General features: G+C 33.0%; 7 protein-coding genes across 11 annotated transcripts in view; 3 read left to right on the forward strand and 4 right to left on the reverse strand.

The window, feature by feature from the left end:
* Window positions 1-37,529: 37,529 nt before the first annotated feature.
* Window positions 37,530-89,803, forward strand: LOC123697919. The gene is made up of 5 exons (XM_045644494.1): window positions 37,530-37,686; window positions 75,058-75,167; window positions 85,543-85,644; window positions 86,182-86,376; window positions 86,523-89,803. Exons 2-5 carry the CDS (start codon window positions 75,072-75,074, stop codon window positions 89,169-89,171), a joined length of 3,042 nt encoding a protein of 1,013 aa, XP_045500450.1. The 5' UTR covers window positions 37,530-37,686; window positions 75,058-75,071; the 3' UTR covers window positions 89,172-89,803.
* Window positions 46,027-59,150, reverse strand: LOC123698182 (plasma kallikrein-like). Its single transcript, XM_045644775.1, has 11 exons — window positions 59,134-59,150; window positions 54,206-54,318; window positions 53,696-53,804; window positions 53,080-53,228; window positions 52,573-52,650; window positions 51,973-52,055; window positions 51,189-51,314; window positions 50,076-50,253; window positions 49,503-49,621; window positions 47,069-47,226; window positions 46,027-46,252 (listed from the first exon to the last, which is right to left on the reverse strand). Exons 1-11 carry the CDS (start codon window positions 59,148-59,150, stop codon window positions 46,027-46,029), a joined length of 1,356 nt encoding a protein of 451 aa, XP_045500731.1.
* A 753-nt stretch (window positions 89,804-90,556) lies between the features above and the next one.
* Window positions 90,557-94,751, reverse strand: LOC123698166 (mitochondrial tRNA methylthiotransferase CDK5RAP1). Its single transcript, XM_045644764.1, has 7 exons — window positions 94,120-94,751; window positions 93,675-93,825; window positions 92,954-93,168; window positions 92,276-92,406; window positions 91,860-92,016; window positions 91,257-91,384; window positions 90,557-90,983 (listed from the first exon to the last, which is right to left on the reverse strand). Exons 1-7 carry the CDS (start codon window positions 94,655-94,657, stop codon window positions 90,582-90,584), a joined length of 1,722 nt encoding a protein of 573 aa, XP_045500720.1. The 5' UTR covers window positions 94,658-94,751; the 3' UTR covers window positions 90,557-90,581.
* A 303-nt stretch (window positions 94,752-95,054) lies between these two features.
* On the forward strand, window positions 95,055-97,112 carry LOC123698151 (PEST proteolytic signal-containing nuclear protein-like). Its single transcript, XM_045644751.1, has 4 exons — window positions 95,055-95,249; window positions 95,381-95,539; window positions 95,726-95,984; window positions 96,177-97,112. The coding sequence occupies exons 1-4, from the start codon at window positions 95,222-95,224 to the stop codon at window positions 96,340-96,342; spliced, it is 612 nt and encodes a 203-aa protein (XP_045500707.1). The 5' UTR covers window positions 95,055-95,221; the 3' UTR covers window positions 96,343-97,112.
* Window positions 97,113-97,522: 410 nt separating this feature from the next.
* On the reverse strand, window positions 97,523-98,746 carry LOC123697911 (40S ribosomal protein S26). Its single transcript, XM_045644483.1, has 3 exons — window positions 98,642-98,746; window positions 98,275-98,452; window positions 97,523-97,712 (listed from the first exon to the last, which is right to left on the reverse strand). The coding sequence occupies exons 1-3, from the start codon at window positions 98,642-98,644 to the stop codon at window positions 97,546-97,548; spliced, it is 348 nt and encodes a 115-aa protein (XP_045500439.1). The 5' UTR covers window positions 98,645-98,746; the 3' UTR covers window positions 97,523-97,545.
* A 2,240-nt stretch (window positions 98,747-100,986) lies between these two features.
* LOC123697901 lies at window positions 100,987-113,401 on the forward strand. Of its 2 annotated transcripts, none has more exons than XM_045644472.1 (9): window positions 100,987-101,447; window positions 103,997-104,192; window positions 104,553-104,692; window positions 105,214-105,420; window positions 107,072-107,381; window positions 107,917-108,023; window positions 109,727-110,021; window positions 110,340-110,730; window positions 111,224-113,401. In XM_045644472.1, exons 1-9 carry the CDS (start codon window positions 101,267-101,269, stop codon window positions 111,290-111,292), a joined length of 1,896 nt encoding a protein of 631 aa, XP_045500428.1. In that variant the 5' UTR covers window positions 100,987-101,266; the 3' UTR covers window positions 111,293-113,401. The 2 variants fall into 2 exon arrangements, with proteins under 2 accessions (XP_045500428.1, XP_045500429.1); XM_045644473.1 differs by having other exon boundaries at window positions 104,553-104,686.
* A 6,311-nt stretch (window positions 113,402-119,712) lies between these two features.
* The window catches only part of LOC123697927 (inositol polyphosphate multikinase), an 11,620-nt gene continuing 10,375 nt past the window's right edge, over window positions 119,713-120,957 (reverse strand). For all 4 annotated transcript variants that reach the window (XM_045644500.1, XM_045644502.1, XM_045644501.1 and 1 more), the window contains exon 7: window positions 119,713-120,282. In XM_045644500.1, the coding sequence (XP_045500456.1) occupies window positions 119,805-120,282 (478 nt within the window). In that variant the 3' untranslated portion in view covers window positions 119,713-119,804. The remainder of the gene's footprint in view (window positions 120,283-120,957) is intronic.

Here is a 120,957-nt window from a genome sequence, read left to right on the forward strand (position 1 = left end):
CTTGACAAGTTATGACTGACTATGTTATGAATTCTATCCTGCAGACTTACCTGCAGATTAGATTTAATATGAGTGTTTATAATCCAACTTCAAATACCCCAAAACTTTCTGGGCGTAGGCGTAGTACTTATTAGAAAATTATAACCATGTGACCGTGCATAATTTGAAATTTAAATAATTAAAATTACTCTGCTAATTGTGTTAGACGCCTATAACATACAAGCGGTTATTTAGTTTCGTTAATACAGTATTCGTATAATTATGCACATTGATAATAAATATCATAAGATTATTAGTTATAAATTTTAGTACACATGACACATCTATGTAAGTACCTATTTTTATTATTATTAATCGTTCTAATCAATTAATTATTATTAACGTATGCTTATTCTACGCTTCCTACTTCATAATTAAGCACCATTAATTTGATATAACGAAAGTGCCTTCAGTATATTTCTTCTTATAACGATAGCAAGCAAATATTGTCATCTTGATTAGGGTTTGGTGGGTTCCCCTAGAATCAGATGCAATATATAGGAGGGACTGCTGTAGCCGTCAAAGATTAGCCACGCCTGTGAATCAGGTCGTTATGAGGTTTAATAGAGGAAGAATGTTCCCCAACACCACTGTAGTAGAAAATTTGACTCTCTTTTTGCTTTTATATAAAAATTGTTATTAGGAAGAAGATAAACGAAAAGATTTTTCTACGCTTTATATAAAACAAATCACATGGACATTCATATTTGTGTAAAACAATGTTTGACGAAACCTTTCCATACTAGCAAATATTCAATTCATAAACATTAATTATCTTACGATTCATATAAATTTCAATCGTTTAAATCCTATCGATATGTGTAAATACTTGCAATTTATATTTGTCTTATCTAATGGATATAAGCTTACAATACAAGGGTTATTAGCAATAAATATAGTTCCTGTGACAAGCGGTAATTTCCCTGTCTCCATTGCAATCAAGATTATTGGTCACGAGTAAATATTATATTTACGTATATATTGATGTGTCCAGGGCTTTAGAGGGTGTGTGAAATATGTCTTTACTTCAGGTAAGTATCTATAATATAAATAATATCTAGTAAATTTTTATTTAGGTTTTCAGCTGACAATAAATAGTACCTTATTGGATTTGTTTCAATGCACTATTATTTTTTGGCCGCATCCTTGGTACGGTGGTTGACGCGTGAGTTTAACACCAAGGAGTCCTGGGTTCGATTCCAGGTGGAGACGAAGAAAAAAAAATATCTCGGTCTGGTAGGACACAGAAGGCCGATCACCTACTTGTCCCAAAAGAAAATCGATCAATGAAACAGATGTATAATGCATCTGCCCCTTACCCTACTAGGGGACATGGGACTTCACTTTTCAATGCACTATATATTTTTTTAGAATGATAGGTGTGTGTTATAGTTACCTAATTATAAGACTAATAAGGAAATAGATCATTATCACTATGTTCGTTATTAAAATAAAAACATGAATATACTTACCTACCGAATATACCTATGTATCCTCCTCCTACCTAAATATCTATGTAGGTACCTATATTTAAATGTATATTGTAAAGCAGGAAGGCTTATCCAAATTAAACTTGTTTATAGCAGCTATGTGACAATTCGACATATTAGAACAACGTTAAGTTGACATGTTAAAAGATTACCATACTAATACAATTTTTATGCATATTTTTATGTAAACTAACTAAACGTAGGTATTTTTATGTTTTTAAATGTAAACATGATATAAAAGAGTATCTATAATCATTTTTATGCATAATTAAATGAGTAACTATGTACTACGTACTGTTACATTGTGTTATATTGTCCATTGTGTTACATTGTCCATTGTGTTACATTGTCCAATATTGCTGACTTGGGCTATAAACCCCACCGGCCTATATCGCGGTATCAGCAATATTGTATGTATATAACGCGTTGATTTCTTAGTTTAGGGGCTTCTCTCTTAATGGTCGCATAACCACCTAAGCTACGGTTTCACCGGCTTAGCCTGAGAGGAGCACCAGTACCAGTAACCGCGCGGGGTGCAGGGGACGAATCCCTATTCTATATTATAGAATTCGTTAAGTTCTATATTGTGAATCGTAAAGTGAAATATATATTATATTGTGTGTGTATAAAAGTTGTGTTGTGAAAATAAATAGTTTTTACTAATTTTGTGTTTTTTTTTTAAACACAAATACACCACAAACTAACAGTACGTAGTAAGGTAGTAATAATACCTCAATGCAGTTATGTTTTTAAATGTAAACATAATATAAAAGAGCATAATCATTTTTTCGCATTGGTAGTTTTTAGCTATAGGTAAACCAGAATCTGATGGCAATTAGGGAAATCAAAATTTTGAGTGTGCAACCCTAGGGAAAATGGACTGAACGATCTTGATACTGCTTATTTTTTAGTTTGTTCTCAATATCATTAGTCACATTACATAAGTGGACAATACTGTACTTAATAATGAGATATCCACTTAATATTACGTAGGTACATACTTACATGAATAATATACAATTATACATATTACTTTTATACAGGTATTATACATATTATTATTTACACATACCTATATTTGTATGTTCATTATCATTATGCCATGTGAAAATATCGATGTTATATCGATAGAAAACTAGACTGCTTATAATTTTTTATAAAATAAAATAAAAGTAAAATAAAACTATGTTTATTTTCGTAAGTATTTACAGATACACACATTATAAAATTGACTTGGACAGCTTGGACTTGACGAATAGCCGTATTGGAAACTCCTGTAATAAGTTTTCATAAAATTATATTCCAATCAACAAACAATATTATAGTTACCTACATATAATATTTTTTAATTAAAAGTATCAAAGCGGGTAAGTCCAATTTACCAATAAAATCTTCTAAATTGAAAATTATGATGTGTTGACCCTTCTTCATCAAATATTTTTCTATACACATTATAAACAACACCTCTTGCTTGTGATCACAGCGGCTTTTTCGACATTTTCGAAGATTTTTTAGACAAAATCCTAAAAATTATTTATCAACTGCAAAATAGACAAATAATTTGACAACCAATTTGATAGTTGTCAAATAAGTTGCCACATGAAAATCTTTTATTTCTTAAATATAAATATGCCATCAGATTCTGGTAGACCTATACTTTAGTGTATTCTGGCATTGGTCGGGCAATGTGGCATTGGTATAATCTTAGTATTTGTATAGTTTGTCTTTTTCATATCTTATACGCTTAGATTAAGGATTGGTCTCCGCGCGCGCTACGACTAGATACCGCCGGCGTACTCGAAAAATGCGGCAACTAAAAGTACGCCGAAATCGGCGTACCCGAGCCAGTCGTGTCACAAGCATTGTGTGGAGAGGGCGTACCGATAGTTTCTAAAGATTTTGGACAAAACCTGAAGTAAAATGCCTGTTTGTGCCATAAAACTGTTTTAAAAAAATTCAACAAATAATAAGAAAGACACTGGGATTACGTACCATCAGGAATAATCGTATTATTCAATATTTCACCTATACTTTGAAAATGTTGTTTACGAAAATACGACGCCATTTAGTGTTGCCGTACTGCATATCCCAAAAACACACTTTTAATTTGAACTTATTTTATTCATAATGTTTTTTTTTTCAATACTATTACTAACGCATATTATAAAAAAATGATAATAACAATAATTTATTTCTGTTTAACCTTGTTTAACTGACTCATATATATATGTTATTTTTTTTATTACCGCTTTTTTACTTTTAAAAAACCTTTGTGATAGTATAGTGGCATCGCAAGTGGATTTGAGTCACATGTTCATGGGTTCGATTCCCGGCAAGGCCAAAATGAAATAAAAATATTTTTCAAACTTCTTTCCAAGATAGCCCATTTCCCATTTATGGGGTAAAATTTATGTAGCTGGCAGTACAATTCTTCACACACACTAGCGTCCTTACAAATCGCCTTACACACACTACAGAACTGAGTTGCCGCACTCACGGAGCTATTGTTTTTAGGTGGAGCGGTATCTAGTCGTAGCGCGCGCGCGGAGACCAATCCATAATCTAAGCTTATACGCTTGAAAGAGAAACAACATTTTCAGTTGTAAGCTCATGGACATAGTCATGGACTGCCTAATATGTAGACTACAAAATTGCATAAACTATAGAATATGGAAAAAATTTATGCTTTTAGTAAAACATGAATAATATTTGATCACTTAAGTTTAATAATAATTTATATTTGCTTGTGTTGTGTGTGTGTGTGAACTGTGAAATGTTTCTGTGCGATTTTACGCCGAAGTTATTAATTAAAGTGGTTGTCATAGCAACATAGCGGTGCGTCAATTAACATTGGTGTTCCACAGGGGTCCATTTTAGGTCCCTTCTTGTTCTTGGTATATATCAATGATCTTCCCTATTATTTGCAGGATAGGTGTGAAATAGTTCTGTTTGCAGATGATACCTCATTAATTTTTAATGTGGATAGGCATGACCCAAATGTTGACGAAGTGAACAGTGCTCTTTTACACATATCTGAATGGTTTACTGCCAATAATTTATTATTAAATGCCAAAAAAACCACTTGTGTTGAATTTTTACTTCCTAATGTAAAAAAGTTGAACAGAGATATTACCTTGAACGGGGAGGTATTGCATCCTACTGAGTCTACTGTATTTCTAGGGTTAACATTGGATGAGAAACTACAGTGGGGAGCCCATGTCAACACCGCTGCAGGTAAGCTCAGTTCAGCTGCATATGCAGTCCGAAAAATAAGGCATCTCACCGATGAAGATACGGCTAGATTGGTTTATTTTAGCTACTTTCATAGCATTATGTCCTATGGAATTCTACTGTGGGGCAAGGCTGCAGATATAGAAACTATATTTATCTTACAGAAAAGAGCCATTCGCTCTATATATAATTTACGTGCTCGGGACTCACTAAGAGATCATTTTAAGAATACTGGTATCCTTACTGTACCATCACAGTATATATTTAATAATATTTTGCATGTTCACAAAAACGCCGACTTACACACAAGAGTAGGAGATAGACACGATTATGGCACAAGGAACAGGAATAGAATTGAAATGCCATTTTTCCGATTAGCTAAAGTTAAAAATTCATTTATGGGTCAAGGTATACGCTTATACAATAGAAATTCCTCTCAATATTAAAGAGTTTAGTAATTCTAAATTTAAAACTTATATAAAAAATGTACTAGTTCAGAGAGCGTACTACAGTATTCAGGAATATATGGACGATAAAGACCCATGGAGGGTTGTCGCGTAAAAACCACAGGACAGTTCTTTGGCATATTATGATATATTATGTATAAGTTAGATATAAGTTACATATTATGTAATATTGACATGATTTTAAAAGAGCAACTATGGAGTTTCTTGCCGATTCTTCTCCATAGATACTGCTTTCCGAATCGGTGGTAAATGTTAAAAATACTTATGTAATGACGATTCGAAAGTGCTACTAAATAGTAGTCTAATTGAATAAATAAATGTTTGAGTTTGAGTTTGAGTTTGAACCGTTGAAATATCAACACCAGTTTTGAGGTGATTCCATACAATAAAAAATGTAAGTAGTTGCTAAAGTAGGAATTAGAGAAATTTTACAATAAAACACTTTTTTCTCACTTTCATCATTTTTTATTCGGTAATTAAGTACCTAGTACTTAGTTACCTACCGAATCCAATGTAGAGTTGCATGCCTGTAAAAATAATTTTTAATGCCTAATTTTTTCGTAAATACTCCTCCAATGAATTTTGATTTATACGATAAAAACCCACACTAATATAATGATCACCCCTAAATTATCCAAACACACAAATTCAGAAACTACACAGCGATTTCACAAACAGATACTATCCAATCAAAGCCAGTGTCACGATTCGTAGTTAAGATCACGAAGTGCATGTACCTATCTCCATAGAGTGCTATACACGAACATGCTCTATTATTTATGGTAAAACTGTTAGGATTCTGTAGAGGTTATAAGCTCACTGTAATCAAGATTCCAATTTCTAAATTACTCAGAAAATATTCAAAGATTCTGGATTTCTAAGTATTTATTTTGAAGATAAATTAATATGACATGCATGACCTATTTTTAGTCAGCAATTAATAAGATTAAGTTCGTAGTAAGTTTTGGTAAATGGAAATTCGCAAATCTCTACATTCTACTAAGATCCTCCGTAGCACTTTGTTTTTCGTTACAATAATATGTACCTACTCGATTCACAAGACAGTAAATCTATTCAATTTATCTAAGTGTAAAGTATAGTTTTCGTATTTTTAAAAATTGACAAATTGTACGATTGCTAATTCATCGTTACATTATACTAGCTGTTGCCCGCAGCTTCGCTTGCGTGGAAAAGATAAATTTTCATGGTATAAGTTTTCATCCCCTATTTTACCCCTTTAGGGAATGAATTTTCTAAAATCCTTTCTTAGGGGACGCCTACGTTAAATCATCTACCTGCATGCCAAATTTCAGCCCGATACGTCCAGTAGTTTGGGGTGTACGTTGATAGATCACTATATCAGTCACCTTTGAGTTTTATATGTATATAGATAATAACTATATATCTTATATTGAACATCATATCCTAGATTCATAATTGTATAAATTATAATAGGTATCTAAGTATGTATAAAAATAGATACGGTATTAAATATTATGCATATTTAACAAAACGCCTCGTTGTACGTACATATTTATGACTATAAATAAGTACTTTCATTTTCTTTCCTACTAGAAAATTACTATTTATGGCTAGTTTAGCTATTTTAGCTAATTTAGCAATTTTAAGTCTATTTGCACGCATTCGCAATCGACCAAACTTCGCTCGGGGGTCTTCTTTGCGTGTTTCAGCAAATAATGGCAATTTATTGACGTACCACAGATAATATAATACTATACTAGGTAGTACATTTAAAGGCAAACCGTGGATTGTTTTACATTTGATATTTTATTCGATTCAGAATTTTCCTTGATAATTCACTCTAGACTTTTATTAGAATGCTATACTTGATGTATAATTATATATGCAAAAAATCGAGCCAAAAGAAGGAAATAGGCTAGTTTACATAATTCCGTAGACGTACCGTAGACACACATAATATGTTTACAAGTGTACATGCACAGAGACATGCTTATGTTATTCCACGATATAATTCCTAATTATTTGAGGTTTATTTTTACTTAAGTATAATACAAAGATATTTATTTATATACCTACCTATGGAGTTTTTTGCCGGTTCTTCTCCATAGATAGATACTTGCTTTCCGAATCGGTGGTAAATGTTAAAAATATGACGTTTCAAAAGTGCTTCTCGAAGAAGTCTAATTGAATAAATAAATGTTTGAGTTTGAGTTTGAATTTCAGGTTAAATTGTTTTTTCTTGATATTCGTGTCTACATATTACATTCAACAAAACTGCATTGTAAAATTATTCAATCCTAAATATAAAAAAAAAACATTATAAATCATACAAAATTAGAAACTCTACCTTTTTATAGCATAAAGATTAATATGCATTTTATAGGGCATTCTAAAGTCCAAATTGCCATTGAAATTATCAACTTAATATTCACACCTACCTTGCACCAGCTATCGTCCTGAATTAAGTATGTAGTTTGATCGATAACATGTATTGGGGCCATTAAATAAGCGGAAATAAGCCTAAATTAAATACAAAAAAAAAATTAAATTAAAAATTAAATTTACCCTCTAATTTATGATGAGATGATAACTAGCTTTCCACCTGCGGCTTGGCCCGCGCAGTCAAAAAAAAACCCACATAGTTCCTGTTCCCGTGGGATTTACGGGATAAAACCTATCCTATGTCCCCGGGTAAAAAGTAGCCTATGCCCTTTCTCGGGTATCAAAATATCTCTATACCAAATTTCATGCAAATTGGTTCAGTAGTTAAGGCGTGATTGAGTAACAGACAGACAGAGTTACTTTCGCATTTATAATATTAAAGTATGGATGAATGAATTCAATTCAATTCTTCAAATATGGGCATCTACATAGACAATAGTTTTGATACACATTATAGAGAACAAGTAATGGCACAGACTAAATAAAACGCATACAATTTTAAGGCCCGATCCGTAACCGCGTTCTTATCGTATCGGTGTCGTATCGTTTTACACCACGTTAAGATACCGTGCGACCACGAAGCGTGAATTATGTTGCAAAAACCACATTTGTGTTGCTCATTTTTCTTTACCCGTATTGAGGACAAAATAAGGTTTGATTACCTGTGAACTGTTAAAATTGGTTTGGTATTATCACTACATAGTATAAAACAAAGTCGCTTTCTCTGTCCCTATGTCCCTTTGTATGCTAAAATCTTTAAAACTACGCAACGGATTTTAATGCGGTTTTTTTTAATAGATTGAGTGATTCAAAAGGAAGGTTTTATAGTATTTAATTTATTAGGTTTTAGACAAAGCGGGTGAAGCCGCGGGCAGTAAGCTAGTTTTGGTATAAAACAAACTCATACTTTTATTTAGTAAAGCAATTTCGAATCATTAAATTTATTTTTTTAATATTCATATTCGTTTATATTTAATCGGCAAAAACATTGCATGCGTTGATATTATTCATTCCCATATATACACGTAATTTGTCTTTACATCAAAACACAATTCTTCATACATTTAACTTTCTCATAAAAATTAATAGCTCAATAAATTGAGGTTCACATACAAATTATAGCGGCCTTGTTAATGAATTTTACGATACATTGAAAAATATAAGTCGTATATCATGGCTCGATGAATTTTATAACAAGTAGCTGATAACTGACGGTTTATAACTGCAACCGGCCATATTGTTTTTAATCATGCATGCTGTTTTTCTGAATTTGATTTATTTTTATGTTCTACTAGTTTTAAATTGATTGTGTTTATATATTATGTACTACTATATTGCCCTGTTATAGTTTATGCGAAATTTTGCAACTTAATTCCTTTTGGTCGTACGTGATGTCATCTCAAAAAACGAGTGATATCTTGAGCATAAAAAAATCAGTATTATATCGCTACAGAAATAAGTTAACCTTCGATGCCGTCAAGTCATTTTCAATTTTTGATATACATGGATAGAGACAGACCAGTATACATACACGTCCTTCAAAAGGAAATATTATAATAATATTCTTCAAAAGCACAAGTTTGTACTTAAAATGTTAAACTGTCCTGCAAAAAGAGTAAAAATGAGCGCAAATACGTTGAACATTTCTTTTATATGGAATAATAAGATTTACCAACCACTGTGGCATTTTACGTATATTGCCGACACTTTACCTTCATGAACGACGAAATATGCTCCGCAAAAACTATTACCTCCATTTGGAGAAAGTTTATTAATGCATTAAATAACTATTAACACTTATAAAGGCCCTAAAATTAAATTCCCATTCAATGCCTTTAAAGTTATATGGAACGTGACAGGTGCTTAGGCTTAATATACACGAACTGTTCGATCGTAACGTCCTAAAGTCCTGGTATAATCTTGAATTTTTGAGAAAATTTGATTTCCATAATATAAGTATTGTATTGTTAAATGCTTAACATGCGTTAAAAAAGCTCTCTTCACATTAAAGCTTCACAAAAATTAATTAATTTATGCACAAGATGGCATTAAAGTATACGATGGTATAAAAACGCTCTTTAAAAGCTTTTCGCTTCATCTTAACATAGATTTTTCCAATTAATGTAGTTATACAGGGTGGCACATAAGTAATTATAACTCCGCTCTATGAGCCAAAAGGTGTCGCCAACGCTCTGGGCAAATGTTTGCGAGCAACAAGTCAGAATGTTATTAAATTAGCGCCAATTTACATTAAATTATTTGAGTTTTACAATTTTCTTCTATTAAAACCACCAATTTATCGCTTACAGATAGTACGAAAACAGTATCCATTTTTTTCATTTCTAAGTTCTAATAGTCATTTCTATGACAAAACTTTTGCACAACCCTATTTAGCGTTTCTCAAGTTTGTATATAACAAGCCTTATCTCCTTTTTAAACATAATCCGAATCATGGGCACCACCCGCAGTGTCCGCGTAGATTTATAATCACTTGTCAAGAATTAAATCGCGTTTCTCGATGCATTGTTCAAAATAATCGTCTTATTGTGATGTGGGTATAATTTGTTTTGACTCGGCTCTGGTTGAAGATGTTTAATGCTTTATAGTTAGTAATAGAGACTTTGTAACTTTAATCCTGTCGTATGTGACGTAGTGGGCTTAGCACTTTCCAAAGTAGCACCATAACTTGACTATTGCCGTTGTAGAAATAAGAAAGATAAGTACTTCGTTAAAAGTTATACATGTTTTAATAGCCCAGTCGTCACTCGACGCTTCTTAATCTCAAACTCCTCTAGCCCAGATGCAAAGCCGAATTCAAATATTTGTTAATTCAATTCATATGTATTATTTACATAGAACATGTACAATTAGAGCAAAGTAATGAATTCCATTATTCCTTGCCAGAAACACTAGAGCCATTAGTATTTTCACAATATAACCGACGGTTTACGGTAAAAGGGAGATAGGTAACGATTAACTAATTCCTATCCTGTATTATCTGCAAAGCTAAGAACAAAGTCGTGTTCGATGCAAAAATAAATTACTTCGTGAGACACAATTCAATATACTCTAGTCTATGCGTCTCGTAAATCGATGCGAATCGATAAGAAATATCGATTTACAATAAATCGGCAACTCGGTGTGCACCATTAAAGGGCTCATTCGATTCTTTAATCGATTTGGAAAATTATAATTGATTTATGGTGGCATGTAATTGTTATTATACCGATTTTATCTGCGCGGTTATAAAAAGCTTCTTTTCTGCCTCAAAAGATTAAATTAGCTATGAATTATGTAAATATTTATTGATATTGCGATTTAATGTAGAACAGGTCGATCCTGTAGGTGGTGCTATGGAAGATTATTCAAGTGAGTGGTAGAATGATGGTGAGATCATTTTTTGTGGTCTATCTTGGTCCTGGGTGGTCGATTATGGGCGTTTGTTACATAGTTGATTGAACAAATTGCTCCTTGGTTTATATGCTTATCAAAACATCGAATGTGATGGAATGAATAAAAGAATTTCGGTAGTTGTTTTACCGCCGATATTAAATTGATGAAAATTGATGAGACTCTTTCAAACTGGTATCATTAACGTATCCTCGTACCTGTTATCAACATAAATAAACTAATATTATAAAGCTGAAGAGTTTGTTTGTTTGAACGCGCTAATCTCGGGAACTACTGGTCCGATTTGAAAAATTCTTTCTTTATTAGATAGCCTATTCATCGAAGAAGACTAGAGGCTATATATCATCTAGCTAAGACCAACAGGAGCGGAGCACTGCGAGTAAAACCGCGGAGCACAGCTAGTAAAGTTATATTGACGAACAAACAGAATAAACAGAATATTGCTTAAATATACTTTAGTAGGTACTTATTATATACTTTTGATCAACTTCGTAAAATTTTATACAAAATTATAAGGAAGTTTTTAGTTTAACCAAAAACTAACATTATTGTAAACTTAGTAATTAGTTATGGCCCCTCAGTAACATAAGAATCGAAGCCAAACACTAGATAATCTATTCGATATTTAATACCGCGTGTCTACAGGTTTCTGTCACTATTTAACCCTAATATATTTAGTTTACGACATGACTCTCGCAATATCATATGATATCCAGTTCAGACTCCAGTCGATAAATAAATATTTATTTATCAACTGGAGTCTCAACGAACACTTTTTTTTTCTTCTTTATGTCTATGGCACTTAAAAATACGTGCGTTAAATTTATGATATTCGCACGAACGCTAAAGTGAGATAGGTACTTCGTGTTTACCTATGTATTTCTATTTTACTATACCTACCACTTATTCTGTGATTTTATTTCTATTATATATTTACCTATTTGTAACTAATAGGTAAATTTGGTCAAAATGAGGGCTGTGACTCAATCGACTGAGCAGACAGGGATCAAATAGAAAATATGTAAATTACATTTTTTACCTATAGCGGTATAGCCTATTTTATCTACACTAATATTATAAAGAGGAAAACTTTGTTTGTTTGTTTGATTGTAATGAATAGGCTCATAAACTACCGGACCGATTTTAAAAATTCTTTCACCATTCGAAAGCTACATTATCCACGAGTAACATAGGCTAGGTTTTATCCCGGAAATCCCACGGGAACGGGAACTATGCGGGTTTTTCTTTGAAAACGCGGGCCAAGCCGCAGGCGGAAAGCTAGTTCTTTATAACTCAGTCTATTGAAACTTTTTAAGTTTTTAATACTAGTAAGTAACTAGTAATTTTTCATTTCAATCCTTAATCATTCCCTATTCAATAACATAAAATGTATATTTGTATGTATGTCAAAAGCTCTGCACATTTAGCACTCGCACGTATCCACATAAATATTGTCATTACGGAGGCATCTTCAAACTTCCGTAGCCCGACTGACCAATCACGTACGCCCAATTTTAAAGATAATTTGCTTTTTATAATTATGTACAATTACTTAAGTATGACGAGGAGCGAGTTAACTGTTTACTCGTTCAATAATATACTGTATACCTACCCAAACTCAAACTCAAAAAATGTTTATTCAAATAAACTTTTACGCGTTTAAGAATCGCAAGTAAGTCGACAGGAAAACATATCTACAAAAATAAACACAATTTAAATAAGAGACTAGATTAAGGTTTACTAGATTTTAAGTTGTATTTGTATTAATCTTATGCTTGTAATTTGGATCTGAATAAAAGTCTTTTTATTTAAGTAACTCGATAGTTTTTTAAGGAATATTTGCCAATATTATAAAAAATTATATTAAAGCGATGGTGCCTATATAAATATTATAAAAGGTTAAGTAACTCTGTAACGTAAGTTACCAACAAACCAATATTACGAGTATAGTACATTATCTGTGCCAATATTAATGAAACCTTTGATAAGGACCCGATTATGTGCAATACCTATATGCCTAGATAGCCCTTACCTTTCTTATTAGATACCTTTGTAGAGACCGACCCTTTTTGTCGATTTAATGCAGATCAAGTAGAGAATGGGTATCGCGAGATAAAGTGGATGCAATTAACTATAGAGAAAATGATAATAATTATTATTTGGGATACTAAATTCCAATTAAGGCAACGGTGATATTGGGTTCAGTATTATATTGTTTGAAATACATATGCACATATTATCAAATAATTTTTCCATATTTACAATTTTTTTCCTTGCTGCTCCTGTACTAAAGCTTTTCTCGTAAAAGAAGTTGTTCCTTTTGTGGTTAGTTAACCATAAGCATTATAATATTCAGAGATGAGTGTAGCCAGCTACTGAGGATGAAGAACGCTAGTTTAAAGAATGTATGAATTCTGTATTTTAACACGTAATATATTTTAAAAATCATGCTCTATTATGTAACCGACTCTTAAACTTTAGCGACGATTTAAAATTCTCAGCTAATTATAGTAATGCACCAATAAATGACTACTGCATGAAGACTGCATGTCAGATTCAGGCTTGGATTCAGGTAACACTTGACAGCGGGTCGATGGCCTCCGTTCCCGCGCTTTTCGCCGAATGTATTGTGACATTTCTTGCAACGCGCGTAATTAAAAAAGTTTGAAAAAAAAAGTGAAAAATCAAAATTTAATAAGAATAAGTATGTAATAATCCTTTATTCTATCTTATTCGTCTACGTTAAATCTTATATTCTGAATTCTTTAGTTTATTTCCTGCAATGCAGAAATTCAGTAAGGTTTCATTGATATCAACTGCAAAGCGCAAGACATGTTAGATAAGACAGAAAATTGTTAAGATCTCCTGCCGTTAAGTTTTACATGAATTCTCATTAGAATATTCACATACATTTTTAGAGAATGTCATAAAATTGCGACGACGACTATAATATCAATCGATTATTTAAAGCTCGTTTCAAACTAGCTTTCCGCTCGCGGCTTCGCCCACTTTGTTTAAATTATATACTAAAACCTTCCTCTTTAATCACTCTATCTATTAAAAAGAACCGCATTAAAATCCGTTGCGTAGTTTTAAAGATTTAAGCATACATAGGGACAGAAAAAGCGACTTTGTTTTATACCTACTATGTGAAGCGACATTTGTATACTTCGCTACTAATTGAAATAGGTGTTGCTATGTAAAAAATATGTATAACTTATTTTTTTAATGATATTGCATACATTCCTTTTTGAATCGTCAGCAATATTTTTAATTACAAAACACAATGTTGCCAGGTAGCTCGAAAAGCACAAAAAGCTTAACTGCAAAGTCGTGTTTAAAACTCAATTAAGTAATATACTGGTTTCACCCGCCAATTTTGATGCTATGGCTTTTTGTTATGATAACTGCTTTTATTTTCTTGTGAACCTTTTTTATAAATGATTAAATACTTAGATATAATTACTTCATGTAAGTTTATTAGTTGATAACATAATTTGTTAGTGAGAAATTAATAATTAGGAAAGTTATCGTGCTGCGGTTTAGCCTCAATAGCTATTGGGCTGTAAATCCCATGACACTTTTTATTTATGATCTCAGCAAAAAAATCTGATATTAAAATTCTTGCAGATTTTAGCGAACTCATTCACAGTTTTCCCTATCAAACAAATTTATAACAAAAACCAAACACTTAAACGAGACCCACAAAATAAAGAAGAAAACACAAAATTAATCGTATTATATGCTTCGATCAGTCATTTCAGTATCACAATACCGTAAGATTATTTTTGATGAAGTACACGTCCGTAAATGTTGAAAAAAAACAGTAATCCTATTAAAAACCAGTCCTCTCCCCTATTGTTTTACATTGCCTTAAAACGATTCTTGAACTGTGGTAATTGTGGCATAAGCTTTATCCATTACGTGTTGTGTATGTCATATTATGTCGATTTACGGTAGACAATGAGCATTGTAATGTCAGCAAGCGATTGGATCGTGTTAGTGAGGGTCGTGGTGGGGCGCGCTGGAGGCAAACTTGGCTGGACTGATGGGAGTGGGGTTTAAGGCAGGAGATTTTATTATATGCTACTAAAGAATATTTTAACCCACCAAAAACATAAATGTAAAATTTGGAGCCGAGTTCAATCGTTGACTTAATTTGCCAAAAAAAGAAATGAGATCTAAATGTGTGCCAAGTTCTGCAGACAGTCCAGAAATTTATTTACAAAGATGTATTAAGTTCTTAGGTTGACTGAAAACTCAATTGTTTTATTTTCCCTTAGAGAACTTTACATACTGTTTATATTTTGTGAGGTTCTAAAAACTAGCCTCATCAAATTATGGGGTTCAATAGGTCATTAGTTGTTTGCTTTGTGAAAATAATTATATTATTCAAATTTAAAAAGTTATATTTTGGAATAAACATTGTTCTCTAAGGGAAAATAAAACAATTGAGTTTTCAGTCAACCTAAGAACTTAATACATCTTTGTAAATAAATTTCTGGACTGTCTGCAGAACTTGGCACACATTTAGATCTCATTTCTTTTTTTGGCAAATTAAGTCAACGATTGAACTCGGCTCCAAATTTTACATTTATGTTTTTGGTGGGATATCATTACTTTTTGTACAGAAAATTTCTCTGCAAATTTGATTTACTTTATGAATATAATACTTTTTATATGCGATTTTTTTTATTTTTTCTTGCGGTTTCTCTGTATGGTTTGTTTAGTATTATTTTATATATTTTCTTATATTTTATGAATATCAGCGCACATTGCCCCGTCATTATCTGCAATTTTTTAAACTCGTTGTCTGTTTAAAAGATTACTTACATGATTTTCTAAACATCCAGCGTGAATTTGTACACACACTATTACCAAGATGCAAAGATCGTTGTAGAAGAATCGTCGCCTTACTCCATGACGTTACGTTATTGCCATGACGCGATCTTAAAATTTTACTCTAAACGCGCCTAAAGATGTTTCACTTATATTAATATTACGCAAATTTAATCATTTCGACCTTCGACGAAGCCTTCTTCCATTACACCATTTATGGTAATTATTTTTGCATGCTTGTATTGGCTGAACATGTTTGTGCTTTATTAATATAATTGTATCACCATTCACCATTGAATACCATGTTTAAAGTAAAATAAAGATTTTATTTATTTATTTACACTGAAATTAAAACTAAACTAAACAGGAAACACTCATAAATAAAGAATAAATAAATGTGAATATGTAAAATTATATATTATTTTTAACTGTATGAGCAATATTTTTATTACAATTTTATTTTATTTTACGTTTAATAACAGTTTTGAATAAAGAAATCATGCAATCGAAGTAATCCGCCCTAGCGATACTAGCGCGAGTGAGTGTGATGTCAGAGGCGCTTCGAATCTACAGATGTTTCGTCCTAAAATATGGAAACTTCAATAATCTATATCTCAGTCATTTATTGATGGATTTCAAAATTTTTTTCGGCCACTGATTAGTTTTGATCTATTTTTTAAGACTAGTAAGGTGAATATACTATTTTCTATTTTTTTAAACTTTTCCATTTTTCCATACAAACAAAATTAATGTCATTGAAAAAAAAAATAAATACAGATAAATTCAGTATTTTCTGATTTTTTCCTTTGTACACTCACTATTACCTAGCTGATTACAAAATTTGAACTTTCTAGGTCATCTGGAAGTAGGTTAGGTTTTGTATATGTCTATAAGTCAGTCAGTCTTAAAAATTGCGATTTTTGGATATTAATATCTACGCAACTGTTTAATCTGTATTTATGAAATTTAAGGTTCTTGTTTATCTTGAGGTCCTCTTGATATTATGTACCAAATTTGGTTTATTTAACTTAAATAGTTTTCGAGTTATAAGGGGGTGAAAAGTGGCTCGAAATGGTTCGTGTAAATATACACACGGCAGCTGCTCGCCAGTTCTCTTCGCTTGAACTCGGCTTGACACGCTGCCGCGTGTCTAGATTGTGCGACTGAAATTATACATTGTGAATAGTAACGTCAGGTTATCCTAACATATATGAGTGCTGAAACAAAGATACATAATATCTATAAAATATTAAAGAAAAAAAAAGTTTGATTTATATCCAATAGAAATCCTATGGATTTATAGTATTGTTTGGATTCATTATTTTTCTGTTATTTTTTCTGTTATTTCTTTTTTTTTTTCTTAGATGAGGAGAGATCAACGCTATCTTTCAGGAAAATTAATTTTAAAATAAGAAATATTTCTGACTTCAATTAAATTTTCTGCTTCACGTCAAAAAACCTATACGGCTATTATATTTATGCAGTTCCAGTTAATTAAATTAGATAGAATTTGTATACGTAGTATATTATTATTAGTCTGTGATAGAATATTAAAAAAAATATACCGTCGTCTGTTACAATAATCCCTAGAGGTAAAAATAAAAATGAAAAAACAATCGCGACCTCACATAACTTGCGCCACGCAACGCCCGGGGACATTGTAGAGATATTTCCCGAAGCTCAGTCGATGCACTCGCAAAAGGAATGTATTCATTTTATACGCCTTCACGTTACTCCAGTATTTCTAGCACTTTCTTTATGTTTGCATTATTATACTGTCTCCAGACTGCGGGTTTGGTCACGTAGCAAGCTTTAAACTAGGCTTGAGTTATTCTTAATGAATAAAAAATATTTTTTATTTCAAATTGGTAGAGTACGAAATCTTATATTATATCGTCAATAAACACTTTCAATTTAGGATTTATTTAACTTGAATATGATTTATTTATGAAAAATTTGGTAATTAATTCATTTATATTTTATTAGATACTTTTTCAAATGTGATTCAAACACGAGAAACTTTCGAGAAATATCAAACGAACAATCTCATATATGTAATTATTTATGCAAAAAGATCAAGATCTATTTATGCAACAATCTTGAATAAATCTGTGATCCATTTCTTTTCATTTATATTTAACGTATGCAAGAGCAAAGTAAAAATGAATTTATATCTAACATACCTAAATGCCTCTAATTTCTAACTCATATTCATATCACGTATTCACAAAAATGTCTTTAATTAAACTGAATCTCGATAACGTTGAGACTGCGCGCAATCAGCGCTTAAAAGGCTCTAATCATTTGAGAGATAACGACGACTTTACACAAATGGTTAGACTTTCCACTTAGACACCATATTTGTTGTTTCGTAGACTGAGCTTTATAAAGACTGTACAGTAACATGAGCTATTCTATTTTTCCTGCTTTTGCTTTTTTGTTAACTATTTTGCAAGATCTCATTGATTTAATTTCAGGCTTTAACATATTTCTTCAAAATTTCATAGAGCAAGCTATATTAGCAAAATTCTTCTTTATAATATAGCCTTCTAGTAATTTCACATGAATGAAAAAGATTATTATTTATGTAAGAAGTTTTTTAGGCAAAGGTTACAATTACACAAAGGTTACACTATGCTAGAGACCAAGACAATACCAATAATTGTCCATTTTAATAAAATTATTCTTTGGATTTCGTCACAACAATATTATTGATATTTTATTGATATTTTTCACGGCAACTGTAATAAAATCCGCAAGTATTTAAAGGTAGTATTTAAAGTATTTAAAAATTATCTTAATTTTGTTTACTTTTTATTTATCTTTTTTGCTTTGTACCTATACCACATGACTCATTAATCATAATCATGTTGTGTTATCCTGTAAATGTTTGTCATACAATTGTCTTTTTTTGTTATATTATGTACCCTAGCTCTAAATATTGTTGTGACTGATGTTGGATGACCTAAATAAATAAAATAAAATAAAAAATAAAACAAAACGTATACATAATATACAGTCCATACATTAATATTTTACAACAAGTAGTATAGTTATTACATTTACAAATCCATAATTTCACACCATCAATTATGCCGCTCTAGAAATATCTCGTATCCATGGAAACGGAGGTTTATCGCAATAACTTGCAAATTATCTGTCTGCTAACGAGCTGTCATAAGTACTGATTGAGGTAAATTCCGTTCAGTGATATAATTAGCTATGAATTAAACTAATTGAACGCATGTTACGCATAAATGTCATGTTTAAAGAATTTATTTTTTATTTTACTCAGAGTGGAAAGTGAAATTATTTCCTTGATATTTGAGTATAATAATATAATGGAAACTCTAATTATAAGATCGATTTTATTCTTTAAAACAATAAAATTCAGGAATTTCCAGCATCTATTTGTAAAAGCTTAGGCCCAAATTACTCAAATACGAGTTAGCTGTTAGTTGATTGAATATGTTTAACTTCTTTCACGATATCTATATATTTTCTTTCGGAGAATAAGTAAATAAATAAAACATTTATTCGCACAAAATAATTAAACTTATATTAGTACAGATTTATTTGATAAGTAAGCTAAGATAAATCGAGACAAGCAATATTCCATCTAAGTAAACATCTTTTACTTAAAACTAAATTCAAGAATTGAAACTTCAACCATGAAACAACATTTTAAAACATCCTATTTTTAAGCTATTGCATAGCTTCTATCGCGGGTCTTGAGCGCGGGGACCGAATCGAGAAATTCCGTAACGAAAAAACCTCACGCTCCCCACACCGACGGGCTCGGAGGTGTGGCTTGAAAGTTGAAGGCATAGCATGCATTAGCTTTACCGCGGCAGTCCCCGAGTGCCACACGTCTTTTTTTTCCATCTTAGCATCTCACCATTGATTTAACGGCTAACTTCAATCAAGAAACAAAATATTTTTTCTTTTTATTTTTTGTAACAGTCATTAATCAAATCTACGATCTATTTACGCATTGATGGATGACGATTATAATCAAAGTCAGCACATTTTTTATCTTATTATCATAGCACCATCTGTATAAATGGCATCCAAATGGAGGCAACAATAAATACCAGTGATTTATCCGTCTGTCAGTTTGTATCACGATTTGTTATACCTATAGTTACCGTTTCGAGCAAATGTTATACGTTGATAATGTGCTTTTATTTTTATGTAAGAGGATGAAATATTGTTATTTAGATAATAAACACCCAAACACAGAGCAAACATTTATGTTCATCACATAAATATTTCTTTCTTTTCTGCATAGTTACTAATGTTTATCTTGTACATATGTATATTGTATATGTGCTATGGATATATATTTGTATGTGTATTTATGTATTTATTGTATGTATTGTAAGTATGTAGGTGTATGTATAAATATTTATTATAATTATTATCGCATTTATGTATTTATTTATATATTTTATGTATTTTATATTACTATTAGTAAGTACTTATGTTTTCTTTGTATATGATTATTTTGTACATTTTTCAATAAGTTAGTATTGCCTTATTTTTGCTCACCCACATCATATTGTTATATTTCCTCTGATTCTTGGGTTGCCTGGTAGAGATCGCTACCTAGCGATAAGGCCGCCCTTTGCTGTTTCTGTAGTCTTGTCTTTGTTATATGTGTTTATGTATTTTTTTTAATGCAATAAAGTATAATAAATAAATAAAAATAAATAAATATTTGCGCCGGATGGGGATCGAACCCACGATCTCTGGCTTTGAAGGCAGGGCCAACCAAGCCAATAAAGCCAACCAAAACAATGAATTTGGCCGGCCGCGGCCGGTATAGTACATAATTATATTCTACGCGTAGTTTTTTTACCTAAACGAATTCATTACTCTAACAATTCTGACATTTTGAAATGAATTTTGCAAAATGATTTACTTACGTCTTACGTCATAATATACGCAGTTTTATTAAGAAAACTTAACTCATAAATCTGTTTCATCACACAAGTTAATTTATTCAAAGTTTATACAGTCATCAATATCAACGCCATCTTAACATCCAATTAGAGGACAACAAATTACATTAGCACCTTATTTATTATCTAATTTACATACACACTAGCTTTTATAATATAGACGTGACTGAATATTTGCTTAATTACGTCGAAAGGTGCAATGGGATCTGGCTTTACTTCACAATTATTCAAAAAATGTCTTTGGGAAACTTTCGTAAATTATTTTAACTTGAGTTAGAAGTAGAGTCGAGGTAGAGAGTGTATATAGAGCCATTATTTTTTAATTTACTTTTGCTTTTCAAAAGATTTGTAGAGTGAGTAAATTAATAAGTTATTTATTCAACGTATCGACGAAAGTATCTAATATATTCTATAGCAAGTATGGCTACGAGTTCATAAATAAAACACATTATACTATTTGTATCTGTTTACTATATCTATTTCTTAATATAAATAATAAATATGGTTATTTTATTTCAATTTGAAAACATTCACTTCTGTGATCCCAAACTAATAAAACTAAGAAATAGGTTAAAAAAATGATTAAAAAGTAAAATAAAAATGTTATTGTCCTCTCATTGGTACCTATGCAAAACAAATAGTTTTACAACTATACAACTACTTACATAATCATACTTTAGCAAAGCTACAGGTTTTACTCAATTTATTCTATAGAAATTTAAATGTATCAATAAACTTATATTCTTAATAGTGCTGTTAGCGCGTTATCGATTTAGCTCAAGTATCGATGTGTCGATATCGACACCATTAGCCACACTACACCGCTCAGACGGACACGGCTAGGGTGACTATATTATTATTATTAATAATTATTGCTAATATTATAAATGAAAAAATGTTTGTTTGCCTGTCTTTCACGTCGCGATGTAGCGATTTTGTATTACGATATTTGTGCTTGCAGATAGGTGTCTAGAGGATGATATATATGCTACTTTTTACTTTGACCAGGAAGCCGAAACCGCGGGAAACAGTTAGTAATAAATAATATAGCAGTGAAATCTCTGTATGCCAAATTAAGAAAACGAGTATCAGAAGTCAGCACCCTCTGCTATAAAATATTAATTAATTTCAACAGTTTTGGCAATAAATAAAAAATTTGAGACAAACTATCAAACGGCTTTCAATCTACCTTTCCTATTTACCTTATCTATATTTGTTAGGTCTAATCTCTAGACTCGATTTCAATATGTTTCACACTTTCACACCAAGAGAGCATAGAGATTATACAGACTTACCGTTCCCTTCAGGTTGCCTGGTAGAGATTGCTGTTTAGCAATAAGGCCGCCTCTTGTACAAACGATATCTTTTTAGTAATATTATTTTTGTAGTACCTTAGTTTCTACACAAAAGTCTTATAATTATTGTGTTAATTAATAACTTTATAATAACCATCGAACAAAGTCGTAAGCATTTCTAGTTAAAAAACATAATTTAAACCATAATAATTGTTAAATATTCGATAATGGCATGGTGACAAGAGCAAGACAAACGATGCCTTGCGACAGGTTCACTTTCGGATTTCGTTCGTAACGGTGCGGTGTGCGCCGGCGCAGCTTTTTGTTTGCAAACCAGTCACGATTTGTTCGCGAAATCTATTCTATGTAAATAGCAAGTTGTATGGTTGTCCAATTAAATGTATCGGGTTACTTAATAGTGGCATTATGTACAGAATTAAGGGTTGTTAAATATAATGTATGAAACGTGGATAATGAAAGCTTAAAGAGAAATTCATTTGATAAGTTATTAACCGTTTAAGTTAGTTTTTTTAATCTTGTTATGTCGGTAATAACCTTATGTTAGTTCATTTATTTCTATATATAATTTATATTTATTGCATTTATGCTTTATCACAATTTTATTCCACCACTAGCGGTCCGCCCCGGCTTCGCCCGTGGTACATGTTTACGTCTTCTCTACATAAGATTTCTTATAGAAGAACCTCGTACTTCAAGAAATATAATAAAAAACGAATTATCGAAATCGGTTCAGCCGTTCTCGAGTTATGCGCTTACCAACACATTTTGCGATTCATTTTTATATATAAAGACTAGCTGGTGCGTTGTGCGCGGGCTGCAAGCAGCCCGCGAGCCCCTTTTGCCCCTGGGTTGAAGCAATAGGGCAGTCATTTGAAAATATATTCGAATTTTCTGTCCATTTGTTACATCTGCTGACAGCGATTCTACAGTCAGTCGCTAATGCTTATAAATTCCCCATTCAAGTGTTTTCCACTCCGGGAGGCTGTCCACCTTCGAGGGAGCGTAGTGCGCGGGCTGCAAGCAGCCCGCGAAGCATCCCAGGGCAGAAATCTTCAGTCATTTGAAAATGCATTCGAATTTCCTATCCATTTGTTACATCTCATAACAGCGATTCTACAGTCAGTCGGTAATGCTTATAAATTCCCCATTCAAATATTTTCTATTCCGGGGGGCTGTCCACCTTCGAGGTTGCGTGGTGCGCGAGCTGCAAGCAGCTCGCGGCTCATCCCAGGGCAGAAATCTTCAGTCATTTTAAAATGCATTCGAATTTCCTTTCCATTTGTAACATCTGCTAACAGCGATTCTACAGTCAGTCGAAACTGCTTATAAATTACTTAATCAAATGTTGTTAAATTTTTGAAACGTCTTATCGATAGCGGGCAGTGACTTTTCATAATAAACTGTTCAAGAGTTAACCTAACACGCTCGTCGCTTCGCTCCTCGCTACCTATTTGAATATTTAGGCCGGCCGCTGCCGCGACTCGCTCGCTTCGCTCGCTTGGCTCGTGCGATAGGTAGTTCAAAAGTTAACCAAACACGCTCGTCGCTTTACTCCTCGCTACCTATTTGAATATTTAGGCCGGCCGCTGTCGTGACTCGCTCGCTTCGCTCGCATGGCTCGTGTGGTAGTTCAAAAGTTAACCTTACACGCTCGTCGCTTCGCTCCTCGCTACCTAAACTGCTTATAAATTACTTATTTAAATATTGGTAAAATTTTTGAAACGTCTTATCGATAGCGGGCAGTTACTTTTCATAATAAACTGTTCAAGAGTTAACCTAACACGCTCGTCGCTTCGCTCCTCGCTACCTATTTGAATATTTAGGCCGGCCGCTGCCGCAACTCGCTCGCTTCGCTCGCTTGGCTCGTGCGATAGGTAGTTCATAAGTTAATAAATATTTTCTACTCCGGGAGGCTGTCAACCCTCGAAGTAGCGCGGTGCGCGGGCAGCAAGCAGCCCGCGGCGCCGTCCTTTGCCGTTGCTATTCAATCACCCTTCCTACTATGGATATTTCCATACAAAATTTTCGAAAAAAAAAATTTCGCATTTTACCAAAAAAATTTATATGCCTGGAAGCGGACCAGGTTTTGAAGTATTTTTTACTTCGGCGACCCCGACCTACCTGTCACCGGTTCAGAGAGCCGTTGAATTTCGTGATGTATGGAAAATGGAAACCGGGGGTCGGAGAGAAATTCTGAGTATGCAGTTTTGTAAATCTGGCCGATTAAAGCACAGAAGTCAATTTTCAGACCGATCGTAAAGTAACCGGCGCCACCATCTTGCTTTGAAAAATTGGCCATTTTTGAAAAAAAAAATTGCGTCCAATTTGAAATTTCTCGATTGCCCTGGTAGCGCCCCATCTTCCTGATCATTTTTTAGTTCTACACCCCCCACCTATCTCGCGCCGTTTCGGAGAGCCGTTGAATTTCGCGTTGTATGAAACTCGGAAACCAGCGATGGAAACTCGATTATGAGTATGCCACCTCAATGTGCGGCTCGATTAAAGCCCCTGTGCCAAGTTTCAGCGCGATCACACCAGCGATGGCCGTTTTAGAATTTGTATGGCGGCGGCCATTTTTTCCGCCATTTTGAATTTTTTTCACTATCTGTGGTAATTGCTCGAGGTCTACTCCAACTTTAGTTTGAGCACCCCAGATATAGCTGCTACCGTTTGCGCGGGCCGTTGACCGTCTTGGAGAGATGAGGGAAAGTTTAAGATTTCGGATTTTTCTGGATATCCTGGGAGCTGGACGAGTACGAATGCGTCATTGGTGTATTTCTCCGTCGTGCCACCTCGTCTAAATTTACGTTTTTATGTTTGCGCCAAAAATGGAAAAATTCCAAAATCGAGCGTCCCACTGTGGCTCCCTGGTAGCGTCCCAGGGTGGTGATCATTTTTAGTTCCGGGCCCCCCAACCCAACTCGCACCGTTTCCGCAGGCCGTTGGAGTTTACGTTGTATGGAAGTTGGAAACGGGGGCCCGGAGCCACTCGAACGGGGCACCGATCGATTCACCAGCTCGAACAGAGCACGTGTGCCAAATTTGGGACGTAAGGATTCATAAACGGCGATTTTGGCAAAGTACGGCGGCCATCTTGTTTTCGCGAAAATCCCCATTTTTCCACCACCCCTGGTAATCGCCACCAGTTCCTAGCATTTTTTGTTCAGACACTCCCCCTCCAAGTGCCACCGTTTCTGCGCACCACCAGGGGTCCACTCGGTATTCGAAGGTGATCGAGATCGCTATATTTTTCCTCTGGTCACTCGGCGCACCTCTACACGATCACGTCGAAATCCCCCCCACTTTCCACTTAGTTTCCGAGAAAAGCGATGTCAGTCAGTCAGTGAGTGAGTGAGTGGTAGTGTAGCTTTATATATATGTAATTAGTTCTATTTCTAAATATAATTTTGAATTTTGAATATGAACGATACATGTACCGTACCTTACATTACTCGAGTTTTTTTTTCTTAAATTCCGTTATCAAAATTAAATTGTTCGGCAAAAAGGTTGACCATATAAGAATTAATTTTCAAGATCTGCTTTCTTTTACTAGAATTTAAATAAATTGCCTTTTTCTCTATATTTAATTACTTTAGCAAGCACAAAGCCTACGCTTGTTCTACGGGCCATTCATTAAAATGAATACGGAGTTCCGTATGTTAAACGGTAGTACACAAGGAAGGCTTTTGTTCAAAGTTCAAGCCTTAAAAGGTTGTTTTGTGTAGAACATCTGTTTCCGACCAATGCAGCTGCCTGTTTCATTTGAATTTATTTGACGGTATGTTTAGGTGAATTAAATTAGAAAAAATAGGCGCGAATAGCGTAATAATGAATGACTTTTTGTGCTAAAAGTTTGGGTTCAATTCCCATGATTGTAAATGAAAAAATAAACAATACTATAGTGCTTTTATCGTATCAATGTTAACACGTTCACTGCGGCACAGAAATATCTGTACTTTCCATTACTGCGTTACGGGTCGTTTTAAACCTTGTCCTATACCAGAGATTGTGGCGGCACGAGGCATATTAAACCCCACCGCCCGTAGGAGACCAAAATCGTTTTTTTGGCGCCAAATAAGACAAAGTGTGCGGCTTTTGTCGTGATTATTATTAACAATGAGTTCATTAACCTAAATCTACCGTCGCCCGTGGTTAGATTAGTTAGTTTAGATTCTAGGGGTAAAATAAAATGTGGGGTCTGATGTACCCCATACCGCACTGAACAATAGCAGTTTTTCATATAATTTAGTGATGGGAAAAGAAATATCGATTTTATTTAATTGTATTTATTTATCAAACTTATGGATGTTTTTCATTAAAACAGGCCAAACAATAGGTAATATTGTTTGCAACCAGTGCATTCTGTGAGAATTTTCTTTACTTTTTTGTCAGCCTCACGACTTGTTAAGAAGGTGCGGAGTTTTTAGTAACAACCTACACGTCTCCTCTTCTTTGATCCCTTTAAGAGATGATATGCCTTGTTTGTTGGCTTGTTGACTTGGGCAAGAGTTAAATTTTGATGAGCCATACACCGATTGCCGGGTGTTTTGATTCAATGAATAAACACACTAATAGTAATCATGATTATCAACCTATTTGAAGAAACTTACTCAACATGTCACATTCACGTTTCTATTAACGATATTTATTATAACGAGTAGTTAGGATGTTTGTAAATTACCTGTATCTACATTCAAGTCATTCTTTGTAAAAGCTTCAATAAGTTGTTCCACAAATAGTCTCGAATGCGTTGCACAACACTAACCACGTGAGCTAGCATAGGGTGCGGTACGAGGTGCGCGGTGGTACGAGGTGTTCGCAACCTCGTTCCGCACTGTGTTAGAATTTTTATTTGTTCAGTGCGGCACGAGGTCTAAGAAACCCGGTATTAAGGTCGGTATACCATTAAACTAGGAATCAATAGCACATCTCAGATATATAGATATCACTTTCCTACACTGAACCAGATGGAAGTTATGCCTCCCGCACGACAGAGAAGTTTACGTTTTTTCCTACCGCTATAACGACGAGACACGGACAGGGTGTTTCAAGCCCTGTTTCGCAGCTAACGTGTTAAAAGGTGTTAAACAATATTTGATTTCGCATACGTAGTTATTATTTTGAGGTGTTAAGTGTCAAGTATTTTAGTGGCAACTTATTTTTATTAACAAAACGACACAAAGTGTATAGCGATTGCGTTGTCAGATACCAAGACTTTGGTGTTACCTAGACCACGATATACAAATATAACCAGTAGGGAAACTTCATATAGTGTAAAGTAAGCGTGCTTACGAGAATTGTAAGGGTGTTATGACAATTGACAAATATAATAACACCCTTACGATGCTCATGAACACGCTGGCTTGTGTGCGTGAGCCATTTGGAATGTTTGTATGAAGTTTCCCTACTGGTTGTATTTGTATATTATGGCTAGACTATAATAGCTAAAGTCTGTCTGTCTGTATTATGTTTGTATGTATTGAATACGTTAGCCGAGAACAATACAGTACCAGGGGAACATAAAATGGACAGAGTTGGCAAACTAGTACTCGACTCCATAGAGATGTCACGACATGGGCGAAGGGTTATGCGATTTGGTAAATTAATGAATTTTCAACCTTATAAATTGAGCATAGAGTCGATTTTTCGTAAGCTACGTTCGTAGCATGCGTGTCTTGTTCTTTTATTTGCAGCAATAAATATGTGAAACACCTAGCTCTGTTTTTGTGTGTTATTTGAAGTTGATAGTTAATATAAATCAATACGAAGCTTACATCTCTATATTCTTGAGTGATACCGAGTGAGTCTGTGATGGGAATGACAAAGTCTTATTTGTCCTTTGTAATGAATAAAGAATTAAAAAAAATAGATTTATAAAGGCGGGTCGACTCCTGTAATTGAAGTATATTTAACCAGCTTCCTTATAAAAGGTAGCCTATGTTCTTTCTCAGGGTCTAAAGATTGTCTGTGCCAAATTTCATCAAAATCGGTTGAGAATTTGAGAGGTTTAAGCGGGAAAGCGTAACAGACAGACAGAGTTACTTACGCATTTATAATACCTATTAGTAGGGATAACGTCTAATATGTAAGATAAAAAAATGCATGTTTCTAACGAAGGTATACTTACTTTTGCTGAAGTTTAGTATGCTGATAAATAATGATTTTTGCGAATATTTAATTTCAGTTCAAACTTTACATACCTTTTTTTTTTAACGTTGGGAAATGCATTTACGCATCCCCCTAGGCAGTTTTGCTGTCCAAGGGGGTATGTGGGACTCGCTGAAAGCCTTACCCACTAAAACCCAACGGTGGACGGCTTTCGCCCTGGGCGGCGGGGGTTAACAGCCAGGCCTTATACCCCCGCCGGGCGTCGACCGTGTGGCGACTGCCGCTTCTTCGCGGCTCATCGACGCCCGGAAGTGTGCAATGGCCGCCAATATTGAATAATATCGCCGTCCATTTCCGGACCTAACACTTTACATACCTAACCTTTTCCAATAATTATACCTTATCCAAGTTTCTAAACATGTCCTTTAAAAAAAGTGAGGTTCTAAATTTTAATTTCTAAATTAAATAAGTATCCGCTTAAAAACCGCACAAAAAATATTTATTACATAATTTAGTCTGACCTCTTTGTTTTCAATGAATGGCATCGTATTTCCATACTAATATTATAAATGCGAAAGTAACTCTGTCCGTCTGTCTGTTACTCAATCACAACTTAACTACTGAACCAATTTGCATGAAATTTGGTAAAGAGATATTTTGATACCCGAGAAAGATTTATAAAGGCGGGTCGACTCCTGTAATTGAAGTATATTTAACCAGCTTCCTTATAAAAGGTAGCCTATGTTCTTTCTCAGGGTCTAAAGATTGTCTGTGCCAAATTTCATCAAAATCGGTTGAGAATTTGAGAGGTTTAAGCGGGAAAGCGTAACAGACAGACAGAGTTACTTACGCATTTATAATACCTATTAGTAGGGATAACGTCTAATATGTAAGATAAAAAAATGCATGTTTCTAACGAAGGTATACTTACTTTTGCTGAAGTTTAGTATGCTGATAAATAATGATTTTTGCGAATATTTAATTTCAGTTCAAACTTTACATACCTTTTTTTTTTAACGTTGGGAAATGCATTTACGCATCCCCCTAGGCAGTTTTGCTGTCCAAGGGGGTATGTGGGACTCGCTGAAAGCCTTACCCACTAAAACCCAACGGTGGACGGCTTTCGCCCTGGGCGGCGGGGGTTAACAGCCAGGCCTTATACCCCCGCCGGGCGTCGACCGTGTGGCGACTGCCGCTTCTTCGCGGCTCATCGACGCCCGGAAGTGTGCAATGGCCGCCAATATTGAATAATATCGCCGTCCATTTCCGGACCTAACACTTTACATACCTAACCTTTTCCAATAATTATACCTTATCCAAGTTTCTAAACATGTCCTTTAAAAAAAGTGAGGTTCTAAATTTTAATTTCTAAATTAAATAAGTATCCGCTTAAAAACCGCACAAAAAATATTTATTACATAATTTAGTCTGACCTCTTTGTTTTCAATGAATGGCATCGTATTTCCATACTAATATTATAAATGCGAAAGTAACTCTGTCCGTCTGTCTGTTACTCAATCACAACTTAACTACTGAACCAATTTGCATGAAATTTGGTAAAGAGATATTTTGATACCCGAGAAAGGACATTGGATGGGTTTTATCCCGGAAATCCCACGGGAACGGGAACTATGCGGGTTTTTCTTTGACTGCGCGGGCGATGCCACGGGTGGAAAGCTAGTTAATAAATAAATCCTACATCATTCGGATTTTATTTACGTTTCGACGCGAATCGCGTTAATTTACGACAGACTAATCGCCGATAGGAATTATTTTTGGAATCGTGTTGTAAAAACAACAATTTTACAGTCAATTACACATTTGCTTGATGAAGCGGTATTTACATAAGTCTAGCGATTTATGAGACTCGTTCTATCTTTTGATTTATGAATTAATATGAACGTGTCTTTGTAAAATGAATTGGTTCTATTTCTTTATTTCTTTTTTTAAGTTATATTAAGTAATTGCAGTAAATTTTCGTGTAAATATAAAATTAAAATTTGAAATCACTTTATACGATTGTACATATATCCTTGTTTTGTTTTCAATATTATTTGTAGGACAGATAGAGCCAGACAATTTTATTTAAATTAATTTCTAGTTGTCTTATATTAACAACTTACCTACGTATGAAAAATAATTATACGATTTTTGTATTTTTTTTCTATTAATGCAGTAGGTGCAAATAGGTTGTTCAAAAATTTCAATCTAGTTAATTTATGAAATCAAACTTTAGTCATAAAATACATTACCTACTAGATCCTTCAAAAATATCAAAGCCTAACCGAAAAAGAATAGAATCAAGATGCGCAAGCGTCGATCAATTCAATATGGCGTCAATTAGCTAGCTGCTAGCCTCCCACTGCCCAGGCTCTCGATCTGGATTCCTAGAAACTATTTCTAGTCGAAGGGACTTGATAAACAACTTATTTCTTTGCGACAAGCTCGTAGGATGTGTTTTTCCATAAGCCACGGTGGATTGTTCAATGTATGGTTTTATCGATATTCCTGTTTGACGTTATAAGTTAGATGTGATTGATTTAACTCGAAGTCATATTTATTCATTCAGTAATAATCTTTGGACGAGCTCAAATACATCCATACTAATATTATAAATGCGAAAGTAACTCTGTCTGTCTGTCTGTTACTCAATCAAGCCTAAACTACTGAACCAATTTTCATGAAATTTGGTATGGAGATATTGTGACACCCGAGAAAGGACAAAGGCTACTTTTTATCCCGGGAAAATGACGCAATCCCGGAAGTCCCACGGGAACGGGAACTATGCGGGTTTTTCTTTGACTGCGCGGGCGAAGCCGCGGGCGGAAACCTAGTTAAATATATGGTAGGGTAAAATTATTACATACTATATAGTATCGCTTCACACAAATCTATAGTAAAAGTATATAAAACAAAATGTGTTGCTGCTTGAGAACGACTCGACCAATTCGGAATTTTTTAACATTTTTCATAAGAAAGGCAAACACGAAAAAGGGGCAAAGGGGCAGAACAGCATCTGTTGGGGCAGCTATTTATCATATAAAACAAAATCCAAACGTGTTCACGTGTGATCATATTATATTATTTTATTTGAGAAAACTTAAATTTCGATAAACATTTTTACAACAATATTAACTTCTGTTCGAATAAAATAATAGAGAATTAATTAAAAACAATAATAGATCCTATCAAGTATCAAGTCAAACCATCATAGTTCACCAGCATGACAGTTGAAATATGATTTCAGATTGGGCTTCTGTTATGCGCGGGCGCATGCGTAACACGATATTATGTGAAGCCCTTTGTCTAAATACAGTGGGCTTGTAAATTAGTCTGAAGTTACGAAACCGTTTATTTTGATTTCATTAATCATCACGAAATAGTATTTTCCACTTGTGAGGTCCCTAATGTTTCACATAATTTTGGCTATTAAGTGTTTCTCGTTTATTCCTTTATGTTCTCTATTTTCTTACTAGCTTTCCGTCCGCGGTTGCGCCCGCTTTGTCTAAAACCTAATAAATTATATACTAAAACCTTCCTCTTGAATCACTTTATCTATTTAAAAAAAACCGCATCAAAATACGTTGCGTGGTTTTAAAGATTTAAGCATACAAAGGGACATAGGGACAGAGAAAGCGACTTTGTTTTATGTGTATTTATTCTTTATTGTATTTAGTGATTACCGAAAAAGCTCTGCCCCCCTAGCCAAGTGGTTTTAGATACGTTTATCTACAGCATACGTCAATCTCATACATTCGTAGTCTATTCTATTGAACGCTACGCTAACAGAAAACCACTTGGCTAGGGGGGCTGCTGATGATTCCAAACTTTTCTAAGTACATACAACCATAAATATAACAGGCGAGAAGCTAGCACTTAATTCCCTTCGTTTAACTATCCACGAACATTTAGAAATAGAGCAGGCAATAAATTAATTGAATCAGACGCAAGTCGTTATCACTTTAAATAAATCCTCGTTGATAAAAGTAATTTTCCACATCGAAATCAATTTGTTAAACTGTCAGTAGCTACCTCAGAAACCGCTGAACCTAAATAAGTAAGTGGAGAGTTTAATCATTGTGACGTGTGCTCATTGGGTGTGAGATTACATTAAGTTATTTTAAAGATACTGTTGATTTGATTTTACGATTTATAAAAAAACGTTTAGTTAGGATAGGGTATGAAAAACTAAGATATTTATAGATAATTATAAATTTATATAATGAAGTGAAGTTCTATGTCCACACATAATATCTATTTTACACTGATCGACTTTCTTTACAAGTAAGTGGTCAGCCTTCTGTGTCCTGCTACCTAGAATTTTTATCAATAAATATAACTTAAGACCTCTAGGTGTTAACCACTATACCAAAGAGGCTAGATACCGCCTCTTTGGTATAGGGTATTTAATTGACAATTTAAAAAAATACTGACATTATTCAAATGTCAAACAACAGAAGTTTCAGCAAACGCTAACTAACCTCTCGAAGCTTCAGCACGAATTTTAAGTGCTGTGGTGTGCACCTTTTTAAATAAATAAATAAACATAAATTGGTTTCAGATTTGATTTTCTGATAAAAAATATACCAATTCCTACAACCGTTAATCGAAATATAGCGTGCTGTATAAAATCTTAATTCGATACATTCTAATTGAATTAATTATCTATTTATTTAAATTGTATGGATGACGTTAAGCTTAACTACTATATAATTCAATCATCGTTTGTCTGGTAACTCCTACGCAATAACGGTTATTTACAAATCCCATTTTAAAATACGAATTTTATAGATTTTATCTATATGATAATGTAAAAAATTTTGCTTGGTTGTTTTCGTTCTTTTATATAAAGAATGCGAAAAAGTTATTATGGCTTTCTTCTAAACCATTTTACAAATTCTTATGTCCTATTGAATTAATAAATTAGAACTTACTCAGAAACGAGTTCGATATATCCCATTTGATAAATCAATTCAATAATACAAATAGTACGAATCGCGATTGCAGTTAGTTTATATACAACATATAAATACTACCCGTACCAGTTAAATAGTTGCAGTTTAAATTATTAATATTACAAGCAATGTAACACTACGTAATGAATAAATAATTGAGCAAATATCGACTCCGTGCCATTTAATTACTCTGTAACAACTTCGATATGCTAATTAGAGATAGATTAACGATGTTGTGATTGTGGATTAAGGTCTAGACTCCAGATTTACAACTACTATAGCTGCTAGTACAGATAATATAATATTGGTATATTATCCATACTATATATATTTTAATATTATCTGTCTGGCAGGACACAGAAGGCTGATCACCTACTTAATGTCCCTAAAAAAAATCGATCAGTGAAACAAATGTACGCATAATGCATCTGCCCCTTACCCCACTAACTTTCGCTTCGATAGTAATTATTTTATAAGGCTAAGGGATTTTAAGGAAATGTTTGATTTGTAGTCATTACTTTTGCTTTTCCATTTGCGATGTAGGCTGAAGTATTTGGAGGTACATATATATGATTCATGTTGCACCTTTTGTTTTAAATCGCTTTGGTGGTTATGTAAACCGAGAAGGAAAATGCTTGCTTTAAACGAGGTCATAGTTAACTTTTATTTTTAATTTCAATCGAAATGGTAAGTCAGCGTTGGACGGTAGACTTTTTATACGACACGCTTTCGTTTCAATTAGATTTTACATGGTTATACGAGTGTAAGAAAGAAATTGCAATGAAAATATATTTTAGGTATTTTTCTTAAGATATCTGAGGAATTTAAAAAACAAATAATCCATACTAATATTATAAATGCGAAAGTAACTCTGTCTATCTGTCTGTTACTCAATCACGCCTTAACTTCTGCACCAATTTTCATGAAATTTCATATAGAGATATTTGGATACCCAAGAAAGGACATAGGATAGATTTTATCCCGGAAATCCCACGGGAACGGGAACTATGCGGGTTATTCTTCGACTGCGCGGGCGATGCCGCGGGTGAAAAGCTAGTAAAACATAAAAGAAAAGGTTTTAATATTAACTTGTTTATAAGTACATAAATATTATTATATACTGCACATATTTTTACTAATACATGGAAACAAACCAAACCATTTATTCCTACAATTATAGTGAAATCTCTATCGTACAAAATTATCTTAACAACTTAACAATTCGCTCTAGATATCACCGGTAACGCTCTGTTAACTCTATCATTGGACATTTATATTTGTCTGTCTGTGTCTCCGACAATTGAGACGTAATGAGCGTGACAGTCAAATTACCACGACAGTTGTCAAGTCTCTATGATTATTATGTAAAACTTAATATAGAGTTGTAGAGCGTAACTATTGCTTAACTTTCCTAGTTTCTAGTTTTTTTTTTAATAATAATCTCGATGGTATATTGGTTAGCATTTTCCGTGAAATTCAAGATCTGGCTGTAAATTACAGGAGCACACAGTATACAATTTTTAAATATTGTCGTGATTTAATGGGCTATGTAATAATTAGTCTTAAGTGCGGACGAAGATTGTGTTCGAATACATCTGATAGGTACATCTTATTAAAATCTCATTGTCCATGAATGTTATGTTCCTTCAACCTTTTTATGATGTCGAAGAAGGTTTCTTGGGCAACGCTTTAAATCTAGATATAAAAGAAATTCAAAACAAATTGGGAACATCTATATTTTTTTTTAATCCGAATTTTCCGATCCGATTTGCGCTTGACCGGTTTTTTATGATTGTATTAAAAGTAAATTGATATGAACACAGTGTTCCAAGAATAAACGAGACGCATAATCAAAGATGTATTCTTATAAAGGGAAATGACTTAATATTAAAGTGCGTACGTAAATCGTTAAGCACGCATTTTATAGTATGTACTTTAGACCTGCCTGGGGTGATGACAGAATTGCTTAATAAAATAGGAGTGTTACTTATGTACCAATTATTATTTTTTATGTCCTGTTAAGAGGCCATGACATTTAATTTTAATGTCCTGTAATGGTAATGCAAAATTGTTTCGCATAGATTCAGATTTTTTAATGTCAGAAAATAAAATAATTATATGTTAACAGTTAATTTCAAATTGATATTTAGTGTAATTTTGCAAATTTTAATGCTTTACAGACAGTTTTTAGTACATTTTAAAACATTTTTTATATAAAATAAATGTTTCTTACTCTTTTTCTTTCATACAACAGAAAAATACTTTAATATAACGCAAGATAAAAACTACAAAATAAAGCTCAAATAATACAAAGATTCGCTACACTGCAAAATATGAAAAGATATATGTGATTAACAAGCACTTTCGCGGATCAAAATAAAACCCACAGAAACGAGAAGAATATAATTATGTACTTCTATTTCGAGTCGCTTCTTCCTTACTCAGTCATGTCAAAAACATCGATTGCATTGAATCTCGTCATGCAGATAACAAGTTCGACTCACAAGCACTCAGTCACGTATCGAGGCGCGCCGGGGGTCAAACATAGTTCGCTCTTGAATATTAAAACGCGTGCTTTTTTGAGCGCCGCGCGCGTGACATCGGCCCGTTTTAATTTGAAATTTATCGACAAAAACTACACTACAAAAAAGGTTGCCGACGTTTCTATAACGTAAAATTAACAAATGGTGTTTGATATTATTACGAATCAATGTTAATTCTTCGTATTCATGGTTAAAATGTAGAGCCTATCATGCTTAGGCTAAAATAATATTTCTGATAAATATCAATAAAAAAGGGAGAATCTCTCTCTTTTAGACATAGACAAGTATAAATAAACATAATTAAACATGTTTAAAAAAGGTTTAATTTTTATAATAGTAATTCCCAAATATAACGTTGAATAGCAAGATGCACGCGAATAATTAATTAAAGCAAAAAATAACAAATCGTATATTCCTTGAAGTTTAATTATGTTCAATAATAAATAGCCCCTAAGTATTGACTAATGAGCATATAGAGTCCTGCTACGAACCCTATTTGTCTACTAATTGGATTCTCATAAGTCACGAATACGTCTTCTTTATTACCAGGGGTGCATAAAGAGGTAATAAGTACAGTTCACCCCCCATGGGGTTTTAAAACTAGAAGCAATTCCTTATAAAGTTATTTATGAGATATTTATGGCAATTATAAAATGTTTACGTTTATTGTATTTCTTATTTTTTGCGTTATTTAGTGGGTAAATAACTAAATAGTCAGTAGGGATGCTTTTTATTCATATAATTGGTTAGGTTGAGTACAATATATTGATTTATTTATTTTCTTTATAACAGTAATTGTTAATTGTTATACAAGTATAAATATAATTTTTAATCAATAACTCAGTTCGCGAAAAAAGTTAGTAACTTTACCAAAATAGTATGCTCTTGTGACATAAGTTTATATCACAATAATTAAACCAGAAATATATAATAATCTATTTTACGTATATGTAGAGTCAAAAAATATATTTAAAAAATACTGATTAATTTAATAAATAATAAGTTCGTGACATAGAGCTGTAATATTCTCGTAAATTTGTAAATTTTCATGTAATTTTGCTTACGAAAGAATTCAAACGACTAACTAAACCAACAAAAGCCAGCTTTTAATGACTTGTTAAAAAGGCGACCCGGAAAGTCCTGGTTTCAAGGCTAAAGTATAACAAAGCCGAAAGTCGAAGTCGAAGGCGATTTGTATAACTCTATATAACCAATATTTCATACACATAAATATAGTGTTAAGTTACATAACGCTTAAATATTATTTTACTTACTACTTTCTATACATATACAATATGTTAAGTTAGCTGAAAAAATATTGACATTTAAACCGTTACAGTTTGTTCTTCTCGTAGGTTGTGTTATGTATACTTAATGGCCAGATGAAGTGAAACTTTTTAGACATGTCAAAGACTTTTTACTAGTGAATAACGTGGTGCTATAGCGACGCATACAAACGTCCCAGTCAGTCGTTAAAGTCCCCTTCAAAGCCTTATCTCACATTTGATTAGATAAGATAAATAAAGGGAATTATGAATGAGTCTGCGGTTGAAATAAAAGAAATTGATTTCCACAAGCCAACTTTGTACAAATAGTAATTTAGCACAGCTGCACTTATACAACGCAACAACTTTTTAGAAGCCAAAAAAGAGCTTTCGTTGAACCGCTCTATCTCTTTCAGATTACACGTGAGCGAGCGAGACGGGTGCGAGCGGAGTCGGCGACGCGTCAGTTGTCGAAAACCTCCGAAACGCGAAGGTTGCATGTAATGTGGTGTTTTAAAACATTGTGAATAAAAATTTGTTTATTTTTGTGTGATTTATTGTGTTTAACAGTGTGTGTTGTGTGTGTTTGTGTGTGAACTCCATGCAGGCACGTTTCTTATTGGATGCATCTGAGGTGAGACGGTCAACAGTTTTTATATGTAAATACCCAAGGATTTTATAAGTATGTAACGTACATTCCGAAGCGATTTACGATATCATAAAAAACGCACTGTTTTGATAGATTTATATGAACTGCTGATGAGTGTATTTATTAATTAGAACCATTTGTAATAAGCAACCTTAGTTTTAATTGAATTAATGATTTAATTTTGAAATACGTAATTAAAGTCACTTTTACTGTTATTATTTACGTGCATATAAGTAATAAATAATTTTAACATTTTAATTGTAGAGTTTAAGAAAAAACGAAGCGACTTTCAGTGAAAATACACTTATTTATACACAAATTATAATATCGATCCATTTATTTATATTGTCTGGATATGTGAGTTTATGTTAATAGAACGCGAGAGTAAAAATTAAATACATTTGCATACTAAGATGACTCTACCTAACATGTCACGCCATTCTAACGATTATTAAAGTCAATATCAATTTAGAAAGTACATAAATATTTCATACGTCCTATAAGCATCATAATTCATACTTTACCCAGTTCAATTCACATGAGCAGAGTCAATGTAGAGTCTCATTCTAACATATTTTTATTCCATACAATATAGAGTCTCTACAAAGATATTCTCTACCTTATAATTAGATAATCTCCCATAAATAAAAAAAAAACACTATAATTAATGATAAAAGACAATTAACAGCACACATAAATGACCTCAATATACAAGTACTGGCGAATCATTAAATCATTAAGGCGGAGCGTGATAAAAATCATCATTAATCATTAAACGAAGCTTTCAAGACGGTGAACTTTTAATGGTCAAGCGTGAGAGCCTTGGACTTATTTAACTTAAAAGGACAATTGTTTGAACTTAAACATAAAATGTAGAGTTAACTGAAATCAACAAAATTACTTAAAACTTAATTAGGTAAATTTCGAGGAAACAAAAGGTTGATATTTGTGTTTTTTTATGAAAAAAAGTCTATAAAATATTTTACTATAGGTAGTGCAAAATATACTTTCTAAAGCTAAAAGTTAACTATATGATTTAACTTAACTCAAGAATACAAACGTAAAATAATAAAACGACGTGTGTCACTCGGGGACTGCCGCGGTAAAGCTATTGCATGCTATGCCTTCAAGCCACACCTCCGTGCCCGTCGGAGTGGGGAGCGTGAGGGATTTTCGTTACGGAATTTCTCGATTCGGTCCTCGCGCTCAAGGCCCGCGATAGAAGCTATGCAATAGCTTAAAAAATTGTAATTACACTATAGTTATACTATACAATATTCTACACTATACAAACTCCTCGTAACTTCTAAGCTATCAACTAAACTCAACAATTTATAGTCGTCCCGTAAGTGCAATGGCGCAGATGTTATCATAGAAAAGACATCAACGCGCTCGAATAATATCATAACCCATGCATTTGCAAGTCATATGTTAATTTTTAAACGGTTTCTTACAGTTTTTATCGAGCCTTCGATAGAATATTATGCGTGAGAACGATTCACGTAATGAATGAATATTAATGATAGCTAGACGTTGTTTATTAATATTAAATCAAACGTTTTAGCGCCGCCTATTTTTGGATTGCTTTTTTTTATTTTTTTTATGCTATGCTCAAAATTGCTCTATACATCATCGAACATAATTATTATTGTATTAATTCCATACTTTATTATTTAAGATTATTATGTGAGTAAAGTTTAATAACAATTTTAATGGATGTACAACTAAATAAGAATTTAAACACGCGTATAACATTCACGTTCGCATATATATCTGAAATTGAGAATATACGCAATAATATTTTTAAATAACACTAAGTAGTCCCTTTGCGATCAGCTTCCTATACTTTTTATGCTAAATTAATGGTTAGCAGGTTTTTAAGTTTTACTTGGATTATCGACATGAACTTGAATTAATATTATAATATGCTATTAATACTTACGAGTGATGTACCTATCTCTGTCTGTGCTTTCGTGAGTTTTATATACATAGGATATCTACCATCTATCAATGTACATAACGTATATATGTATAAAATTCCTTGGTTTGTAATCAAACACCTCAGAAAAAAGCAAACAGAAATTTTATAGATATTTATGATGTTTTGTGTAAGTTCGATAAGACTGTGTTTGGGCTCTTACAAACTATTTTTATACCTTGAAGCCCCTGCAACAGCTGTTTGTCACATATGCTAGTTATATTTAATATGATATAAAAAATAAGTCTTCAAAATAAACAAGTTTGTTAATCAAATAATGTCACTTCGAGTTAAATCGTGAGCATTAATCTCGTTTATAGGATTATAGGAGTTATTCCATCTTCAAAGAACCAACATTTAAAGTCATAAAATATCCATAAGTATATATATTTTATTTCTACCTCTTGAAATAACACCTGAGGCTTTTAAAGATTACTGTAATCTGAACATAAAATCCGAATGAAATGGAAACTTTGTATGAAGCCATGAAAACGTCCTCAGAGCCCGTAAAACGCATTAACTTTGTAATGTATTGCTTTCAATCTAAATTCTTTGAAATTTGACCCTTATTGTTGGACAATAAAGTTTATTGTTATATCTTTATTTTCTTTGTGTTTGATTTGATGTTTGAATTAATTTTATCTAATGGCGATGTACAAATTTTCTGAACGCTATTTGAGTTTTTTTACGAGTATGCGCTTTTGTTTACTCAAAATTAGCATTTTTATTAAGCGATTTGTGATGAAACAGAACGCAATGCTAATATAAGCATTCAAATCGTGATTATTATAAGAATAATGCGGAATTATTCTGATAGATGGGATGAGACCAACGTTACCATTTATATTTTTGTACCTAAATTTATATTCATTTCATCCAAATGTATACCTATAACTAGCGGTCCGCCCCAGCTTCGCCCGTGGTACATATTTCGCAATAAAAGGTAGCCTATGTTCTTTCTCAGGGTCTAAAGATTGTCTGTGCCAAATTGAAAAAGAAGAAAGTGAAAACCATACATACATACATAATTACAAACCTTTCCTCTTTATAATATTAGTATAGATTTGCATGAAAGAGCAGAAAACATTTGCAAATTTATTCAAGCATATTTCTAACATACATATATTACAAGTAGGTATTTATTATGTCATTTTACCTCCAAACACAAAAACATCTAAGTCTGATATTTCCTTACTCAAACTAGCCATCAATAAAACAAATATGAACGCGTTCGGCCCATGCCATCTACACTACACAAGCGTGACCTCATTATAAAGTCAATAAAAATTCTTAATACCTACAATTGTTTAATTTTAAAATATGCCGGATATAAGATATTTGATGACAGTAAATGATTTAGAACATAATTTACTACAAAAGGTCAGGTTGGGTCGTGAAAACAAATCTCCACAAAGGCAAACGATTTGCGAAACAGCTTGATATAATAGGACACAATTAATCTCCTATTCGAGATGTAGGGTTGCCACTAACACAGTTCTAAATGTGAAAGTTTGTTACTTTATAAAAGATCTTATCATTGATAAAAAATATCGTTTCTCCTGTTTCAAGAACATGTCTTAGAAGCAAGCAATAAATTAAAGTTTCTAATGCTTGCAAAGAAATGGTACTCAAGCAATATTCATGAAAACAAATATTTACCCTGTGTTAAGAAAAGTTACCTACCTATTGTTGAAATATAAATACAAATCCAATAACAGTCCAGCTCGCAAAAAAGCTAATTTTATGAAGTACTTTAAATATAAAGCGACCAGCGCAAAAATGAATCAGTTTTTATTTATGCTATTGTAACTATATCAAATTAGTAAGTATCACAATACTGGTATCCAATTTTAAGATTAAATAATTTGTACGAACAAGTATTTATCATTAGGAAAATAATACCTAATGCACTTATCATTAGGTTAGTGCTTTTTTATTGTGCGTTACCAGAAAAATTACTACTAATGTTAAATGTTAGGAAATAATCTATACAAATATTATAAAGAGGAAAGGTTTGATTTTTTGTTTGTTTGTTTGTTTGTATGAATTGAATAGGCTCCGAAACTACTTGGCAGATTTGAAAAATTCTTTCACCATTCGAAAGCTACATTATCCACGAGTAACATAGGCTAGGTTTTATCCCTGAAATCCCACGGGAACGGGAACTATGCGGGTTTTTCTTTGAAAACGCGGGCGAAGCCGCGGGCGGAAAGCTAGTATTAAATAACGCGCAAATTTAGACACGGTCACATCTCCAAGTACTGTAATAGCCTCATATATAATTGTCACACGAAAACCTCGTTGCGGCAGCCCTACCGCGTCGCGGTCTTTCACCTCGACAACTTTTTCTGTCTGTCCGTTGATTTCCAGCCTATAGATACATTTCTACGTATTCTCAATACTCTCCACGCCAATATATATCTTATGCCATTGTAATAGCAGATACATTTAATTCAATAAATTTCGAAAGTTTCTACGTGATAGCATAAATCTTTCGATAAACGGCTGAATTAATTACCTGAGAGTATTTGGATCAAGTACTCTATTAACATATGTTGACAGTTGTTTAAGTAACTCGTCGATTTTACCTACGTATAAATTGGCGGGAAAAGTTTGCATTCTTTTAACCATAAAGTGTTTATTACACTGTTCCTGTCGCCTTGGTTTCTATAGAAAAATGTGTCGGCTAGCTGATTATAAAAATTTTAACACTTTTCAACGGTTTTAAACGCGCTTTAAAGTGGTCGGAAAATAACAGAAAAAGTAACAACGTGTTTAAAATCCGTTAAAAAGTTGAAATGTAGAGTTGGTACATACACTATTTCGATTTATAGAAATATTTAAATATATTCATTTACTTTTATGAACGTTCTTATTGAGTAATATCTAATTTAATAATAATTAGATATTATGTCTAATTAATACAAAGTCAAAACATAAAATTTATTATGTAACATACATATAGAAATAAGGTCAAGAAAACAATAGCCTTGAAGTTTAAATAACTATTTTTAATTAAATTATTACCTAATTAATTAAATATGTATTAATTTGCATATCATTTATCTTTTAATATGTCTGATACATTTTATTAATTCTATTTGTTATGTACATGTACTTACAAAAAGAAATAAGCTTTAGGTAAGTTTTATCAGCTTTAGGTAAGTTTTATTTACTTGTTAAGATAATCAATTCCAGTTAAAATAAAACCAAAAATAATTTGAATATCTTTATTGCAAAATATCTTTCATCAAAATTAACAAACATAAAAACATTACAAAATACGCGATCACTTGAAACCGTGCTCTCGTTAAAAACAACCTTGAATATAAAAATATCTTTGATAGGGTAATTGCGCTGGTTTGCCGTCCAGCTTCTGTTTTCGTCCATTTGACTGACCTGCTACAATCACGTGCGTAAAACTTGAATACAAACCTACCTTCCCGCGCAAGTTTGCACTTTTTACGGTCCATAATGTTTAAGCAACAGTACTATCAACATTAAAATTTGATTTGACAAGAAGAGAGTTCAAAAAATTAACGTAAATGTGGCCGCTTCGCATACGTGCCTTGCAGATGTCATCGCGCGAGAGAAAAATTTACCGGCGAGAAAAGTTCATGGTAAGGTAAATCACTGTTTTAGCTAGTTTACGTAATGTTTTTGGTACGTATGTTTATTTATAAGCATAATAAACGCAATTATAAGTGTTTATCATACATTTTAATAATACTCTTCGAAATATTAAGTGGACGGATACTAGGTTACCAAATTCTCAAAATATTTGGTTTTCGTCCAAGTGGACGGAAACTCAAACAGCTACGTGAATATTTGTTAGGGTCATTTTACTTTATCGGACCTTTAAAATACTGAATAGTTTCTCCCGAAGTGATCTTTATTGCTATTAGTTTAGTTTTTTTGGTTTCCGTCCACTGCTATGTCAGTGCTGCCAAAATAAAAAAATATTTAAAGAAGTGGACGAAAACTAAATTTAGCTTTAAATGTTTTAGTTTTCGTCCATGAATGAGTATTGGAGTATCCAAAAATTAAATATAGCCATTCTTTTGCATTACTTTTCGTCTATTTTTACGTATTGAAAAGTTTTCTATTCAGTATCTTCCTTATAAATAATTGGTGAGGGCCAGAGTGTTGTAGGTGCCTAATATTGTCATTCATTCAGTCATGTATCATTCTCCTTATGTGAAGTAGAGTCAATTATTCGTAGCATAAATGGGGGTAGGTCAGACATAATACACTGTATTTTTCTTGATTATCATTCACTTGAGTATCATCTTTTATTCTAGGTCTGTTTTGCCAATGCAGTATTTTTTTATTATACTTACTCAACGTATCCTCAGAAAGATCTTATTGTTTTTAGATGGCCTCGAAGGAGTCTAAGAAATCTAGAAAAAAAAGACGCTGCGTACACTGAAGATTCTGTAGCTAAAACTTATTATTATGGCTGTGTGTTTATAGTACGTTTCATTTGATAAACAAAGTATTAGAATGAAAATTTTTGTTGTTAGAATGAATATTTCTGTTTTTTGATGTTATTTCTTAGTCCTGTAATTATTACTTGTTTCATTTACATTGTAAGGAACGCATTCCTTTCTTTATTACGAATGATTATACAGTCATCACTAACGCCTATAAGGACTGCCAAGTGCTACATAGATCTCAGTGTTGACTAGTTATACCTATTGATTATTATTAGTAAAACCACAAGTAAAACTAAACCTGGGTAGTGAGAAATTGTAATGTTAATTAAATAAACGTATATATTTACCTGTAATTGATTTTAAACTTAATAGTTGACCTACCCTCCTTTTTCTACACGGTGGTCGAAAACTAGCTTACACTAGGACGAAAACCAGTTTTTTTGGACGAAAACTAGCATTTACCCTACTTTTGCAGAAAATAATTTAAATAAAAAGATACATCAAAATGATTTATTTTCCCTTAATATTATCTTAAAGAAGACTATATAAGGACTTAAAAAAAAATGGTGCTCCAAAATATTTATTTCGTATCGCAAAGTTGGCAACTCCTATAATTGGACGAAAACCAGCGCAATGACCCTAACATCTTGATTACTTATCGTTAATTCCACTCGTTTCACTTACGCATTTTATGGTCGATATATAGATTGGTATTTGTGTGTTTATATTGTGAATATTGAACATCAATTTAAATACATAATAGCTACAAAAAAACGTGCTTAACACACGTATCAGAAGTGAAACTTATTTGGCAAGATTCATAGATATTAAAATCGTCGCTTTACTCCATGACGTGACGGCATTGCCATGACGCAACCTTGAAATTTTACTCTCAAAGCGACTAAAGAAGTTTCACTTCAAAAATATTGAAAAGTATGATTAATTTACTACCAAGCAAATATCTACCACACTTTATGTTGTGCTAACACAAAACAAAGTACCCACACCAATATTGACCAATATTAACAAAATTGATTAAATTTGCAAGATCGAGAACATCCTAAAACCGCAAGAAATCTACAGCACTAAAAAATAATGGCATACAATTTGCCGTAAAACTAGTAGCTATACGGGAAACAACCTGATAACTCCGCGGATTGTTTGATATACGCATCAAACACACCGACCATTTTTTATAACCAGATAGAAGTTTGAGAGATTTTCTTTAAGATTACGGTGATATATCACCCACTTAGAATACAGGTTAAGAGTTTCAACTGAGAATGCAAAGGAAATCGATTCGCAGTAAAAATAAGTCATTCTGATACTTAAATATTAAGTCCTAAAAAAAAATCCCCATGATACATATTTATTATCATCATTTGAACGTTCATTAGCATAATTCCACTCGTTTTTTATTTTTTAATTCGCACTCACACACAAAGAAACAAAATATATTAAAATTAATTAATGAAGTTAAGCTTTTGCAGCTTTATTATTCGATTTATATACTTACTAATTTAGTATGATGCTGTTTATCACAATACCGCACTAGAGAGGTTTTAATTATTAAAACAAAAGGCTGGTAGTTGGTACAAACAAACAAATAAAAGTACTTTATTACAAATAAAAACAGAAATAAACTAAATATACATATTAAAGACACAGTTGAGTAGAACAGGCGTTTTATCGCTACAGCAGCCTCTTCCAGACTATCTAGTGGTCAAGAAAAAGGTCTGGAAATTTTCCCTAAGAATTAATATAATAAATACATCTTTCACAAAGACGTCTTTCGCAAGAGATGGCGCAGGATAGAGTCAAATAGAGTCTTATTTTCGGAGGCCAAGACTCAGTTTGGGTCTGCGCTACTCTTATAGTAGTAAGTCTTTCACAAAACCTTCGTCGTACCATTTACATGGCCCACCACCAGCTGAAGTACGGCACGAACCACTTGGTCCTCAGATATATATACGTGGGGTACCACGCGTGTGTAGACACGGTGACACGGTGCGGGTGCAGCAGGTTCTTCACGTGTTCCACCTTACCGTACAGAGTGACTTCTAGAACTGCTCGAAACGAGAAGTAGAAGCGAAACTCGACGTACGCGACCGATTGGAAGTATATGAAGCATTCGTTCCTGTAATGTTTTAAAAGGAAAAAAGATTTAGAATTAAGTAAGAGTTAATTTAAAATTTTTAATGTTAACATGTCTGTTTAATATTTGAATGGCATCAATGAAAGTTGATAATAAGTATTTTGCTTCGTTACTTATGAATTTAAAAAGAATGTCACTACTGCAAAGCAATGTTTCGAATTCCATCTCACGATAAACAAAAAAGGCACCTATATATAAAAACTTTAAGGCTGCTAACCAGAGTGCTTAATTTGTACAACACAGCTGTGGAATTATTTATTTATTCGAGTACCACATCACAGATAATAGCATGCTTGTTGGACGATGTCCAAAGATAGTGTCATAGATGTATGATTAAGTAAATTCCCATGTCTTGTGGGAATGGGGCAGATATGGGACAGATGCATTATACCTACAGCTGTTTTACTAATTGTTTTTCTTGACGAAGAAGTAGGTATACAGAAGATGAAAATCCATGGAATGTCGCTTAAGAATCACGTATCTACAGCTTACGTCAATCTCATACATTCGTAGTCTATTCTATTGAACGCTACGCTAACAGAAAGCCACTTGGCTAGGGGGGCTGGACAGTTCTTTGGCATTATTATTATATATGTACATAATATTATGTAAAATTAAAAAGATTTTAAAAGAGCAATTACGGAGTTTCTTGCCAGTTCTTCTGCGTAACTGAATTACGAACTGCTTACCGAATCGGTGGTAAATGGCAAAACTACGTCATGACGATTCAAGGAGTCTAATTGAACAAATAAATTTTAGAGTATGATAATAGCGGCTATATCAAACTGTTTAACTAACGGGCGTAAATCCTTCTTCTTATCGAGCCGGTAGCCCGTCCTGTCCGCAGTCAGGTCTTGGTAGCAGTGGTTCTCCACCCAGATCGCCGCGTTACTGCGGGTCGACACCTCTAGCACTATCGTGGCGCAGGACACCTCTGCTGCTTGCGCGACTGACATCTGAAGAAAAAGTTATTAACCCTAGAAAGACAGTCTGCGTCAAAATGACTCCTGCGTTTTCGAAATATAGTTTTATCTTTTTAAATGTCGCGAATCCATAACTGTGCTTATAGGACATTTCATAAGTCACTAAGAGCTACCCTATGGTATACGTCTCAATAAAGTTAGAGTAACCAATTTTGAAATATAACGACTACGTGAGTCAAAATTACGCATGATTATCTTTACCGTGACTTTTAAGATTTTGACTTCTATGGTAGTTTGAATATTTTTTAGCTTATTTTTACTGTATATTGTGACTTATGTTTAAAATTTATTTTTATACATATTGAAGCAAATATAGAAAACAATTGGGGATAGAAAATTGGAAGAATATTGTATACTAGCCGCTCTTATGCAAAGCGATGAGGGTCCCTGTGAAGAAACCGATAGGGAAGTAGGAGGACCACGAAATTGAAAATGACGAGCAAAGTGACACAGAAGAAGCTTTTCCCGATGAGGTACAAAGCAAAGATGATATATTACATTCAAGCAAAAGGCGAAGTAGATGCATTAGACCGAATGTGTTCCCTGATGTTCAATAGTAGTAAGACAATGAGATGGCCAATGGCTTTATTTTATGGAATCAATAAAATTGCTTGGATATTGCATATTAAATTTATAGCCACAATGTTAACATCAAAGCACAAAAACATCCGAGTCAAAAAAACATGAAATATAGAAGCATGGAACCGTCTTCTTTGTTTATGCGTGGGTGTTTAGAATCACCAGCTTTGATAAGATATTTGGGTGATAATATCTCCAATTTGTTGCCAAATAAAGTATCTGGTACATCGTAAGAAAGTACTGAGGAGGCCTTCCGTAAAAAAAAAACGTATTTACTATACGATTTGTCCTTCTGAAATATGACGAAAGGCAAATTCCTCCTGCAAAAAATGTAACATCGTTATATTATGTCGTGAGCATACGTTGATATGTGCTAAACTTGTTTCTCACTATTTTTTATATAAGTATATGTACAACATATATATAAGATATAAAAAAGTCTGATAATTGTAGCCAAAAATAAGTTTTTATTAGAAATAATACGTGTTACAAGAATTGTAGATTTAAAGCAGACGTTTAATGTTTTCGTTTTTTTATATGTATAAAAATAATTAAAAATAAATTATTTGTAATATTAATTATTCTAACATAACTGTAAATATATAATAACTTACAATTTATAGAAAAAAAAACAATATACCGCGACTTAGAGCTAACTAAAAAACATGCGTAAATTTGACGCATGACTATCTTTCCCGTATTACTCAATATGATTATCTTTCTAGGGTTAATGTGTTGTTTATAACTTAATTAAAAGGGAGAGATTTCATGAATATTGCGATTATTGCAGTCATCTTAATATATTATATATATATATAAATCTCGTGTCACAATGTTTGTCCTCAATGGACTCCTGAACCACTTAACCGATTATAATAAAATTCGCAGTTCGATCCAACTTGAGAGATAGGATAGTTTCTCAAATCGTTTTAGAGAAAGCGGGCGCAGCAGCGGGCGGTAAGTTAGTCTCTATATAAAAATGAATCCTTATTTCTCTTGGTCAGATATCACGTATGAACGACTGGACTGATTTCGATATTTGTTATTAATCTATGGCATAGCTTTTATCTCAGACTTTGAGCGCGGTGACCGAATGTAAAAATTCCGTAACGAAAAAACCTAACACCCCCCACTCCAACCGGCACAGCGATGCGATGCTATGCAATAGCTTTACCGCGGCAGTCCTCGAGTGTCACACGTATTTTTTAAGGATCATAAGATCCTTCTCCTGTCCATAACAAATATGGACTTATGACGTACTTAAATAAGATGTAATAAATGTAATCTGTACCTATCCTTTGTCGGGAATTCTAAAATAAAATAAATCACTACAAAGTATAAAACAAAGTCGCCTTATCTTTTTTTCGCGGGCGAAGCCGCAGGCGGAAAGCTAGTAAATAAATAAAGGAAAGATTTAGAAATTCGATCAGACAAAAAATAAGAAAACATATACACACGTTTGACAGTTCTCCACAGGACAGAGTCTGTCGGGTCAGCTAGTTAAAAATAAATATGGTTATGGAACGTGTGTTTTACTACTAAACTAGTTCATTCTGCATTACTTGCATTTATCCACATGGAAAAACCGAAGGCTCCAACGTCTGCGTGTTTTACGAATCAAAATGTATAAAAATAAGTTTTATTACAAAAAAAATGTAAGGAAAACCTACGAAAAAGAAGCCTTGTGCAAAATTCTTGGTCGCCAGAATTTCCGTGTTGTCTTTGTAAAGAACGCTTCCCCGCTTTTTTCTCTCGCATTGACCAAAGTTTTTTGGCTGTCTCACTTTGGCTGAAATGTTTAGAAGAAATTATAAAGATCACATGAATACGTGTAGGGTGTAACTAGATAGCTTTACAATGAGAATAGAATAGAAAACACTTTATTGTACAATGCACACAAAAACAAAATTTACAGAAACGATATAGTAACTTAAAATAAATGTACAATTTTGCGGCTTTATCGCTTAAAAACGATTTCTTCCAGGCAACCTTACAATTGTAAATAGACAGCTTCTTTTCGTGTGAATACATATTATTTAAAAAATGCTAATATACTTTAATATATACTATACTATATTAGTAACGAATTTTAAAAACAAACATTTAACACAATATAAATTTCAATAGAATAAAAGTAACTATTAGCATAATATTATATTATCTTTGCTATTTGTATTGTCAGAACACAAACAAAAATTCCCACCATTAGCAAACTTAAAGAAAAAATAAACCCCGCTCCTTACATTTATACATAACGATTTTGATAGGCGACACCCTTCTGAACACCAATGCCTCTTCATCCAAATACTTCTCTTGTAGTGGAGCCTGGGTGATCACTTCGTCTATCCACATGAGGTAGTCGTGGACGTTGATGAACCGAGCTGGCGCCGCGCAACCTGGACCCCGGAGACCGAAACCAATCTAAAATATACACAGATTATTATTCATAGTTCATACTGTATTAATTGAATGTTTCAATTTGTATTAATGATGATTTAATAAAAAAAATTGCATGCCATTTAAAATGGCAGTATATGTGAGAACAGATATGTATTCTATAAACCTTTAAACAAGCAAATAAACATATTTTATTTGATTTGATTTTCATAGATAGATTTTATTGCATACTTTTTATACAAACACAGATATAGAATATAGACGATAGAAAAATATGTACAAATTGGGTAAGTTTATATGGAACAACTAGCTTAACGCCCGCGGCTTCGCCCGCTTTCTCTAAAACGATTTGAAATTTAAACTATCTTATCTCTCAAGTTGGATTGAACTGCACATGGTGTGCGAATTTTATTATAATCGGTTAAGTGGTTTAGGAGTCCATTGAGGACAAACACTGTGACACGAGATTTATATATATTAAAGACTAGCGGTCCGCCCCGGCTTCGCCCGTGGTACATATTAACGTTTTCTCTACATAAGAACCATCCTCGTACTTCAAGGAATATAATAAAAAAAGAATTATCGAAATCGGTTCAGCCGTTCTCGAGTTATGGAATTACAACGAAAAGTGGCATTGATTTTTATATATTAGAAGAGAATGTGTCTTGGTTATGTCTGATGAAAAGTCTTGTAACACGAATTGAAAGTTCAAACGCGCGACAAACGAGCTAGAGCCTAGACGCATTAAAATACCATGATCCTGATGTATGAAAAGACTACTTGTTTAAAAAAAAAAACATTTTCGTATGAGTTTCTCAAAATTGTTCAATTGTGTATTTAGATTTTATTATTTACAACTATATCATTAGTATTAATAGTTCGCAGTTATCTCCCGTGTAAATAGGTACGCGTTATCGTTTTCATAAAGAACTGTCGACATCATATTTGAAAGTATTTACCAGTTTCCAGAAGCCCCAAGCCTGTCTGGTGATGAGGGCATAACCACCATCCCAAACACAAGGGTCCTTCATGTTAATTGATTTAGCACATATGGGTTTAACTGGCGTCATCTTTTTGTAATTTAACTGAAAAGCAAAAAAATAGTCGATATAAATGTAAATGGTTAAATAACTGATTATATTTATTATTAAACTGTAAATAAAATTTATGTAATAGACTGAGTGAGGATCAATGCGAGTAATGAGATAATGATATTGTGTATTAAATTGATTAAAAATTTATCTTATTATAAGTTTACCTTCTAGGGAAGCGCGCTCCATCTTAGGCCACATCTCAGCTTACCATCAGGCGAGATCGTGGTCAAGCGCTTCCCTATCACACAATAAAAAAAAAAAAAAAAAAAAAAAGTTTAGAGCTTAGCACCCGCGGCTTAGCCCGCTTTGTCTAAAACCTAATACATTATATTTTATAACCTTCCTCTTGGATCTGAAAAATTCTTTCGGTGTTAGATAGCTCATTTATCGAGGAAGGCTATATATCATCACGCTAAGAACAATTGGAGCAGAGAAACGTGGGAAAAGCCGCTGGGCACAGCTAGTTATAAATAGGTAGGTATAATCTTTTTATGGTAGAGATGATGTTAAGTATTCATAAACAATCCCAACCCTGGTGTTGTTACAAGTGTTTTGCCGGCCTTTTAAGGACATATAATATATACGCTAATACCCTAGGTCCTTACATGGTAGTTGTTCGTAATTTTTTGTAATAAATAAAAATAAAAACCTTTGCCTGAAAATAGAATTCTTCACAATCTTGGTTCTCGACGAAGTTCACTTTTACTACTTCCTTTGCTAAATCTACCTTTTCTGTGAACAAACATTTCTGGCAGAATTACAATTTCTAGATATCGATAAAAAGCATGAAACGATAAAATATAACAAAGAGTTCAAATAAATCATAATATTTGTAGTCTATTACATATAAATATAATAAATCTGTAGAAGGGTCAATTCTGTACATTGAAAATATTGAAAAAATAAATAGCAGGGGGGTGTTACTGGATCGATACCAAACCCAAATATGTGATTAAAAATGTTTTGTCTGTCTGTCTGCATATGAAGGCATCACGTGAAAACTAACGGTTCAATTTCGATGAAACTTGGTACAATTATACCTTATAATCCTAGGTATAAAATAGGATACTTTTTATACCGGAAAAATATGTAGAAAACAATAAATCTTAATTTTTCATAATTTTTCCGCGCGCACGGAGTCGCGGGCGGAAGCTAGTATTTAAATTAAATACTTATCGAGTTAAACCTGAGGCTGAATTAATAGATAATTCTGCAACATATTACTATATTATATATAATATGTACTTACCATCAGTCATTTTTACCACATACATGTCGTAAAAAGCACCACCACCTCTAATTGGCATGCATATCGGTAGCAGAGGCGCTGTAACAAAAACAAGCCGCGGTTAAGAGCTAGTAGTATTTTAGTGTGTTACTTACGGAAGTTAGTACATTATAAAATTTCGAACACTTTACTGCGAGTGTGGTCATAGGAATCTATAAAAAAATAAAATAAAGAATCTATAACTACTAATCTATATGATAACATAAAGCTGAAGCGTTACTTTGTTTGTTTGAACGCGCTAATCTCAGGAACTACTAGTCCGATTTGAAAAATTCTTTCGGTGTTAGATAGCCCATTCATCGAGGAAGCCTATAAGTTATATATCATCGCGCTAAGGCCAACAGAGGCGGAGCCAAGGGGTGAAACCGCGGAGCGCAGCTAGTATATAATAAATCGGGTTTAAAATCCGTTAAAGCCCCTATAATTTCTAGCTATTTGTAGTAAATATAAACATGAAGCATAACTCACCAATGCCATAATCTTTCCTGGAATACAGTTCAAGAAGAGCCACAGTAGCAAACGTCTGTTTTTCATACTCAGGGTGCATGTAGTAATCAACCACGTCTATAGAATACTTATTTGTAGCTGTCTGCCATGCTATGAACTTCGTATTATTTCTGTAAAGTAATAATAATTAAGATTTGGTACATAATATCTTACATCTATACTTAATATTTTAACGCTAAAGAGTTTGTTTGTTAATTTGTTTGTTTGAACGCGCTAATCTCAGGAACTACTGGTCCGATTTGAAAAGTTCTTTCGGTGTTAGATAGCCTATTTATCAAAGAAGGCATATTATCATCACGCTAAGAGCAACAGGAGCGGATGCAACGCGGGTATAACCGTGGGGCACAACTATTCTGTTCTATGGGGTAGAATTAATGCAAACCGTGATTATTTGATTGTATTTGTAGGATAGAAATAATTATGGAAGACGTATGTTTTCTAAGAGCCACTAACAAAATGCCCTTCGACACTTTCAACGAAATAAAGAATAAATTAATTTACTACCACCATACTGAATCTAAAATTTATTCTATTAGTGATCCAGGTAGGTATATTAAATAAAGTATATTAAACTCACACTAAAGTGGCTGGCTGTATCCTAGCTACATCTTCAGCAGGAGCCAGTACAAATGTGGGATGGATGAGGATCCCACCCGTTATCGCGAACCTTGTCGCACCACCGATATCTAAAATTAAAAACAAAACTTGCCCAAAGAATACAGAACATTTTTAAACATTTTTCTGTATGATCAAATTAAGTACCTAGTGAATGTTTTTTAACGTAAGAAGAGCATAACTACTTACTACTAGTATTATATACGTAAATGCGAAAGTTTGTGAGGATGTGTGTGTGTGTGTGTTTGTAACTCTTTCACGCAAATACTACTGAACCGATTACAATGAAATTTAGCATACATATAGAGGGTAACTTGGATTAACACATAGAATAGGGGTTTTCCCGGAAATTCTTCGGGAACGGTAACTATACGGGTTTTTCTTTGATAACGCGGGCAGAAGCTAGTTTATTATATTATTTATATCTATTTAAGCTCTACACTGTTGAAATATCAAATATATTAAAACTCACAAAAACTATGCTGTACGACGCCAAGCCATGGGAACCGTCCGATGTCAGACACTGTACCCTCCGGGAGGGTCTGCTCTATGTCACTTGAACAACTTATTTTATCCCACTTTATACTGTTGCATATTATAGCTGAAAAATGAAATACTAGCTTTCGCCCGCGACTCCGTCCGCGCGGATGTCGGTCTTCGCGTGGATGGTTTATTTCTCCATTTTGAGTAACTCTGACATCTTATAAATATCTATTGGACCCAAATACGGCTAGGCCTATAATAATACGCAACGTGTGTTCGCGGTTCTACAGAACAACGTCTATGGATAAAACTGAAAAATTAAGTTTAATTTTTTTCTACGTATTTTTCCAGGATAAAAAGTATCCTATTTTACGCCCAGGATAATAAGGTATAATTATACCAAGTTTCATCGAAATCCAACCGTTAGTTTTCACGTGATGCCTTCACATACAGACAGACAGACAGACAGACAGACAGACAGACAGACAGACAGACAGACAGACAAAAATTTTTTTAATCACATATTTGGGTTTGGTATCGATCCAGTAACACCCCCTGCTATTTATTTTTTCAATATTTTCAATGTACAGAATTGACCCTTCTACAGATTTATTATATGTATAGTACCTATAATATGTACCTAAATTATTTTTTTTTGATATGTTCTAACTATGCTTGTATGAAATAGTGACCAATTCATTAAGCATGATTAAGTATGATATCAAATATACTTACGTACTTCTTGAAAAAAATAAAGATAATTTGATTTTATTTGATTTGACAAACAAAAAATAACTATTATTTCTACTCTAAGTATTTGAATTGTTACTACCACGACTTTTAATTAAATTTTAATTAAAACAAATACAGATATGAGATTATTTTATAAAATAAAAATTATTGTTACAGGTCGTGGTAAAATGGACTGAAATTAAAGTTGATTATTCCAATTTACATAAAACAAGTATATTAAAGAAAGAAATCACTCATAAAATAACAGCAAATATTTGCATTTACTATTAAATGTTTTATTACCTTGAAATCCAATTAAAACGAGAATATAAAACATTTTACTAAAAATTACGAGCCCATTTTAGTTCGCACCTTCGTCACATGAATCAATGATTAATTACTCTGTCGAAGAAGTTTTCATCATGTTTACAAAATATTTGTTAATTTTCAGTAAACACAGGAACGAGAACATTTGTACATAATATCCGTGTTTTCTTACCGTGGGAAATAGATTAAGAAAGTGTTATGTTCATTGTTTTAAAGTGTAGTGACTAGTGATGGTGTATGGAAGTTTATCTCCCTATATTAATCTTTGCTATGAACTTCACCGTTGTATGTACTTTACATTTTATGTATTGAGCAAGTTACCATCTATATGTGTGCTAAATTTCATTGTAATCAGCAGTTGTATTTGGGTGAAAGAGTAACAAACATACATACATACATACAAACCTTAATCATCGTCACAACTTTCGCATTTATAATAATATTAGTAGGACTTTGCTTTGGTCTATGGTCTTTACTTAATATGTAGTTACGTAGACGACTGCGCGAAAAGTTCATAGTTTTAATAACTGTCGAAAAAGAGGGTTAATTATTTTAAAGATTCATAGATACACTTCTAAATTAATCAATTATTATCTTTGCTTAAAAAGGATGTGTTTAAAATTTCACATTTGAAATATACAACACTTTTAAAACTATCTAGAAATGAAAAACTATATCTATGAAAATTCCTTTTTTAATAAATTGAATTAAAAATTTATTAAATTTGAGCTTATAATAATAAGATAATAGAGAAATACGTGAAAGGCACTTAAGTTTCTATGCAAATGAGCTGATTCGAAGAGGTCTATTAGATTAAAAATCTCACTAAAATAAACAAGGGAGTAACGTACCGCGGTTTCTAATTTATGTAATAAAATGGAAAGTTAATGGAGTACTTTAAATATATTAAACTAGATAAATTTTGAGAGAATCCCACTTCAATTATTATAGCGAAATTTTGTAGAGATGGGTAAAAATTTGATACTCTTTTACACATAAATGGATGATCCAATCTGGATGAAATTTTGCATTAAGATAGTGCCTACTAACATCTGTTAATAAAAATTTGTAACAAGCTTTTAAATAATGTAATAAGAAAACAATTCATCACTACATAGTATAAAACAAAGTCGCTTTCTCTGTCCCTATATACCTATGTATGCTTAAATCTTTAAAACTAAGCAACGGATTTTGATGCGGTTTTTTTAATAGATAGAGTGATTAAATAGGAAGGTTTGAGTATATAATTTATTAGGTTTTAGATAAAGCGGGCGGAAAGCTAGTATAAAATAAGAAGCAGATATGAACAATACGTGGCGGTATCATTTTAAAAGACATTTTCTGACTAAGATATGCATTACACATTATTAGAAGTAATTGACTGTTATTTCAAAGCAATTATTCGAGCATATGAAAGGATGATTGCGCAGACATTTATTTAATAAGATGCCTTATTAGTGACGCAATAGATGGGCCAGAAGGTCGTTAAACAATTTCACATGGTCAGTAGCTATTGACCATTCATTACTTGAGGATTGCATGTCGTAAAATTTTCAAGTGTTCAATTGTGCACTTATGTAAGAATTTGTGAAATAAATTATTGGCATAATGATTTTAAATTCGAAATAAATGATTATTGTCTGGTTGTTATGTTGAAAAAAAAAACGTTTAGGTTAATTTGACACATGAATTAATTTTCATAGTTTGAAAATTTAAATATATTTTTATGAAATTCACGAATAATTATTGTAATATGGTATAACATTATTCTATGTATCAGCAAAAAATTGTCGATTATCAATTGTTGTCCAAAACAAAACCATGACGGATATAATCGCGTGAAGGTCCAATGTGACCTCCAAGCGATATAATAACATAATGTAATATACCATATGCCGATTTGAATAATTGCTGTAATTCGGTCACTTTATTATCTGTATGAAAATTTAATACCCAACAACACAAAGATGGTCAACCTTTTGACGATAATAATACCTAAATGTGTAGAGATACCTTAACTTTTTTTATGATATTATGTTGTTTCTAATGTTATATATTAATATTATTCTATAATTTTAGTGACAATATTAGAAACGCAAAACATATTATTAGCTAGGTACTAGATATTTATTAGCTAGGCAATTAATAAATGAATTCGAATTTGAATGTACATTATCATATATATATTAAGGCAAATGTAACTTACTTTTTAATGAATCTCAGTAAAGATAGCAATGAATTATACAAACCAATAGATATACCGTATCACATCACTAAATTAAAAAGCAGCTACTCCAAGCTCTACTGAATAATTCATTCTAAGCTTAAAATTACCAAAGAATGTTAATTACTCTCTATTCTCGAACCCCGTGTAAGCTAATCATCGAAAAATCAGTAAATCACACTGACGTTTCGAATCGAATTTTTAGTTTTCTGATTAATTGGTCTAAAGGGAAAAATAATTACTCCCTCAGAAGCCCTCCCATGGTGATAGGAGTAATTCATTAGTTAGGGTATTTATTCCCGTTTAGAGCTCGATTAAAGGAACCGTGATTAATTTGAAGTGTGTTTTGAAATTGGGCATGGAGTAGGGTAGAATGGGTTAAGAGAGATTTTTAGGTATTTGATATATATTTGAATGCTTGTTGTTTAGTCGTAATTAAAACTTCAATATTAGAACCTATTTTAATGGAAAATGGTAAATGTTGAAAATATGCTATGACGATTCAAAAGTGCTTCTAGAAGGAATCTTATTGAATAAAAAATGTTTTGAGTCCGAGTTTAATGTGTTTTTCCTTAACTAGTATTTGTGTTAGTAATTTAAAAATTGCAAAAAGCCGTTTAATTTTTACAACCATTAAACTTATTTTCTGTACCGGAAACTAAACATTAAACATCGCACGTCAAACAGTAATTGAAAACATACCAAATACACTAGCTTTCCACCCGCGGCATCGTCCGCGCAGTCAAAGAAAAACCCGCATAGTTCCCGTTCCCGTGGGATTTCCGGGATAAAACCTATCCTATGTCCTTTCTCGGGTATTAAAATATCTCTATACCAAATTTCATGCAAATTGGTTCAGTAGTTAAGGCGTGATTGAGTAACAGACAGACAGACAGAGCTACTTTCGCATTTATAATATTAAGTATAGTATGGATAAGTGAAAAATAAGGCCTAACAATAGCACAATTTACGCTTTATTCGCCTTGTTAAATCTACCATAAACAACAATGAATACGGGCATACACCCAGGGCTGTCAACCAGCAGGATTATTTCATTAATTTTATTTCTTTCAAGCTGCGTGATAAATTAGATTTATGGATGATAAATTGTAATTTATGTGACACCTACAGCAAAGCATCAGAACTACTTCATACACCCACTAAGAATATTATTTATTGCCGTATTATTTGTATATTTATTTACAGATCACTTTCTAGTCTTAATAAAAAGCTATATTTATTGGTGTAATCAGTAATAAATAAGTAATAATTACAAAAATTTGGCTTGTAAATGAATCATAAAGTTTGAACTTCAAGGGCATAAATTATATATCAATATTATTGATGTTTACTTTAGTGATTAAGTATAATAGGTACATTAAAAATTGTGAAGGATCATCAAATTTCAAATTCAAGAAAATTAAATGTTTATAACATATTCTAAAAGCATTTTGCTCACAACGCATAAATGCCTTATTTGTTACTTTTATACTCACAACAAACCTTATTCGACAGTTTTTACGCACTGCAAACATCTGCTAGAAACTTCTTGTGACAACCCTAAAAGGAGCGCGATCAGATGTCTGGAACAAATGGTTAACCTTTTCACCTTCCCTGGCGTCCTGGTCACTCACCTGGGACTATCCTCCATATATCTTTATATCTAGCTTAAGAAATAAATAATTAAACGGCCGGTTTGCAAATCGTCAATTAAACTCTGACCTGACATCCTGTTAAACCACACTTAAACATAGTTTTATTGTTTGATTGGATGACGCTCTCGGCTTTATCTTTTTTTGATAAAGAATAGAGGTATTCGTATCTTATTTTAGCGAAATACGTTTAATTGTTTTGTGCGAAAAAAAGATGGTATTTTTAAGTACCTACCTACTATCATATTTACCTATTTTCTACATTCACACATTTAATAATCCCTACTAATACTATAAATTTGAAAGTAACTCTGTCTGGCTGTCTGTCTGTTTGTTACGCTTTCCCGCTTAAATCTCTCAACCGATTTTGATGAAATTTGGCACAGACAATCTTAATAGACCCTGAGAAAGCTTTCGTTATTGCGAAATATGTATCACGGGCGAAGCCGGGGCGGACCGCTAGTAATAATATATAACTATATTATGAATAAATCGCGTTTAATTTCTATATATCACTAGGTATACGATTTTGTCGCGTCAATGTAATATAAGAAATGTTAAATAAAACTTTGTTTGGAGAACGGGGAAATTAACACGTTACGAACGCATGTGTGAAACAGTACTTTCTATTGTTCAAACTAATTGTTTCACTACTTTTCACTCCATCAAAGGCCTCGTTCAATGCCGTAATGAATGAACAGCGTGCTATAAAAGAAACGAAAGGAAACAAATTACTACAAACTATGTAAAGTATAGTACATAAAACGAAACTCTAGATGAAAATTATACATAATGTGAATACAGTTCATAGTTTCTAGTTCTACCTTTATTTTAAACTAGCTTACCTTCCGCGGTTTCGCCCGTATTGTCTAACACCTAATAAATTAGGTACCTATATACTAAAACCTACCTCTTGAATCACTCTATCTATTAAAATCTGTTGCGTAGTTTTAAAGATTTAAGCATACAAAGGGACATAGGGACAGAGAAAGCGACTTTGTTTTATACTATGCAGTGACATTGACATAATTAGGAACGTACATCTAATATATTATGTACCGTTGTACGTATTATGTACCTATACGTAGATACGTTTTATACGTAGGAATACATATATTGGACTTTATGCTTTTGTCAACATTGTATGTTAAGGTACCTATTTATAGAATGAGGAATTTTTATGACAAAAAAGGAAAATATCACTCTAATACATTGGCAACAAGTTATCCCTGGTAATAGCTAATTACTTGTGGATACAGGAACATTTAATTTAATTTAGTTGAGTACTAAAGTTTTATGTAGGTATTTTTTTTTTTTTTTTTTTATTTTTTTTTTATTTATTTAAGGTCAGCCAACAGTTATTTACATCAATGCAAACATACAGAAAAAAAGATTACAAAATAACTTACATAAATGTAATAACTACTTATAGGCTAACACCACATGCGAAAACGGTTACATGTTATGACAATACAAGGATTAATTGGAAAAAAAAATAAAATAAAAAAAATAAAACTGTGATAGTATCTTACATCTAAATTATTTTTTTTTTTTTACGTTGAGATCTATGAGAAAACAAAAAAATATGTAAATATTTAGCTTATAAATCTAAATTGACTAAACAAAAGTAAAGTTTGTATAAGCTAAGCGATCCTAAATTAAATTAATATAGTGTTCTGAGATTTTCTTCACGAATATACTGAGGCTATCATAGTTTATATCTATTAAATCACTACACTCATTCAGAATTTTATACATTTTAAGAAGTGGTGAATTAGAACCAAGAACAGTTCGTCGTATTGGAGGGTAAAAAGGTGTGATACAGTTACGGGGATATCTATATGGCACGCGAAATCTGATTTGGCTCAATAAACTGGGGCAGTCAATTTTATTTCTTAGAAGTTTGTATAGAAACGATGCATCAATAATTTTGTAACGTATATGCAAAGCACGTATTTTAAAATGGTTTAAGCGTGTTTTATATGTGGGTAGTTGTCTCAGCTTCCCTTCAGAAAAAGCTAAGTGCCATAGGAATCTTTTTTGTACCCTTTCTAGTCTTAGCATGTGAGTAGCATAGTGGGGTCTCCAAACGGAACTACAGTATTCTAAGGCGCTTCGTACCAAGCAGTTGTATAAAATAATTTTAGTTCGGACCAAACTAAAAATTTTTGTATTTCGTAATATGAACCCTAGCATTTGGGAAGCTTTTTTTGTTACATTCTCAATATGAGGTAGAAAGGTCAGGGATTTATCAAACAGGACACCGAGGTCCCTGATTGTGTCTACCTCCTGCACTACCTGGTTTCCAATGAAATACTTTGAATGCACTGAAGAGTTCTTTCTAGAAAAATTTCATATGGTAACATTTTTTGGGGTTCAACTGCATATCATTGAGTGCACACCATTGAACAAGCCGATTAAGATCTTCTTGTAGAAGGCAGGTATCACTTGGTTTATCGATTTTTTTGGCAAATTTAAGATCATCTGCATATAAAAAAGCCTCAGAGAAAGAGAAACAATGGGGTAGATCATTTACATAAATGTTGAAAAGGATTGGTGCCAAATGGGATCCTTGCGGAGCACCAGACGTAATATGATGGACATTTGATGTGAAGCCATTTACGACAACAAAAAACTCTCGACCTGTTATGTACGATTGTAGCCAATGTAGCAACGAGCCAGTAACTCCATAGGCTGAAAGTTTTTGTAATAGTATGGGATGGGAGATTTTGTCAAAAGCTTTACTGAAATCGGTGTATATTACATCGAATTGTTTATTCTCATCAACACATTGCACAAGCGATTCAGTAAATGTCAACAAATTTGTTGTTGTCGATCTTGATTGAATAAAACCATGTTGTTGATCACTCAGAAACTGCCTAAAGTGCCGTTGAATAAAAGGACAGATCAAAGACTCAAAAACCTTAGCGAATGAAGAGAGGATTGAAATCGGCCTATAATTTGAGATAACATTTTTTTTGTCAGATTTGTGAACGGGCACAACTTTGGCTTTCTTCCATTCTTGAGGAAAGGAACCTGAGATGAGAGATTTGTTATAAATCATTACTAATGGAGTAGCCAAAGCTGAAGCAGTAGCAGAAATAAATAAAGGAGGGATACCATCAGGACCCGCTCCCTTATTGACGTTCAAAGATTTTAAAATCTTTAGAACACAATCTTTGTGTAAAGTTGGACATGTCAGACACTGACCACCTGTATTGATAACGCTGAGAGAGTTACAGTCTTTTACGGAAGTGTCCTCGCCTTTGGGTATGTATACAGAAGAGAAATATGATGCAAACAAATTACATATAGTTGAACCATTGGATGAGGTAGTATCTCCGTCAGTCATAGTTGATGGATATGCGCTTGATCCACCACGCTTGGTCTTGATGTGTGTCCAAAATATTTTTGGATTTTTGGTAATTTCCGCTTCAACCTTTAATATATAGCTATTGTATAGTTCTTTTGCCAAGTTTTGGCATCTTTTTGAAATCAAATCAAATTCGATTTTATCCATTGGATTTTTGTATGATTTGTATCGTAATCTTAATTTGTTTTTTTCTTTTAAAGACCGAATTAGATTTTTATTAAACCAAGGTGGATATTGGCTGGCTAATGATTTACGGTAAGGTATATATTGATTTATTAAACTATTTAAAATGTCATAGAAAATCTGCACCATACTATTCACATCCCGATCCTCAAATAGTTCAACCCAGTCTGTCTCAGACAATCTCTGAATAATTTTCTCATAATCTGCTTTATGATAGTTTCTTCTTTTGGCCAGATTATTGTAAGGAAGCGTAACGTCAGGTATAAATAATTTATCTCCAATAACACTATATTTATACGCCATAAAATCGGAATTTTCAACTCAGCTTCAACAGGTTTTAAATATAATCTAGGTTTTTATTTTTATTTTACACAGGTAGAACGGAACCTGGGTACACGTGGGACCTTATATAATCTGTCTTATCACTTATCAGTATAATTATCAAATTATTTGAGAATAGGAAGAATAAATAAAGGACTGACATTTTAAAAATTTGATTAAAATGGTTAATATGTAAAAGTGTTTAAATTAGATATATTTATTCTGAAACGGTAGTATTTTAATGAATGATAACATTTTCAATACATCGTAAATTCTATAAATGATTTTTTCATTAAAAAGTCTATTAAATTAAGTTGGATTAAATTTGTCGGACAGTTCAAAAGAAATCATAAATTATTATAGAAGATCCGCTAAACCATTCAAGTTTGGTTAAAAATCCATACTAAGTAATATTATAAATTCTAAAGTAACTCTGTCTGTCTGTCTGTTACTCAATCACGCCTAAACTACAGAACCAATTTTCATGAAATTTGGTATGGAGATATTTTGATACCCGAGAAAGGACATAGGCTAATTTTTATCCCGGGAAAATGACGCAATCCCGGAAATCTCACGGGAACGGGAACTATGTGGGTTTTTCTTTGACTGCGCGGGCGAAGCCGCGGGTGGAAACCTAGTTTTAAATAAATTTATTTACATTATTTATTCCACTCAGTTTATCCATCGTGTTGAAACTAAGAAATTTGCAGTCCTAGAAACAATACCTTTTTGTTTTCACTATCCATTTAACCAACAGGATGAAATATGTATTGCTAAAATCTATAGCTAATTATCTAAACCATATTAGGTAGGTAGATAAATCTATCGTTTTTCGGTTTTTAGATTTAGACTTAACCTTTCTTCTTGTTCTTTTTTAATAAAGTAATTCTTAAAAATAATTGTGTACAATAATCATATTGATATTAGTACTATAGAAGATATGAATCTACAGTAGTTATTATGTGTATAGTACCTTCTAAATAGGACAAAAATTATGATCGACAGCTTTGAGAGTCACTGCCATCCTTATTATACAATCATCTCATTTAATTCAAGGTATTAATTATACAACGATCCCTTTTAGTGGGATGCTGTGCTAGGAATCGAAAAATAAACTTTATATCAAGTGAATATGGTGCATTTTGGATTGTTTAGTAAATCGGCATAGTCACTATGCTTTTAATTTTGGTGAATATGAAATACTATAATTTATGTGAGACATGGGTATATTTTGTAGTCGATTTAAATTCTTACTTTTTTGCATTTCAAAGATGAACTAATTGCCAGATTAAATTTAAATTATACTAACCACAGATTAGATTTTTTTATTTAAATTAAGAAGACAATATATAAGTAGGTTTTCGGTTTGATTTCGGCATTCTTTGTAATAATATCTAATATATATATAAATATACGTTAGAGATATTTTACTAGATATTGAATGAAAAATTCGTACTTTACGACTTTCATATCTTCTTACACTCCCATAAATAAAGATAATAATATATTGTATGAGAAAGAAATAGTATCTTTATTATTTAATTTATGTCCTTAAACCGATAAAACGGCTTGTTACGGTATCAAAAAGATATGAGCTAAGACAGTGTCCATTTTAGAAGATAGAAAAATATATATTATATTATCTTAATATTATTTTTAATTAAACGTACGCATTTTAAATCGTGTTCTACATTTAAATTAGATTAGACATAATCTTAATTTCTCCAAAAAACAGATATCCAAAATATATATCCGCCATGTTGCTTTTTTAGTTTTTTACCGACAACCGTTCCTTTATACCCAAAGATAGAGATTACAATATCTTAATACACACATTTTTAATTAAAATTCTGAATAGAATGTCATTGAAGTGAATTCCTTTTACTCAACGATAATACAAGCTATAATTTTACATACAAATGACGTCTTTCTAAAACTCGTTTCTTGTCCACAAACTAAAACCACATTGATGTTCGAATAAATCATGAAATAATATATGAACTGTAGGTTTGAAATAAGACGTTCAAACGCCATAAATTTTCTTAATGTGTTCAACAATATATCGTAAATGGTCGAATGAAGTGATAAATTTAAAGATTTTTATGGCCCGTTCGTGTTGGACCAAATACCGCTTTAACAAGGTTAAAAAAACTACAAATAAGGAATTTTAAGGAATGAATCGATGCAGATATGTGACTGTGTGTACCTTTTTTATTTTATTCTCGATGTTTTTAACGAAATACATGATACGTAATTGGATGGTAATCAAGTGAATGTTTTTTATATTGAGGTGTACCTACGTACTTTTATTATAAATATAAAATATATTATAATTTGCTGTCTGTCCGGTGTCCCTATGTTAGTACTTATTCTTAGGTCTGTAAAATTATGTAACTGATTTTGATGCGGTATTTTTAATAATCATTTGTTGATTTAGATATTTATTTCTAAGTTGATAAATTGCTGAGCCAAAGGTCCTTGCTCTATTCCAATCAATACTTTCCTAATCCCAAACAGAAAAGTTCCATGAATATTGATTCAGACAATCAAAAAAAATTACCAGATAATTTTTTTTTTTAATGTAAAAAATATTACCTTCGATCCAGCAATTACGAATTGCATTATACAATACATTTCCCTTTATAAATGTCAACATTAATAAGGATACATCCATACCAATATTATAAATGCGAAAGTAACTCTGTCTGTCTGTCTGTCTGTTACTCAATCACGCCTAAACTACTGAACCAATTTGCATGAAATTTGGTATGGAGATATTTTGATATCCGAGAAAGGACATAGGCTACCTTTTATTGCGAAATAATATGTACCACGGGCGAAGCCGGGTCGGACCACTAGTATTTGATAAACGAAGTATTCGATATTCTTATCTCCAACCATTTGTCTCGTATTGGATAAAGATTTTGCATCATTAATTAGGGTCGTTGTTAATCTTTCTTGTAACTGTATGAACATATCGTTAATAATTTGCTTAAATGTTGCATTTAAACTAATTTAAATCCACACATATATTTGAATATGTCTTAATGCAAGTATTTTAAATATTCACATTTTTGTATCAGCTGAAGAATTTTTGTGTGCCATTTGTGTTTTTGAAGTGAAACTTCTTTAGGCGCGTTGAGAGTGAAATTTCCTATCGCATCATGGCAATACCGTCACGTCATAAAGTAAGGCGACGAATTTGGTATCTTTGAAGCTTGCCAAAGAAGTTTCACTTCCTAAATGTGCTCGGCACACACACTCTTTTATATTTCATGCATTTATTTTTAGATAAAAAATAGCGTTTAAAAAATATAACACATGTTCAAAACGTATAAATAATAAATCACGTGAATATACAGAATAAATCACGTGAAGTCATTTCTCTAATTTCTAAATACCAAGATTCTAGATCACACTATCGATTTATCAAAGTCACCATTAAGTTTGCATTGTCCAAGAGTATTAGCATACCTATTACTAGTATAGTATATAGATATTATATTATATGTGCTATTACTTCCATTATAACGGGAATTGCTATTGTTCCATAGTCATGTTGGTTTATTAGATAGCTTTATTTAAATACTATAGCTTTCCGCCCGCGGCTTCGCCCGCGTTTTCAAAGAAAAACCCGCATAGTTTCCATTCTAAACTATATTGAAGAATGCTAATTTTAACAGAATTTTTAGATTGGTACTATGTACGTTTTAAATATTAAATCTATTGTACTATAATGTACGTAGTTTGTATCTAAAATAAGCGCCCCGCGGTTTCGTTCCTTCCTTGATAAATAAAATTTAACACCGAAAGAATTTGTCAAATCGGACCAGTCATTCCTGAGATTAGCGCGTTCATACAAACAAACAAACTCTTCCGTTTTATAATATTCGTATAGATAATATTATAATAAACTTATATTTCCTCCAAAGTGAAATGTTACCAGAAATAATTTAAACATTTACTTTCAAACAATAACCTGCGTGGGTGTAAATAATTGTTTTGTATGTATGTAGGTGACAAAGCTATAAATTACTCACCCACTAATATTTTTACATTTTGATAGCTCCATAGAGATATAAAATAGCGTATAAATGAGATATGTCTTTAAATATATGGAAGATTTATTTTTATCAGCTTTATTTGGATATATCGCCATAAAATTTTGTTGTTTGTGATTTTTTTTATTCGTGAAAAGGCGTTACAACTTAATTCTTCATGTTTGGTTGTAAATGTCATTTAAAACTTGAATTAAGATTTTTAATTATTCATGACATTATTTATTTAATCGTTTAATGTTTATTTTGTTTTTTAGAATAGGATACTCAAAATGGGCGATTAGTCGATTACCCGTACATTTCCTACCTTCTGGGAAAGCCTAGAAATAACCTAGAATATCCAAAATTATATTGAGCTACCTACACAAATTACCATTTAAATATCCTATTTACATATGTCGGTTTGTAGATACGCTTGTGAAGATTCACGAAAAAAAATCCTTTGAAATATGTGAATAAAATTTATCAGATGGAATTTCAATGTGGAAGTAAGGATTTTTGTACATTACTAGCGACCCGCCCCAGCTTCGCATGGAAATAATTATGCTTGACACTAGCATTCCGCCTGCGGCTTCTCCCGCTTTGTTTAAAATCTAATAAATTATATACTAACACCTTCCCCTTGAATAACTCTACCATGCAAAATCGCTCTATGTATACACTTTTATTTAATTAAGTACTCGATTCAATACAAGTGATAACTGCGTTAAAAACAACCGACTTCAAACTTGCATTTGCAAAAATGCCCATAAAATAAAAACTACTGGGCCTATCCGAACAAAATTTTTATGGGACCAATTCGACACCATCCCGCATCGAACAAAAAAAGAATCACGTAAATCGGTTCAGAAACCTCGGAGTAATCGGTGTACATACATAAAAAAAAAAAAAAAAAACATACCGGCCGAATTGATAACCTCCTCCTTCTTTTGAAGTCGGTTAATTAAATAAAAAATCTTTACTGATTAATATTTATTTATTCAAGCATTTTTTCCAGTAGTTAATACGGTTCGTAGTTACAGTAAGGAAAGCACTTAGCCATAATTATAGAGCGGGCTAACTTATAAGGCCTACATCTAGGTTGTAGCGCCAAATAAAAACTATCTAGACAGACTATCTGCTAAATCGTTGGTAATATAGTTCTGTTACAATTTGCCCTTCATTTAAGAATGGAAAATAAAATCAGAAATATGTAGTTAGTAGAAATACCTAGTTACTTAGTATACCTATTAATTATCTTTTTAAATGCCTCCAATATTAATGTAAAGTGAAATGAAGCTCTTTCCCACTTCATTGCATATTTTTTTTGGTAAGGTGTAAAAGTTCATAATATTATTTTAAAAGATTAGATTTGTAAAATTCTTCGAGTTACTAGTTATTATTCTGTGCCTAAATTAAAGAATACCTACGGAAAAAATTTAAAGAAGAACATTTTTTTTTCTTTTATTCCTCTTTATAAGAAAGCACGTTAAAAAAGGAAAAAGGTTTCTTTTTTATACAAAGAAATATATGCAGTTCAAATTTTCTCTACTGGCAATAAATTTTTATATATTTTAAAGCCGACGCGATTTCGTCAGCTCACACCACATTAATATAAACGGGGATACCATGTACAAGTGTAAATAACACATATATTTAAATCTATTTGATATTAATACTTAATTTAAGTACAGCTTGAATTAACGATACGCAGGTTTCACCAGCGCTTTAATTATAAAAACTCTAATGTTTGGTAATTTGCATAATGACTATATTACGAATATAATTAATTAATCAGGAGGCACAGGTTACAAACCTGTTTAATTGTATAAAAAAAATTTTTTTTACTATTTAATGTCATAAGATGTAAAATTCATTTTCTATTGTTTTATGTGCATCATTAACTACCTATATTTAAATTATAATAATATGTTCGTTAGGTAATTATTTTATTAAGGAAATCGAAAATCTACAGAGGCATATATTATACATTCAAGTTATGATTGTTTAGCCATTTTTTTAGTAGAGTTTTAAAAATATGAAAAAGTCGTTTGATTCACATTAACAATGCTTAGATTTTAATTTTATTTATTTGTACATATAGCATTACATGTTTAGTTGTATACCAAATATTAAAAATAAAATAAAATATGCATTAGCTGTCTCCTTGAAATAAAAAAAAATTCTTTATTCGTATTTAAGAACGTTTATATATACGTCTCCGGTTACGAAATGAATATGATTATAAAAAAAATCTTAAATTATTATGTACAAAATGTTGACGATTTCTGCATTCAACTACAAAGTTACATAACTACGTTTCCGTTCGTCACGCATGAACCTTACACATTGGCTTACATCTGTCGTTAATTAATTTAATTCCTATCAAATGTTAGTGGCACAGGTCAATTATAACGTGGGAATGTTTAATCTTTATGGGAATTTTATTTGTTCGATTGGTTGAGAATTATTGAGTAACTAGATTTCCGCCCGCGGCTTCGCCCGCGTTTGCAAAGGAAAACCCGCATAGTTCCCGTTCCCGTGGGATTTCCGGGATAAAAACTATCCTATGTGTTAATCCAAGTTACCCTCTATATGTGTGCTAATTTTCATTGTAATCGGTTCGGTAGTTTTTACGTGAAAGAGTAACAAACATACTTACAAACTTTCACCTTTATAATATATATATATGGAGGAGGATATGTTGTGGAGATAGTTTATTGTAATGTCCTTAATGCAATCTGTAAGTTAACGAGCATATTGGAATAAAAAAAGGAAAATAATGTTTTAAGGCTGTAACGGTGCATTTACATCAAACGAGCGAATGCTCATTCTAACCGCACTATGTTAAATTCTTTTAGTGTAAACAGACGTAGAGCATTCTTTCGTTGTTCTTAATGCGTTCGAAAAGATTCTATACAATGTTCTAATACTGATTATCGTTTACACGAAAGAATCTTCATGCTCTAGCTCTATGTTCGTTTGATGTAAATGCACCGTTATAGTTTTAGCTATCGAATCGAAATAACATTATAAACTCTAGTCTCTAACACACTTTTTTAAAGTTTTAAAAAACATCTCTACTTATTATTGAACCATGGCTTAAATCGTAAAAATTTATTTATGCAAATTTAACTTTATTTCTATTTTAGAAGTAATAAAAGCTAAAGTAACAAGCCCGAAAAGTGATTGAGAAATAAGAAATAAACTTTTATCTTAACGATTCACATAAAAATTTTATATTTCAAGCTAGAAGTTGAGACATCTTCCTTCTTAAAATACACTTAATTTTAGATAAGAGAGAATTATTTAAAACAAAATACAAGGACTTAGTCTTTATTATATAATTTCTACAAATATTCGTATAAAAGTTACTTCCCGTTCGTTTAACAATTCACATAAATAAAACATATGAATACTGAAACTACCTTATGTCTCCTGTAAATAATTGGCTCTTCAGCTGCCAAGCTTAATTATAATTTCTTTAAATCCTTTAAACAGAAAACAATAATTGTAAGGCTATGACAGTATGGGAGACATGCATAGAGTATATATATATATATTGTGTACAAGCCGGCGCATTCTTTTTCATAATCAGAGCGCATTCTAAATTTCAATTTCAAAATTAGAATTCTGATTGGTTTTGTTTTTGGTCGATTTTTGTATAAATACGGGTATTGTGTGCAAATACAATCATTACGATCCGAATAGTTCAAGTTCAAGTTGAGTTCACAACCCCTCTACAACAGTTTAATGATCCATTGTAAAAAAAAGATAAAACTATTTAACGTTATCAAAATAGCAAATAGCAATATATCATCTAACACAGTCACGACTATGTCTCTAAAAGTCAATCTCTTTGTCTCTCTGGTGTCAATAACTCAATCTCATTGTCTTTCTAATCACCAGTTTAACTTGACCCAAAGCGATGGAATTTTGATGGCTCGAAGACGAGATAATGTGACATTGTTGAGTTGTTTTTTGCTATCATAATGATATGTATGTGGATTGGTCGTGAGTCGATCGAAGAGGGTTTTTATTGCAATTCCAAGTTACTTTGTTGCTAGCTTTAATTATTGGATTCGGTGTATTTGATGTTGTTTTATAGCATACTAGTGGTCCGCCCCGGCTTCGCCCGTGGTACATATTTCGCAATAAAAAGTAGCCTATGTCCTTTCTCGGGTATCAAAATAGCTCAATACCAATTTTCATGCAAATTGGTTCAGTAGTTTAGGCGTGATTGAGTAACAGACAGACAGACAGAGTTACTTTCGCATTTATAATATTAGTATGGATACAGGGTGTCCCACTACTGGTATACAAAACGCGAAGGGACTTGTAGTTTTGCATACACTGATCACGAAAATAATACTTAAACAACAAAATTACATCAAAAAATTTTTGCTTCACTTTTCCTGAAAATCATGTTCTCTTCTCTAGCTTCGCGCAGCCGGCAATCGGCATATTATACCGCTTCGCTAATGTGAGCATTTTGTCTATGAAAACATAATCTTAAATGATAGCTCACGTGCTGGTGGCAAATCTGGGCGGATTGCTAGCTTTATGTGTATACACATAGAGTTTTAAGAATTCATCTATTTGAAAAAAAACTGCGTCTGGAATTTTATAAGTATTTTTTACGTACTCAGCGTATGCAAAACTATAACCTGCTTTGAGCTTAGTATACCAACCCTGTATATTTTATATTGGTAACATTTTATTCTTTAAAAACTTGGTGATATAAATCAGTCATCAGTAATGGTTAATGGCATGTGCACATCATTAAAATTGGGGAAAAATCATTAAGATAGGACTTTAGTGGGAAAAAGACTGATGTGGAAATTTGGCAGACATTTTTCTGCAAAAATCCTGTTTATTGATGTAGACAAAGTTGTTTACCGAGATCCGATCCAGTTAATTAGTTTTGTATTTTTATTTATAATATAAAACAGGTTTAAGCAAAAATATTCCCGGTTTTATAGACTACATGATGGAATTTTTTTAAGGAATTAGAGATATAAATGCAAAAATCGCGTGTATATACATAGTTATAAAATTAAATTGTAAGAAAAATATTAAAATGTGTTCCTGGTGACATTCATTAAAAAATTATGCAAATAAAACAACTCCATAACTGCGTGGCATCCATTCAAACCACGCATCCACTAAATAAGACCAAATTACACATAATAGTCATGTAAATTGGTGTCTAGACTAAAGCGCAACCGGTTAGGTTTTGTATTGTAATGTAAATACTAAAAATAATAAAACGTAAAAATGTGGAAGGACTTGGTTTATTGGCAATCTTTTCTCGATAAAGGTAAATCATGTTTAACCCATTGAGCCCCAAGCGGCCCGATCGGTCCCAGACACAATAGATTTTCTATTGTGTCTGTGGTTCCGGGGCCTTTACTGCAGTACTGCTAATATTTTTAAGTACTAAATTTTTTAATATTATTTCATATACAATTAAATTAAATTAAATTGAATCCGGATCTCGTTTATACGCTTCCAAATAATAGGTACTGCACCAAGCAGGATCTCTAACTCTTAGTCTCTATTAAGAACTTGAAAAAGAAAAGTATTGAAAATACCTATTATATTATTTCATTGTTACTTTCGAGGCATCGATCGAGGCATTATGAAATAGGTCTTACCTAAGCTAACCTGTTTTGCCCAAGTACCGAATACTTTACCATTTTACATAAAATTATTATTAATTTAGTTCCGCCGTTACCATCGTCAGATCCTAAAATAAAAATGACTAAAGACAAGACTCTGTTTCAACTACAAGTACTATACTTCCTGTATAAAGGTCTTTACTTGGTAGTAAACCAAGACCGTGAAGTATAAACCTATTTATTTGTAAGCCATTCAACAGTCAATCACGAGTAATATTTGGTAGAGGGCGCGTCTGCATTGGACCGTAAATAATTCCTTATTGTTAAGAATACTACTAGATATGTGTGTTGTAAGCATACGCGATTTTTGTTATAAGTTAAGGTGTATTTTTAACCGACTTCAAAAAGGAGGTTATATAGACGACTCGTGTATAAAAGACCTGATAGAAATTCATAGATTTATAGAAGAATTCGTAAAATAAACTTGGTAACAGATGAAATAAAAAAGTTTGAGAAGGATTTGTTGGGCTACGGTTTCATTTTATACTGGACTTCTATTTTTGCTACTATATTATTTCTAGGCATTAATCCCTAAATACCTAGGTAATTCATAGTTTTATTGATATCTTTCAAATTATGGAAATTTATCCAAAATATACGTTTTGTAGATGAAGGTGACTAGATCTATACATATAATAAATCTGTAGAAGGGTCAATTCTGTACATTGAAAATATTGAAAAAATAAATAGCAGGGGGTGTTACTGGATCGATACCAAACCCAAATATGTGATTAAAAAAAATTTTGTCTGTCTGTCTGGTTGTCTGTATGTTCAGGCATCACGTGAAAACTAACGGTTCGATTTCGATGAAACTTGGTATAATTATACCTTATTATCCTGGGCATAAAATAGGATACTTTTTATCCCGGAAAAATACGTAGAAAAAAATAAATCTTCATTTTTCCGCGCGGACGGAGTCGCGGGCGGAAGCTAGTTGTTAATATCCTATAGAACTAATTTCTTTAATTGGGTTTCTCCCAACTATAAATTAGAATTAACAGCTGCTGGCCAATTATTAAGAAAAATATTAACATACAATAAAAACAAATATAACTACTATATCGCTGTCGCTTATATTCAAAGCCATGAATATATTTTACAAATACAATCAATAAGTATGTCAAATATATGGATCAGATATCAGTATAGATCAAGATGAGCATACGATTACACTATTGTTTAGTTCAATAATATTGTTATACCACAGATAATATAATACCATAGATAATGCTATACTAGTTATACTGTTGAACTTTTGGCGTGAAAGGTAAGTTTTTAAAACAGATAACATCAAAAATCTTTTGTATTTATTGTGTTTGAATTGTGTTTTTTAATTGCAAATTAACTATAACAAATGGAAAGCATTGTAAAACGTTCGTGAAATGTTTTTGTAAATGAAACTAAAGTTTACTTTAAAGTTTAAACTTTGTAAAATAAATTTTTTTATTAGTTTAATAGAATTGAAAAAGACAATAAACTTTAAGCCAAAAATAAAATTCAATTTTAAAATAAAATAAAAATATCAATTTCCACTTAGTATCGAACGAATTTACATTAAAAGATTTAAGTCCACCGTTTTAACTTTTAATATACATTTAAAACATAATATCTCATCACACATTTTGCTGTTTTTACCGCACCCCATTATTCGACGTCAATCATATTTTAAATTACATCCAACTTCGTTACAAGAATGCTGTTTCTCGCACGAATACGTATCAGAATGTTCATATTATTTCCTAAGATTATTTCATTTATTTACTGTCTTTGTAACTTTAAAGAAAAGATCGGTGTTTTTGTTCTTAAAGACCACATAAATTTAAAATACATGCAAATTAACAATTAACAATTTTATAATTATACTTTATAGCTGTTTAAAATATTATAATGTTATGAGTTAGTGAAGTTAGATTAATTATACATTTGTCTGCGTTGTCCGTTTCATTTATCCACCAATCCAACTTTCCTGGCATTATCGTTTTTAGATAGCTAGTCCATTTACTCTACATTGCTCTATAATCTATACTAGCTGCGCTCCACTGTTTTACCCGTGACGCTCCGCTTCTGTTGGTCTTAGCGTGATGATATATAGCCTATAGACTTCTTCGATAAATGGGCTATCCAACACCGAAAGAATTCTTCAAATCGGACCAGCAGTTATTGAGATTAGCGCGTTCAAACAAACAAACTCTTCAGCTTTATAATATTAGTATAGATTAAAGTATTCAGCCAACTAAGACTTTCACAATACCTACCAGTATTAAAAAGTAACAAATTAAATAATTAATTATTATTAATATATTTGTTCCAGTAATGCAATAGCGTATGGGTGGCGCGCTGCTGGAAGCGGCGGCGCGCGGCGACGCGGGGCGCATCGCAAGCCTCCTGCGAGCCGGGGCTCCCGTCGATGAGACTGACGAGGTACCTACCTATGTAGTCCTTTGAAGATCAAGATACTTCTACAACATAGCTATAGACGCTACTACTTTGACTGGTTGGCTTAGTTGGTAGTGACCCTGCCTTCCAAACCAGTGCTCGTGGGTTCGATTCTCGACGAGACTGACGAGGTATGTAGTCCTTTCGAAGGTCTAGATACTTCTACAACATACACGCTACTACTTTGACTGACCGGTTGGCTTAGTTGGTAGTGACCCTGCCTTCCAAACCAGTGGTCGTGGGTTCGATTCCCACCCTGGGAAAATATGTGTTATGAACATAGATGTTTGCTCTGTGTCTGGGTGTTAATCTACACTAATATTATAAAGAGGAAAACTTTGTTTGTTTGTTTGATTGTAATGAATAGGCTCATAAACTACTGGACCGATTTTGATGAAATTTGGCACAGACAATCTTTAGACCCTGAGAAAGAACATAGGATACTTTTTATCGCAAAATATGTACCAGGGCGAAGCCGGGGCGGACCGCTAGTTATATGTTTATCAGCCATCTGGTTTCGCTCTACAATTTATGTACACGAATCTTTATTACATTAGAAAATATGCACTACTCATAAAGAATCTATCGTTTTATGGAACGTCGGTTAAAAACAAGCCTTACATCGAAATTCCAGTCAGATAGCACAACGTTAGAATACCCTCTTGCCAAACCAAACGGTATTTATTTCATATTCACTCAAGTCAGATATCTAAATAACCCGGAACGTTACAAACTGTAAATTCTAATAAAATATACGGCTGGTATACGGCAGATCTAAATCTGTACAGGAAATAATGGATAATCCTAGTGAAAAAGAGGATCACTCTACTGGGTCTGACAGCTCAAATTGACATCAGAAACATTATTATCACCTTTATAACGCTTTTCAGGATTGTGTCGCAAAATATTTTTGTAGAATATTGCAATCCTCGTATCTTTTTTGTGAAAATATGGCAAAAAAAAGTTACTTATTTATGCAATACTAGCTGCTACTTAGCGTAATGATATATGTATACTGTATAGCCTATAGCCTTCCTCGATAAATGGGCTATCTAACACCGAAATAATTTTTCAAATCGGACCAGTAGTTCCTGAGTGCGCGTTCAAACAAACAAACTCTTCAGCTTTATAATATTAGTATAGATTGCTAAGATTTTATAACATTTCTGCATGGCCACCCACTAGCTTAATATAATCTGCCAAATGCCTTACATAGAGAATGTATATTGTATATCATGCGAAGATATTTGCGTATTATTATGCTGAAAATCGTCTGTATAAACAGACAGTAACGTCTTGTTCCATTCAATGTAGATTGTTATACTCGTATCATTTATCTGTATCTTGCAAATCACGTAATAAATTGCATTTGAATACTTAGGTATTTGTTAAGATAAATATCCAAAAGTGTACGCACATCGTATTTTCTTGTGTCTGATTTTACGCGAGTATTATACATAGATTTTAACGTGGACACAGGGAGACCACATAATAAACAAATAAATCGCGTTTAAAATCCGTTAAAATCTTTAATTTCTCAACGCACATCGTTTGTTCAATTAACATAAGTAGATAAAGTTACTACGCATTTATTAGATAAGAATAAATCTGTCAATATATTGTGAGTTACAATGTTTCATTGTTAAGGCGATTTTTTTTTTAAATCGATTTTTGTTACATTCAAGAACACCTGTCCATTAAAATAACTCACACCCTTACTCTCATAATTATTGCAATATGGCATAATATTCCGCAATTTATCACCTGATAAATTAACTTAATAAATGAACCATACCATACGTCGGCATACATCCAACATTCAACTCAGTAGCGATGCATAGCTGCAATGTTGGCACCCTACCGAGTTTGAATTAATTCACAACCTCTAACATTCTATTTTAAACTCTACACTATACACAATAAAGTTCAATTTTCGTTACCCAGACAACAGATTACATTATAAAGGTAGTACACACTACAATTCATGTCGCGTCCACACCACATTTGGTATGAATAATTAAATTCGATATTTCGCTCAATACGTATAGAATAATCGATAAATCAATGTGTCGATTAATAGATCGCGTGGTGTATTGAAAATAAATCTCGTTAAATTGAGTCTAGCGAACGTCTCAACCTAGCTATGATGTATAACGTATTGAATAATAATGTTAAAATTCGAATATTGATGTTAATGTTGACGGATATTACTTAAGTAAGATGAACACCTCTTAGTATAATATTTTTAAGATAATATATACTTAATAACATGCTGTATGCACATATGATTATTATTGTTACAACAATTTATTTAAGTGTTTATCATAATTTTTTTCTATTGTGGCTCAATTTACTTCTTAATTCTAAAAATAATAATGTTAAAATTCCTTCTTAATTGTTATCTGTATAAATCCAAAAGTATCCTACTAGATTGCCTATAAAGCAACCAATTTGAAATTACACTTAAAATTTATGGCTCAGGGCTCTACGTTCCAAGTAACACGCCTACTAAATCTTTATTGGCTGTAATATCTTTGATTACTTTTTTTAGCATATTATAATGATTATCTATAAACATTTCTTTTTTCCACTAATTATAAAGAACAGTTTATTATCTCCATCAAATTAAAAGCTAGTGCAAAAGGTTTTAAATTGTTATATTCAACATATAGTAAATAGCCGAAATTACTGCAACACTTTATAATAAAATTACATTGCCAATTATGTATATGAGATGTATCATGTACATAAATAATAAATATTAATAAAAAATTCCAACGCGAATGTGTTTTGATTAAAATATTATCAGAGAAAACTGGTTCATCTATGCAAACAATGCAATAAATAATTTGTTTGTTATTTATTTTATCTGTGAACGAGAATGGCGGGAACAGTTTATTATCTGTGCTTGAAGTTGAGCGTGTCCGCAGTCGATATCGCAGTTACAACGAAATTGAAGAAAAAGTACAAGAGTCAAGACTTTAACCGGTTTTCTGGACTAGTTTTTTAATGATGCCCTGCGACTGAGCTGCGACTAGATGACAGATGATAAAAATTTCCAATACCGATACATTTGATACGTTGAACGTCTAAACTGTGATTCGGTTTTTGTAAATTACATTCCAGGATAATCTGTTGTTGTCGTGTTAAAACATTTTGAGCGTCCGCTTTTTATGAAATACATTTCATTTTCACTCTATGTGAGATGTTTTAATACAATAAAAGCTTATATATATTACCTTATATATTACATTCTATTGTTTTTTTTCATCGACATTCCAAATCGGCAATCGTTAAAAAAGGGACCACTCATTAACACTTGAAAAAGTCTACACAACAAAAAGTTTGAAAGTAAAGAGTTTGTGTACTTACCTCTTTTATTTCCAAATTAAACGACAAAAAAAGCTTTCCATGTCCAATTAGGTACTTAATTAATATGTATTGGCCCGTCGAGACATTTTACATTTAAAGTAATTAACCTTTAAGGCATTCGAGATAAAAATAAACATTGTGGTCGGAGGTATTTCACAGTTTCACGCTGCAGTGCTTTTCAATATTAGATTGTGTGCATTAACCGAAGTTGTATTCCGAGGCATGCTCCGTGGCAGTTGTTTTGTAAATACTATAATGACCTGTCGGTCTGTCTGTGGTCTGAAATAGCTTTCTTTCAATATGCCTACAATTTATGGGGGAGGAATGAAAGGCTGCGTTTGTTTTGTGAAATGCTTTTTGATATACTTATGCGGAATAGGTATAATATGGTTTTTAACTTATCTACTGTAAATCTTGTGTTTGCTTTCAATGAATTTTACGAAATCTTGATATCTAGGTACGATTTTGTAAAATTAATTGATAGATTTTAAGCATAAATTTCAGTTTTTACAGATAACGTGTAAATAATACATTAAAAACTGGAATTGCAATCACGAGAGTTAATAATCCTATTTATTTTAACCCTCTTTTGATGCCGCATAATAATATTGATTACCACGTCAATCTTAAGACCTATAGGAAAAGCAAATAGGATACATCAACTAAGAACCTATCTTAATTAAGTAAGTACTATTTTAATAAGATCTTGTTAGTTCTCTATTTCCCTATTACCATGTTTAAGAATACAGTGACTGGGAAACGGGTACAATTGCGATCGTACGTTAAAATAACGGGTCTGTGTCCCACAAGCTTGTTTCTGCCCTCGACGTCGTCTGTAGTTTAAATTAAATACTGGAGTACTTAATCTTTTCCTGCCGGGTTTACTATGAAGATTTCTTAAGAAGCAGTGTTAGGTAACTTATTTTTTTTTTCTTATATGACGAGAAAGCAATGCTTAGAAGCCCAGGTGAGGAAATAAATTTATGAGATGGAATTTTGACTTGTGTACTTAATTTTCTTGAAATAAAATTTGTTGTAGAATGTTCGATGATAAATTAAATTGATACAAATAAAATATAAATAGTAATTTAGTATCCCAATTATGTGCGTTATCTTAAACACGTGTTGGATTACTTTTTTCCTTAGTTCAATATTTAAAAGGCAAAGATATTCAAATAAAAATGTGGTTTGTAAGCACGTAGGTGTCGATTCTTGAAATTCTATTAACACCACATAATACCTTGTACACATTTAGATAATGTACTTATTTTAATATTTTTTACTCAGATAGAGTCATAAAATTTACGCTATTTTTCTAAAATTTTCAATCATATAAAAACTTTTTTATCCAACTAAAATCGTAGATAATTTTGGCTTAAAAAATAAACTTTTACCTACACGTTGAACATTAATATCGATAATTGATACGCTTACGAAACAGTGAACATAATCACCTAATTTAAATTCTGTTCATCGAATGTTTTTCCTGCAAGGCAGCCATCTTGTGTTAAGAACCGCTGCACATCATTTCCTGATCTCATTCAAATATGATTGATTATGTGTTATTCGTGATTAGTTAGACACTAATCCATAAGAAGTGTTACTAAATATATAACTTACGTAAATTGATAGAGCCTGTAGCTTCATTGGCATAGTAGGGAACTACTCAAGCAAAAAGTAGCCTAGGTATGTACCTACCATGTACCTACCTACTATTCCTATAAACTATCTAACTTTGTATGAAGATTCTTTCAAAACTGTTTTTTGAAAGAGAGAAAAACATACATACTTCTCTCTTTAATAACTATATAATATGTATGTATGTATATTGTGCTGTAAAAATTGGAACCAAGAAGTTAAAATCCATTTTAATGTATGTCGCTTATTCAGTGTACGTAAACATTTTTAAAGTGAAACTTTTATTACCTACATCGTCTCAAACTTTTTGGTCTGTGTAGCGCATGTCGCGTGACGCACGATACGTACGATAATTATCGTACAAATACGATAATTTTTAGTTAAATGTCTATAGTGTGAAAAAAAGTTTCACTTTTACCGTGGTTTCATAAAACCTCACAACAATTTTTTATTCTACGTTCTTAAGATGTAAACCTACGTTTAAAAAAACTACGGAGCTTATAAATACTTAACATTTTTTAAGTTGAATAAAAATAATCTACTTAAAAATTCCCAGAAAATAAATGCCACAGATAAAATACAATCTTTGTCTATGAATAGTCAGCTTACAGCGCGATCGATCAATTCAAAACTAGCCTAAATTAGTCATTCTGATTAATAGTGGTCGAGATAAAATGTGCTATGAATAAAACATTTGACAATTTGATAAAAAATGCTTTTATTTTTTGCTGTATTCATTCCATTTTTAACCTCTTCTAATATTGTTTATGATTAACGATGAATACGGTTTTTTATGGTAGATGTAAAATAAAGTAGATATAATAAAACCAAAGTTTAACCAAAATTTCATAAAGAAAACTATTTACTTGAGAACGAGAAGTTTATTATGTTTTAAATCTTACAAAATATTTAAGAAACTAACACATTATTAAAAGTTAAAATGTATTCCCACGCCTATAACTAGATATCAAAATGCAGTAATCGTGATGACAAACTAAAAAAAACATTACAACTAATAGCAAACACGCATTGCCCATTAAAACACAAATAACGGATTTATTTGTACCATTACTGTAAAAGGCTTTCTGCTTCCAATTATAACAGCCTCACTAATAACATTAAAAGCTTCCGTTTACAAAGAAAATGAAAGTGATTATACCGTTTCCTACAACCGTAAAATTTTTAAGGTTATGTAAGAGTTTAGACTTTAGTTGAATGAAAGAAAAAGTTTTAACGTTTGTAATTCGTGTTCTAATGAGAAACACTTATAATAAAAAAGTAAAAAAACATGTATGCATTTACGATCGTTTGAAGCATTTTAATGTAACGGACATGTTTTTTAACTGTTTATTTTGCTCTTGATACGCTATATTAGTTTGATAGCTTCTACATATTTTATTAGAATTGAGCAGAGCATTTGTTTTCATAAGAAAACTATGACATCGTTCTTTATTACCTACATTACATCTAAATCAACAAGTAAACTTTAGGTACTCTAAGATAAAAAACAAATCGTTTGTTACTCTCATTTGTACCTAATTGTGGATGTACAAGCAATTTCTGTACACTAATTCAATCAATTCAACATTTTTACATAATCTATAAAGACTAATTTAAATTTTAAAAACCGAAACTTGATTGAGCCCCTTTTTGCGTTCAAAAACAAATTTGAATTTATAACCGGCTTCTAATTAGCCGCTTGTTTAATGAAATCGCTTTCATAATAGTGTTGAAAGAAGTTAAAAATTTATGATAAAGGCATTTTGTTGTAAAACCTGTAATATATTCATAAACGGGCCTCATAATTGAATAACAGCATTTTATAGCAATCTTTAATTGAGTTGAATGAAATATTATCGTATGTGAGTACGGACAAGATCGTTCATAATTCTGCACGTATCTTGACAATTATTATGCAGAGTGTTATTAAGATTAGGTAACTTCTCAAGTGCGTTTCAGTTGACTAAAATTCACTGTATTTTAATAAAGATCTGAAGAGTTTAATTAACGCGCTTTTTAAAGACGCAATAAAATCTATACTAAATATTATTATAAAGCTGAAGAATTTGTTTGTTTGTTTGAACGCGCTAATCTCGGGAACTACTAGTCCGATTTGAAAAATTATTTCGGTTTTAGATAGCCCATTTATCGAGAAAGGTTATAGGCTATAATATATCATCACGCTACGACCAACAAGGGTGGAGCCACGGGGGTGAAACCGCGCGGAGCAGCTAGTGCAAGATATAAAGGAAATTTTTACGCATTCTGCATTCTAAGAGCTAATATTACAAATAGTAAAAACTTCCAATATGCGAGTTTTAACCACGTTTGGATCTCTCTCTTCGTAAATCTGCTAAAGTTCATACCTACATGAACCATATCTTTTTGCAATTGTATTTTCACGCTATAAGTAATCTGCTTCTGCAAGAGAGATCTCTTGCTATTAAAATGTTTTAATTTATGCACACGTGCAAAATTATACCATAATTCGAATTATTTCAGTTAGAAGGTATCTATTATAAAACTATTTACCAAGGAAAACAAATAGGAATACAGTTGTAAATTATAATGTCTGCATATGATTGTCATCAAGTCCCGCAAGCAACTCAATCGACTCTAATTTATAGAAAATTTCCTCTGTTTTCATGTAGGTAATGGGTTTGGGATTACGTGGAATACAAACTATTGGAATGCCTTGTGTATTTACTGGAGTGTAATATTAATGTTTTTTGTATAAGTATCTTCCATTATTTATTATATGAATTCGTAAGTTATAGCAAAGATACCTAATAATATAATCTTAAATTAGTCGTTGTAGCATACATTTGTATAGCAAAAAACTTTTTTTTATTTTAATGAAGTACGATTATCGAATTGACACAGGTATACCTAATGTGTAATTTACAAACATAGGTCGATTCAAGAACTTTACTATCGAATAGATTTTTGTATTTTTTCTTTAATCAAATTATAGAGATTGGCGATCAAAAGACTTGACAGTTAGGTAATTAGGTACACCACAATATTCTGTGCCACGATATTAAAGTTTTATTTCAAGATCGAAATCGTGAATTGAATTCACAAAGTCAGGTAACCTATTAAAAATTTAGCGACTGTTAAGTTTGATTTTACGAAGCGGTAAAACATTTTATTACTACTTACTTGTAAGTTTAGATAAAATACACGATTTTATAAAAAAAAATACCAGGACTAATCGATTTTTCTTGGTAAAAGTATATTCTTAGAAATATTTATTACATACCTATGTATCAGAAGCGTAGCATGCCTTGGCGGGGCCCCGTATAAAAATTTGTTTGGGGGCCCTTAGGAAAGGTAAAGATTTCTCACAAAAGCGCACGATGGGGGCCCTCTTGGCGCGGGGGCCCCGTATAATTGATACGGCAGATACGGCGGTAGCTACGCCCCTGCTATGTATACTTGTATAGTGAAACCAATGTTTTTAAGAAAAATGTAAGGTATAATAATTTAAGGTTATATAGATTATATACGTAATATAGAGTTGATATAACTATTAGTACAATTTTATTACATTAGTATTTTTATGCTTCGCTAGTCTGCTATTAATTATTATTATTGGAATCTGCCTGGAATTTTTCTTTCCCACGAGAAATTCCTGCATGTAAAATAAACTCACATACTATATAGAAAAATACAAAGGTCGATTAGTTTTCCAGTTTTATGGAAATACCTAATGAAGCTAAGAAATTTACATACTTACCCATCTATATATTTCATTAACACATATTTTATCATGAAATACTTATTCCCGGTTTTGTACAGTTTTCGCTAAAAAATAATATGAAAAATCTTAATAGATGATTCAGGAGCAGCTTTTGGAAAATTCTATCTGATCAAAATAGTTAGATAAAACCTTTTTAATTGCGTATGAGTATATGGGCATCTGTGATGGGCATATACACATACGTATTCGTCATTAGTAAGGTTCGTTTTTGTTAGGTCCCTCTCTTAATTGGTAACATAGATAAAACGTCCACCGTATTGTGCCGTTTAATCCATCGTAAATTAAATGAATCAGCCTCGTTCAGAAATGCACTGAATCGACCGATTTACAGCCCAATTACATGGTCGGTTCCCTTACATAAACCCAGACAAACTTTACGACTACCGCCGCGAGTAATCGTTGAAAAACAACATTCGCATTGTTTATGTGGGATAAAGGATAATTTAAATAAAACAAGGATCGAGAACAGATGTCGGGAAAATTCCGAAGACGCTTGTTTATTGCACACAAATCTGCTATGTCAACCATACCGTGTGTTTCATGACATTGAAGTTTTCATGAAATTCCAATTTCAAAACATTAATAGCACAACAAAATTTAACGATAGTTTAGTGAACTCATGTGCATGAGTTTTCCTGTATTTAAGCCATACTGAAAATAATTTACAAAAGAAAGAATCTAATAATGGAATAGATCATACTTATCAATAATCATTATGAGGAAGGACGTCGAAATTGTAGAACACTATGAACCTAATTAATTTTAGTATCTACCAACTTACCCTTTATTAATAGATGTTGTTTTGTATCCAAGTACATGTAGTAATAATCGATCTTACTAGCAAACGATCATCAAATACTGCAAATATATACAATTAAAACATGAAACACAAAACAGTTCCTTCTGAGCCTACGCTTCGGAAAAACGATTCGTTAAAACAGGTGCTCCATATTGAATCGCCTTCTTGTTTTTGTGACACGTCAAACGGCTGACATTTCGTAACGCCCACACAGTTATGTAATAATTATAGCCTTAGCAGCTTGATAACGTAACTGTATTAGGAAAGTTGAGGAATGTGTATCATTTATTATTATTAAATCTCTAATAAAAACATGCATCGTTTTTTTGTAAAATAGTACGTAGGTACGATGTACTGTTGTGGCTTGTTATGTGAAATTAGTTACCGTTATTTTTAAAAAATGTTGTAAACACATTAAATGTATTGAATACATCATAAGAGCAATTTCATTATGGATAGGACATGTATTTTTCCTTCCATAGTTACATAAGAAGTAACCATCATAAAACTATTTTCTCAGTTATTCATTTATCCCCTCTATAGAACACAGTTGTAATAATTATTAAGTACTTACTATAGCTTTCCGCCCGCTTTGTCTAAAACCTATTAAATTATATACCTTCCTCTTGAATCACTCTTATCTATTAGAAAAAACACATAAAAATCCGTTGCGTAGTTTTAAATATTTAAGCTTACATAGGGATATATGGACAGACAAAGCGACTTTGTTTTATACTATGTATCACTATGTAGTGATGTAAAATTCATTTTCAATTAATACATTTCAGAATGGATGCAGTGCGTTGCAGAGAGCCGCTGCGGATGGGCACGTGGAGGTCGTCAAGTTGCTGCTCGAGCAGGGAGCTGATCCAAACAAACAGGATAACCTGGTAAATTAACTAATATATACATAAATCATGAATTTCTTTTACCTAGTTTATTTGCTAAATTTTTGCTTAATTTTCCCTAATTTATAAACTAACTATAAAAAATCGTTTGTAATTCTCTATCGGTATAGCGTGTGTAATTCCATGCGAAACAAGCTGTAACGATTTTTATGAAATTTGTTATTCATAAGACGTGAGCAGAAGCTAATTTATGCTCTTTATTGTTGTTGTTTGTCTATTGTGCTGAATAAATATTTTAATTCAAAATCAATTAATTAATAATCCAGCTGAAGTTTTTGAAGTAAAACTTCTTTAGGCGCGTTGAAAGTAAAATACCGTCACGTCATGAAGTAAGGCGGCGATTTTGGTATCTTTAAATATTGCCAGAGAAGTTTCACTTCTGACACGTTTGCTCGGCACACACACTTGTCATTTCTGTTGTGATGAATATCTTATTGAAATGTCAATTAATTAGTTCAAAAAATCCAGTTGATTTTTTTTCGTTTATTGTATCGTTTAACTTGTCCATATATTTTTCAGCACGGCAACACAGCAGCCCATGAAGCAGCATGGAAAGGCTACTCGCGTTGCGTGGCGCTCCTGTCGCGGTGCTGCGACCTGCGCGTGCGCAACGCGGCCGGCTTCGCGCCGTTACACCTCGCGACACAGAACGGACATAATCAGTCTGCTAGAGAAATACTATTGGCTGGCGCACCGCCTGATTTACAGAACAATGTAAGTATCTATTGAAGCCGATTGACTTTAAACCCGCTATTTCTATTAGAGTTTAAGAGTAGACTGAAATATCATAATTTAATAACTTAGTATTGATATCTGCATTTTGGTATAGCGAAAAGTTAACAATTTTCTTGTTATTTCAGTATGGAGACACCTCACTCCACACGGCAGCGCGCTATGGCCACGCCGGTGTCACGCGGATCCTCATTTCTGCCCAGTGCAGAGTCTCCGAACAAAATAAGAACGGAGACACCGCTCTACACATAGCAGCCGCTATGGGAAGGAGGAAACTGACCAGGATATTACTCGAAGCTGGTTGCGATAAGTCACTAAGAAACCACCAGAGTGAAACCGCCAGAGATATCGCCACTAGAAAAGGGTTGGATGAAATTATCGCTATACTCAACACACCAGTAGCGAAACAACCAAAAAAGAAAGAAAAGCAAAGAGATAAAAGCAAAGAACGCGGGATCGACGAACCGGATGATGGCAAGAAGAGAGATAGAAGTAAAGAAAAGAAGAAGAAGAATGTTCACTTCGAAACTCCTCCTGTTCAGTGGTCACCTTACGGTTGCCATTATTATCCTGATCCAAAATATTTCCCTAAACCTAAGCTAAGTTCCCTACCCACCGAACCATTGAAGAAAGGCGAACAGTATTATTTGGACTTAGCTGGTAATATAAAGAAGGGTCCAATTGGAGCAGGATACACTTGTTATTGTGCACCGTTCTTTAAGCACATGGAAGACAAACTTAATGGAGATAAAAAAGACTTAAAGAAACACATAGATCGAGCGCATGAGAGGCTAGACCAAAAAGTCACAGATTTGGAAATGAAGACACAGGGACAGATATCTGAATTAACTCGTTTCGTAGCAGCAGAAAGAGCTATGTGCAAAGAAAGGCATAAACATTTAGAGCAATGGTTAACCCGAGGTATGATGTTCCGAGCATCAGAAAGAGTAAAGAAATTAGACTTTAGTCCAAAGGGATCGTTAGACATACCACCGATAAAAAGGACAAGAAGCTTAGAACTCTTAGATGCAAATGCAGAATGGGGTACAGTTAATCATTTAATTAAAAACTTCAACGACGGCTCAGACCGTTACGATTGCCATACCAAAGATATGGATTGTAAAGCCACGTCGAAAAGCACTGAAGGTTTAGATAGATCACCTCGCAGCCCAAGGCGAAAACATATTCTTAAGAATTCAAGAAGCAGTGATCATTTAGATGCTGGACCTAGCAGATGTTCCCGATCACCTCTAAGTGTAGCGCCTCATATGACTTGTATTACCGACTCGACACATAATGTAACAGCAGAAATACACGTTAAGTCAAATAAAGTATCAGTATCTCAATCACCTGCATCAAATGATGGAGCAAGTGTAAGTGATAGAGAGAGATATGTATCACCAGGTCTACAATCTCAACCATTATCACCAAACAGTATGAAGTCTCCCGTTACACAAACAGATGATGTTGAAACTGAACATAAAAGTCAGTATGAAAGTTCCCAAAACGTGCCTGCGTGGAAGAGTCAAGTGCTACAAAGAACTGCAGATGATATACGAAAGAGAGTTATGTTAGAAAAAGAAATGGCAGATGTATTAAATAGAAATTCACAATCATTAGATATATCACAGGACGGGTACGTTAGATTAACTAAGCCTGTGAATCAACAAGAAAGCAATATTGAAAGGGAGCCAAGAAAATCAGTACAAGAATTAGTAGCGCAAGTGGAACACCATCAGAGGTGTACATCGCCTGAACGTTTGCCATTATCTATAAAAGTACCTGAAAGAGAACAAGCAATGCCGAGTAAACGACAACCGATACAGCCAATATTGAAGATGCCACAACAGCCGCAGCGGCCCGCTCCCGTTCTGAAGGAAAAACCACCGAAAACCAAACGATTTAGCCTACATAACCTCATACCGTTCCCAACGAGAAAAGCATTTCAAAGTCCACCTAAGGAAAACGGTAATAACTCTGAAAGTAGTGATGAAGAAGATAATCCCATAAGGACTACTAATCAACCCGGCCCTATGCGCAATACAAATCTGCTTCAAACTTTGCCTCTTCCAAACTATGAAACGATGTCCACTAAATCGCAATCACCCGCCCCGCAAGTCCAGTCCTATCCGCACGACGTACGCATGATTCCCAAAGATGCTTACTTCCACGAAATACCCAATAGACAAGTTCACCATCAAATGCCATACAGAGATATGATCGACAACGGTCTGCCCATGCCACAGTATAATTGTCAAAATCAATACGATTATAACGAGCCAGGGCTACCTCAAGCGCAACCGCAAAGTCGAAGCCGAAACCCTATATACCACCATCAAACAGGAGTTTTTAACGCTATGATGCAGGACCACATCATCCGTGAAATAGAGCGAATACCTCATTGTTACAGCGAGCATTTGGACCAAAATACAGAGGTAGAAATAGCTAATCAAAACGAGCACTTTCGAGGTTACTACGATAACCGTCCACCAATGTATCCCAACTTCGGAAGAAACCCCCACGGATTGAGAAGGCCAGACCACAATTTACTACACAGCAGACTACAGTCTCTCGCCATAAACACGCATTTAACAGAAACACAAAGCCAAACAGACAGAGAGTCGCATAATGACTCCGGTTACAGTACAAAAGTTTATGGCAGTTCGCAGGGCCCGTCACCGAGTCTGTCTGGTCACGTAGAAGATAATCTCTCTGGACAAAGAGTGAATGTTATGAACGGTAAAGATGGACAGATTGGCGCCTCAAGCCTTGTGTAGAATACGCTTCTAAATAAGAATTCGAAATCTATTTGTATAATCCCAGTTATAGTTATGTATTCTACATTTTATACGCACTTTTTATATTATGCGGCCGAGCTTTCCTTATAAATAAAATGGTTAGTGTGAGAAAATTTTCTCCTAACGGGATTTTAAAATTATTTTAAAAACCTGTATGTCACATTTTGTTATTTATGTACATGTAAGCTATCATGAGTCACTATTTTTGTATAATTTTGATAACCAAAATTGAATTGTGGATTTGAGATGAGAAAACATTACATACCTACTTCTAAAAGCAATTTTTTTAATGGAGTAATACTTCTGTAATCCTGCAAGTAAAGTGAATAAAGAAGTCTTCGAATTTAGCCACCAGCATTTTCTTAACTTTAAGTGACACTATAAGAAAAATTTGGAATATTATTGAGAGATTTTAAATCATATTAACTGGCGTAAATACGCACTCACTTTAGACTTATATCACGGGCACCAACACAAATACATAAATAGGCATGTCTGGTCAAAGTAAATACTTTATACTTATTTATACTCGAGTTTGTATAAAAATAATTAAAAAAATGTGTGTGTACTAGTGTACACACGTAAGAAGTGAAACTTCTTTATGACTTTATTTTTCCATAAATAATTTACTTTATGCAACTTTACAGAACTACGTCGAATCACGCGGGGTAGGGATAAGAAAAAGATGGTGCGTAACGAAAAAATGTCACGCGTGACGAAAAAATGATACACTAAATTTTTTCCAACCCCGATAAAGAAGTTTCACTTCAAAAACCGCTTTCTGGCAAAGATATTCTTAATAAAGTTCACTGACCGAACTTTACACAAATTAGCACTGTTTACGATATATTATTTTTAATACAAAATATCATATCATATTTATAACTATAAAACCTATAATATACATCGATAAGTAAACCAAGTGACTTACTGTACAGTTAGTAATTACTTTGACCAAACATGTCAAAAATCACAATTACACAAGTACAAATCTTAATAATTGTTGCCATCACAATAAACTATCTTGTCTAGTTATTAAAGGCTGATTCTTGTAAAATAACGCAGTCTTATTTTGTTTGATAGTTTTAATGTGTGTTAATGTAAAGTAATATAGCATATATTTATTGTATTTAACAGTTAAGGTACGTTTTTACTGATTTGAACACAATAAATGCACTTTTGAAGTGACACAACTATAATTTTGTTTTATTTTTATTTATTCATCTATTTGAAGTTTGAACTAATTTCTTCTGTAAATAATGTAAATTCTGCCATATCATCAATGCTGAAATTCAAATTAATATTAGTAGAAAAGTAAACTTTTTCAATGACATTAATTCTTAGGTCTATAATGAAAATGGCTATTTCTAATTTGATCATTTTTATTTCTTATGCTAATAAATTATTTACAAGTTTATGCCTATCGGCCCACCCAAATTCTTTGTAAAACTCCCTAATACTAGTATGATACAAAGCTTCCCCATTCAACACTGACGACCTAGCCGAAGTTATCTTTACACTAACATAATCCCCTGGTTTCACTTCCCTATTTCCATCACTTGAGGGCAAAGAAGTTTGATCGAAAAGCACTTTTAGATAGAATTCATTTCTGCCAATAATTTTTCCAGATTTTGGTACCACTCCCTCAACTAAAACTAGGTGGATATTGCCAATCTCTAATTCATTTAATTGTTGACATGTCCGTCTGTACAATTCGATCATTCTATTATGTCTCTCTTTTTTAACCTCTTCAGGAACGTCGTCTTGGTAGCGACGGTATGCAGCAGTTTTCTGTAAAGTCATTAATACATATAAGAAACAGCATGGGCTCAAATACTGTTCCCTGAAGCATCCCTTATTAATGAATACAATAAAATTAGGCCAATCGAATGTTAAATCAAATTTCCTTTGATAAATTACAAATAAGCACACGATAGAAACTTCTAGATACAATAAAACAAATAGTTATAGTTGAACTAAGAACTCATTTAGTAAAAAAATATACTTTTCAAAATAAAGGTAAGTTTTTACTGTTGAATATTACCAAAAAAACTATAAACTTACCTCTCTCATACTGTAGGGGAAAAGGAAAGCCACATTGTAATTAACCTCTTTCATTAAAGTGAGGGTCTCTTCAAATTCCTCATCTGTTTCACCGCAGAAGCCACAAATCATATCTGTAGATAGACCCACTGGAAAAGATAATAAAGTACTTTAACTCTGAATACTGCACTAATAATAATTTGCGCTATGAAATATTGCAAAGGTTGAAAAAAAATTACATGTGAGAAATTGTTTTATTTTATTTATATTGTTGAAAGAGAAAAAAAAAAAGAGTCTGTGCCGAGCACACGTGTCAGAAGTGAAACTTCTTTAGCAAGATTCAAAGGCGGACGTTTGACCGCAGTCCCACCTGATGGAAAGCGGTAACGCAGTCTAAGATGGTAAGTCACGTCTACCTAGAAGGTGCCTATTAACTCGTCTCTTGAAGGAACCCAAGTTGTAATTTGCCAGCAGAGAATTCCACTCCTTGATTCCAATTGACTTGATTGACTTTGAAATTTTAATCTCAACGCGCGGAAAGAGGTTTCACTTCAATTATATCACTCACTCACTCAGACTCACTCCCACACCCACACTCACTCACACACACTCACACACACTCACCGCTCGGTATAACCCCGCGCGCCCGCTGCACCAGCCGCAGGTACGCGTCGCGCGTGTACCCGCGCCGCATGCGCTGTAGCACAGCGCTCGAGCCCGACTGTGCGGGCAGATGCAGTAATTTACATATGTTGGGACGCTCGGCTATCACTTGTAAAACCTGTTAAATTAAAAAATCCTGTGTACCAAGCGCACGTGTCAGAAGTAAAACTTCTTAGGTAAGATTTAATGATACCAAAATCGTCGCTTTACTCCATGACGTGACGGTATTGCCATGTCGTGACTATGAAATTTTACTCTCAACTCTAAAGAAGATTCACTTCAAAAATAGTAAAAAGAAAAGAAAACACAGGAATAAGAAAATGATTTCTTAAAATAGGATAATTATGATAATTCTAGTCATTCATTAAAAAACATACCTCATCCGGAAAGTCCTTAGGGTGAGCGGCTGTGAATCGAATCCTCATTTCGGGATCAATAGCTGATACTTTATCAAGCAAATCTGCAAATCTCATGCCACCCTTTTTGCTCTTGTATACCGTTTTAAAACCTGTCCAAATATTTTTTGTTAATTTCGTAAAACCATTTTATTCTAGGGATAATGTTAATTACAATGATTAACAAAAAAAAATTAAACTTTTTCTTGCTAATGTCCACACAATACGCTCGCACATCATGCGCATGCGCAACAAACGCTTTTGTCGATTAATTTATTGATGATTTCAAAACGCAAGCATTCGTCTTGCGTAGAACAATCAAAATCCGACGCGCAAACGCGACGTTGTCGTTCTGTGAACGCACCACGGCAACGTCGCGTCAGCCGTACGTCATGCGTTCATGTCGCGGCGCGTGCGCGGAATGCAATAAATAGGTCTTACTTGTTATTGTTATTACAAAACACATTTAAACTATTAAATTATTTTTTTTAGGTTTATCATTTTACACACTCCACTAAAGTCAGTTTTATAAGTGAGAGTAAAATTGGGCGACTTCTTAACGGCCGTTTCTAAATACAATATTGTTGGTGTATAAACTATCTTTCAGTTGACAAGTCATTGGTAATACGATTAATAAAATTATAGTTTATTTCAACTCACCGGGTGCTAAATTCGTCTCAAACTTCTCAGTCCTCTGCGATACGTCCCTATAACTATTCACATTCTGTCCCAACAGCGTCACTTCCTTCACCCCTTGGTCAGATAGTTGCCGTACTTCCTCCACTATGGAGTCCACTGGACGCGATCTCTCGCGGCCTCTCGTGAACGGCACTATGCAATAGGTGCACATGTTGTCACATCCACGCATGATTGAACTAAAATCAATATATGTTGTAATATGTTGTTATTTTTAATTAAGTTTGCTTTGTAGTTTGCTATCCATATTAATGTTTCTTTGTAACATAATAGAAAATCGTGTTTTAACGTAGTGTTCAGCGTATTTAAATTTATAAAATGTTGTGTGATTAGTTATTAGTTATTACGGTTATTCTATACTTACCAAATATTGTCAATAAATCTATACTAATATAATAAAGCTGAAGAGTTTGTTTGTTTGTTTGAACGCGCTAATCTCAGGAACTACTGGTACGATTTGAAAAATTATTTCGGTGTTAGATAGCCCATTTATCGAGGAAGGCTATAGGCTATATTATATCATCACAATGAGACCAACAGAAGCGAGCAATGCGTGTGAAACCGCGCGGAACAGCTTGTAAGAAATAATGTACACTAAGTTGATTGAATTCTTTACCTACGAATTGTTTTAAATATCAAAAAAAATATGTACATGTACATATATAAAAACAATAATAATTCTTACATAAAAGCAGAAACACTATCCTGGTTCAACCTAACAGGCACCACATCTGCGTAGGTTTCATCCAAAGACAACAACACATTTACAGCTGTTTGCCCATTGTCTGTGAGAGCTAACAGTCTCGGCAGATCTCTGTAGCTATCTGGTCCAGCAACTGTACAAATAATTTTTTTTTCAAATAGTTTTTTTTTGGGTATTAAATAATTACAAAACTATTACAGTTATGTGATTTAAACCATATAATTTTACACACTACATCATTATATTTTTGCATACATTTTTTTATTTTATTCAACAAGAAAAAGCTTGGATGAACCTTTCCTTAAATTATTACATTATATTTTCTTTCCAAATACAGGTTAAATTGTTAAAACAAAGAAAAAAAATATTATATCCTTGTTTTAATCTATTCCATATTATAGTAAATGATGTAATAATTAAAACTCACCAACATCTACTGCTTTTTCTTTCTCAATAAGTTTCTCCTTTAACCGTTCAGCCATACAACCCAAAATACCGATCTTAACTGGTTTGTTTCTGTTCTTAGATAAAGCCCTTCGGCGCTTATAGCCCCGCAAGTGATCTAATCGGTACCAAATCTTCGATTCCGCACCTTCTCTGATAGCGCACGTCATAACGAGAAATATATCTGCTTCTTCTTCTACGTTTGTCCTTACAAAACCATCTTTCTTTAATATTGACCACACAATTTCCGTATCATTCAAATTCATTTGGCAGCCGAATACATCGAAGAAAACTTTTCGTTTTGACGTATCCTGAATACTATCAGGTAAATATGGTATGTGAGGAGGATGTGTTATCACTTCTGTTACTCCAGTTGAAGCTGTTATAAAGTCCTTTAAACTTGGTCCATCCTTGAGTTTGTTTTTCACCGGCGCACTAATCTGATCAGATTTACATCGACATCGTAAAGCTGAATTGCTTAATAACTTGAATAACCGCTTGCCACGAGGTATCAATAACATTTTATAAGATTAACGCAAATAGGCTCTCTTTTGAAATAAGCAAAATGTTGTATAATAAAATAACACACAAAATCAAAATAACCTCACATGTTATCAGCTGTGTATGACAAATGACAATCCGCAGATGTCAAATATGATGTGACAAATGACATAAATCATTATGACGTGAGCTTGGAATCGTTCGTACCTATTCAATTTTAAAATAATGTAATATTATAATAATATTTCGAGTGTAAATAAAGAAAGCCATATTTATATTCCATTATAACCCGACTTATGAAAATATATATGGTATTACAATATGGTTCTTTGTTTAGAAAGTATTCGAATAAAATTCATTCATTTTAGAACGAATCATTTTTTTGACATTTCAATGACATTGCCTGTTGACGTTACCACTCAAAAGAAATATGGCGAACTAAAAAAAAGCCAAGCTGAAAACTTGATTTTACGAGCTCGTTTATTACTTATATTTCACAAGTACCCATTCATAATTCCCTTCCTTAATAGATGAAAATAGTTTATCAAATATTTTTTAATGATTGATCATTATAAGGCACAAACATGAGTGAGCGTTACCGAGATTATAAAGGTATTCGATAGTTAAGGGTAAACTTTACTTTGTCTCTAAACTTAGAGAAAATGATGGCTAGAGCAGCCAATTGTTCCATTTTGTACGGATATGCACTTTATTTATCTTTGCCAGTGTTTTTACATTGGCAGGGTCATCTCGATCGTCGCGTGATGATTCTAGGAGGTATGCTGAGAGCTATGGACGAAAGACGCGGTCCAGGTCGAGGTCTCCGACGCGAAGGCATTCACGGAGCCCATATAGGAAGTCGCCAGATATTAGAAGTCGAGACAGAGAAACATATTATGAAGGTTGGATTGCTTTATTTTTTTCCTTTCAAGTATTTACCTACGACGCGTAATTAGTTCACATGCGTGAACTTGGAAACAGTTAAAATTAAAACAAGATTATTATGTATGGAGATTAACTAATTCAACCTTCAAATGTTTTTCCATTGTTACAATATTATGTAATTTAATAATATCAAACTATTTTAGAAAAACAAAAGCACTCACCTGAATCATGGGATTCTGATGAAGAAGTCCCAGCGCCGCCGCCTCCACCACGCATTAGCAAAATATCTATTGGATTCACAAAGCCCAAGGCACCAATTAAGATGTCGCTAGGTGGGTCGTCAAAACCTGTACCAATGGTTGTGCCTAAGCCGACAGTAGCATCAGTTTTCAACACTGATGATGATGATGAGCCTGAAGAAATGCCAGCTGAAGCTCGAATGAGAATGAGAAATATTGGCAGGTATGTTACCAAGCTAGAGAAGCTTGCCTATAGCCTATAGCTCATGGTGTCTGATACAAACTTAGTCAATTTTTGTTTCATTTCGTACAGAACTACTTAATAGTCAAGTCTTCTAAAAGAATAGTATGTAGTGATAATCTAAAGCTGTACATTATTTTTATATGAGTGTCTTTAATTTGTATGTCTTTACAGGGAGACGCCAACATCCGCAGGACCAAATTCCTTCGGTAAAACAAAACAAGGCTTCTGTGATGCAAAAAAGGTGTTTGAGAAAAACCTCAAACAAGCCCTTGAAACGGCTGAAAAGCCAGACTTCACAAAGTTACCCAAAACTATATATAAACTACAAGGGCCATAAACAATTTGAATTTATTAGTGTAGGCTTGTTTATTATTTAGGCATGCTAAGTTTGCTGCATGAAGATTGTAGTAATCTATTTTTATATTTCAATAAATTTTTTGACAAGTAGAGATCTAATACAATAAGATCAAGCAATGTATTATAACCCTTTTACTTCCATGTAGTAGTAATTGAATATTATTTGTAATAAAATGCCATTCTATATTATAATTATGTCCATTTTACAAGCATGTTTTATTCAATAGAAATCAAAGTAGGTACCAATTTTATTACATGATGCAATCTGCCAGTTTATATTGTTTGTCTTCTAAAATTATTTTCTGTCCCTAGACAGATTTAATTATGTTTTATAACTAATCAGGAAATTTTTAATCTTCAATTAACATGCAGTTAAATTTTTTTACAAAAATATTCAAAAATAGATTTTTGCAATACCTGGTTCTGTTCAAGACAAGACAAATGGAATACCTATCAATAAATTTAAAAAAGATAAATAGCTCTCGAGAAATTGATATTTTTATAGTAACCACTCAGAAAATTGTTGCAATACCTAGATGTTTTTGCAAAATAGAGAAGACAGAGTGAAAATGTGTTAACTAATTCAAATTCAAATTTGATTTGTGATTCACAGGTTATAAGGGTTATGAACCTTATGTAAAAATGAAAATAATAAAATGAATATCAAAATGCTCTCATGTTTTACTAAATGGTACTCCATTGTTTTGTATAATTCTGTACATTGAAATTAAAAAATTTTAGCTGAATTAATTTTTATTTTATTGTAAGACCTACGACCCTTATTTTAGTAGATTGTATAATTTCTTAACATAATTTTCTTATCAATTCAGACATTGGGAATTAAAGTTTACTCTCTAAAAAATATTTTTTTAATTGCAGCAGTAAAATGTTTACTATTTAAATGGAGTAAAAGACTTCTATATCTCTAACTAGCTTACCGCCCGCTTTGTCTCAAACCTAATAAATTATACACAACCTTCCTATTGAATCACTCGTATGTATAAAAAAACCGCATCAAAATCCGTTCCATAGTTTACAGAAAAAGCGTCTGTTTTATACTACCTATGTAGTGATTTGAATTTGTCACCATCTTACAAATTTTTAATGAGCATCTCGTACTTACAAAGTTCTGTAGAATAGGGGTAAAAATAACAAGTCAATGGATTTTTACAAATTTATTAAATTACTTCCTCTGTACATTTTGCGGACGCTGCATGTCTCTGGGGAAGTTGCTCTTGGGTGGAGTACGGATACGCCTGTCCTTCTTGGACCTGTTGCGCACTACTTTACTGTGGATTGCGCACGACACGCAGTAGTGCAACTTTGCATATAACTTGGGCAGCTGGAATGCTGTAACAAAATGGTTTTATGTTAAATTGTTTGTATTTTTCAAAAGTTGTTATGGAGAAAATAACTTAAGAATATTCTTTTCACAAACTAATACCTAGTGATTCAAATTTTTATATAACAATTCATCAAACGATAAAAATGAGGTTGTAATGTAGTCACTCTCATAGGGTAAGGGAAAATGGGACTAATAACTTGGTTCACATTATCTGAACATTGTTTATTCTAAAAAGGTTCAAGATAAGATGTTGAAAATTGTGTATGCTTTTACAACCTCTAATGTAGATTATAATTCTTAAAATTAAAATTATAAATAACCGAATACAAAAAGAAATAAAAGGCAGGCATTCCAAAAAACTATCAATTACATTCAATAGGTAAATTCAATAAATAAATAATATTTTCACATACAATTTCCAAAATCAATTTCAGGCAATGGATCGCCATAACGTTACGATTCGTAGCTGCGATAGTCAAGATATTCAGAATTTTTGTCAAAAATTTACTTAATAAAATATTTAATGCTTATCAGACGTTCTAAAACTGAATAACATAAAGCACTTACAGGTGTAAACGGAGGCTTCGTTAATATCTCTCACAGCGGCAGCTTCAACGATATTCCTGATCACAAACTTTTTGATAGCCTTGTCCTTTGGCACGCAACGAGCGCAGTTGGTGCATCTTACGGCCTTAACGTGTCCACGGCCGTGCTTGGCTCGTCCTCCGTTACGGCGTTTGCGTGTCTGAAACCAAAAATTACACCTTCACACCACATGCCTGACATGACAACCACCACGCGTGCATTCCAACTACAATCATTTACGATAAATTACAATTAAATAATAGCTCTCTTTCAAAACTGTGGCAATTTAAATGCATTTTAACAATTATTAACTTTTATCAACCACTTTTAACTTAAAAATTTTACGCACCATTTTTATAACCTCTACAGTAAACGAAGAAGCACGGAAAAGAAAGACTCGAATCGCATAGACAACGAAAATTGTATGTAGAGGTGTATCCGAAAAGATGTTAATGTCAACCATAGATTAAATAATGTGTTGAAAAATATTTGATAAATTATAATTTATTTTAGAGAGAATAATTTAATAAAATAATTAATGCAATAATCTAAGGCAATAATACATCCTTAACATTTTAAATATGAATATATTGAAAATGATTCAACCTTTCAACATTGCTTGTATAATTTGGAGAAAAACATGTAGAATAATACAGGGTGTCCCAGAAGTCGACGTCAAGCTGAAATTTTCTGAAAGGTAATGCCACACCAGTTATCAGAAAAATTGAAAAAAAAAAATTAAGGCATGTATTTTTGAAGTTATGGATTTTTTTATTTTATTCCAGAAAATGTATACCATGTGACAGTTTTTTCATTCCTGTTGCTACAAATATTTACTTTTGGCCAATTTTTTTTCTCTTACGTCATTCCGAATAGTGCTTTATGTAACCTGTGATCCTAAACCCTGTGCCGATCACTCCAACTTGTAGGAAAATGTCATTTTATACCGTACCAAGATTTCAAAATTAATTTTTCGCACTACTTCAACTGATCGTCCTGAAAAAAAAATGTACTACTCCAGTTTGGCAAGTAGCTTTAAAAGTTAGCGCATTTAATAAGGATTCTTACCAGGTATAACACTTATTCCATTATATCTTAGATCGGCCATAAAAAATATTTTTGTTAAACAAAGTCTGGTTTTAACAATTTCTTTGAAATTACAAAAAACGATTCTAGTGTACCTAAAGCGTTCCTAATGACTACAGCATGGTTTAAATAAGATGGAGAGAGACATTCCATAAAGTGTGAGTGAGACAGATAGTGACGCTTATGTAAATAAGTGAACTAGAGTAAAATAAAGACAGTTTCTTTTTTATGATTAAATTTATTCCTTTTTTTAAAAAAATATGTTCAAATTTCCGTTCTTCAGTTGCAATACAAGCTCGACATCGCTTTAAAAAAGATCGTGAAATCAGGCGGCCAAATCTTCCATTATTTACAAATTCTACTGCTTCCGCTATTCTCTGTCTAAGCTCTTCTACAGTTTCAATTGACTTGGAATAGACTTTTTCCTTTACTGCTCCCCAGGAAAAAAATCTAGAAGATTTAAATCGGGTTAAATCGGGCCTGCCACGAGATTGTACCAGCCCACCCTATCCGTCTGTCTGGATATTCCTCATTAAGGTGTTCTCGAACTAAGTGGCTGTAATGCTTATCTGTCTCGTTCACTTATTTGCGTCCGTATGTCATAAGTGTCACTATCTGTCTCACTCACACTTTATGGAATGTCTCTCTCCATCTTATTTAAACCATGCTGTGGTTATTAGGAACGCTTTTGGTACACTAGAATCGTTTTTTGTAATTTCAAAGAAATTGTTAAAAACAGACTTTGTTTAACAAAAATATTTTTTATGGCTGATCTAAGATATAATGGAATAAGTGTTATACCTTGTTAGAATCCTTATTAAATGCGCTAACTTTTAAAGCTACTTGCCAAACTGGAGTAGTACTTTTTTTTTCAGGACGATCAGTTGAAGTAGTGCGAAAAATTAATTTTGAAATCTTGGTACGGTATAAAATGACATTTTCCTACAAGTTGGAGTGATCGGCACAGGGTTTAGGATCACAGGTTACATATAGCACTATTCGAGATGACGTAAGAGAAAAAAAATTGGCAAAAAGTAAATATTTGTAGCAACAGGAATGAAAAAACTGTCACATGGTATACATTTTCTGGAATAAAATAAAAAAATCCATAACTTCAAAAATACATGACTTAAATTTTTTTTTCAATTTTTCTGATAACTGGTGTGGCATTACCTTTCAGAAAATTTCAGCTTGACGTCGACTTCTGGGACACCCTGTATAATTTACTTATATATAATTTCGATTTTTTTAAGTATTTTAACTGTTATAAGTAGATTCAAAAGTTAGGTACTTCACTTCTTAAAATGCAAATATAGTGCATACATTTCATATCATGCAGTCAGTATTGAAAAATGTTTATAAATTGAAAACTTTTTAAATGTGCATTAATTTTTCTTTGCTTTGCTTGTATAACTTCTTCAAAACTGAGAGAAACAGAAATACTGCTTAACGTTTACCCCTTATGTCTGATATTCAATAATACATTAAAAATCTATTAAATTGATATGAAAAATAAGTTTGTTAAAATCACAGGTTTATATTTTCCCACTCAGGTTCATAGACAATCTTGGACGTGGAATTTGTTTTTCTACATCAATCAAATTTTTATATTCTGTGGCTGGTAAAAATATTTCCTTCATTCAATCGTTGTGTGTAATATTATTTTTGTTGCTAAATAGTCTCAGTTTCTTTAAATTTTTATTTGTTCTGCTTACTTTTCTTCTTCCAAACATTCAATTAAACATATAACGAAATAATTCAAGATTTGAAAACGATTAAGTTTTATTCGTCATCAAGTGTGTAACCATTTTATCACAATCAAAGTGCTATAAAAATTCTTTGAAGTGCAATGTGGCGTAGGTAGTTAATTGTTTGTACCGCGTGTGAAATGTCACAACATGGATACCCTGAAAGACTATCGAATACATCGAAGGGCTTCCAGGAAGATGTGTCCAGCCAACAGACCATGGAAGTCTTGGTGGAAACCCTCACTGGGACAGCGTTCGAAATCACTGTCTCACCTTCCGACACTATTTTCGATATAAAGTCGAAAATATATAGAGTAGAAGGTGAGTATTGGGTTTTTCATGTGATTACACAATATATTGTTTCTTGTTATCACGCGTCATCTCGACAAAGAATGTCGTGGCTTTTGTACTGCGTAAATCATACAAATTTATTGCGTCTAGCTTGAACACTTGTTGATATGAACTAAATTATTTCCCTGTTATTTAAGGTCAGTATATCAGTAGATATCCTCAAAATAGTCCAATAAAATTGTCAGACTTTGAACTTTTAAATATGGTAAACAAAAGAATTTGTTGTAATGAATTAATTGTATTCTAATACATGTAGCATGATAAGAACTTATTAAAAATTATTTTAATCTAAAAACAATGACTAATAGGTACATTTCATAACATAAGTTTGATATGTGTTTTCTAATCATGCTTGTTACAGTCTGTAGAACATAAAGTTGTTATGATTATAGCTATTGGAGATTCCTACAAGGATATACAAGAAAACAGTTTCTTCATTGTTAATAAAGTAAAGAAAGAAATACTTATAATGGGTGCAAATAACTTTCTCAAATATAACTTAAGTCTTAACATTAGTCCAATTTACTATTATCTATATGTTATTCAGTAAAAACTAATAAGTATCCAGTTATCACACTCATAGTTTAGGTGAGATTGTTTCTAATATTTCATGGAATTTAGCCACAATTACAAACTACCTTTACTATTATGTTCATTAACTTTTTAAGATAATTAAAATAATTATTCTAAATAATCACAGATAATAAAGAGAAAAGATTTGATTGTATGTTTTGAATGTTGTTATGCATAATACTCAGAAACAATAACAAAAGGTCCTTGAATCTACATTTTTGGTTAATTACTTTTGCAACTTCCTTCTTCCTTAGTGACATAATATTTATTTTTGCAAAAAGTTAATGTAATTCATAAAATTTGCATAATTTCCTTCTCTTCATGTGCAATCATAATTGCTAGCATTTAATTATAAATAGGAAATATTCATAGACCTTTAATTTCAATTATACCAGCATCAATACTAAAATATTCTGTACATAATTAAATATGTAGGAAACACACAAATAACACAGAATAGTTTTCTTTTATTAAAAAAATCTACAAAAAGTCTAGGATGATTCATAGGATAATAATAATTAATTTATAAGCCAAATGGTAGCTTGGTTAACCAACCAAGCCTATGATTTGAACAAAAACCCTTTTGAAGAAGCCCCTGCTGTTGACTAGCCACAATCATTGTTCCTATCAAAGTGTATCACTAGCTAAAATATTGACTGTTCTGAATGCACAGTTTGATAATACCCTGATTTATGTCTCAAATAATGAAATTTCATCACATGTTCTCTCAAAGACTGTACTCAATGAACATACTAGTTTTTGTTTAATTGTTCTTCTATATCTATAAATTAATTTTTATGTACATCTTGACTTTAATCAGAAATTATAAAATTTGCATAGAAACAGAAAATACATGGTTTTCTTTATAATTCAATGTCAGGAGCGGTGAAAGTGATGATTTCATCTGGCCTTCCTCCAAATTCAGTGAATCATCATGTGACATATAGTGCATATGATAGTGTTTAGCTAGTGACCACCTGCCATGTACTATACTAATACAAGTCTGTGGCTTCACTTGTGTTTTATAGAGATAATATAGTTTATCTAAAATCGTACCTAGGATAACTCACTTCTAAAAAAGGAAAGCACCTTTTTTGAAATGATAATTTCAATACAATAACAATAATACAATACAAAAAGATTTATTTCAACCAAAACAGAACATACACAATATTAAATCAAATAATACAATAAAGAAAATAACTATAATAGAACATGATATACAACAAGTTTTTAAACTACAAGAACAACAAGTGTGTGTGTGTATGCGTATTGGCTGCAAATTGGCCCTGGCTCAGCATATTGTTGTAGCAGCATGCTGCACAACGCTGATAATTCTGCCAGATACCCAGAAGAATAGTTTGCGCCTCCAATCAAGTATAAATAAATATAATAAAATAGATAGAATAATTAATTATGAATAGATACTTAGTAGGGATAAATTACTGTATAATAATAATAAGAAACAAACAAAAAAAAAAAAATCATTAATATGTATTTGGTCAAATGTAGGTAAGTCTGTATGAATATTGAATATGTATGTATGTGTTATATATAATAATTGGTGTAAGATTAATGATTTAGGATACGTACATATTTCAGTCACTAAAAACATTTAAAAAAATAATGATTGCAATGAAAGATGTTGTATTTATTATCATTTTGCTATTGCAGCAAATAGCAATAACAATGTTATAGCTCAATTAATTTTAAGCTTCATAAAAACTTCTTATCTGCATTTTAATATGTAAAGCTTTTCCAACCTACATTTATATCCCATTCTACATTGTTTCCTTATTATTTTCATGAAAGAGTTACATATATCTATTATTAACTCAGGCCCCGGAACCACAGACACAATAGAAAATCTATTGTGTCTGGGACCGATTGGGCCGCTTGGGGCTCAATGGGTTAGATATTCATACTTTTGTGATTTTACGATCCAGGTATCCCAGTAGCGCAACAGCACCTAGTGTACAACCTCCGCGAGCTGGAAGACGCGCGTTCCCTCCGCGAGCAGTCCGTGTGCGATGGGGCGAAGCTCCGCCTGGTGCTCGGGCTGCGTGGTGGGCCGGTGGCCACGCGACGCCTGCCGCCGCCCGAGCCCTGGCATGATATTGAGCGGCTGCTTGCTTCTAAAAGGTAGTTTTTTTATTACTGATATTAAAAATATTTTTTTTGACGTTTGACGTCATCACAATACAGCAGGGGCACCAACCTTCTGTTGATAATTTAAGTAAAAACTGATTTTATCAAGTCACATCTAGGTTACATTCTGTTTTATTTTTTCCGGTTTTAATATGTTGTTTATTTACTAATTGTTGTTCACATGACTGTTATTACTAATAAGATATGAATAAACTGCCTTTTTTAGAGAGTTTTTCTATTTTTAGCATCTCTTAAACAATGGAAGTGAGATTTTCTATGATTGCTAGATGTGAAATGTTACATAAAGTGTTTGTAATTTGATTTTTAGCTACTAATTAACATGTAATTCCGTAGCGGCGAATGCGAGAGCAGCTCAGGCAGCGGGTGCAAGGTGACGGTGGTTGTGTTCCGCGAGGGGGAGCGCGTGAACATGCTGCGCGTACGGGAGAACAAGGACGGCACATACTCGCCCATCGATAGCAATAAGTGTGAGTGTGAGTTGGGTTCAGGTGATGGTTGTGGTGTTATACCAATCCCAATTAAGGCAAAATAATAGGTAAAATGCACCAAAGTTCAGTATTTTTAGAAATTTCATACTTGACCACGTGAGTTTCGGTTTCGGCCTGGAAACCAGTTTCGGTCGGACACTATACCAATGTTGGTATACCGTATAGTTGTTACGGTCCAATACAAAACACGCTTGATGAGCGAAAAAATTGCTCACAACGCGTTGTGATCGCAGTTGAAAAGCCATAAAGCGCAGTGCGTGTTGTGGTTCTACTACAAGAGCTCACGACGCGTTGTATGTTGTGATATTTACAGAAAGACCTTGGCGAAATTTGTAGTGTGGATAACATGGCTACATGCTATTCCTCTTGCCGCGTTGTAGCACTACAATGAAGAGAAGCTATGCTAATTTTCAAATACAAGATGTCTGCCATTGTTGGGATGAAATTATTATTTTTTTTATTTTTTATTTAAAACGACTTTTTTTTATCTGTTCTTTTCTTCACAGACTCATCGTCCCTCAGTCACCTAGTGGAGTGCGACACGGACGAGTGTGTCATCGGAGCCTCCAGAGCCCCGGGGCCGAGCACCAGCGGAGCCCCCGGAGCCCCTGGAGCACCCGGAGCCACTGGGGGGCAGGAGAACGCGGTCACAATGGCGAAGATGATGCAGCTGAGGCAGAGGATGCACTCACTCACCACTAGGACGCCTGTTGGTTAGTGTTTGACGATATTTATATGTGTTACTAGCTGTCCGCCCGGCTTCGCCTGTGGTTTCACCGTTAAAATAAAGTTCTCTTCTGCGTTCTAATAAAAAGTCTTTATTTGCATAATAATTACAAAGATAACAAAATTACATCAAAATATAACATGAGCCATAAAAGGCATGCAAATGACACCAGCTCGGCATCAGGAATAAATCAAGAAAAAAGAACCGTGTAACCCCAAATTTAACGCGAGCAAAGCCGCAGGCAAAAGCTAGTTGTTCTACAGTTTTTATGGCTACAACTAGTACAAAAACTACAAAATGAGTAAATATTATATACATATTATAATATTTACATAATAATTAATAATACAGGAAATGTGAAAGTTTGTCAGGTTTACAAGGTGAAACCGCTAAATCGATTTTTATTGGCATATAGATAGTTAAAGATTCAAGGTCATATATTTGTTATTTTTATTTTCAAAAAATTTCCCTTAAATAAAATTTGTAAACAACATTCTATTCAATATATTATACTTAAGGGCCCTTAGTAGGTGAAAACGGCAAAATGGACTGTTATCTATGAGCTATAATTGAAAATATTGAAGTATTTTCGCACTGAAATTTCTAATATGTATTACAGAACGTATGTGTGATTGGATGACTGTTTCCAAAACACGATTGGAAAAATTTTGCTTGATAAAAAAAAATTCCTGAAGTTACCTCTAAACATATAAATGCTCATTTCAACCGTATTTTACGATAATAATTCGTATAAAATCACAAATACATAGGTATTTACCTTCTCGATTTGGTGACTGTTTTAGATTTACCCTTACCTCAGGCCCGAATAGCTGAATTTTCGCTGACCGCCTAAGCCCCCTTAAGGCTGGTTGCAGAGCTAGACCGACCAACAGTGTGTACGTCAGTCGCGCTTGTCATATGTATGGAAATTCATAAAACCGTTCATAGCTAGACCGACCATACGCACGCGTATTGTCATGCGCATTAGTGTTAAGTCATACAATTGTTGATGCGTATCGTCCGGACCGACGGTACGCACTGACGGTCGGTCAAGCTCTGAAACCAGCCTAAGTCTTATGAAGTTTTCCAATTGTTTATTCATTATTTTTTTATATATCATCAGCATGTCAAAATATTCAAGCGTTGGATAAGAATATTGCCCACATGTTTTGCATGACTTGATTTTAATTTGATATAATTAACATACCTTACTTTTACTAGACATTGTGAATGGTTCTCTTTAGTAACACTTAATTGTTTTAAAGACCCTTCTTTAACATTCAAAGGTAGCTTGTTTTTATATAATACTAGCTTTCCGCCCGCGGCTTCGTCTGCTTTATCAAAAACCTAATAAGTTATATATTAAAATCTTCCTCTTGAATCACTCCATCTATTAAAAACCGCATCAATATATGTTGCGTAGTTTTAAAGATTTAAGCATACATAGGGAAAGAGATACTGACTTCATTTTCTATGACATTATGATCTCAAAATATTTTTGATAAAATACTTCATGTTACTTTTATAATTTACAATCAGAAGATAACATGTAATATGTATGTAATGTACATGGTATTTTGACACAGAAAGATTTTTTATTGAAAAATTATGTACAATTTTAATGATTTTTTTTGCAGGCAAACGAGATATACAAAAGACTAGAAGCGAAGAAATTTTATCCGTCCCTAGTTTACTAGACGATACCGAGTACCGCGCGTTCAGCCCGGCCGAGGACTCGTACCCCTATTCTCACGGACTCGAGTACTCACGAGGTTTAGAGTACTCACGAGGCCTCGAGTACTCACGAGGCCTTGAGTACTCCCGAGGCCTCGAGTACTCGCGAGGCCTCGAGTGCGCGAGAGGGTTGGAGTGCTCGTTGGGAGAGAGATACGCTTTGCTCCCGCCCAGTGCGGGTTCGGAGCCCGATTTGCCTGATGCGGATGACAGGTGTGTTTAATAATGTTTATTCAAACTCAGACATTTTGACCAGTCCATCTAACAATTAACAGCGTATTATAATGAGTTTGATGTATTTTAATACCAAATGTTGCATAGTTTACAAAAATAATATTTTAGTGTAGATTTTCTAGCATTATGTAATTATAGCTCTAAGTACATTTAAACAAGTACAGTTATAAAATTTAAATTAGATTGGATAATTTACTATGTGTATGTTTGTATTTACCATGAATACGAGTTTAAAAGTGACCATTACAGCTAGCGCGCAAGAGCAACTTTTGTTTTCACAATCATTTAGTCTCTCCCATCAACTGTATGGGCTAGTAAGAATGTGCGCGCACGTAGCGACGCAACTCCCCATACAGTTGATGGGAGAGACAAAATATGTAGTTGCGGAGACAAAATTTGCTCTTGCGCGCTAGCTCTTAATCATTGCACCATGTGATTTATTATTATTATTGAGTGTACATTATAATCCAAGTTTCATAATGGAAATAAACACACAATTATAATGATTGTACAGGCTGAAGCTATCGGACGCGCTGTCGGGCCCGATACTGGTGAAGCGCAACAGCGGCGCGGGCGAGCCGCCCGAGCGCGACACGCACCTCGCCTTGCGCGCTGACGCGGGTGAGTGCACAGCTTTATCCTACTCATATTATAAATGCGAAAGTTTGTATGGATGTATGGATGTTTGTTACTCTTTCACGTAAAAACTACTGAACCGATTACAATGAAATTTAGCACACATATAGAGGGTAACTTGGATTATAACACATAGGATATTTTTTATCCCTGAAATCCCACGGGAACGGGAACTATGCGGGTTTTTCTTTGCAAACGCGGGCGAAGCCGCGGGCGGAAATCTAGTTTGTATTAATCCTACTATAATATTATAAACTAGCTTCCGCCCGCGACTCCGTCCGCGCGGAAAAATTAAGATTTTTTTCTACGTATTTTTCTGGGATAAAAAGTATCCTATTTTATGCCCAGGATAATAAGGTATAATTATACCAAGTTTCATCGAAATCGAACCGTTAGTTTTCACGTGATGTCTTCACATACAGACAGACAGACAAAAATTTTTATATTCACATATTTGGGTTTGGCATCAATCCAGTAACACCCCCTGCTATTTATTTTTTCAATATTTTCAATGTACAGAATTGAATCTTCTACAGATTTATTATATGTATAGATGCCAAAGTTTGTGAGGATGAATGTGTATTTGTATGTTTGTTACTCTTTCACGCAAATACTACTGAACCGATTAAATGGGGACTTAAATTGACACATAGGATAGATTTTATGGGCCGGAAATCCCACGGGAACTATAATAAATACTTAAAACTATAATAATTAAAATCTTTATTTAGGAGTAACAAGAATCCATTACATTTCAACACAATACACAAAAATATAAGATTGATATGCCACTAAAATCATTGTATTCATTTTCAATAACATTACTGGTAAAATAGCTTAGTTAGAGTTTGTTGTGTGTGTTTTGAATATTGTCGTCGGTGGCCGGCTTTATATTTAAAACCTTTATTGGTTTTAACAGTTTGTAGAAATATTTAACTGAATACTATGGCATTTGACTAAAACACGAGATTGTCTATATTTTATACTATGTTTGAATAAAGGGCATTGAAACTTTCTGGTATATCAAACCCGCCGCCATTTTGATTTTTTTTCAAAATCGCGGCGCACGATTAAAGTGGTATGTATGGATAGAGGATACATAGACAAACAAAAAATGTCTAATAACATAGTACCCTAAAGCGTCACATTACCGAGATATTTGGAGGTAAATAACGGTTTATTGGAAGAAAGTAGATAGATTCATTACATAAAAACATACATACATTACATAAAAATGTAAGTAATGTAATGAATACCTACTTTCTTCCTGTAATAATAATAATCTACCTGGGAGTGATTATTTGGAGATAATATTATGCATATAGACACGTATTATGTCTATTTTTAGTGTTTGTCGTACTCATAAGTGAATATTTACCTCCAAATATCTCGGTAATGTGACGCTTTAGGGTACTATGTTATGAGACATTTTTTGTTCGTCTATGTGTCCTCTATCCATACATACCACTTTAATCGTGCACCGCGATTTTGAAAAAAAATCAAAATGGTCGATATGCCAGCGTCCATACAAAAAGTTTCAAACCCCTTTAAACATTCACATAATGTTGTTATTTATGTATTTGATTTATTTTGAGTTGTGTTGTATATGCTTCATTTTTAGGTGCAAGTTTCATCAATTCTAATAAATTTCAAAGACTTCTACTTATCAACATAATTTAACATTCCAGGTCCGCTAGTAGTTGGCGAGAGTGGCTGGCGAGGCCGAGGCTTTGGCTCTAGTTCCCAACTGGCCGGTGGAAGTCTTGCTGGCTCATTAGCCGGAGGACTGACTGGCTCGTTAGCTGGAGGACTGACTGGCTCACTGGCCGGTGGACTGGCCGGTAGTCTGGCCCCAGGGGCTGTGGGTTCGTCGTCAGCGTTGCACGTGCGGAGCGCCCGCCACGCGGCCAGGGCTTCGCCCCCGCTGTCTGATGCGCTCTTCTCTTCGTCCACGTCGGATTTGGAGCATTTGAAGAGAAATAGGTGGGTAGGATCAAGTGAAAGTGATTTTTTTTTAAGATGACGACTAGTACTTTGTATAATTTCTTCTTATTTTTTATAGTTACATTTTTTTATAGCATGTTCATTATTTAAAGTTAAATAGAAGTAAATCATATTAGAAAATGTATTTGTAACTGGTAATTAGGTAAAACACAAAACATACATTGATTTTTATTAAATTCAACTAGTTTGATCAGCCTTTAAATATAAAATAAACTGCCTGCTTTTTCGGTTGTTTGAACTGCGTGATTTCCATAACGTCATAACACATATTTCTATCAAAAAAATCACAAATTCCAGAATCCTGCCAGCCCTAAGCCGACACCGTAACCGCGAACACTTACACCTGAGCGACGAGCGCCTGGATACCGACCAACCCCCAACTATCCAACCCCCACAACCCACACAGCCCTCACAACCCCCACGGAACAAGGAAGTCGGCAGCGAGCGACGACAGCGGCGCATAGACAAGATCACGGAACTGGAACAGAAGGAACAGAGAGAACAGCGTGAACAGAAAGAACAGAAGGAACAGCGGGAACAGAAGGAGGAGAAGAAGAAGATAAAGATTCGGTGCGCGTTCTGCAAGAAGCGGTTGAGTATAGCGACGGTGCACACGTGTAGGTGTGGAGTCGAATTTTGTGCGCCGCATAGATATGCAGAGGTGCACGGGTGTGCGTATGATTATAAGGTGGGTTGAGTTTTTTATTGTAATTAAGCTGAAATAATAATAAAAAAAACTTGCTTTGGTTATAATATTATTTCTCTTGAAGAACAGGACTTGACATTTCAATTGAGGTAATGTCATCCTCATCATCATTTTTAAATCATGATGACATCAGCCTGACTTTAATATTAAATTTAAATTCTTAACTTTGATTAATTGATTATCATGATTCCTTTGATTTAACAACAGTTGCAGTAACGTCACAAATAGACGCAGGATCGATACTTTTCATCATTTTTGATTCAAATATTAATTTTGTATAATTTAGCATTTGGAAGAAACACACAATTCACTAGTTGCACTTTTATTGGTTTTTGAATGTGATTATTTCAAAAAACACGACCAGTTACGTAGCAGCATCGTGAAGTATAATTTATTATTCAAATTCATTTATTTCCTTTATTTTATTATTGTATCTAATTTATTTTATTAATAAATAAAACATATATAATTCCAGGCGGGAGCCCACCTGTACCTGCAGCGCGCGAACCCGCTCGTAAGCGCGCCGAAGCTGCCCAAGATATGAGTGATAATAAAGTGTGCAGTGCGGTTGTGTAGTGATAGTGTTAGTGATAGTGCAGACCCACTCAGTGTAAAACCACCGCTGTGAGGTGGTTACGTCCTTCAAATTTCTTTTCAAGTGCCTGTCGAGATGAGTTTTGGAACGAAATGTATGTATCTTTTGACTAATTTAATGATTGATTTAATTGTATCAAAATTTTTTTTTGTGTTTGGAATTTTAAGATTTTTTTTACACTTTCCCCCTTCAAAACCAGTGTACAACCGCACTCGTATGTATGGACGGATATGTCATAACGTGAAGTGTCTTATTGCTAACGGTTACTAACTATACATATATCCATTGTTTGTTTATATTAGCTGTAACGTCACTGGGGAGTTTTTCCGACTACATGTATACACTGTTGCCTAATGATAAGGTTGACTCGGAATTGTTCAATTCACCAATTGATTTTGATTTGGGTATTTTAAACCAATTTTTGAGTGAAATAAACGATGTTTAAATATTGATGTAGCATGCTTGCCGTTAATGACATGTTAGTGACTGCTGTTTAAACATTGGTTATTTTGTTGACGAATGTTGTAAAATATCACGTGGTTTTATCCATATCTCTAATTTGTTGGTGAAGTGTAGCTATGTTACTATGATCCAAATATGCTGTAACCACACTTAAAACATGTTAACTAAAGAACTCAGTGTTTGAAGATTTATAAGCCCAGTTATAATTTGTTTAATATTAAAGTTTATTAAAAATATCCTAAAACAAATAAAGATTAATGACAAAACATGTTTCAGTGCGGGTTGCAATGTGTTTGTACGTTTGGAGACTATAATAAGCCCTGCTTGCAAATAATTATATTCTATATTGTACAATAATTTTCAGAATTATAAATACTTTGAAAAACTCCTGCGCGACCCGGGGCGTATCCCCATTTTTCGTATTCTTAGTTGCTTGTACTAATTGGTGGGAAAGGAAAAAGTGGGGGGGAGACACTCGCTCGATTTTATTTGTAAAATTACAGCGAGGCGGGGCACCTAATGAATGTGATATATAACTAAATTAAGTTTAAAATGTTATATAATGCCATTTGTGTGTTTGTTTTCGTAATTAAATATAATTAATGAAAAAAAAAATTATCAAAAAAATATATAAATATTAATAAATATAAATAAATACTCCGGTTATGACCTTAGTTGAGGTGCTTTGTGCTAGTTTGTACGGTTTCTATATTTTTCCGTTGTATATTGTAATGCATAGATTAATGCTTTATTTTCTGTGGTCGGTGTGATTATGTACAATGTGCGCGAGACGCGACGCGACGAAGAGTTTTGTTGTCGTCGCTCGCGTGTCGCCGGCCTAATATTCACTCTGATGTTGATTTGGAATACCTCGTGGGTATTTCTGTAGAAGTTTTGATACTTCTGTTATAAAATTGTCTATTATTCAACATTGTATGTCGTCTACATCGAGTATTGTGCTCTAAGTGGTGTTAATTTAATATTGTAGCAACGATTTTGTACAGTTTTTTGACCAAAATATAAAGAATTTTCGAATTAAATCACAATTCTGTGCAATTTTTATTTTGCTTTTTTGTTGTTAATGTTTGAAATAGTTTGCATTAGTTCAATTTTTATCGTTAATTTTGTCTGATTGAAATACAATTAAATAGTTCTGTAGCAATATGTGTATGGCAAAGAATTAAAACCTATTAACTTAGGAAACTTATATTTGAGGCTAACATAGTAATGACCACTAAAACTCTTCAAGATTTTTTAATTTCTTTTGGTGCACAAAAATATGAGCAGTCAAAAAACGTTTTAAATTTGTACTATAATATTTAAAATATATCTAGTATTATATATAATGTCCTCATACTCGCAGGTTACATTGCTGCTGGCAGTAATTTATTATATTTATGTAATTATTGTGATTATAAAAATATCTAAAATTATAATATGTATTATATGAAAAAACAATTGTTACTAGCACTTACCATTTAGAGCAAATAAACCACGTTTTCGTACTAGACTGTATATTTAAGTTTATAGAATCATTTTATTTGGGAGAATAATTTTGGCTGATTTTGAAATAAAATATTTATAATGCGAAAGCGATATCTGTATTTCATTTTACCTTTAAGTACATTTTATTCAAACTCAAACTCAAACTCAAACATTCATTTATTCAATTAGACTACTATTTAGTAGCACTTTCGAATCGTCATTACATAATTATTTTAACATTTACCACCGATTCGGAAAGCAGTGATCTATGGAGAAGAATCGGCAAGAAACTCCATAGTTGCTCTTTTAAAATCATGTAAATATTACAATATATGAAACTTATATCTAACTACATAATATATCATAATATGCCAATGAACTGTCTTGTGGTTTTACGCGACAACCCTCCATGGGTTTTTATCGTCCATATATTCCTGAATATTGTAGTACGCTCTCTGAACTAATACATTTTTTATATAAGTTTTAAATTTAGAACTACTAAACTCTTTAATATTGTGAGGAATTCTATTGTAAAAGCGTATACCTTGACCCATAAATGAATTTTTAACTTTAGCTAATCGGAAAAATGGCATTTCAATTCTATTCCTGTTCCTTGTGCCATAATCGTGTCTATCTCCTACTCTTGTGTGTAAGTCGGAGCTTTTGTGTACATGCAAAATATTATTAAATATATACTGTGATGGTACAGTAAGGATACCAGTATTCTTAAAATGATCTCTTAGTGAATCCCGAGCACGTAAATTATATATAGAGCGAATGGCTCTTTTCTGTAAGATAAATATAGTTTCTATATCTGCAGCCCTGCCCCACAGTAGAATTCCATAGGACATAATGCTATGAAAGTAGCTGAAATAAACCAGTCTAGCCGTATCTTCATCGGTGAGTTGCCTTATTTTTCGGACTGCATATGCAGCTGAACTGAGCTTACCTGCAGCGGTGTTGACATGGGCTCCCCACTGTAGTTTCTCGTCCAATGTTAACCCTAGAAATACAGTAGACTCAGTAGGATGCAATACCTCCCCGTTCAAGGTAATATCTCTGTTCAACTTTTTTACGTTAGGAAGTAAAAATTCAACACAAGTGGTTTTTTTGGCATTTAATAATAAATTATTGGCATTAAACCATTCAGATATGTGTAAAAGAGCACTGTTCACTTCGTCAACATTTGGGTCATGCCTATCCACATTAAAAATTAATGAGGTATCATCTGCAAACAGAACTATTTCACACCTATCCTGCAAATAATAGGGAAGATCATTGATATATACCAAGAACAAGAAGGGACCTAAAATTGACCCCTGTGGAACACCAATGTTAATTGACGCACCGCTAGAACGTTCTCCATTAACAACTACAGTCTGTATCCTATCATGCAGGTATGACGCTATGAGGTTCTGTGCTTTTCCTTTAATTCCATAGTGATTAAGTTTACGTAACAAAGTACAATGTTCAACGCAGTCAAATGCCTTGGAGAGGTCACAAAATATCCCCAGAGCATTTTTTGAGTTTTCCCATGCTTTATATATATGTGTTAGAAGTGCAACCCCAGCATCTGTGGTTGAGCGCCCCTTTGTGAAACCAAACTGTTTGGTGTGCAGTAAATCATTAGATGCAAAATGACTACTCAGTTGGTTTAATATTAACTTCTCGAATACCTTACTTAATGTTGGTAAAATAGAGATAGGTCTATAATTGTTACAGTCTTCTTGATCGCCCTTCTTAAATAGAGGTATAACTTTACTAAGCTTTAGTAAATTAGGAAATGTACCATAGTCACAACACTTATTAAATATAAAAGCTAAATTTTTCGCAATATTTTCTATGATATTATTAACTAAATTTACGGACATTCCCCAAAGATCACAAGTATTTTTTAGATTAAGCGTCTTAAAGGCAGTAACAATATCACTAGAAGTTACGTGTCGTAATTCAAATAATGTACTGCACCCCGCAACATGGTCCCTCAAAAAGGTTTCTGCAAGTGCTGAAGACGAATTTAAACTATTAGTAATAGTAACAGGGACACTACTGAAGAATTCTTCAAAAGCAAGCGCAACATCAGCACTTTTGTCAATAACCCTGTCATTATTTACAAGTTTTATAGTATTACTTGATTTGCTTTTACCCATTTCACCATTAATAATAGACCAAACTGTTTTAACTTTATTATCCGATTCGCGTATTTTATCTCTGATATACAATCGCTTCGCAGTAAAACAAACAATTTTAAAAGTTTTTGAGTAATTTCTAACACCTTGGCCACGGGAACCGGCGGCGCGACCGACGGCGCGTCGGGCGGCGCGGCAATTCGCGCGGCGCGGAAAGCACGCCACGGGCAGTTGCGTTCGCCGCCGCGACCATTGTAGACGAGGAGACGAGATGGCTTTATCAAAGTTAGCTCGACGTTAGTTTGGAGAGTAGCAGCTTTTTTGCTCAAGATTTAATGTTTGGAAGATATAGTGGAGTACACGAATTAAATAGAAATCGTGTTACAGACGGAGAATTCCACCAAAAATATGAAAAATATAGGCAGCACCCAGATTTTTTTCACAACATTTTTAAACTTATGTTGCGGGTGGCTAGACTTCCAAATAGCTGGTCTATCTAGAATTTCTGCAATAAAAGCTTCCGTCTCCATTTTCGCGAAAAAAAAAATAAACTATTTTAAATTAAGTTCGCTCCGGCACTAGTCGCCGCGTCTGCCGCTCGACTCCGTGGCCTGCGCCGTAATAACTCATACATTTGTTTCGATCGCTAGTCGTGCCGCGCGATTCGCTCGGGGAAATTCGCCGGTCGTCTCGCTGGTCGCCGCCGCGCGTGGCATGCCCAGTACATTTCCATACATTTGATTCATTCGCAAGACGCGCCGCCGGTCGCGCCGCGCGAATTTTCGCTATAGCGAATTGTCCGTGGCCAGCACGTAACATAACTAAGAAAAGATGGGTCTTTATTATATTGCTTCATACCATATAACTCATAAAGAACGATCCTACACCTATGTATGCTAGGTGTCGCCCATTTACTAAATGGTAAATCCTTGGTAATATTTAAAGATTTAACTTTAAATATTTTTTCAAATTCATTATGAACTAAATTGAAAAGATTTTTAAACATTTCACAAGGATTATTATTACAGGATTGATCATTCAGTACGGGCAGGTTTTTATTAATATTATCTCTAAATTTATTAATGCCTTTTTTACTTATAGGCCTAACATTAATTCTTTTAAATTCAGGTAAGCAATCCCATTCAAAAACTACTTTCTGGCCACAGTGATCCGAAGTGAGTGTATTGAGAATATTTTTCTCTAAACAGAAGCAGTCGCAGTATATATTATCAATACAGGTTGCAGAAGTAGGTGTAATTCGTGTGGGTTCATTAAAAAGTTTATACAGATTAAATGACTGAAACAAATTAACAATTCGTGTAGCCGTTTGTGTTTGTAAAAGTATATCAATATTAAAATCACCACATACTATAACCTTTTTTTTACTCCTACTTAAACGCTTTAATATTTCTTCCATGACTGTCTCAAACATATTATAGTCACTGGAAGGGGGTCTATAAACGCAAACAATAATGTAACGCTCCAGTTCAACACAGGACAGTTCAATGGTCCGTTCTACAGAAAGACTAACAATGTCAGTTCGTTCTTTACATTTTACACTATTGTGTACAAAAATAAGAGAACCTCCATGAATAGCATATGTCCTGAAGTATATACTTTTTAATGTATAATTATCAATATTTATTACCAACTGACATTGTTTAAGCCAATGTTCTGTTACACAAAAAACCTTAATTCTATTATGATTTAAAAATAATTCTATTTCTAATAATTTGCTAGCCAAGCCTTGAATGTTTTGATGTACAATAGAAAAAGTCTGCTTAGCTGTTGTCTTATATACTAGTTTAAATCTAGCTTAGGGCTAGATTTTCTGTCAACACAAGGTTGGTGTATATAATTATTATTACTACTACATAAAATTATAGTAGATCCAGGGTCTGATAACAAACATGTACCAGACTGGTTAATATTATATGCTATTAACATAGCAAGTTCTCGCTTATATCTAGATGGCAGATACACTGTATTCTTTGTCAAAGTAAAAGATTTAATACACAAATTAATGTCAAAGTAAAGAAATGCATCACGATGATGATTTGTTACATTATACAATTTTAAATTCATATTATGAATTAATCTATTTTGTTCTTGTGTCAAACCAGGTAGGTACGGCAATGTACACAACATAAATTTACATTTAGTCTGACTACTAATTTCCAACATTTTTTGAAATCCTACATCAATATCCTTATTTTTTATATTTAAACTATCTCCATATAGTATAATTACAATATTATTCTTATTAAAGCTAAAATGATCAAGTGATTTGATTATATAATTAAATGAACTGTTAGGAGTGCAAATATTAGTGACTTTAAGCCCTAAATTGTTGAGCATAGCGCCAAAACCCTGACCAATACTATCTGACAACACAATAATTTCCTGCTCGGAAAGGTGTTTAGTTTTACTAGTTGAAATTGTTGTCACGGGTTTAACACTATGTATGTCTGTGCAGTCAAGCTTATGGGGCGACGTTTGCTCATTGTCACTTTTTGAACACTGACATACATATTTATTGGTCAGCGACTCAAAGCGATCCATATTTTCATTACTCAACTTAATTAAGTCATCTGCCTGTTGTATATGCTCGTTTATTTGCATTTGGGCAGCAGAATACTTCTGGTTGACATCATTTAACATTTGACTTAAAGAGTCTATCTTCTCCTTTAATTCATTTGTTTCTACATCATACAAGATTTTATAATATTCTAGATCCCTATGATATTTGTCTAACTCTTGAACCAGATTTTTATTGACTTTCTCTAATTGAACTACATTTTTAAAAGAACTCTTTCTAACAATTGATTGGGTACGCTTGATAAACTTACTTAATCTAAGGTATTTTTTCAACTTCTTATGTGAAGAGAAATTGATTTTTTTAAAGTTTACAGAGCCACTTAACTGTCCACATTCAACTAATTCATCATGAAGACTACTTGGTGTGTTGCATTGCCGCTTGGGATTGTCCTCTTGCACTTCCATTAGGCTACATTCCAACTTAGCGATACGGCTAAGAGCCATCTCATGGTCACTAGAGCACTGCTGGAAGCTGTCCACAATGTCTTGGAGGGCTTTGCACTTGTCTTCACTATAAATGTATTTCATGTGTAGTTCTGCCAGCTCGGCCTTTAGAAGAGAGTTCTTTTTAATTATTTCTTGAATCTCTAATTCACTTTCATCCCGCTCTTGTATGAGTTTTTCACATAAAGATTGTGAAGTTTTCAAATCATGGAGTGCAGCTTTTAATTTATTCTTCATGTCCTTAGCTACTGCCTTGCGGGTCAGCATATTGTATTTTGTAGTTGCTGAAACAGATGAAAGAAAATGTATGAGATAATTATATATTTTGAATACTATTATGGTAGTACTGAATGTTGATAAGTGATTAACGGTATGATGTAGTAAAGAGTAAAGAATAATATTGTCTGGGGCGATAAGTTTTTGTCTTCTAAATTGCTTCCAACTTGTCAAGCAAAGTGAGACGGTAACTTTTGTGCCAATGTATTTATTGTGACGTAGCTCATTAAATATGAGCGGTGTTGGTAATACAAATGAATATAGGTGTTGTTTATAATTAAATATGAAATTATAAAACTAGTACTCCCCTGGTTTATCGAAGATATTTGAATTGGGATAACCGTTGACACGTTGACCTCCGCGTTAAAAAGTTAAACGTTGCGTAGATCCCATAGAAGGTGTGTTTCACAATAATTTTCACTTGTACATCAATGTAATGGTTAATAATTAATAATATTTTCTATTTAAGCACTATATACAATTAGTTTTAAATAATTTTATATTTTAAAATCTAACAGCTGATGTCAACTTTGCTGTTGACACCTGTCAAGTCCCAAAGTATTATAAAAATAAACTATGCTATGATCTAATATACAACTATAATAATATAATCATTTTACACATTTGAGCTTCTATAATAATAATTTAAAATGTTACTTCTCTAATATAAAATTTTGCTTAAATACTACAAGTTAGTACCAACAATGAAACTTCTAACAAAATATCATTTTAAGGATGACCAATGGATAATTTCCACATTATATTACTAATAATACACACTATATCTATTATTTACAACATAACTTGTTACATTTTTCGATATTTTACCATTTTTAAGATATGTATGTAGTTTTGAATAAGATATATTTGTTTCTCAAAATTTAGGAAAAATACTTAAAACTTATTTGAAATGAAAAGCAATTACATATGGATTACATGTTTAACTATTGACAAACATAAATAAAACTATAGAAATTAACTTTAATTTTGTATTCTTTAATACATTTCTATCAAAAACTAACAATTCATAACACTTAAATAATAATACTTCAGCAACAAATGAACAATCAAAAAACCTGATCGTCCGTTTCTCTCAACAGATTTTCAAATATACTAACAAAGTTATCCAAACCTTCTTTAAAATTGTAATCCACTGATTTTTCCTCTTCATTAAAGAACGCATGAGCAAAGTCAATCACTTTGACCGTTCCCCACGGATTAGGCGCTGGCGTCTCTTGAGATAATTGGTCCAATTGAGCTCGATAATTCATCTTTATTTTACACAATTTATCTTCATAGTTGTTCTCGAAGGAGTGGTTATGGTTCAGTTTGTCCAGGGCTTCCGTCCAGGGTGAGGTTATGGGCGGTGGGGGTGAGAAGGTGGTTCTGCTGTTCATGGGGCTTAGGGGAACAGAGCTTAGTTTCTTGTAAACGGGGCCCTTGGATGAGATCTGTCCGCTGAAGTTGGAACCTGCTACGGGGCTTATTGAATGGATGGATTTGCGGCGCCCTATCGGTTCTGATGGGCGGCATTTTATTCTCGATCTGGAATATAGTTTTTCAACATTGCCTTAGTTTAGCTGTACAAATATTTTTTGGAAATAAATTTTCGATAGGATGTTATGTCTCTGTGTAAAGGTACGCCTAAACTTCGTTCTTACTTGTTTTATAATACACTAGCTTTCCGCCCGCGGCTTCGCCCGCTTTGTCTAAAACCTATTAAATTATATACTAAAACCTTTCTCTTGAATCACTGTATCTATTTAAAAAAACAGCATCAATTTTTTTTTGTTTTATACTATGTAATGATACACAATACATTGTTTTATAATACAAAAGAATGTATTATGTAGACTATACATAAAATTTATCTAAATAGGAGCAAAATTGTAAAATAAATAAAAATATTAAAATCAGCTATAAAGGTGTTGCAGTAGTTATATACGGAAGGTGTATTTTCATCTAATCCCCTATTATCAACATGTATATTACTCCTGTTTATCAAGTAATAATAAATATTGTTGGCTAATAAATTGCCACTCAAGTGGTTCTTTGATGTTTTAATAAATTCTCCGTATTTTCTTATGAAATCTATATACATATATAAAACTCAAAGGTGACTGATATAGTGATCTATCAACGCACAGCCCAAACCACTGGACGTATCGGGCTGAAATTTGGCATGCAGGTAGATGTCATAACGTAGGCGTCCCCTAAGAA

The sequence above is a fragment of the Colias croceus genome, chromosome 15, assembly GCF_905220415.1.
Source record: "Colias croceus chromosome 15, ilColCroc2.1".
Lineage (NCBI taxonomy): Eukaryota > Metazoa > Arthropoda > Insecta > Lepidoptera > Pieridae > Colias > Colias croceus.

Excerpts from the sequence above, each read along its gene's own strand:
- LOC123698182 (XM_045644775.1), bottom strand. Across the intron at positions 53,229-53,695 it reads ATACAGCCAGCCACTTTAGT|AAATAATACGAAGTTCATAG; the intron begins GTGAGTTTAATA and ends ATTACTTTACAG. Across the intron at positions 49,622-50,075 it reads CAAAATCGTTATGTATAAAT|CCAAAGTGAGACAGCCAAAA; the intron begins GTAAGGAGCGGG and ends TAAACATTTCAG.
- LOC123697919 (XM_045644494.1), top strand. The coding sequence starts at position 75,072 with ATGGGTGGCGCGCTGCTGGAAGCGGCGGCGCGCGGCGACGCGGGGCGC. Across the intron at positions 85,645-86,181 it reads CAAACAAACAGGATAACCTG|CACGGCAACACAGCAGCCCA; the intron begins GTAAATTAACTA and ends TATATTTTTCAG. Across the intron at positions 86,377-86,522 it reads CGCCTGATTTACAGAACAAT|TATGGAGACACCTCACTCCA; the intron begins GTAAGTATCTAT and ends TTGTTATTTCAG.
- LOC123698166 (XM_045644764.1), bottom strand. The coding sequence starts at position 94,657 with ATGTTATTGATACCTCGTGGCAAGCGGTTATTCAAGTTATTAAGCAAT. Across the intron at positions 92,407-92,953 it reads TGAGACGAATTTAGCACCCG|GTTTTAAAACGGTATACAAG; the intron begins GTGAGTTGAAAT and ends ATATTTGGACAG. Across the intron at positions 91,385-91,859 it reads GCGCGGGGTTATACCGAGCG|TGGGTCTATCTACAGATATG; the intron begins GTGAGTGTGTGT and ends TATCTTTTCCAG.
- LOC123698151 (XM_045644751.1), top strand. The coding sequence starts at position 95,222 with ATGAGTGAGCGTTACCGAGATTATAAAG. Across the intron at positions 95,540-95,725 it reads CAGAGAAACATATTATGAAG|AAAAACAAAAGCACTCACCT; the intron begins GTTGGATTGCTT and ends AAACTATTTTAG. Across the intron at positions 95,985-96,176 it reads AGAATGAGAAATATTGGCAG|GGAGACGCCAACATCCGCAG; the intron begins GTATGTTACCAA and ends ATGTCTTTACAG.
- LOC123697911 (XM_045644483.1), bottom strand. Across the intron at positions 97,713-98,274 it reads CGAAGCCTCCGTTTACACCT|CATTCCAGCTGCCCAAGTTA; the intron begins GTAAGTGCTTTA and ends ATTTTGTTACAG.
- LOC123697901 (XM_045644472.1), top strand. The coding sequence starts at position 101,267 with ATGTCACAACATGGATACCCTGAAAGACTATCGAATACATCGAAGGGC. Across the intron at positions 104,693-105,213 it reads CGATAGCAATAAGTGTGAGT|ACTCATCGTCCCTCAGTCAC; the intron begins GTGAGTTGGGTT and ends TTTTCTTCACAG. Across the intron at positions 105,421-107,071 it reads CACCACTAGGACGCCTGTTG|GCAAACGAGATATACAAAAG; the intron begins GTTAGTGTTTGA and ends TTTTTTTTGCAG.